Source organism: Lampetra planeri, chromosome 8 (genome assembly GCF_965212315.1).
Source record: "Lampetra planeri chromosome 8, kcLamPlan1.2.h2, whole genome shotgun sequence".
Lineage (NCBI taxonomy): Eukaryota > Metazoa > Chordata > Hyperoartia > Petromyzontiformes > Petromyzontidae > Lampetra > Lampetra planeri.
The window spans coordinates 5,431,773-5,553,668 of NC_136114.1; the positions used below are offsets into that span (position 1 = coordinate 5,431,773).

At 42.8% G+C, this 121,896-nt stretch overlaps 4 protein-coding genes and 4 non-coding genes across 24 annotated transcripts; 6 read left to right on the forward strand and 2 right to left on the reverse strand.

Annotated features, from left to right (window-relative positions):
• The first annotated feature begins 21,325 nt into the window (after nucleotides 1-21,325).
• On the forward strand, nucleotides 21,326-49,117 carry NFYA (nuclear transcription factor Y subunit alpha). Of its 14 annotated transcripts, none has more exons than XM_078596757.1 (12): nucleotides 21,326-21,432; nucleotides 23,567-23,641; nucleotides 24,640-24,711; nucleotides 26,780-26,911; nucleotides 27,300-27,431; nucleotides 27,595-27,700; nucleotides 30,517-30,665; nucleotides 31,939-32,121; nucleotides 32,981-33,082; nucleotides 35,830-35,853; nucleotides 43,564-43,617; nucleotides 45,693-49,117. In XM_078596757.1, the coding sequence occupies exons 2-11, from the start codon at nucleotides 23,573-23,575 to the stop codon at nucleotides 43,579-43,581; spliced, it is 987 nt and encodes a 328-aa protein (XP_078452883.1). In that variant the 5' UTR covers nucleotides 21,326-21,432; nucleotides 23,567-23,572; the 3' UTR covers nucleotides 43,582-43,617; nucleotides 45,693-49,117. The 14 variants fall into 14 exon arrangements, with proteins under 14 accessions (XP_078452883.1, XP_078452884.1, XP_078452885.1 ...); XM_078596758.1 differs by having other exon boundaries at nucleotides 47,038-49,117; XM_078596759.1 differs by having other exon boundaries at nucleotides 43,564-43,592; nucleotides 47,038-47,130.
• A 6,198-nt stretch (nucleotides 49,118-55,315) lies between these two features.
• On the reverse strand, nucleotides 55,316-81,466 carry LOC144720226 (TBC1 domain family member 15-like). The gene is made up of 17 exons (XM_078596764.1): nucleotides 81,393-81,466; nucleotides 75,068-75,208; nucleotides 73,520-73,594; nucleotides 70,101-70,272; nucleotides 67,630-67,849; nucleotides 67,114-67,225; nucleotides 65,093-65,290; nucleotides 64,161-64,289; nucleotides 62,924-63,027; nucleotides 61,694-61,788; nucleotides 60,361-60,477; nucleotides 59,948-60,048; nucleotides 59,631-59,730; nucleotides 58,882-58,979; nucleotides 57,927-58,043; nucleotides 57,413-57,499; nucleotides 55,316-56,409 (listed from the first exon to the last, which is right to left on the reverse strand). Exons 1-17 carry the CDS (start codon nucleotides 81,417-81,419, stop codon nucleotides 56,131-56,133), a joined length of 2,172 nt encoding a protein of 723 aa, XP_078452890.1. The 5' UTR covers nucleotides 81,420-81,466; the 3' UTR covers nucleotides 55,316-56,130.
• An 11,097-nt stretch (nucleotides 81,467-92,563) lies between these two features.
• Nucleotides 92,564-101,120, reverse strand: RIC3 (RIC3 acetylcholine receptor chaperone). 4 transcript variants are annotated; one of them, XM_078596766.1, is made up of 7 exons: nucleotides 100,969-101,120; nucleotides 99,947-100,069; nucleotides 96,690-96,901; nucleotides 95,150-95,216; nucleotides 94,461-94,557; nucleotides 93,777-93,898; nucleotides 92,564-93,166 (listed from the first exon to the last, which is right to left on the reverse strand). In XM_078596766.1, the coding sequence occupies exons 2-7, from the start codon at nucleotides 100,065-100,067 to the stop codon at nucleotides 92,751-92,753; spliced, it is 1,035 nt and encodes a 344-aa protein (XP_078452892.1). In that variant the 5' UTR covers nucleotides 100,068-100,069; nucleotides 100,969-101,120; the 3' UTR covers nucleotides 92,564-92,750. The 4 variants fall into 4 exon arrangements, with proteins under 4 accessions (XP_078452892.1, XP_078452891.1, XP_078452894.1 ...); XM_078596765.1 differs by having other exon boundaries at nucleotides 100,810-101,110; XM_078596768.1 differs by having other exon boundaries at nucleotides 93,777-93,895; nucleotides 100,969-101,067.
• Nucleotides 100,995-108,251, forward strand: RPS11 (ribosomal protein S11). The gene is made up of 6 exons (XM_078596769.1): nucleotides 100,995-101,141; nucleotides 101,330-101,393; nucleotides 103,364-103,495; nucleotides 104,195-104,270; nucleotides 105,782-105,911; nucleotides 108,040-108,251. The coding sequence occupies exons 2-6, from the start codon at nucleotides 101,379-101,381 to the stop codon at nucleotides 108,161-108,163; spliced, it is 477 nt and encodes a 158-aa protein (XP_078452895.1). The 5' UTR covers nucleotides 100,995-101,141; nucleotides 101,330-101,378; the 3' UTR covers nucleotides 108,164-108,251.
• LOC144720489 (small nucleolar RNA SNORD35) lies at nucleotides 102,731-102,825 on the forward strand. The gene has a single exon (XR_013585769.1). It is a non-coding gene; the product is annotated as a small nucleolar RNA SNORD35 (small nucleolar RNA).
• On the forward strand, nucleotides 103,808-103,903 carry LOC144720487 (small nucleolar RNA SNORD35). The gene has a single exon (XR_013585767.1). It is a non-coding gene; the product is annotated as a small nucleolar RNA SNORD35 (small nucleolar RNA).
• LOC144720491 (small nucleolar RNA SNORD35) lies at nucleotides 105,268-105,362 on the forward strand. Its single transcript, XR_013585770.1, has one exon. It is a non-coding gene; the product is annotated as a small nucleolar RNA SNORD35 (small nucleolar RNA).
• Nucleotides 106,910-107,004, forward strand: LOC144720488 (small nucleolar RNA SNORD35). Its single transcript, XR_013585768.1, has one exon. It is a non-coding gene; the product is annotated as a small nucleolar RNA SNORD35 (small nucleolar RNA).
• Nucleotides 108,252-121,896: the final 13,645 nt, after the last annotated feature.

The following is a 121,896-nucleotide window of genomic DNA, read 5'->3' on the forward strand; positions in this document are numbered from 1 at the left end:
AAATACAATGGCTCTCATATGCAAGGGAGTATCTCAATGTGGGTAAACCAAAGGTCAAATTGATACTTCCACGAATTCGTTATCACGTGTACGCAACATGTTTAGAATGCATCCAAGAGTACTTCTACCAAAGAGACGAAGCGACGAACTTAGTTCTTGTGCAGATTCTAGTTGTATCATCACGTCGCAGGATCGTTCGAGGTGGCAGTGGCTAAGGGAGGCCTTCATCCGCCAGTGGATTGACCATGGCTGATGATGATGATGATGATCGTGGTGGTTATAGATGCGTGCGATTATTGTCGATAACTAAATATAGTAAAGACAATCTCATCGACGTGGTGGCAGAAGCTGGTCTCGTAGTTAATATTCTTGTCGATAAAACTGTTAAACCATAATAAATTCAACCGATGCTCAGTGGCTGAATCACTTTCAGTTTCGACCTATAAAATGTAAATCAATAGCATAGCCCTTGCCAGCACTGTCTAACACTTGCAAACCAAAACATTTTCAATTAAATATGACGAAATGCCCAGACCACCCACCCCCAACACCCCACCACCATAAACATGAACATGACAAACAGGAATCATGACTCACAATGGCATACTCTTGTAAATAAGACAAGATAAAGGTGCAGCCCTGCAAATTCTTGCTCACGCCACTGCTGGCAGAAGAACCTGAACTCGAGGGGTGTAGAAAGCCCCTCACAAGCAGTGAGTTCTCAATCTCGGGTACGCAGACCCACGGGGGCTACATGGCAGTATCCCAGGGGGTACGTGCGGCGATTCATAAATGTGTGAAATGATATCATACGTGAGAGTCATTGGTTAATGATCACGTATGAATCTGCCCAATATAAAAAAAACTACGATAAAATTGAAATCCACATGGTAACTTAGAACAATATCAAATACCCTGAGAAACTCATTGATCGAAAACTGTGGTTTCCAAGAGTAACCAGCAAGCACAAACATATGACATTATGCATGCACAGCGTCCGTGGAAATTTTATTTTATTTGCTTGCAGTTAATAACTAGTTAGGATACCTCCCAAAATGGGAAATTGGTAAAAAATATATTGATGTTCATTATTCATACATTTATTTCTCAGAACCGTGTTGGGTCAGGCAAGGAGGTACTCGGTTGAAACTAAATTCAACAGGGGGTAGAGTAGCCAACCTAGTTGAGGACCACTGCTCTAGACAATACTTGGCCGATTCTCCCAGGCAGGCCAGATGCCCCAGAAGAGGCTAATCGACGAACTACAATTGAAACTTTCAGAGTGACGAAACATTATTACCATAGAGCCGCACGTGCTGCCGGGCTCAGTGGTGATATTACTCTGGTCAACACACTTTTTCTGGCATAAGGTATTCCAGCGGTTTTAAGGTAATTTTGGGGTGCTGATTCCAAATCTGGCATCAGGTTTTGTCTATCACATCAGGTTTTTGAGATATCAAATATTGCATTTTCAATAAAAACTTCAGAAGAAAAATATTAAATAAATGTGGATATCTACATAAAATTATATTATAAACACACTATCCTAAAAATACAGCACCATATTTTAACACTAAAGCAGTCACTGACTCGCAACAACTTTTAATCATAAGTGACAGAATTAATTTCGGGTAAAATCAATGAAAATGGGGTATGCCGATAGCATAAAATGAGATGTGATAGAGCAAATCTGAGATCAAATTTGGAATCAACACCCTGAAATTAGTCTAAAACAGCTGCAAAAGTCCAGGCCAGAAAAAAAAATTGTTGACCAGTGTTATTGCACTTAAGGATATCCAACTTTCAAAATATACAGCCCGATATTTGCGGCTTTCAAGGTGTCCTTGATTGGCATACATTCAACTCGACCACACGTGGTTAATAAATACAGTTTATTTATTCAGAGTTAATTGAAATGCAATCCGGATCGGTGGCACATTGGTTAGATTGCTTGGCTCACAATCGTAAAGATGCAAGTTCTCATCCTGCTTGGATGCTAAATCGAGTATTTGCTGTGTTGAAGGGCCCTTGCCCTGAACGTCGTCTATTATATGTTTTACTTTTAAGGCCACAACATCATTGACGAATCTGTTGAAATGTGTTATTTGGTGTTTGTGCACCGGTGCCAATGCAGCATCACCAAATAATTTGTTCAACTCTAACGTGGACATCCTACCACTGGTTTAGGGACACAGACGAGCACTCCCCACATGTATTCGAACAAAGAGCCACTTTCATTTGACAGCATACACATATGTGCACACTTAAATACTGTACACACAAACCTCAACATCTACATAATAACGTTGCTTTATGAGTGTTTGTACTTCTGCCGCTGTATAAAAAAAATACTCATTACTCACAGGGGACATGTTATACTGCTGCCCCATCTGCTGGTTTGAAGCAATAAGCCACGTCTTTAATTGACGCTTTTGTATCTTTGCATGATATTGTTCATTAAAGCTGTGATCTACACAAACATGCTTTTCATTTTAGCCTTTATATTTTTTTTATAAAGAGAATTCAGATATATCTGTAGGAGGAGCACAATTGGGAAAAATACCGAAATGTTTTTTTTATCTAGGGCAGTTATTGAAGGCAGATCGAGATCAACCAAATAAAAGAATGAAATGGATGAGAGCCGGTCGGACCGATTATAGAGAGCTGAACCTGATCATGAAGAGCAACGTACCAATCTGTCTGAAAAATAAAATGTTTAATCAATGTGTATTACCTGCTCAATCAATGTGTGTTACCTGCTATGACATATGGATCGGAAACACGGACACTGCCAGAAATGACGGAACAAAAGCTAAAACATGTGCAAATAAACGTGGAGAGATACACCCTTGGGATTACACTGAGGCAGAACGAGGAACACGTGGATTTGAGGACATACGCAAGTTAATGATTTTAATTGCTACAAAAAGTGAGTGGACTTGTTGTTTAGAAAGGATGATGGCTGGTGGGCAAGAATAACCACTGAGTGGCAGCCAAGAGAGTGAATACTCCTAAGCGGGTGTCCAATGTGGAGATGCAGGTTTGAGATCGGTGTGTGTTGCAGGGTGGATTGTTGTTGCATGGTGGGATCGTGAGAGGTGACGATGGCTTGAGGTAGGCCTTCACGCCGGCAGTGGATTGGTCATGGCTGATGATGCACAGTGGCAGAAAATGTAATGGAGCCGAAATAGGTGGTGAATCCAAAACATTTGTCGGATTTCCATAATTTTAATACATATTACGATTTATTCATAACCCATTAAAATCTGGTATAATTTTGGATGCCGCAGGCTCGTGTCAGAGTGTTGCACCAGCACTTCTGAAAACTTTGACGTTGTCACGAGGTTAAAAGCTCACACTGTCATGTTTCTCATGCATAGCAATTTTGATGAGCTCATTCCGGTTCACAATAATTACGTGAGAAGGTTACGTCAAGAACTTGGTAGTCACTTCATTCGGGCACCCTACGCTCGCAAGGGCAATCGAGTATTAATTGCCAATGCATATGAAGCGAAACACCTTGACCACTCTGACAGTGGGAAAAGACCAGCAGCGTCTCCGTCTGAGATAGTTTCTCAATGAAACGGTGTCTCTGTTTCGATTTAAAGCTTTCGTGACTGCAGGGATTCATCTTCTTGGTTCTTTCGGTAAAGTCACGTAGAAGGGAAGTAATAAAATAATAAAAATAAAACATAATAAAATAATTCTCTAGGCGCTCTTCTTCCCACCTCCCCCCCTCCAACCCAGCTTAAATATACGCTCCAAGCTTGGTGGTGTTTCATTCTTCACCTGAGGACGGCTGCTTGCGTTGTGGCCGAAACGTCGTGAGAATTATTTTATTATGTTTTATTTTTATTATTTTATTACTTCCCTTCTACGTGACTTTACCGAATAAACCAAGAAGGTGTCTCTGTTGTCCGTGTGAAATTTCTTGAGCTAGAGTTTTTACCCCAATGCCTGCCGGCGATGGGGTAATTGCATTAACGTTTAATTAAGAATCCACAAGAGGGCACTGTAATTCAGTACAGCGCTGGATATGTTTAGCGCGCCTGACCAAATCACACAGAATGCGCCCAAACCATCAGACCTCAGAAGCCAAGCCAGGCTTGAGTCTGGATCGTGCTCGGATGGATGGCCCAGCATGACACGTCGACAGGTGCAGTGGTCCTTGTGGGCAGTAGAGGGCAGTGCAGCGAAATCCATTGTTGACTTAAAGCTTTCGTGACTGCAGAAATTCATATTCTTTGGGTCTTTCGGTAAAGTCACGTAGATAGGTTGATGACGATCGCTTGTGTTGTGATCGAAGCGTTGTAGTTTTTTGTTACCTTTTGTTATTTTCTTTCAACCTATCTATGTGACTTTACCGAAAGACCCAAATAATATGAAATCCATTGTTGTTTTGTCCTCAGCCCCAGCTCCTCATCGGGGGTCAACAATCCAGTGGATATCTGAGCCATTTCCGAACCTGGATTATTAAAAAAAACAAAGAGGTGGACCGGAAGAAAGGGTGCTGACAACTTCAGCCCGCGGAGCAAAAAAGACAAAATGAATCCAATGCACATGACGACCACAATTGGAACTCACCCCCGACTTTCACCGACCCTCAATGGCCAGGGTGGTGAAACCCTCACTCTCTCCAAGGTGTGAGAGGACCCTTATCCAGCTGCGGGTTGACAAATGGACTGCTTCAGCATGAGAGCCCTGTGCAACCGTAATAGCATGCAAACTGCCGCATCAATTATCATGAGCTGATGAGGTAATTGCGAACATTCCATATTTCCATTGGAGAGATAAGTCATGCAACACCGCCATTAACTGCATATGAAATTGTACTGTTTGTATCAAAGAGCAGGGGTGGGGGCAAGTGATGAACTAAGTTGACCCCGGAATGGAGTTGGAACATGTGTAGTGAGTCTACCTGAGTCACAGGCGTTATTCTTTAGAGGCAACACATTTTTTATATCAACACGTAATACACAAAGGGGTAACTGCCCCTTTACCAGATACAGCCTAGGGTGGTGACTACCCAGCTAAGGGGCCGTCCATAAATGATGTCACGCGATTTTGGACGATTTTTGACCCCCCCCCCCCTCGTCACACGGCGTCACGAAAAGTCAGACCCTACCCCCCCCCCTCAAATATGACGTCACAAAGTTCTGCCCCCCCCCCCAAAATAAAACATGCTTCACATCGCTTTAAACTATTGTCATTGTAGTGCGTATTTAATGTGGCGCTGCACTCTGATGTTGTAGGAGAAAACATTTATCAAAAAGTCTATTTAATTAAGTAGAACGTGTTGTCTATATTTATTTAAAGTTGCACATTTTGATGTGACGTCACATTTATCCCCCCCCCCCTCGTCACAAGCGTCTGACCCCCCCCCCCCCCAGGTGCGTGACGTCATTTATGGACGGCCCCTAACTACACTATACGGAGAAGTTACAGCTACGAAGGGTCAGACCCTCACTTGTAGGACGTGGAGCTTCCAGCTTGTAGAACGAAGCGACCCCGTAACTCCCAGGGACCCACCTTATACACTCCCGGGTTGGGGCCGGCTCCGCCCAGGCCCCGCCCACCTTCTCGAGCGTTCCAGCTCCCTCTCGATCCCTCTCGAGAGCTTTCCCCGGACACGTGATCACCCTCTAGCCCCCCCCCCCCCCCCGACTTGGGGGCCTCTCTGTGGAAACTCCGGATCACGTGTCTACGGGGTCAACCAGAGTGCCATGGCCCGGGGCAACCCTGTCCCTGGGCTGACACTCTCCCCCTTGTGGGAGCCCGCACTACACGCCATGCGTGGTGCCATCGCTATCCCAGCGCCCACCAAGCCCCTCTAGGGCTGGTACGACACCCATCTATGGGGTGTACGCGATTACGGTGCATCGCACGCCGTGCTATCGTAAAGCCGGCATCACACAGCAACTCACCCGGTGCTGTCTGCCACGAAGGAACATTGCACGCCACGACCCTCCTCGGCCGGCACCACACAGTGACATCCCCGATGTCACTACACATGGAATATTCCAGTTGTGAGCCGCCATTTTGAGCAAAGTTTGATGGAGAAAATATCAATAACTGGCATTTTGAACACTTTCACGTTAACATTTCTCCTTTGAAGGCAGTTAGACGTTACCGGTTCTTTAATGGTCATTTAACAGCAGGAGACATGCATTGGCGGTTCGACACAAAAATAAAATGTGCCAGATGACGGGAATGGACCAGTCAACTCCATGCAAAACTGGCTGTCTGACAAGCGTATTGACCACGATACTAGCCATTTTGGCAATTGAATTGTAACTGGTGAATAAGCGCTATTCGAAATTAAACAAAGCACGCCTTTTTGAGCCACCGTGAATACATCTGTAGGAGTGATGTAAGGGTGTTGTCACTCATCGTTCAACAGCCTGTAGTTCCACTTACCGTCAATAGGGTGCAGAGGCGTTACCTCGCTAGGGCACATGCCATGGGTCAGAGAGGCCAACGGTGAATTCCAGTAAAACGGATCCTGGGAGACATTCCCCGGGCCCCCGGGTGGAGGGGAACTGGGGGAATGATGTCACCTGAGAGTGTTCCAGAAGGAAGGCGTGGCCAGGGCGGAGCCACCCACGAACCGGTATATACGCCAGAGCTCAGGGAGCTCTGGCTCAGTTATCTACACGCCGAAGACTGAAGACCGAGCTGGAGAATAGGACCCTGGACCCCAAGCTCTACAGCCCTTCTAAGGGCTGGAGCTCAGTGAGGCCAGTGGTCAGGACCCACGGACCAGGAGGTCAGGCTCAGTTAGCCTCCCCTAGGTCCCAGCCGGAGGACGATAGGGAACGGATTACCAGTGTAGGTTCCGTATAGTTCGGAGGCCATAGCTCCCTAGGAAGCGGGTGAAGGGACCGATTATACCCTTCATGCTAGGGACCCTGTAGTAAACGACAATAAACAACGTGTGCCTCATAAATAAGTTTATTCGTCAATCTTTACAACACTACACATCTGTGTTGCATATTAATTCGTGTGAGACCATAGATGATTCCAGCTGTGGCAACATTGTTTGTCAGGGCATATCAGTAAATGGAAGAAAAAAAACGCTAAATGTCACACAAAAGGAAACGACAATAAATGGGACATACTTTTAAATATTCCACCAGAGTGATCCATTCGTCGCCGCTTCCTGTAATTTGTATGAAGACAGCTGGCTGTAGCTACATGACGAGCAGAGCCTTTGGTGTTTGTTGCTGATAAACATGGCCATTTCCTAATAATCTTTGCAGGCACACCTGTTCTAACTTAAAATGTATTTTTTTAAGTAGAATTTTTTACCATTTGCCAGCGAGTATAGTACATAATTTTACCAAAAATGTTTTTGATTAATTTCGGGGGGGGAAAAAAGGCTCAGAAATGTAACTCATTCTTTAGGTCGTGATGGAGATCTTAATGCTTCTGCAAATGTATTTAGCTCACACAGGGCAACGTGCCTTGGAGTGCAGATTAACCTTGATTATCGTTAAGCTACAGCCAACCATCCCATGAATGTGACACATGAATGTGACACGTGCATTTTAGATGTTTATAATGTATTCTTCAACGAGAGCAGTTCGTGTGTAAGAATGAGATTCAATTTAGAGTCGCAGAACCATGAGGAAGAGTGCCGGTGTGAGTAAACCTCCATCAAACAGCAGATAGAAAATGGCTTACGATGATGTAAGTAAGTCTGAATACTCTTTGTTTTTTTCGGTAAAGTCACGTAGGTAAAAAATAAAATAAATGAAAACAACTAAATTAAAGCACGACGTTTCGGAGGCAACACAAGCTTCCGTCTTTAGGTGGAACCGTTACAGCCAAAGTCGCTGTAGTAACGGTTCCATCTGAAGACGGATAAACAAACTGTTGACTTTCTGCATAGTATTACTGCATTGCCGCTGGGTAGATGGTCTGATGGGTTGCGCTGATCCCCAACTGGGATTTGAACTTGCAATGTTTCAATTAAGGAGTTGTGTATTCTAACCGCAGATCTATGTCGCCAGAGGGTAAGCGACGACTATAACGAGATGGGGTTCCTCGATTAGTAATGCCAAGCTTGGAAATGTTGTTTTAGAAGCACAACAGGGGACTTGGTGATTAAATATCTGTTCTGACACAATCATTAATTACGTAATGTCGTTTTGAAAAGAAAAAATGCAATGGCACTATATCATTGTCTGTGTAACTTAAAGTTACAAAGACAATGATAAATATTGTTTGTTTATCAAGGAGAGCTACACTGACGTCCAAGACTTATATAATAGAGATTGCCATTTGGTTATATTAAAGGTGTCACGATAACCAGTGCCGGATATGTTATAAAGGGGCCCAAATTTTTTGTATAAAACCACAAATATTTTAAACAGTAATTTTTAAATTGTATTTTTTTAATTTGCTATACAGCCAGATAATATGACAAATCGCTCACCTTAAACACCCAGTCATTCATAAAAGTTGAAGGCAGTATAGTACTATAGTAATAGAGCAAGTGGAGAATCACTGAACCGGAATTGATAGCTTGAAAGTGCTGAGCCCGTAGCATATTCTACTTTTGCTACTTGGATAATCCGGCAGTGATGATAACTGAATTTCTGCAAGCAGCTCACAATACAAAGTAGCTCGTAATAACTTGATTAGAGTTGGGACAATTAGTCGATTGATTGCCCTCACCCAACAAATTGTCTCAACCCTAATCAAGTTATTCAAGTTGCGAATCAACTGCAGTACTTTTTTTGAGGTCCATTTTTCAGACTCCTTTAAAGATAGCGGGCCACCCGTCCAAGGTAGGAAACGCCCCGACAAGTCACGGTCAACGTGACGTGGCTGACATTGGCGATAATGTCACCAAGCCCTGCCCATCAGCTGCTGTCTCGAGCCACACCTGGAAACAAGAGGTGAGCCCGTTTTTTTTTTCAACTCCGTGGTATCCGATTAGTCGAGTAATCGAACCAATGATCTATGGAGTCATCACATACTTAAACAATCGGATATTCCAGCTGTAAAAATGTGATGTTCATGACAATGCGATGGGAAGTTAACATCACTAGAACAGTGATGTGCGGTGAGGTCAATGGTTGGGGAGGCACTGGCTAGTATCAGAGCCAGATGTACACACACATATGAACCCGATAGAGGCAGCTTAATTGCACTTTTCAATTGGCAGGTTGCACAATGACTATTGGTTAGGCGACCGTATGTTTCATATTTCATATCAGCATTCTTTACAACACACGCATACAGGCAAGTTACGTATTCGATTCACGTTTTATAGGCGAATGGAGTTCCACTATTCATACTCATTCAACACAAATGAATATATATTGCGTGGTCTTACCTTTACTTGTAAATGAAGTTCATTCGCCTATCCTTCTGGACAAATATATCAGTGACTTTGTTGTAGAAGTCCTCTTTATTCTCTTTTAGTTTTAAAAGCCTTTCCATCTCAATAGAGATGATTGCTAGGGATGAAAGTCGTCCTTGGTCAGTCCGATTCCGACCGTATGTTTTGAGTCGTTTCAAAGCAGAGAACCACGACCTTTCAACGGACGCTGTTGTAGCTGGTATAGTGAGCACCGCCAGCTGGAGTAACTTTGTCACATCGGGAACCGTGTGCATCAGATCATTCTGGACCAAAAAGCTGAGTAGCTGTCCGGGTGATTTCAATTCGTTCCTCACCATTTGTGACCTATACAATCCGATAAGGTCAGCCTTTAGTCTAAGTCAAAGTACCTTGCATATTTTGATAGGCTCTGCAGTTTGGTGTCATCGAAATGATGTGACATTTCATAAAATTTCGTGCAATCAACCAAACCAAGGAAAGTTAGCTCATCGAAATGATCAAACCTAGCTTTCATTTGAACACTGATATTGTCCAGAATGTTATAAAACATTATTTTCCTCTCATCTCTGATCGGCTGTTTACTTCGGGCATTGTCTGCCAGGCCAAGTGTGACGCATTTCTGCTCGAATCGATCATAGAAACTGTCCAACTCTTGTCTCTGGCGTTCCACAACTCCCATCGTGTCGCGGATTCGCGCACAGCAGAATCCAATGTCCATTACTTTATTCTGCAGAACACGAAAGAGTGCATCGGTTTCATTGAAAATGCTCTCATATGCCATTATGAAGAGGCATGTTGATGCTTTTGACAGCCAGAGATCATATCTAGCGGCCATCATCAGGGTGTCATTGTCCCAACCATCGGGATTTTAGCTCATAATCCGGAACACAGCACGCAGATCAGATTGGTACATGCTGATCGTCTGAACTAGTCTAGAATTTGAGCTCCATCTCATTGGCGCTGCTCTTGGTAAAAATCGTCCAGTAGGTGGGTGTGCTTGGTCGACTTATTGAAGCACGTCGCAAGTCCCTCAACTGTTTTCAAAACGTTTTACACTCAGGCATACATTTTGCTGAATGCGAGAGCACCAGGTTCAATTTGTGTCCATAACAATGGGTAAACGTGGCTTCAGGTACCTTTTCTCTAATCTTGGCCTGCACCCCATTAAGATCTGATGCCATCACAGAATTTCCGTCATAAATCTTAGCTACCAGCTTTTCAACGCAATTGTATTTCCCCAACACTCCCAAAACATAATCAGCAATAGCCGGTGCTTGTCTGTCATCACTGACATAATCAAATCCCAATAATGCCTCCCTCACCTCACAAATCACCTCACTTTTAGCCACATAACGCAACATCACAGAGACCTGGGCTTTGTTTGTAACATCCCTTGTCTCGTCTACATCGACTGCAACAGATGGGGCTGCATTAATCTCCTCTTTGATATAATTTCTAATTACATCACCGACTGCTTCGATGAAATCGTTCTGTATTCTGTTTGATAAGCCAGAAAACACAGTGGATGCCTCCAAATGTCTAGCTAACTTCTCATCTTTCTCAGCAAAAGCCGGTAATAGTTCCACATAGTTGCCACGATTAGAAGAGCTTGCACTCTCATCGTTACCACGAAATGCTAATTCCTGTTTGGCTAGGAAGCAGGTCACATTAATAAGGTCTTTTAAAACCTCACGGTTTCCCTTTACCTTAGCATTGTGGATGCTGATATTTAATCTCTGCTGTTCATTCAAAGCCAGATCTATCCTTGAAGCTCGCAAACATTTTTAAAGCAATTTGTCTTTGAATGTGAGTTGTCGATTTTTCATGTTAGTTGAGGCTCCTTGGTAGATTTTTCAAGTCACAAAATCCCGCGTTAGTCCAAACGTTTATTGCCCGCACTCCATCCAGTTTCTGAGGGGTTGCGCAATCAGAGGGGAGGCTGAGCGCGTCGCTGCCTCACCTCTCGTCTCTCCCTGTATTTGCAGCAACGCTCCACAAATTTGGCGATTTTGACTAGAAAAAATTATTGGAATCATATAAAAATGACACAGATCAGTGCAACAAAAATATCTTTATATTTATTTTATTATTTACTTTTTGTAACAGCTATTTTCATTGGAGTATGACGGATGAGGCTCTGCCTCCCCTGCCTCCCCTGACCGCACGTCCCTGCACTGGACTGATGATAATATTGAATGTTGCTGTGCAGCGCTGAATCGTCCAGAATGAATCGTTAAGAAAGATTTCCAGTATAATGCTTAATATTGAGACAATTAGCCAAGTCAATTTGGACTCACTGAGAGAGAAAAGGCAAAGGTTGAATGAATGAAATCCAAGTATTATACAGGCCCAGCTGCCCTAGGCTATAGTTGGCATCACTGTACGTATGAATTGCAGCTAGAGCTTAATGTAATCAATAAAGGAAGAAAATAGTTTTCACATAAATAACTCTTGAGAGCGCTCAGCCGATAACCGAATCCAGTCATATATTCCACCTGATCCACAGCTCTCTGTGGAAATAAATGTGTTCTATGAAATGCTGTTGCTTCAAGTTGCCTTGAGGCAACGGGAATGGCGAGTGGCCAGTGGGGCCCTGCCACTGAGCCAGCTTGTGCGGGTTCAGAGGTGCAGTGCCTGTGGCAGCCAAAAACATTCAGGAGAAAATAACCATATCCTTGGGTTTTTTCGGTAAAGTCACGTAGGTAAAAAATTAAAATAAAAAAAAGTAAAATAAAAATAAAATAAAAATCACGACGTTTCGGAGGCAACACAAGCTTCGTCTTGTGTTGCCTCCAAAACGTCATGATTTTTATTTTATTTAACTTTTATTAATTTAAAAAAATTAAAATTAATAAAAGTAAAATAAAAAGAAGATAAAACTCACGACGTTTCGGAGGCAACACAAGCTTCCGTCTTGTGTTGCCTCCGAAACGTCGTGATTTTTTATTTATTTTTATTTTACTTTTATTAATTTTAATTTTAACTTTTTTACCTACGTGACTTTACCGAAAAAACCCAAGAATATGAATCCTTGCAGTCACGAAAGCTTCAAATCTAGAAGAAAATAACCAGTGTGATATCTGCTCCAACGTAGATATGTACTAAAGCCCTGTTGGATCGTCATTTGAAAAAGAGAATTATCGTGCAAAAGGCCAAATTCTGTATCTGAAAATGAATACAATTATCAACTTTTGTCAATGCAAGGTATACACAGATGTATCATTCATTATTCACGAATTATAAGTACACATCGGTTTGAGCTAGGCCAATACAACGCAGCACACATATATATAGTAATAGGTTTTTTATTGCAAACATGATCCCTTGTATAAAGGTGTCAGTTTTGGTGCCAGATTAAAGGGTAAAACCCTATTACTATATCTTGCTACTGGCAAAGGAGGTCTCATAATGTAAACACACATATATACTTAGTGATATGAATATTCCATCGTTTGAGTTGAATCCCTTTACACCTCCACGTGTAACCTCAATGGCATTGGTGGCTCACATCGTTTCAACATTTAGGAGACTCCCAGGTATTCACCCAACATCTTGGGTGGTGATAGTTTTGAATTCTTCTCTTATGTACCTCTGAAGATATATATATTTTTTTAAACAAGTACTGTATGTCAGGATTATGTTGCCAACATTTAAGCCATGCAGTTCAGGCTTCTGTCTAGATATAATAAAAAATGATAGATATATTTATGGACACCCTGTATATTTAGGTTGTTGGCTGACGGGCACACGAAGTATTGTTGTTTGCTGCGTATGTTGAACTAATTCCTCAACGTACGTATCCAACCCTGCTCACCAGAGGTGCGGGGGAAGAACGACAAACTAAACACAAAAAAGCAGTTCTAAAGAAATTAGTTTTCATTCTAGTTTTAAAAGTGCATAGCTGCAGTGGGCTTCCTCATATCGGAAGAGCGTTCCAGACGGCCGCAAAAGCGCATCTGAAAGTGCGCGATGCAGTGCATAACCTTAATGCACATTAACTGATAAACATGTTCTCGCTGCATCTTTGGCAAGGCCCGACAGAACTTTAAAAGTTGACTGATCCAACAGACCAGCCAATCACAAGGGTTACAGAAGCTGCGGACTCTTGTTACTACACGCCGCAGTGAGACTTACTAAACAGGCAGGGCAAATTGGAAGTGGTTATGGTTTGGGCATTTCAAACGTTATGCAGTATGAATGAGCACACATGTGGCTACGGCGTAAGGACCTTGACTTCAGCAGAAATTGGATTGCTGAAAGTGGTGTTTACGGCCGTATTGAGGGATTAAAATTATGGCATTGCATAACTCTGAGCGTATGAGGTCTCTGTCAATTTTAGCAATGCCCACATTTGAGGTTAATTTGCTGTGCTGGCTTGTTAAAGTATTTTAAATTGGCTTCGTGATGCCATCTGTCATGAACTTAGCATCCGTGGCTTTCGGGAATGTATTGTGGAGATGGTGGCTGCACAAAAAAGCATTTTAATCCACTCTGGAGCAATTCTATTTCCTGTGCATGCAAAACTGCAGAATTTTAGGATTTGAGACGAAATTGTATTTTATCTTTGGATACTGTAGGGGAAAATTACGTAGCCCTGCTATTGCTAGTTGATACCACTGCGATTGGGAGCACCTCCACTGGAGGGAGCTCTTGAGAGCCCTTGTTGTGGTTACTTTGGCCTCCTCTTCCCACGCTGCCCAGAAGTCTTAAAAGAGTTGGGAGGACCCACATTTTGCCCCACCAGGCACAATCCGCCAATCAACTCACTGCAGTGAATCCAAATATGTATCCTGCTAGGTGGGGTGAGACAAGGCGGATCGAAGTACTGTAACTTAATCTTTGTTTTTTTCGGTAAAGTCACGTAGGTAAAAAAATTAAATCACGTGATGAATTAAATCACGTGATTTAATTTATTCTTATTTTAGCTTTTTTACCTACGTAACTTTACCGAAAAAAAACCAAAGAGTATGGACCCTTGCAATCACGAAAACTTCAAATCTAGAATTACTGTAACTTAACCACTGTTTCAATTGCTGCCACACCGGGAGACGAAATTCGCAACTTCTGGATTGCAACTGCAGTGTGCTAACCATGACAACCTCGGCAGCATCCCATTACACCTGAGTTATTAAATAAATAAAAAGTATTCTTAGGTTTTTTCGGTAAAGTCACGTAGGTAAATTAATAAAAGTAAAATAAATAAAACTCACGACGTTTCGGAGGCAACACAAGCTTCTGTCTTCAGGTGGAACCGTCACAGCATGATAGCTATGTGTTGCCTCCGAAACGTCGTGGTTTTTTATTTTATTTTTATTTTACTTTTATTAATTTTAATTTTTTACCTACGTGACTTTACCGAAAAAAACCTAAGAATATGAATCCTTGCAGTCGAGAAAGCTTCAAATCTAGAAATAAAAAGTGATATGTAGACGACTGGGCTTTTTTTTATCACGTCACCAATGTGCTGCACTGATGTAGTCAACATTTTTTTGAGACCTGACTTCCAGTAGGAGTCTCGAGTTTCTTTATATTTTATTCTCAGCATTATTCTGTCTCTTGTTGTTATTATTGAGTTTTTATGCACATTGTAAAATACATTCAAACAAGATCACCAAATTTCCTTGTAAAAGCACCATACAGAGAGTGAAATCTGCGATACAAGACACGGTTACATGAACTTTAACAAAGTATTCCATTAGAATAAAAACCACTACACAATCTGAATGCGAGTTCTATTTTTAAGACCGTATCTTTTTGTACTAGTTATATAATGGAATAAGTGCACTGACGTTAAGTGTTGCTATACAGGTACCATACTAAAACATATATAAATATAACACAGTGTGCACTTTCACCAATATCCCATTCTCAAAGCACTTCTAGTACTTCTTAAATATATGTTCTACATAATAAATGGTGAATCAGAAAGCCTGCATGTGTTTTAACTTGCGTCCCAAAAGAAATTTCTTCCTTAATTGATCAGGCAGAAGGCCAAGGTCCGTTTTCGCTTCATAGGTCTCTGCTTGCCCACAGCATCCCATGTTGCCTTTAGTACCCAAGTGGGCAAAAGAAAAGAAAAACCAGGCTTGCTCTTGTTTAATATAATGGTATACATCTTGGAGATATTTTTTTGTATACACTCACGTAGTCCGGATAATTGTTTTGATGAGATTCCGAGTAAAGCCAATGAAAGTCCACGAGCCCGTGGAATTGATCAGAAGTATGCAGTCAATCTGATATCAATAGACAAACACACTACGCACTGACCAGTGTGGTGAAGTATGATGTACAAGACCCCCTCTCATAACCGACATCATGTGAGGAGACCTGAATGCATGCATTGGTGGATAGCGCATGGCTGGAATTCGTTAATTTATATAATCGTTTAATAATTAAAACAAACTCAACACATTCGTCAAAAACACTGCCTTAAAAATAAACTACAGTGTAATAGTCGATGTTTTGGGCAATTACCCTTTTTTATATCGCACGCAAAAATAAATTAACTCAAAAGGCTGTACTTTTGGTTGAGTACGAAATCAGATTTATCTCAGTTTTGCAGCAAATATTGAATTGGTTTCTGCGAATTGGCACAACCGAGGGTTAGTCCTGACTTGACCCAATCATCGTTCAGTCACGTCCTGTTTTGCTGGCTGGATCCTTTTTTTAGAATCTGATGAAAACGTATAAAAACATATGTGCAGGAGTAATTATTCAAAAAGCAAATGTATTCATTTCAATGCTTCAGTGTTTTTTCAATAGAATCGATCAAGGCTGCGGGACTTAAAATTAAGTTTCTAAATTGATGATTATTAATAATGCTTCAATGGATCGCCTGCAGGAGCATAATATTTGCATCATGAAATTAATAATTTACTGTTTTATTTCATTAAACTGTGGTGCAGATCTTGGATGATTCCATTTTAACTATATCTAGACAGCAACAGAGATGTGTGAAACGATAAAGCCACTGAGCTGTGATGTGGGCTTGGGACTCCGGGTTCCTCCGACATAGAAATTATTATTGCTCAACGTCCCAATGCAGGACCCTCCTGAAATCCAATCTTGAGACTGAGTATGGCTTTCCTAGGTAAATTAATGGAGTTTTAGTACTTAATGACAATAAAAAATAAACTCACGCCAATTAACTACATTACTACAGTCTAACTATGATAACATTGTCTGTGCCCTGTGGCATCACGGCATTGTACTGTGTAATGTGACATCACAGTTTGTGCAGTAACGTCACAGCTCTCTCTCTTCACTGTGACATTACAACATTGATTGTGTACTGCGATCAGGGCCGAATAAACGTAGGGCCTTTAGGTGCTGCAGCTCCCCCCCCAAAAGAATAATCACAGCACGCTCTGTGCGATGTGCCCTCACATCTTGTGCTGTATACCTTTTACAATGGTCGAAACACAAAACTTGTTCACGATCATAAATTCTTCAGATAGCATCATCATGTCTATTACAACGAGTTAAGTGCTGAACTTGTTCCTTATAACGTGTATTGTGTTTTACAATTCATACATACAATTTGAAAAAAAATATTACTTAAATAAGCAAGATTAAACAATCGGCTGTTTGGCTTTAATTGGGCATTAGTGGTGGTAGGGAAGGAATTCAACATATAGCGATGGGCCCCCAAAACTATAACAGCCTCAAGCTCCCTTCAAACTTCATCTGGTCCTGCATTCACTACCCTCCCATCTCCATATCACTTCACACAACACCGTGCACCCCTAGCCCCCCACCCTTGCTCACCTTGTGCATTATGAATCCTAAACACAGCACTACAAAAATCGTTCTCTGCCACGTTAAGCCAGAATAAGCCTCAAGAGCGGTTCTTGTGCCACAACGGGATGGATGCAAACCACGAAGCTTAAACCAGATACTTTTCATGATAAATCATGGCTTATCTTGCTTTCCATTGTTTTTGTTCATATATATGAACATAATAAATAAATATGACGCTGTGGTCAGAGTCAAATCCCCATTAGGACCGATTCAGTTTCCCATCACTTTGGAGTAATACAATCTACAGTATAACCATATTATTTGTTTACCCAGAAAAGTCCCACTGAGTTGCAATACTTTTTTTCAGCATAGTCATGTATTGGCATGTTTGGCCATTTCCAATGGCAGAGCCAGGATTTTCAGGTAGGGGGGGCAACCCCTCCAGCAATGAAACATGATAGGATTCCAAGAACACAGGATGAGATGTTACTATCCTTTGTGCAAGCACTTCCAAGAGTTCATGAGCAGTGAGCCATAAATAAGTAAATAAGGACTTGTCCCTTGCTTTTTATTCGACGCGTGTATGGCGATGGCGCAAATATCGATCAATAATCCGATCGAAATTAGGGATCTCGATCTGATCATTGGGGGGGCACGTGACCCCCCCCCCCCCCCCTGGCTCCGCCAGTGGCCATTTAATTTAATGAGTGTTTGCCTCGTGTAAGGAAACCAGCGAACCTAAACAAAAACGTACTGGGCATGGTAGGGACAATTCTTAAAACTACAGTATACACTTTCCAGAATACCATGCTATTCAGCACATTGCTCTACTGCCATCTCCTGGCCACTTAGCCGCACTTGGTAGGGAATTTACCGATCTGTGGTTGTTCAACTCTCTTTCGTGACTGGTTGCCACCATAGAATTGTTGCTTTTCCACCACTAGCTTTGAACTACCAGTATAGATGAGTGCAGCCCCAAATTGTTTGCAAAAGGAGACAATTTACTGACAAAGTAGATCATACGTTTCTCGTTATGTTTTTTAAATCATTAAGATGGCTATACTTGAGTCGACTGAAGATAATTGTCAAAACATCAATACTAAACATGCCATGTTCAACACAAGACATTGCACACTTAATAACAATACAATACAGTACAGCAGTGCAGTTCCAATTAAATAAACGTGCAAGCAAGTGATGCCAATAGAATTACAAACTACACAACATATTCGCACCTTTCAGGCATTCAAGATCTCCACTCACAGCACTCAGGCAAATAATGCCACGCACAAATCAAAGCCATGGCATTCCCACAAGATAAATATGCAGTGGGAAAGATGTAATTCACTCAGACTCAACGGGAGCCACATGCCCAAGCCACAAGTGCCTGTTTTGCATGGGAGACGCGTGGCACGGCAATGACCACCTCCTGCACCGCCTGGGCACATCGTGATTCACGGTCGTCGTTACGCGGCGAGTTTGTCGGCCGGCTACGTTGATGCAATGCATGATTTTCTGCATCCGAGGTCCTCCTGGGATGCCAGAGCTGTAACTCGTGGCGCGGTGCTGCGAAGGAGAATGTTTTATTTTGCGTCATCACCATATGGCAAGTCATGCTTTCTCTGCACGACAATCTCAGGAATCAAGATTGTTTATGCTGCGGCTGTATTGGGCCTGACCCTTCTTAAACGCCACTATGTAGAGGTGGGCTGACATTGAAAATTGGAGGTCAGTTTGACCGTGGGTCAAATCAAGTGACACAGTCTCCTTTCTTCGACATGAGGCAATATAAACAACATTAAAGTGCTTTCCATAGCAAAGGAGGTACTTCAACAGCCAGAACAAGATATGTGGAAGATGGAAACAAATTATTATCTAAACGCACAAAGGATTCTTCAACAACAAAATTGTAATGGCAGCACACTTTGCATGTTAAAATTGCACCACCATTCTTAAGGCTATATCTCCACACATACTTTTTATGGCCACTGGTTTAAAATGCTGGTCAATACAAATGTAAGCAGTGGACAAGTATGACTATACTGTAATGAAAACTGTCAATAAGGTTGAAACTTGTTTACAGTGGTCTGGTCTTTCTACTGCCCAAATTTTAAATACCACAGACGTATATGTTAATTAGCTGGTGGCCATCACAAGGCTGGGTACAATGTTCTTAAGGGGAGTGATGTCATCTTGACCTGCAAGACATGCTGGTACTCGTGTTATGCATTGCTATTAAATCTATAATTTTGTGTATATTACCAAGTATGAGCCGGTGTTCATTCCCATTGGAGGTCCTGCTGTAAAAAAAAAAATCTACATTCCTATGACAAGTGCCAATCTTTCTATATCAACGCCACACATTATTATGTTATCAACCACGGGGGCAAACGAAGGCAATATATAATCCGCAACCAGGATTAACACTTTCATAAAAATGCGAGCTGAATAGATATAGTTAAATAGCTGCAGTCATGTTTACCGTTTGAAATGGTTAATACACTGTAGTGTGCTTCTCTAACAAATGTGTCTTTGGGAAAATGTATCAACAGAAAAAACAGATGATTTCATACATTTTGTAATAAAAACCAGTAACATCGTCATACCAGAAGCGACCCAGGACAACTCACATTTTTGGTACCAAGTTGAAAGTTTAACAGCTGCCAGATCATTTGAATAGGTCCTGTACCATTAATCAAAGCGTGCCCTCTGCTATGAAGACCGTGGGGGCCCAGTGGAAGTGACATTTACAAACGAATCACCATGTACCGATGTCACAAAAACGACTAACCCATTTTAATTGACATAAATTTAACATAAAATCACTATTGTGCAAATATTTAACAATTGAATTACTGGTTAAGATGCAGTTACTGATTGCAGTGTCAGGGAATGAACATTAGTGTTGATTACAAACTTGAAATTGGGTGTTCTCTAATCCACTCGTTCTCTCATTGGATTCTTTACACACTTTCCCCATGTCCATGATTTATGAAAACAAGCATTCGAGTACAAGAGTTTGGGTTGGACACAATCAGAATCTTTATTTATTCTTAAGGAATCCTATGCGCTATGAAGCTAGTTTCACAGGTGTCAAGTAGAGTTACAGCATTCATGCGTGTGCGTGATTTTTATTCCTTGTTTTGTTTTCAGTTGTCAGCGTCCAAAAAGAAGTTAAAATGGAAATAAAACACCGTCAACACATTCGTCAATAACACTGTGGCCTTAAAATGAAAAATGCAAATAACCGACGTTTCGGGCATTGGCCCTTCTAAATATACTTTAACGGTAAAATATTAGCATGAGACACGTCGTTGATCGATAACAATAATTACATTTAAAATTAAAAAAAAAAAAATTCACTTTTCTTTTTATTATTTTTCTATCTACGTGACTTTACCGAAAGAACCAAAGAATATGAATTCCTGCAGTCACGAAAGCTTTAAGTCAAAATTGAAGTAAAAATGTAACTACAATTAGGTCGCGCTTTTCATCAATGATCTCAAAGCGCTGTCCAGGACACAGCAGCAGTTGACACTCAGCATAAAATAACATTGTACATATTATTGTAGATAGGTTCAATGGTTTTAAATGGGCGTAGCCCAAATGTCAGCAGCCAATGATAATGTAATAAATACATTTGAAATAAATATTAACATCAAGGCAAATAAGTGAGTATTAATTACAAATTGGGTCACGTGTTCTTTGTTAGGACACTTGTGGGTTATAAACGGCGGTACGTAATACGTCATAGGTTTGGTGCCGTTCAATGTAAACCAATCGCGTACGTCATGACCAAACGTGATGACGTCATCACGTTTGCAACATCTTATCCATCGTCCACACCCCCCTCTCTGACGTCACGACGCCTCGCACGACGTCACCTCGCACGAACGGAACATCTCGGACCTACGCCACTACGTATGGCGGGGGGCCGGGGTGGCGAAACGCGCACACGACGAAATGACGTCACTGCACATATGTATACACACAACGCACGCGCGTACGAAACATCCACCACCGCGCGGTGACGTCACGCACCAAGTTTCCTCGGAAGTCCGCGCGACGCAATCGCGCACCGGCGCGCGGTGACGTCGCGAGTGCGCGGTGACGTCACGCATCAAGTTTTCTCGCGTGCGCGGTGAAGTCGCGCGCGCGGTGACGTCACATACCAAGTTTTCTCGCGTGCGCGGCGACGTCGTGAGTGCGCGGTGACGTCACGCCGAGTGCGCGGTGACGTCACGGCTCGCGCCAGCCAACGCCGCTCGGTCGCCATTTTGTCCGCGATCCGATTCGCCGCCTCGCCGCGCCGCCCCGGACCAATCAGCGCGGCACCGACCGGCGTAAGTCCCCCTCGGCCGCGACTCGTCCATCACGCGAACCATGACCTACGGGAACTTTGCTTCGCCCGACTCTTTCGAGTTCGTGCTCGCGGAAACTTCAAATATCGCCCAGATATTTGTGCCTTTCACCCCCCCCCCCCCATCATTGCAAATGGCGACGGCCTCTTGTCTTGTTGGCTCGTTCCACGGTGGTCGTCGCTTTCTTTTAAATTCGCTTGTATCGTTGCCTCGAGGCGATAATTGATCGTAGTTTTTGCTCAGTGGCGTGCGGGGAGTTTGTACAATTTCTTATCGCTGCGATACACATCCATGTGTTGCTCCGTGGTTTTTGTTGTTTGCTATTTGTAGCGTGTGAGTGTAGCGCTTTCGATTGGGTTTGCGCCGTCACGTGGTGTCGGCCTGGGCCAATAGGAGCGCGCGGCTTGCCTGGCCCCTCCCCCCACATGCTGTTTGGGCCCTCTGTGAAATGTGGGCACACGGCTCAATTGTTTACAATGGGAATGGGCAATGTTGAGTCTTTTTTTTAAGTGATCCGGGGGGTAATACAGCCCTTGCATACATACAAGGCAAGAGTAATACATACCTGTCAATCCATACGGTTTATCCGTATTCTTGTCCAAGGATATTTAGTTTCCAGGTCCATACGGCGTACAGCCGTTTCAATACGGGGAAAAAAACCTGTCTTTGTATTTTTCCCTTGTGATGGGACTTTGTAGGATGAACGTTGAGATGTATAAGGGCACGTGGTGACCAATAAGGTCTGAATTGGTTTGTAATAAGTTAGGCACTGAAAAAATGGGTTGACGGGTATGGTAATAAGATGTACGTTTTTCTGAAAAGCCACAGTACAAATGAGCCCATTGAAATAAAAGTTGCATTTGTATTTTCATTAAATGTCATTTCAGGGATATACAGTATCAGGTGATTAATACATCTAAAAAAGTCACATTAACCATGTTTTTTGCCACTGCTGGATGAAGGCCTCCATTCAACACGGTCCAATTGCTTGGATTACAATATACGTGCAGTATATAGTACTGTTGATGGTTTACTTTCCGTGGCGGTCGTTCCCAGATAGGTTGCTTCCTTTGGTTATCATGCAGCAATCGACGTTTCTAGCGGTGTGTCCTGCTGAAGTTCGCTTATGTTTATTGTTAGTTTGGTTTTTGTATCAGAAATAATGATTTAATCCCGAAAAATATTCTATGTTTCATTGTAAATCCCAGCATCTTTGATTATTATGCTATGCTTGCATATTTTCCAATGTCCATGTTTTGAAGCCATGTCACTGATTATACATCTACCGTATAAGTGCATACTTCGGAAGCCACTGCAGCTATGCACTTTTAATTCTAGATTGAAATCTCATTTCTTTAGAACAACCTTTTGTGTTTAGTTGTCCTTACACACCTCCAATAAGCACGGTTGGCTACGTACTGTGCGTCGGAAGTTCAACGTACACATACGTTCATATGCTGTTTTTCATTTAGTTTGGTTTAAAAAAATAACTTACATTTACTTTAAACCTTTGAAAGAAATCCATTCTGTTTTGCAGACATTTTTGCCGATACTTTATCCGTAAAACAACTATGCAGTCTTTGTTCAATTATTCTATAATTTTATTGTCTATCATGAATGTCCGCAAATCTGAGAATCCATACTATCTCCATGTTTATACGGAGATTTATGGAATCTTTTGGGGGAAATATCTTCTGTATTCTAATTGGCTCTCAATTTAGTATAAATATCATTCTTAAGAAAGTCCTGAAATCATTCGATAACAGCATGCTGCTGTTTGATATGTAGTGCAGAGAGAAATACTCGAATGTACTACGGTAACGATTGAACTATATACCGAACTGACTGAGCTTTGGCGATAGTTTTTTGTATTGCACAGTTCAGATGACTTATCAGTGACATTAGTTTTAAGTAAACAGCATCACTGCCTTCAAAACATGGGTATTTTAATGATTTAACCATTTCAACTATGGGTACAAACATAAATGGCACAATGTATGGTGTTTGTCAGTACTGCACACCAGGTCCAGCAAGCCATTTATAAAACGGTTCGTAGCCAACATTTGGTCGTGATTTGTATTTCTTGTTTTCCCTTGTATCGTTTCTGTGTAAGAAGTAAACCATGGAGCAATTCCAAGCCAATGGTCAGGCGGGAGAGCAAATGATCGTTCAAAGCCAATTACAGCAACAGGTACTGTCCCACACCACACCACGTTTTCTCACAATGCGCTTTTTTATTCAAGCTTATTGGGTTTCGTTATACTTTGACGCAATATATAATGCATACAGGTGTTTTTACAATTATTATTTGTGAGCACAACCTTGGTCAACAAAGTGTAATTATTTGCAAACAACTCCCAATGCACCATTTGCTTACGTATACATTCTTAAAACAGTTGTAATCTATTGCACCAGATAATTTACATTGTGGTACTAATCACGGTGAAAATGTATTCAAGTGGGTGTTTCAATGAGTAAAGAGGCTTAATACATCTGTAACCCTTGTCAGTGCGATTTGTGCAAAAATACCATCATGAATGTGGCATTACCCTGGCAATTTGTAAAACGACAAACTTACTTGATCTGAGGCCTTATTATCAACACTGTTACCTATGCGCCCATCAAGGTCCATGCATGCATTGTCTTGGCGCTGCGCACCTATTATCTGCACCCTTCATTGGATAAGAGGAAATAACCTGGAAGTGTTCATCCTGTTATCCATATTTTCTCCACACTTTTCAGCGTGGATAAAGTGTATAAGATGTGTGAATTAACATGAATAGGATCTGCCAAATAGCATCCCCCATGTTAGTTCATACGAGTTTGCTGTATCTTTTTTCCAGATTTTTGCAGATGTAATAAAAGATGGTGCTGCATTTGCACAAATGCACAATAAAAAACCAGAGCTGGTTATCATTATAGTTTACAGAATAATTATTAGCTCCTCTTTACTAATTCAAACATTTTTGCATATTAAAAAAAACTGCTTTGTAGTTTTGTTGCAGCACTTATACTCTATGAACATATTAAACAAGGACTGGTAAGCCAATTTAATTGTTAGCATGAGGACATATAATTTATCCACAAGGTTGTGGTGTGTTATTGTGCTCTGTGCTAGTTGTACATGGGTTGTGACCAGCGAGACATGCTGTATGTATGACACCGCCCTCCTCCCTGACCGCCACACAGGCCACCAATGTAGCCACAGTGCAGATTCAGTCGCCGACGGGCAGTGGGCCGGCACAAGTGCATTCCGTGCAGGTGGGCTGGGCATCCCATTGTGTATCTGCTCCTCGTGTGTGGTGACCACAAATCCTCTCACTGGTGGAAATGGATCATTACCTGTTGCCTACACGTATTAACAAAGCGACTCATGGAACAAAGTTAAAATACGTAGCTGTCAAAGAAAGTACAGCCACTTTTTTTTGTATAAATGACAACCATGTGATTGGTACACATATCAGGCTGCAGATTTTGAAAGTCCTCGAGTTTAGAGTTGAGGGTATGGATATTTTCTCAACCGATGGCTTTTTTGACAAATTTAAAATGTGATCGGCATGAAGTTTATGTGGAATGGAAATTGTCTTTGGTTCATCTGCAGAACTCATCATTGAATATATTGTAGATTGTCTGCGGAAATTTTTTTTTTTATCAATCTGGTGTATTATTGCATTTCTTCATGTCCATGATTGGAAGCAAAAAGTTGCGCACATGATTTCAAGCAGTCATTGTTGCTCAAATCAATTCCTAGTTTTGATATGAAGCAAACAGATAACATAGAGGCCCACTAGTATTCAATAAAATGTGATTTCTTTTATCATAAATATGTTTGACGTATATTTGTAACTGATCTGAAACAGTTTACTGTTTTGAGCATGTTTTGGCTCCATTTGCATTCACGTTATTTTGGACATGCATTGTAAAATGGGAAATGCTATATATTAATATAATGTATTTATACAATCGTTAAGTTTCCCTCGTACAAATGAGCAGATGTATCTACTTGTATTTTAATAAGCGAATATTTTATAAAACGTTTATAGATAAAATATGCTATTTCAAGACAGTAAGTTTATATTTCGGTATCGAAACTTGTTCAAATTAACTTTAACCAGTATGCTTACACAACTATAATGCCTTTAATGTGCCCAGCTCAAAGCTGAACAACATTTTGACTAAACCATTCTCTTTTATGCTTTTCAAGTTCAACATTTCATTGTGTAGAAATACCGTACGAATATATATTTAGGGTTTCCACGAACTAGTGTTATGTAATGAGCATCAATTAAAGACTGACCAGCAAGTATGTTAAATGTTTTGTTTTTAAACATTAGTAGTTTAATATATTAACTTGATTTAATTTTCTTGCTCTGACTATGCAACATTGTTTATTAAGTCAATGTGTTCTTCTCTGTAATATAAATTATGCAACACAATACATTTTAGATGAGACCATCTCAAGATGTAGCACGCTGATGTACGTGCTACTTTTTAGAAACCATTTTTCAAGGGTAGCAATACATTAGCAAATGTAAAAAAAATTTACTTTTACACAATAACACATACATACTAGTGAAAATATGTTTGGTGTGGGGGATACAAATTTTATGAATATAACATTTGAAAGCTGAAAAAGGGTTAGCAAATTTAAAGCCAACATGACATGAGAGACCAAACCCTGGAAACTCCTAAATATATATAAATACAACTGTGTTGCTGTACCTTTTGTTCCGCTTGGATAGCAAGAACAGTGCTTGTATTTGGTATTGATTGTGCAAAGCATTCTGAATTTTGGGGTTCTGCGAGATTAACTATGACTAACAATTGATTTTCCTATGAAAAATAAACGTACTTTATTGTAATCACATTTTCATAGATGTTTCCCCCCCCCACCCTGTTTTTGTTACTCATACTTTACCTCAGATTTGAGAGAAAAAATCCCCACAAACCAGATGCTGTAGTGATGTTGCTTTTTGTTTATTTGATGCATGTCAAGGATTTGTGTTGGTGTTATTAATTGCCATGAATGGCTTTGTAGCAAGAGACGAAACAAGTATTTGGCCATCTTTGTGTGTATTAATATATTTACATAATATTTTGGGTGTGTTATATTACTTATGTAATAACATCTCCAGGTTCAAATTAAAATATGATCATTCCGTACTTGAATCTTTGATTGTTATACTTTATTATCTTAATTTTTGTAAGCCTTTCATTTAAGCTGATGAGTGACAGTGGAGCTAACACTGACTGGATAAAGACTTCAGTGTGGATGTCACCGTTTATTGTAGACCAAGTGAACTTATTAATGTGATACTTTGTGTGTCAGCCTTTAATGGTGCAGGTGAGCGGAGGGCAACTCATCACATCCACGGGGCAACCGATCATGGTGCAGGCCATGGCTGGACAAGGCCAAACCATTATGCAGTTGCCTATGTCTGGAGGTCAAGGAATCCAGCAGGTATCTACACTAGCTTCTGCACGCACACCAAAATTCTTATTGATGGAACCATAACCCACAGTGTATCATCACTCGTATGGCTGTGGGGCAGTGCTCATCTACATTGGCAGCCTTGAGCTAGTGGTGGAAATTACACAGACTCACAGTCGGAGTGAGTCTTACCCATAGGGCAACCACTATTGACTTCCACAGAGTAGTACTCATCATCCCTTTAAGTGTCATGATGAATTAAAGCCCAACTGAGATTTTGACTGTTAACTTTATTTTTGTGAATTGCTTTCTATGCTACATAGCCACTTAATTAATGTTGGTGCATGTGGCTGCTTTCGGATGCATTGTGTGTGTGCGCGTGCCTTCATCAAGTGTGAATGCCTTCACTGCCTCTCAGATTCAGCTGCTGCAACCGGGGCAGATACAGATCCACGGAGGGCAAACCCTGCAGGTACAGGGGCAGCAAGGGCAACATCAGCCAATCATCATCCAGCAGCCCCAGACTGCTGTCACTGCTGGCCAGACACAGGTAGGAATACACCGGTGCTGAATTACAACTACTTGCTTATGTCCCTGATAATTGATGGTGCTACTTCAAATTTTTATAATGGAGATAACAGTGAAAAGTATTATTCTATGCAAATTGTGCATTAAACGGAGAATCAATGCATTCTTTTCCTGACTGGTAAAAGGGACAGCAGACCGTGACAGTGCAAGGCCAGCAAGTGGCACAAACAGCGGAGGGGCAGACCATTGTCTACCAACCCGTTAATGCTGACGGCACCATTCTGCAGCAAGGTACTTGTACACTATTAGCTATCTCATTTTGAGGCTTGTTCTCTTCACGCATAGATACCTGGGCTATAGGTGGTTCAGTTAGCTTTTATGTGCTTTTCTGTGCATATATTCATTGGTAAGATGAATGCAATTCTTTCCTCAAAATTGTTCTGGAAGATTTTGTTGCGTTTGAATTATGAAGCAGCTTTTTTCAGAATCTCGTATATCCTGTTAACCTACCATGAAAAAATACCTAAGATTTCTCATATGCATTAAATATAATATACATGGTGTTTCAAAAAGATGGACCCGATTTCAAAGCAGTATATTTCACGATGGCAACATGTTACAATTACACAAAAAGTTACAAAGGGTTTAATGAGTTATCAAGTTTTACTAACCATTTTAAGAATGCTCTATGTGCCTTTCACCTGCTGTAGGACAACATCGAGACGATAGTTGAATTCGTCCCAAACGCTTCTCAAAGTGTCTTCCACTGAAGTCACCGCTGCCCTGATTCTGTTTTGAGGTCATCCAGATTAGTCGCTAATGGTGGCACAAAAACACGGTCTTTTGTGCCACCATGCTCTTTGACATTGGCGGATCAATGCGAAAACGCCGTTGAAACGCACGCTGCACCGCAATTACGGATTCAGTCTTGCTCAACTGCAGAACGCAAAACGCCCCTTGTGTGTTGCGGGGTCACCGTCTTGCGAATGACTGAGGCTAGGGGCTGTTTGTGCTCTGGGAGAGGCATCTCGCGGTAATCATTTGAAACTCTATGCCCCGCCCTCTCTATGCCCCGCCCTCTCTATGCCCCACCCTCTCTATGCCCCACCCTCCTCTATGCCCAGCCCTCTCTCTATGCCGCACCCTCTCTATGCCCCGCCCTCTCTATGCCCCGCCCTCTCTATGCCCCACCCTCCTCTCTATGCCCAGCCCTCTCTCTATGCCGCACCCTCTCTATGCCCCGCCCTCTCTATACCCCGCCCTCTCTATGCCCCACCCTCCTCTCTATGCCCCACCCTCCTCTCTATGCCCCACCCTCCTCTATGCCCTGCCCTCTCTCTATGCCGCACCCTCTCTATGCCCCGCCCTCTCTATGCCCCGCCCTCTCTATGCCCCGCCCTTTCAAGTGGTAAAGAGTTTCATTCATGGGTGGTTTGTGGTTGCAGAGATATAGCGATTTCAAATCGGGTCCATTTTTTTTAGACACCCTGTATTTTTACCGTAATAAGTGTCTCCTCACTTAACCCTTTCCCGTTCCGAGCCTCCTGCAAATTGCAAGGTGGGTCCCATTCACCGCTTAATTTTGGAAAGTGCGAGCGGTTCACGTTTATTTTATTTAGAGAGGCATAGCACCATTGTTTTGAAAGACATTGTATTCACTACAGAACTGTAGCAACACGACCGCACTCTATGATATCTGCCACCAAATTGTGCCACACATCCTCCCGCATGCCCTTGTGGGAGCTTTTGTACCGATAAAGTTAATTTATTTAATTGTACATCATCGGAACGGAATCCAAAGAAAAACTAATGACATACACGTTCATCAATGCACGTACATCATCCGAATTGGAAAAGGTTAAAATTAACAATTAACCAGTGTTCATCTCCATGACCCTATATCATTGATGGAATTGCTCATTTCTGTGCGTTGCTCTTCCATAAAAATAATTATGGAGCACATTTTCATTTTACACTGCAGTGAACCACTAATAAGTTACTTGTAAGTACAATAACACCACTTTATATGTTTTGTAATGTTAGCAGGTGTCAACAGGGAATGTCATGTTATCCTGTCAATACAAATCCAAACACCACCTTGCTAAAAGTATCGTTTTGTGCGATATTGTTAGTCACTTTATGAACATGCTACTATATTAATTCAATTTAAATATGAACTTTTCTCCTGTATAATTTTAATAAGGACAATGCACCATTGATAAATAATTAAATCTCTTTTCAGTATTAATGTTTTCATAGTTCTATCTCCAGTCTGCCACGTCATGATAAGGAATTGCGTAATTTTAATTAGTTTATCAAAGTAATTTGCTTACAATATTAAAGTACTCCCCATTTATTTTGTAAAACATGCGATATAAGAAGTTATAAATTAAAGTCAGGGCCTTGGCAGATGGTGTTAAAAGTTGTTTTTTTGTGAGTGAATACCTTCAGGAGAACTTGCTGTAATTACATGCTCATCACACATCGTCAGTAATTCAACATAATTTATAGCCAGTGACGGTACTATTCGATGTAATTTGAGTAAAACATTTGAGGAGCAGATAGTCTTCATTTGTAATGAAAACCCCTTGCATAACCACTCCAGTAAATGTTTTATTAAATTTCTTCACTTTTTGAGAAAGGGTACCACTCACAAAAAAATGGCAATGGGGAAATGGCAGAACAAAATACTTATTGGCATAAATATATGAATAACTGAAGTAGCTTATGCTAATGCTGATTAAAAACAGCTCATTTGATTTTCAGTCAGATTCACCACAGTTTGAATATGTCCTAATATAAATTTTCTGCATCTGGTTTATTATTGTGGCTGTTCTTAACCTTTGCATTTAAAAATGTTATTTCACTTGATGGAAGTACTTTTTTAGAAAATCTTATACAGCTCTGGCCATACGTATAAATGTTCTAATCTTTGTCCTTGTTTGTCCCCTGACCTGTTTTATGTGCTTGACTGTCTCTTGTAATTATTCCCATTTACATCTGTTTCTTTGCACCTTCATCGGGTTAATCGTTGCCTGGGGCTTTTTTTGTTTTATTTTGGATTGTTACACTTTGTGGTGTCGCTAAAGTGGCAGTACCCGTTACAGGTGTGATCACCATCCCGGCGTCCAGCCTGGCCGGTGCCCAGATCATGCAGGCGGGGGGCAGCCCAGTGTCCACGAGCACCAACAATCAGGCCATCACCGTCACCTTGCCCGTGTCTGGAAACGTCGTCAACGCTGGAGGCATGGTCATGGTGCGGTTACACGGCACGCAATGCATGGGCACACAGCAACAGCCATGGCAACAGCACTGAGCATGTTGTTTACCCAAGCATGGTGGGGCGCATGCTTGTAATTCAGCACATACGAAGGTAGTGTTGGGGGATTGCGCTAATTTTATGTTGTGTGTGACGCCCATCCTCTTGCCACTAAACGTGAAGTGGGTAGACCACAGTTGATCGGAAGATCGCGTGTCGTGGCCTAAATTGTAGGTAATCACACCTCTTACAAAATGTCTGCTCAGCATAGAAGAGTAGACCAAACACTTTGCAGAGGGGATTTCAAGAGCTGCAAGTGGAAGCCATTCTGCCAGCAGTGGCATCAGCAAAACATTTCTTAGCTGCACTTGTAACTTTTACCCATCTTGCATGGCTATGAGGTGGGCAGTAGATGACACCATAACAAGTAATTTAAATTGACCTTTGCATTAAGATTTTCGTAGTGTTATCTCGTTTTGCATAGGCTGCTTCTGCTTTCAATCATTTATGTCAACACACAAAAACACTCAATAACGAATTAAGCAAACATAAAACTACCTGCTGAAATACTGGTTTTGAGAGTTTTTTCAAAGAATGAAAAAGCTTTAGTTCTCCCTGCCAGGCATGGTGGTTGCTAATCGGCAGAAACATTTTCACAGAGCTGACTATTCATTTGTCTTTTTCTTCCATCAATTTCGTCATGGAATTTACGTGAAAAGAAACTCATGGCTTTTACTGTTTAACTCTATAAACCAGGTCTCATTTTCAAAATAGATAATGAATCTCAAGGACAAAATGAATAATAGATGGGCAGAGTCATAATGCTTTTGTCCAACCAGGACTGTTGCTGTTTGTGTGTAGTCATGTATCTTAATTTGTATGTATTTTCATGTGTGCATGTGTTTGTTCGCTTGTATGCCTGCAAGTGTTGAATGTGTTTCCGAGCTTTCTTGTGTGTGCATGTGCATCGGTTTTCTGGTGTATAGTCATCCTTGCATATTTGTGTGTGTGTGTGTATCTGGTTAGGGAGTGATAGTGTAGCGGTTAGCGCGCTGCGCTACCATGCCGGCCTTCATAGGTGCCCGAAAACAGCACTTGCCCCAACAGTCTGTTAAGCCTATGTGGGGGATCTTTGTATGTGATTGCATAACGAAACTAATTGTAAGTCAGCCTTGGTAGAAGATAAAAGTCAGTCTTGGTAAAAGTGTATCACCTTGTCCAACTCCTCTTCTGATGTGTAAATGCCTGGGCTCATGTGTGCGTGTCTCAGCAAGTGGTACCGGGAGCAACGGGACAGGTGCCACAGGTCGCCCACCGTATCCCCCTCCCGAGCGCTGAGCTGCTGGAGGAGGAGCCTCTCTACGTTAACGCGAAGCAGTACCACCGCATCTTGAAGCGCAGGCAGGCACGCGCCAAGCTCGAGGCAGAGGGCAGAATTCCCAAGGAGCGCAAGGTGGGCAGTCCATGTTTTGCTTTAACTGTTTTTATCCTAATTATATTATATTAGTCTAGATAGAGCCAAGACAAACATTGTCTAGGTAGGATGTGCAACAATGACCTCCCACTAAAATGGTACTGATTTTATTAACCCTGGAGGGATGATGAAAAAAGTCAACCACAGAACCTGATTTGAACTTGCAACTTTCCGCTTGTAGGTTGTGCACTGCACTACCCAGGAATAAAATATAGCATTAAATTGTCAGGACATCCTACTGTTGTATGTATGTTGAACTTCTTTTGCACCATATGTAGCCAACCGTATTAATCGGAGGTGCGGGGGAAGGACATCAAACTAAATACAACAAGCACTTCCCAAGAAATTAGTTTATGTATGCATGTTGAACTTGTGTCAGGTCATCCCATATTAAATCAATCAATAATATATTTGACCAAACCCAATTTCAATAACATTTGGTAAACAACTCAATATTTGAAAAAGATGACTACCACCCATTTTAGGTAATTATAATTTGCCGTATAGGCTACTGAAGTTTGACCCAACAAGACAAGTTTGTGACCTGCCAGGTTTTTTAAAAAGGTGAGTGGTGTCAATTTAAAGATCTTTAAGAGATACATTTTTATTCAGCTATGAAAAAAATGATAAAAGTAAAAATACCAATTAATGTAAAAAAAATCTTGCACATTTTTTCCAATAAAACAAGTGCTGCTTTATGTGAAGTCAATGTTGTTGTCATGTGAGTGTGAAAATTATACCACTTGCTCAGGGCAGTCATTGGAGATGATCACATCTCCATCGTGTGAGCAGAGAGACACACACATATACTCATGTATAACACTTTCATTTTGCACAGAAATACCTGCACGAGTCTCGTCATCGGCACGCCATGCAGAGGCAACGTGGGGAAGGAGGGCGCTTCCACACGTTAGGCGACAAGGAGAATGAAAACGAAAATGTAAGTCCTGGTTATTAGCACCTCTCCTTTTCAACTGTTTTACACTACATCATGCTCTGCTGTCCTGCAAACATTCTTCTAGCTTGAATTGTAATTTTTTTTATCGTAATGAAGATGATACAATATAAATTAAGCTTCAATGTCAAGTTGTATTACTGTTAAGGACTTACCCTATTGAAACTGGCCAACTTGATTAGAGGGATTCCCAAAGCTCGGTGAGAAATAATGTTTTGTCTTAAATAGAAAGCATTTGTGGCCAAAGCGATGATTCCACGTGGCATCCACGCATGTTGTGATGATGTCGCACATAGTGACGTCATCGGGAAGCACGTACACTGTAAGATCATCACGTTGTCATGGTTCCACGGTCATGGAAATTCCTGGAAAATAAATCTTATGAAAAGTAATGGAAAATGGCCACATTTTTAAAAGTCAAGGAAATTCAACCAGGCAGCTATTACAAATTGAGGGGTTTTTAAGTCTCAGTCTGCTTATTTCTATAAATATGGATTTAAGTACACATTTTCAGACATTGTATTCTCATGATTCTCATTTATGCCTTGACTACCATGTGGCAGTCAGTCTACTAACTATTTTTAATTTGACCAGGTAAGGCCCACTGACCACTATAGCTCTTTTCCAGAAGCAAGCTGGCCACAAATAAAAATTTGAATATTCATTTATACTAAAGGAATCCGATGAGCTATAAAGCAAAATACTCTTAAACACATGTTTCTAAATGTGGAGGGAAAAACCGAAGGATCCGGATAAAAATCCACACGACCACAGGGAGAACATGCAAGCCCCCAATATAAAGGCTTTAGGGTCGGGATCGAACCCACGACCTCCTGTATACCAGGCAAGGTAGTTAACTCTAGATTTGAAGCTTTCGTGACTGCAAGGATTCATACTCTTAGTTCTTTCGGTAAAGTCACGTAGGTAAAAAAAAACTGAAATTAAAATTAATAAAAATAAAACAATAAAAAAAATCACGACGTTTCGGAGGCAACACAAGTCTCCGTCATCAGGTGGTACCATCACAGCCAGATTTGCAGCATTTTTTACCTACGTGACTTTACCGAAAGAACTAAGAGTAAGGTAGTTAACATTTCGCCATTTTGGTACATCAGTCATTGTCTACTTACCAGACTAAAAAAGCTGTTGTTTAAAACTGGAAGACTTAAAGGGCGTGGCGCTATAATACGATCAAAGCTGATGTTAAATAAAAGCGTACACTTGGAAGTAGGCGTGTCTTTGCCCATATATGGTTTTGTTGCGTCAAAGCTGACGTATTTTAGGTGTTTTGGATCGCAAATTGCAATCCATAACATCGATTCTGCGCCCAAAAATTGACGGACATTGTTAAACACTGTACTTACTGCATAAACTTTAATATAAAAATGGACACCGTTTAAGATTACATCGGACATTGTTAAATATCTGTTTAAGAGCAGGGCGCATATTTCAAATTCCGCGGAAAAATCATTTGAGCAGAAAAGATTAAATAAATTAAATCACGACATATCGGACGCAACACAAGCGTTCGTCATCAGGTGGGACAACCACAGCAAGAAACAATTGCTGAAGTAGGCAAAAGAGCTGGCTTGTAACAAGAGGTTATATAGTTGAGAGAGTTGGGGGGAGCCCTGCAGGCTCGACGAGGTCAAGGCACGGCAAATTTACTAGCAATGGGAATGAGCGGGGCTGGGCGTAAGAGGCTAAAGAAACTGGAGATGCGGATATGAAGGCAAACTATAAAGCAACTAAGGTTTTACCTGGTAAAAGGTAACCTTAGCTACCAGGTAAAACCTTAGCTGCTTTAAAGTTTGCCTTCACTATGGAGAGTGAACGATTCATTAGTGGATCGATATGGTAACATCAGGCGAGCTCCGCTAGGGATCCGCCATGTGGTCGGTTGGCGAAGAGAGAATACAACGAGCAGCGGCGTAGTTCAGACCCAAGGCCTCCCACACCGACCACGAGTCCTCTTCCGCCCCTGCTTATATTTCCCCGGGCGCGGCTAGGCTCCGCCTCTGGCCACGCCCTCTCATGGAATCTTCTCATTGGTTCCCGAAGCATCTCTCCCGACTCCGCCCATCACCTTTGGCCCAGATACTGTTCCCTCTTAGGATCGGATGGTGTTACATAATTGTGCCTACCGAGTTACCCTTTAGCAACCAATAGATGGCGCTCTCTCATTACACATGTTTAAGTCAATTATAGGTGAAATGTGATCTGGTTTGGATAAAATATTGGGAGAGAAAAAAAATGACTTTAGGGTGTTTTTAATAGATTGTTCTCCATGAGGCCAATTAAAAAATAAAACATTTCTTTACATTTATGTCCGCTCTAACTATTAGTATCTGGTGCCTTGTTTCATTAAATATTTCATCACTTGCTTGTGAGTCTTGAGTGTTGAAGTGGGTCGATTGGACGACTAAGGGAAAGAGGCCATCTTGACAAAAAAGATGATTGTTGATCAATATTATCATAATTTCCTGTGTACAGCTCCATACAAGGAAAATGTAGAAATGTTTGTTCAGGGAAGACATCACACAAACTCTTCCTTGAAAAATGTGTGCTCCTTATGAATACATTTGTATTGCATTTTCCACTATAGGGCTCACAGCGAAGTATCAAGTAAATCATAAATGGGCAAAAAAATAACAACTCACCTTAAAAATGTTTTATCTCCCCTTTGAAGTGGTAACTTATATATTCCAAATTTCTTTTGTGCATTGCTACAGGATGATACATTTCCCCCTATAAACGTATGTATGTTCAACTTTTTTCACACCGTACATTTGCAATCATGTTCGTCGGAGGTCAAAACATTGTTTTCATCATTACTTTACAAGTGTGGGATTCCACAAGGGAATTGCGATTTTGGCTATGTGACTTTGGCAAATGTGTGGTAAGGTATGCAAGAGTCGGGCCAGTACCAAACCACTGTTTTAGGATGTCAGAATCTATTGTATATGTAGGGACATCAGGGATGTCACTGTATGGTGCCGGCCCGAGAGGGCCGTGGCGTGCGATGTTCCTACATCGGGGACAGCACCGGGTGGGCTACTATGTGATGTCGGCTTTAGCATAGCATGGAGTGCGATGCACCGTCATCGCGTACACCCCGTAGGTGGGTGTAGTACCAGCCCTAGCGGGGCTTGGTGAGCGCTGGAATAGCATGGGCACCACGCATAGCGTGTAGTGCAGGCTCCCACAAGGGGGAGCGGGAGAGTATCAGCCCAGGGGCAGGGTTGCCCCGGGCCATGGCACTCTAGTTGACCCCGTAGGCACGTGATCTGGAGTGTCCACAGAGTAGGCCCCAGGTGGGGGGCTAGGGGGTGATCACGTGTCCAGGGAGAGCTCTCGAGGGGGATCGAGAGGGAGCTAGAACACTCGAGAAGGCGGGCGGGGCCGAGGGCGGAGCGGCCCTGACCCGGGAGGATATAAGGTGGGTCCCTGAGAGGGACCGGGGTCGCTGAATTCGACAAGCTGGAACCTCTACGTCTACAAGCTGGAAGCTCTACGTCCTACGAAGCATCAATACGTCGTAGGGGACCCGAGTGACGGTCCGACCCTTTGTAGCTGTAACTCCTACCTATAGTGTAGTTAGCTGGGTGGTCACCACCCTAGGCTGTATCTGGGAAAGGGGCAGTTACCCCTTTGTGTTAACGTGTTGATGTTAAATAAATGTGTTGCCTCTAAAGAAAAACGTTTGCGACTCAGTTGGACTCACTCCAACTGGTGTCGGAAGTGGCCAACACGCTAGTCTATACAGCTAGCAGTAGACTATGTCTACACGTCGCAGACCATGTACCAGGACGTCGGACAGCGAGGACGAGGACCTCGCGCCGCCTACAGCTCCAGAGGATGCGGAAAAGACGCTGCCAGCGGAGCAGGGCACCATCTGGACGCTCGACGCTTCGCCGTCGGCAAAGGCGACCCTCCGGGAGGCGCACGGTCGCCTCGCGGAGCTCCTCCACGCTGCGGCTTCGCTTCTCGCGGAGATCATTCCCATGGTCTCGCTGGTGAAGGAGGGAGCGGCGATGCTGCTCGCGAACGACGACTCCGCTGCCATTTCGCAGCAGGCGGGAAACTCGGCCGCGCATTCAGCCGCCATTTTGTCGCCGGCGCAGAGCGCGCAGCCCGCCAAAATTGAAGATGCGCCATCGGCGCCGAGGGACATCCCAGCTCTCCGTCGTCGTCTTCCCTTTATTAAAGAGTTCGCGACTACCAGTGGCGACCAGAGGGCAGCTATCTATGAGCCTCCGGCAGACACGCGCCACAGGTTCGCCACGCGGCGGAAAGGGGGAACCGAGTCTGCCCTCGCCTTCCGTAGCGCGCTTTTGGCGCTTGCGAAAGCCGCCTTCCCGAAAATGGACCACGATGGGTTCGACGCGTTTGTCTTAGAGATACTGCTGGCCTTGGCGAAAACCTTCCACACCATTCTTTCAGCCGAAGATGATGACATCTCGTCTCTCAAGGTCACTAAGTGCATCCAAGCCCAGCAACTTCTACAACGGGACAGGGCGCAAGTGACGTGTGCCGTATCCCGCACGGAGCCGGGACCACCTGATGGAGCAGAGAGCCCCTTTCGGCATGCGCGTCGACTCGGGGTGGAGGCGACCGGCGTGACGATGGCGCGCGGTGGACGGACGAGCAGCCACGGCCAAGGTCATCGTCTCGTTCCGGAGGCGGCCATGTTACTTGCTACAATTGCGGCCTGCGTCATCGGGCTGCCGCGTACCACGACAGTGCCTCCCAGCATCACCGCCATCCTACGCTTTCCTCCACCCGAAGGCGAGTCGCCACGCACTCCACACTCGACCCCTGGCCTCACCTCACCCATCTAGACGTTTCGGTTCGCGTCATCAGTATGGGGGGGTCCTATGCGTAATCGGGGAGTTCGTCAGCTCCGACCGGATCAGTGGTCAGAGCTGGCCCATCGAGTGGTGGCTGCGGCCGCGGGTTCATCTGCCGTGCTCGGGTTCATTGAGGGCGTGGGAATAAGGATGCTAGTCGGCACGGGTGCGTCGGCAACTATCTCAGATATTTTGCCTCCTAAGTGTCGGGTTCTAGACCCTGTTGATGCATCGTGTTTCACCGCTAACGGCAGCTCATTGGGTATCATCGGTCGGATAACGGCCGAGGTGCGCGTCGCTGACGTTAAATTGCCGGGACACATTCTTATCGCCACGTCCCTGGCTGTTCCATGTTTACTTGGAACTGATTTCCTTGGTAGAATGCCTTTGGAAATCCGCATTGACCGGGGCCGTTTGGAATTGCCATTCGGCTGTCGTTTGACATTTTGGCCTTCCCTCACCCGCTTGTGTGCGGCTAACGCTACAATGCAGGCGCTCGCGTGCCGAACGGTGAGAATCCCTCCCGGCCCGCATATGTTGGTTCCCCTCTGCCTAAGGAAGCCGCTCGATTTGGGGGCTACAGAGGGTCGGTGGAGTTGGTTCGTGCATCCCTATCGCCTGAAACCGCTTATCGCACCACGCGAATTCGTTTCATCTCCACATCGCAGGGGCCGTGTGTCGAGTGTGTCTGCCAAGCCGGGGTGTGTGCCCGCTGAGTTTGGTCCTCAGCGGGGCGATTCTATTCCGCCCCCAGGTGCTGCGCGACTGACATCTCCCGAGCGGCCGCGCATGCCGTGTCCGCAGGCTTCGAGCGCAGAGGATCCGTCGACCCGGCCTACTACTCTCCGTGAGGAGTCGGGTTCGGCAGAACATTTGCACATTCTCCCCGGGACCTCCAGGGTGAGGGAGCCCACCTCCCCTGGGGGCCCGTCCTCACGGACTGTTGTTTGTCGCGCTCGTTGAGTTGTGGCGGTTATTGGCTGATCCTAGCCGCCATTGAGCTCACGAGCGTTGTTACACGGAGAAGGTGGGAGGTGTGGTGGTAGAGGGGGATCCCGAGGTTTCACACATTTATTTTGCTTGTTGATGTGTTATTGTTATGGGTTCGTTGGTTTACACCCTTCTCCCTGGTTGGTTTGTACATTTGTGGATAGTGTAATTTTTATTGAGGTGGTTTTGGGTATTTATTTCTGTTCCTGTTATTGTTGAGGCACACGTTTTTTTCTTGCATTTCACTTACCTGTTCGCTTGGAGGGGGAGTTGACAGCCGGGATGGCTGAATGCTAGCAAGGGGGGGTGATGTAGTGACATCGGGGATGTCACTGTATGGTGCCGGCCCGGGAGGGCCGTGGCGTGCGATGTCCCTACATCGCGGACAGCACCGGGTGGGTTGCTGTGTGATGCCGGCTTTAGCACAGCACGGCGTGTGATGCACCGTCATCGCGTACACCCCGTAGGCGGGTGTAGTACCAGCCCTAACGGGGCTTGGGGAGCGCTGGGATAGCGAGGGCACCACGCATAGCGTGTAGTGTGGGCTCCCACAAGGGGGAGCGGGAGAGTGTCAGTCCAGGGGCAGGGTTGCCCCGGGCCATGGCACTCTGGTTGACCCCGTAGGCACGTGATCCGGAGTATCCACAGAGAAGGCCCCAGGTGGGGGGCTAGGGGGTGATCACGTGTCCAGGAAGAGCTCTCGAGAGGGAGCTAGAACACTCGAGAAGGCGGGCGGGGCCGAGGGCGGAGCGGCCCCAACCTGGGAGGATATAAGGTGGGTCCCTGAGAGGAACCGGGGTGGCTGCATTTGACAAGCTGGAAGCTCTACTACGTCTACAAGCTGGAAGCTCCACGTCTACAAGCTGGAAGCTCCACGTCTACAAGCTGGAAGCTCTACGTCTACAAGCTGGAAGCTCCACGTCTACAAGCTGGAAGCTCCACGTCTACAAGCTGGAAGCTCCACGTCTACAAGCTGGAAGCTCCACGTCTACAAGCTGGAAGCTCTACGTCTACAAGCTGGAAGCTCCACGTCTACAAGCTGGAAGCTCCACGTCTACAAGCTGGAAGCTCCACATCTACAAGCTGGAAGCTCCACGTCTACAAGCTGGAAGCTCCACGTCTACAAGCTGGAAGCTCCACGTCTACAAGCTGGAAGCTCCACGTCTACAAGCTGGAAGCTCCACGTCTACAAGCTGGAAGCTCCACGTCTACAAGCTGGAAGCTCCACGTCTACAAGCTGGAAGCTCCACGTCTACAAGCTGGAAGCTCCACGTCTACAAGCTGGAAGCTCCACGTCTACAAGCTGGAAGCTCCACGTCTACAAGCTGGAAGCTCCACGTCTACAAGCTGGAAGCTCCACGTCTACAAGCTGGAAGCTCCACGTCTACAAGCTGGAAGCTCTACGTCTTACGAGGCATCAACACGTGGTCGGGGACCCGAGTAAGGGTCTGACCCTTCGTAGCTGTAACTCCTACATATAGTGTAGTTAGCTGGGTGGTCACCACCCTAGGCTGTATCTGGTAAAGGGGCAGTTACCCCTTTGTGTTAACGTCTTGATGTTAAATAAATGTGTTGCCTCTAAAGAATATTGTCTGCGACTCAGTTGGACTCACTAAATATACAAAAAACATCGATGTATCTTTTTTTATTTGCTAAATCCCTTCTAGGCATGGCACAAAGTGCCATTGCATGACTAAATTTGCTTGACGCCTGAAATTATGGTTAGTTTTGTTAAAATGAAATTCAAACCATGCAGATCCATATTAATACTAAGATAAAAAAAAATTCAATTCCTTAATGCGTATCACACAGTGCACATGTTATCTGCCTTCAGCCCTAAACCTACATCTTGCAATGCGTAATTTGCAGTTCATTCAAGTTTTGTTCAAAAAGATTGCGGTTTGCTTCACAAATATTAACCCACTATTATAGCTTGCAGATCAATATCAATGCTATAGTGTAGATTTATGGAATTTCAAAGAACCGTTTTATCTCGGCATTTAATTCTTGCCCTATAGTTTTCAAATGTTGACGTCTGTGTCTATAAAAGTTGTAATATCGTTGGTAACATCCTGCATAATTCCATGCTTGTGTGACATTTAATCACAATCAAATTAACAGGGTCCAATTTACATATATTTTACGTACAAATTGTGTTGCATATTTCACGTTGGAAAATTGATATGGTGTGAAATTCTTGCCCACATTTAAATCTGTAGCTTCAGTTTTAGCCAAGGAAATACATTTGAAGGAAAAGAAAATGCAGTTCAGTATTTTCACAGCCTATTTTAATTTACAGGTCTGATGGAATAATTAAAATTATTGGAGTAAAAAAACCTGCTCTCTCGGTCTCGTGATCAAATCTCCATATTACATACTAAAGGATTATTTTCAATTGACCATTTTAAATTGTATTAAAGTTGGAAGTTAAATTGTATGAGTGATTCGCAATTGCTACTGTTAATGAGCTATATATACAGGTGGGTCTGTATATATTCCAGCCTTCCCAAACTTATTCAAATTATCGTACAGAGCTTTACACCGTTTTAATTGCCTGCTCAGACTCTCAAAAGGCAGATTTAATATCGGGTACATTTTCCAGATGGGTCTATTTTCCCAAACAACGGTGTAGACCTGGTCTGGGTACATTGGAAGTGTGACTGAAACGGATTTTCAGCTTTACTGAAATAGATTCACCTTGTCTGATGGAGCACTGCCAAATCCCCGTAGATCTCTAGGGGTGACTTTGTCACTGAAGAAGGTTGTAATCAGGGAGGATCAATTTGTCGTCTGTGCGGTGGCAGACATTTCTATCCTGTGTAACTGTTGATTAAAACCTGACTGCGCAGTTCTTTGCATGGTTTCAGATGCAACTCAATGGCAGTTAAGGGATCACGTTCAAAGTGACTTTCCTCCAAAACAAATGAGGCAGTCCTCGTATATGTTGGCAGCTATGATCCAACTGTAAATTCCACATTCCTATGGTATAGACCAGGGGTCTGCAACCTTTAAGACATAAAGAGCCACTTGGACCCGTTTCCGAAGGAAAAAATAAACTGGGAGCCGCAAAACCATTGCAACATTTAAAACAAATATAACACTGCATATATTGTTTCTTACCTTATTGCTATATACAGGATCGTGCAGTCAGCCGTCAATCTGAATAAAAAAAGGACTTTTTCACTTAACAATGTAAAATATATTTTTGCAAATTAATAGCTAAATTACCTGGTTAATGGGATTTTTGCTCCTGAACCTCAGTGCACAGTGTCTGCACATCAGGGCTGTAAGACGTCACCTTCATTTTCACACAGGCTTGCAAGCTGTCATCTGTGAGGCGTGATCGATGTTTGTTTTTAATATAGTTCATGTTGGAGAAGACCTGCTCACATACATTTGTGGAGCCGAAGATCGACAGGACTCCAAATGCATACTTTTTCATGTTTATATAAGTGTTGGGGATGGCATTCCATGTTTCGAATACAAGTTTGTCCTGTTTGGGAAGGTTTTCAATATCACTCCATTTATGATTCTGAGCCAGAATGGCCTTCTGACGGGCAACATCCTCAAGAGTAGCGGTCAAGCATTTGAACTTGGACACCCATATATCTTTGTCGGCTATATCGGCCAGTTCCATCTCAAGATCAGGTTGACTTACACCTGCAAATGCAGTCATATTCAATAGGGATGGATCGATCGCCAGGGGAGTGACAGGGAAGGATAATGTCGTTTTTTCCTCTCTGAACTCACAGAATCGTTTCCCAAACGAACTTTGCATTGTGGTGATTGCAGACTTGAAATATTCCAAATTTATCGTATCATGACTTTGTTTGAACTCTCTCAAAGAGGGAAAGTGAGACAGTGTACCTCTCTGTAAATCTTTGACAAACACTGTCAACTTGCGCTCGAATGCCAAAACCTCCTCCAGCATGTGCAGGGCTGTGCCTCCTTTCCCCTGAAGGGTTGTATTTAGCGTGTTTAGATGTGCTGTCATGTCTACCATAAAATGTAATTTTTCCAGCCACTCTGGCTGTTCCAGCTCAGCAAAGGTGAGCTCTTTGCTGCCCAGGAAGGTTTTTACTTCTTCCAAACATGTGACAAAGCAACGGCAACGTTATTGCCTGTCACCGGGCGGGCAGTGTGGAGCGGAGCGGCGACCTGTCAGCAGCGGCAACGCCAGAGCAGGTGTCACAGTGCGCCTCCTCCCCTCGCTAGCATCCGCCCCGGAGCCGCGGTCAAGGTTCAAAAGAGCCGCATGCGGCTCCGGAGCCGCAGGTTGCCGACCCCTGGTATAGACCATTCTCTCCGTAGCACAACCACAGTTGACTTATAATGAAGTTGTATTCGTTTTCTCAATTCTGCAGAGATGGGTTAACTCCCAGCCTTCTGATTTGGAATTGAATGCATTAACCACATCATCATCTGGCTGTATTGAGAAATCAGTCAAATTGCATGGTTAAACAAAGTAATATATTCATCTATGGGCTTACATTTGCTTTGCTACTTTCCTAAACCTTACAAAGCGCAACTTCCACAATGCTTGACTCATACGCTTTGCATTCTTTTTGTCACCATTTGAGCTGCTTTCCCGTGTGTAATGCATCTTCTGCTTTATTTGTCCAACAGAATGGCTATGAGTGCTAGCAGTGCTAAAGGTAGGCTAGAAACATGCTTTAAAAGGTACAGTATCTCCTTCCTTTCGCTTTAGATTAGATGCACTAGGCTATGCGCTTGCAATCTCTGCCCATTGTCCACATTCATCACTCCATCAACATCAATTAGGGCTCTATGCTCCTTTAAGAAGCAAATTGAATACCAATGCAAAGTGGTTGTTGAATCAATTGTTTATATCTATGTATTGTTATGACACTTGAACTGAATAATTTAAGATTGCAGCATTACTTAAGTGGTCAGTTGCTTCAGGGGTGAGAGCAGTGAGCTGGTACTACTGAGAAGATCCTGGGGTTTGAATCCAAGCATGTGCTTAAATTAGATTATCTAGTGGTAGTGGGTTGATGGCCTCAGCCTGGTCACCAACGACTGCACAAAAAAAACATTACATTTTGATTCGCACTTAAATTGGATAAATAACATTGCTGAGAATTTAAAGTATTGGTTTGAGACTCATGAAACAGACTTTGCGCTCCGTGATAGAGCTGAATTCCCTTCGTGTGGAACAAGTCAATGAAATGGATCTCAGAGGTAGATCTGTGATGTCTACTTCCATGCGCCGTTCTCGAGCACTAAATTTGGCATTGCTTGGGAACGCATTCCAAGAGGATGAGCACCAAGGAGAGATGGAGCAATGAAATTACAGGTGTTTGCACACTGCCCTACACACCCAGCAACCTGAGTTCCATACCCCGGACAGGGCAAACATCATTGGTGATTATATGAATGGGTCCTCGGCCTCCCCTAAGTCAGCTCGGTCATAAATGAATAGCTGGTGTGATTCCAGTACAAACATGAGACCACTTCAAGATGGTGTGTTCCAGAACCGCCAATTAGTAACACAGTTCTGATTTGGGTTAGTCATCTTGAGATCTCATCATTACTGTTCTCAGCCCAGCTCCTGCAACAAGTTCAGATTAGAATTATGCAAATAACTGTAGGACTTACTATTAATTGAATTATACCACTCACACTGGTTAGATCCATTCAAGGTATGTTGCATTGACACTACACTGTATATAAGGGCTAAATAATGTGTAATACAAATAAAAATGTCATGAGATCTGCACGACTTCTATTGATCAGGGTGGTGGTAATGCATATAAACAATGAGTTTTTACAATGCAAGTGCTATAGAATATGCGACTTCAGCAGTGAGTCTCAGTGCAGATTTGTGAACTCAAATCAACGAGTATTGAATTTGTAGATGGGGGGTCAGCAGTGCTCCCGCAGCATTTGTGATTTTTTTAGTTTGGGACTTGACACCAAAATAGCAATTATAAAATGTAATCTGTCATCATTGAGGATGTTATTCACACTTCCTTATCGATATGTATGAAGGACATCTGCTTGAGGCCCAATCAGACATACTGTACATTAAATTTCTGGATGTTCATGTACTCGATCCAGCATCCATGCAGGAATTATCAAGTTAGTACTACTTTGTGGACAATCGACGAAATTACAATGCATGGATAGGCTAACCCCCTCAGAATAAGAATATGGGATTTCAAACACTGGGTCAGGGCCAGTGGTGGAAATTGGACTGGCCATGAGGTCACTTGAACAGAGAGCCACTTGGATTTCTATTTTACTCCAATTATGATCGGCTATTGGTGTCTCAATTGTGTCTGTTTTGAAAGCCAAAGAGTTTGGCTAGCTGTGGCTATTGTGGTTGGAAGATGCTTCGTTGTGACCAAATATCAGACATGCTCATCCCTCTCCTCGTTTACAAGACACTTGCCCTTGTGACGGTCATGGCTTCGGGCAATCGGGGAATCGATAGTGTCACACAAAAATTACATTGTTTAGAGGTTGACTATGACTGATTATAGTCACTATAGCTGACATGACCCTAACAATGACTTATCTATTTTTAGACTAATCCTTAAACCTGGCCGGTTGTTTATAGTCAACTAAAATGAAGTGTAATTTATCTTGGCGTGGTGGTGGTGCACATCAGTAATCCAGTGTTGAGGGTTGGTGGATGGCACAGATATGTGCATATTGGTACAGCAATAAGGCTGATGAAATTGGTATGTAATGTTCAACTGTACTTCCTAATGCGTGTGGTTTTTGTCCAGATTGTCGTATCTTCACTTGTAAAATTCTCATCATGGAATTAGCGAAACATCCCAATACGGGAGGCTCCTGAAATGTTACAATAAATTAAAATAATCACACAGGTATCCCTCGATTTAAGGATGTTCGGCTTATGAAATTTCGCATTCACACAATTGACAAATTATGAACACTTTTCAATTAACAAATCGAATTTCCACGGGATAAAAATCTCACACGGCACCCGCCATGAGATCAAACAAGAGCCACCTCGGGAGCAGGCTGCATCATCCATCCACGGCAGCATCACGGTACCCCCGCAGTGCAACAGTAATTGCCTCCACGTCGCCTTTCCACTCATTCCACCATGCGGTTATTTTGGCGAGTTGCCTAAAAAAGGAAAATTTTTGTTTTTAATTATTCACTCGGCTTAATATGTTTATTATTTTTTTGTATTAGAAAAAGTGATATTAAGTGTATATTTTTTATGTTAGGAGGTAAACTGTCCAAAACACATGTGTAATTTTTGTTAGTTTTAAATTAATGGGGAAAGCCATTCCGATCTACGAAATTTCATTTTGCGCGTGTTTTTTTTTAAGATCGCATCCCGTTTGCAAATCGAGGGACACCTGTATTGTATAAGAAAATGGTATTTCAACAATTGATTAATATTTTCTTTGCAGTGCATTTAATTCCCTTGAGAACTACATGATGTGATATGGGTGTGCTATATATACATATTCTCACTTTTGATCTGTGATCATGGATCTTATGATATCCTCCAATGGCTCTGGGTAATGTAGAATGCATCTCTGCAAGTTTTTCTGCATTCATCGATAAAAACAAGACATTCGTATGCTCAAGATAACATTTATAAATCCTCAAATTGAGTTGAAGGATCAACTGTTAATTATATCGATTAATACCAATACATAAGGTCTTTTAATAAGTAAATCATGTTGATCTACCTTTTCACTATATCGAAGTTGTATTATTGTATACAGATCCCTTGTATTTGTGCACAGGCGCCACCAAATTTAATCATGTGCACATTAATACCATGGTCATGCTCCATTGCACTACAATTTTTTTACTGAAATCATGAGTTATTAAAAGTCTCGTCACTTACTGAAACACCCCAATATATTAGACTTGAAGTACAATGCAAAACAACTTTAAATTGAAACTCGAATTGTAATGGTGTTAAATAAAGGAGGGGTGGAATGTCTACTTTCCTGGATAGATGATTGATTATATTTTTCACAGCATGTTATGTATTGCCGCATCACAGGATGCGGTGATTTTGCTCCTGCAATCGCTCACCTGTGGTGCTGCCGTTCAAGCGCACCCTGCGTTTTGTCACCGCAGGGCACCGTCAAGGAGGACCACATGGAGAGCTCAGCACCTCTGCTCTCCAGTGACATTCTCACCGCTGTCACGAACGCCGATGTCATAGTCACGCAGGTGCAGTGAGGGCAGCGCCTGCATAAGGCGCAGCGCCACTGTCCTGCATCACTGGCGAAACCAGCCACATCGTACACCTGTGAAACAGACTGACCGTGTGGTTGTCATGCAATGAAGGGCTGGAGCTCGGCTGTGTTGGGGATGAGCATCGGCGCACAGGGGTACACATGCACATTGAGATGCGTACGCTCGCGCTGCTGTAGGAATGTGCATACTGGCACAATCGGGTATCTGTGCCAATGCTCGGGCCAATAGAAATCTGTGGAAGCACTCAATTAGTTGCATACTTTGTTTATTCAAGTACTTTTGTTTATTCCATAAGTAGTTGAGGAATTGGCCAAACATTCCAAGCTAGACCCTCCTGCTGCTCTTGAGGCTCGGCAGCTTGGTGAGGCTTTCCGGGGTAATTAAAGGACTTATTATTTAATAAACTACAGTAGTTGGGATCGTCACCCAAAGACATGCTCAACCACTGTCCTCTTTGTCGAGGTAGGCCTACTGTGGTTTGATCGAAACTTTAATGATATGCTTCTGTAGATCTCTATTGGTCTTGGCAAATGAATCGTGTGCTAATGTTATGGGAACGTTTTAAGACCTCAAATCGCTCCTAAAATCGTCTTTTAATTAGTGAAAATATTTTTTTTTATGAAAACAAATAATTGACGTATGCTCAACTTTGTATGTTTTTTTATTTGTTACTTGCTATTCACGATGTTTGAACATTTTTATATGAACGTTTTCTTTAGTAAACAATGAGCAAGCAATGACATTGCTTTTGAATATCTTGCTGCAACGTGTTTGAAATATTACGTCTCGTAATTCAGGTCTGTAGGAACCGCTTGATGTATGTGGAAGTGAAAAGGTTGGACAATGTTATTGTGGTGTTGTAGGCATTAAACCATAATCATTGGTGACACGTGACTGAAACGAAAGAGTAAATTAAATGTAACATTTAAATGAGTACTCAATAATGTGTAATGACGATGAATAAATCTTCTTTCGTAAAGAGTATTGGATCATTGTGCTCCTGCTACGAGGAATTAATTTTCACCACTTAGAGCCACCAATGTTGAGGAGCACCATCCATTACTCATTTTAAAGAGGACACGTTTTAGCTTTTGATAGGACAATTTGGTAATGAATTCCATTGCATTTTCTATAATTTTATATACCTCAGTTTACATCGCACGCAGTGTTGTAAATATTGTACGGAACCATTTTTTATAAAGTTGTATTTTGTGCCTCAAAAGTCAAGCTAACAGTTGTGTAAAAAAAAATCCTTAGTTGATGGATAATTCCAGCACTTCCACATATATCAGAAACCTTAATGTTCAACATAGTCATGAAACAATTTCACCTTGTTATTACATTTAGTTTTCCATGCAGTTCTGTGAATACTAACATGTTGACATGATTTATATTCGACGTAGAATATTGAAAATAATGCCGTTCCCTTAGTTTTCCCATTCGTGATACATTTTTACATTGGTATAAATGTGTTCTAATGCTCAACACTGCGTCACCCATTTCACTTGGTTGGCAGGTTTGTCAAACCTGCAACTGTTGTTAAAAATAGGTGAAATTGTCCACAGCGAAGTGCTTTTGTGACATGATTTTACTTGGGTGAAGGCTTTGAAATGGTGTTTAATTCATTTAAATCAAACACATGTTCAACACTTATTGGACATGAGATAGAAACAGGTTTGTGATACAATAATTAATATTAAATGTAGCCTAATTGGTTTTCATATGGATATTCCATTTGTCATTTTTACTTTTACGAATTCAGCACAATACTTTGTAACCTAGACAGTTTTATAAAGCAGTATTTTTTTACAAATCATTTGCAATATTTGGTTTTACAACTATGGCACATTCTCTTTTGTAACGTGTCACATCCATATCTACATTGTGCTTGTTGATATTGCACTCACATTAGGTAATCTGATCATCATGTGGCTGTAAATAAATTGTCCATTTGATACATGTGCTTGGTGTGTCATGTTTCTCACAGGTTAAAATTAGGTTTTAAAATAGGTGTGATTAAATACCAAAATGTTGTTTACAGCATCCCAGATCTAATATTCTACGTATTTATTTTAAGTTAAATTTTCTGTTTTTATTGTAAGTTGAATTGTCTGTTTTTATTGTATTGGTACAAGTAAAGTGTTCATTCTTCAGTATTCTGCCATCTCCAGTAACACTAAAATAACCTTGCCACATTTCAGGATGGTATTTTTCAAGTGCCTTGCTTAAATAAGTCACTGACAGGGGAAAGGTGCGCGCTTGTGTCGAGGTGAGATTTCCACGACAAATATTGAATTTCCCACTTCTGCCTCCTGTCACTTTGGTTATGCAGCAGTTGCAACACTTGAGTGCACACAAGCAAGTTCATGATCCGTTATCGATTCACTTTTTTTTGCACAACTTGGACTTTGAATCCATGGGTGACACCTTTCACCGAACTCTGCAGCTAACCTTTAACACATTCCTGCGGAGGGAGCTGGTAGGAACGTTGGGTTGCTCGGTCAATGGCCAGGGTCAATGGCGGCGTGGTGTATTCCGCAAATATGGCCGACTGAGGGCGGGCACAAGCCGGCGTGAGTAGGTTAAGCGTTGAGTTTTATAAGGGCACCACGGGGTGACCAGCCCCTCCCCACCCAGCCCCACCCAACCCCCCACCCTGCACGACGGAAGGGCACAATCATCCCCTGTGGGCTGGTGTAACCAGGAGGTTCCTACCAGTAAATGTTAGCTTGACAGCAGAAACAGGGATTGCTGTTCCCCAGCACGACACTCTGGAATCTTGGAAATACCCGGCCACCGTGGCAAGATGTTAACTCCCTCGCCAGGTATGCAGGCGATTTTTCTTCGGGTCCTCCGGTTTTCCCTCCACATTTAGAATAAACATGCGTTGAGAGTATTTGGCTGCTATAAATTTCCACATAAGCCACTTCGTTGAGCTATCATTTGTGGCGAGGTCGCTTCTGAAAAAAGTTATATCGCTCCGTGGGCCTTACCTGGTAAAATAAAGCGTTTTCATTTTAAATAGTTTAACATCACAAAATTGTTGCCACTACTACTCAACACACTTTACATAATCTGCCTTGTACGATGAGAACAAACATAGCGATGTCCATGACAAAACATACATCTTCCGTAATCAAGCGAGAAACATTTTGTGGAGTTAAATCCCACACGCAATAGTTGTAAATGCTTAGGTGCCAATAGGATGTGTCACATTAAATAACTGAGCCCATGTATTATTCAGTCGTGTTATTAATGTTAGCGCAGTGGTAACACTTGCTGTGTGCCTCGGCGACAAATTCCTGGTTTAGAATCCCGACTCGGGTTATTTTTTTTGTTGAGTTCGATTGTTCTCACCTCGTGCATGGGTTTCATCTGGGTTTTCAGATTTTATTTTTTTCGCATTGCTTTCACAGCATGCAATGCACCTAGTAATGCCCTGCAGATAGTGGTTCTTTAAAACAGGACCTTAACGGTGGAGAAATAAAATAAAGTCAATCGTCAATTCTAAAAACAATGGCAAGTCTACAGTGAACACGTGTACCCTGTTATAATTAACAAAACATACGGTGTAGACACAACTGTAAAGCATGGCATGCCACATGCATGTCTTCGTCATTGAGGCTACTTCTGAGCTGCTGTTAAAGTTTCAAAACGGTAAACGATTCTTCTCGACATGGGACCTTTTTTGCCAGTATCAAAGTATGAAAATATAAGAATCGGTTTTACCCGTTCTGGCAATAGCACAGGTGTTAAGATGTTCAAGCACAATGCTGTATAAACCTTTTGCAAGGAATCATGTCTGTATCCACCACACTTGTGGTGAACATGCACACAACAAACATGCTCTGATAATGATTCCTTGCAAAAGGTTTCTGTTTGGTGTTTGAACATCTTAACACCTGTTTTATTGCCACAAAGGGTAAAACCTATTATTTTTTCAATTGTTCTCGAGTCTGCAAAAACATGCACCCCCACCTAGTGGATAATTTCGGGATTCCACAGGGCTTATAAAAAAAAACGAATTGATGTATAGTAATCTTGATTTGAAGCTTTCGTGACTGCAGGAATCCATAGCCTGATGTAACCAGATTGTTTCTGTCAATGGTAACAGTAGTTTTTTTATCCTGTTCACAGCTCTAAGGCATCATAATAATAGGGTTTTTCCCCTTTTTTCTGGCAACAAAACTGAAACCTTTTTACAAGGATTCATGTCTGCATTAACCACAATACTTGCAGTCAAAATCCAAACAAAAATACCCAGCCCCTCCCCACCCTCCCCTCTCCACCCAGCCCCACCCCTCCCACCCCCACCCTCCCCTCCCCATATGCACGACAGACAAATAATCCCTGGTGGGCAGTGTGGCACCTGTTGTTCCTACCTGTATCAACCCTTATCTCCCATCTCCCTGGCAACACCTCCGACAACCGTGCAGTTTGTCCGTGCAAAGGTCCTCACGTTTGCACGCGTGCCCCCGTTTGCCCTGAGTTGCCCTGTGCGCACACCGCATATTTCACTCCTCTCCACTTGGATGGGAGACTGCCTTGAAATACGAGGTGTAGACTCGGGCTACCTGATGGCATTACACCAATATATTGACAACCCTCTGTGACCTCAAACCACGTGTCTTATCCAGGCCCAGTTAATCCACTTTCCTCCCACCTGTCGCTCATTACTGGAATTGGCTAAGCACCCCAATGCAGGACTTATGTAAAACATTAAGTCTCGGCGAGGACTTTATGAGTATGTTGCTGTATGTTTTTTTCAGTGATCAAGAAATGCAGATTCAGAATATTCCAGCTTAAGATTTTGCCTATAATTACAGAGAAAGCTCATCATGGGAATATGTTAATGATCAAAGGCAGCTTATGCAAACGGAATCGGTCATGCCCACTGTGGAGCAGCCCTCATTAACATGCGGTTTTAAATAAAGAACCCGTTAAGATTATAATGAAGCGGTAGGGCATTAGTTAATGCACTGTTTATGAACCCAGCGACCCGAGTTTAATACCTGGCCATGGCAAACATCAGTGGCGAGTCATATCTGATCCCGTTTTGGCACCCCCATTCAACTCTCATTGACGACGCTGGTGAAGAATATTCAAAAACTAATCTTTTGCCCGTCCAAGGACGGGTGTATTTGCAGTAAATCTGAAAGTTGCAAGCGAAAAGCAGAACGCCACGTGATATTCATTGCATCAATTCGTGTGCGATTTGGTGAGGGCGCGGTGACAAAGACCTATTTAATTTACAGGTTATAATCCCTTGTTCATCACGACGTCCTTTTTACTTCTACGTCTCATTATTTGGGTCTTTCGGTGAAGTCACGTGGATAGGTTCAAAGACAATCACAAAAATCTACGACGTTTCGATCGCAACACAAGCGGTAGTGATGACGGCCGCTTGTGTTGCGATCGAAACGTGACTTTACCGAAAGACCCAAAGAATATGAATTCCTGCAGTCATGAAAGCTTGAAGTCAACATTCTGTCTCAACAACAGCGTTACGGAGATCGCGTGACGTGAGGGTTCTGCCTTTGTAGTGAGGGTTGTAAGTTGACGCTGAGGGGGGAGGAGGCGCCTCGCCCCCCCCCCCCCCATGTGGAGTGACGTCACCTGCTAATTAATATTAATGGAGGGGGTGTGTCCATTTGGACACGTCACCTGTTCATGATTATTAATGAGGGGGGCTGGCCGAGGGAGTGACGTCACGCGCAGGACACACAGACATTCTTGGCTCATTATTGTCGTAAATCCCCGGTGATCGATACGGTGTGGTCAGGCCTCCATCCAGCAGTGGATCGACATAGGGATGTAATATATTTATATATTCTACTAAGTTTGTGTGTTTTGACAGCTGAGTTCACCTGTAGTTTTAAAAGATAAGTATATTTTTGACATTTCACAAAACTGCATTACCAACGTCTTCCCATTGAACTATTTTGGCCATATTTTTGTTTGTTAGTGAACATGGTTTGCAATGTTATGAGGGTAACGCAAAAGGAAGTGCATGTCAGAATGTACACACCAAGCATATCAAGCGCACTCACTTGGACAAATTTTAATTAAGTTATAGAATAACTGCCCAATGCCTAATATACATAATTAGTGCATTGTAAGGTTTTTTAGGTTTTAGTCAAAAATAAATGGTTGACCGTACTGACATCACCTATGCAATATGCAGACACCACATAAAACACCAGGCCTCCGTTCTGTGCCACCTTAAGTTTTATTTAAATCACCCCATTCATATACAAACGCTATTCTGTTGGATGTCATTATCCAGCGTAACGCGTTGCATGCAGCTAGCTTTAACCTGCAATGCCGTTTAAGAAATTCAATCACAACGCCTTTAATTGAATGCGTCAACATAAAGCTACATTATTGCAATTACATGTTTTTATTTCGATTACTGTATGACTTTCTAAAAATTTCTTATTAGGCATAAAAAAAATCTTACAAGGTACATTATATGTTCACCTGAAAAGTCCTAAACATGTATCAACTGCACAACTGCCCACATGAATCCAAAATTAATGTTTTACCATTCCATGAAATGACAATTGTACTTTGAAAATTCTTAATATAGAAGCAATGCAGCTTTCTTACTTCACTATTTTTTTGAGTATTTCCTTCAAATAATTCGCTGTTGCATTCTCAGCCTTTAAGTAATTTGCACAGCTCGCTTTCAAAAATTAAAAAGTGCAACAGAAACGACTACGTACATTTCAGTTTAATGCAGCCCGACTGTGTATAATGCATATTTACAGAGAAAGATAACAACACCGTCACCTGGACCCGGCGCACCAATGTTTAAACAAGGACCGAGGACAAAGTAAGGCTTACCAGCTTCAAAACAACAAAAATTATCCAAAATGGCAACGAATTTTACATGTTAAAAAAAAAAGGTTGATCTTGTGCAGAATTCACTATACATGTATTCAACTTTGCTTAAACAATCACAGCAGTAGCTGGGATATACAAGCAATCGTGCCATTTCAAAGGTCCACTCTATTACACACAGTACAGTGGATTATACGATTAGGGTACGCGCGGGATAACTTGTTATTTTTGTTACATCTATTCGGTAAATTTTAAGACACCGAAATTAAATAATGCACGAACATTCCCAAATACGAAACTGCAGGTCGACCCTACCGTGGCATTTTTGTGATACTAAATTTCTAACTTGAATGGCATCATATCAATACAGTATATTGCATGTCGTATTTTTTCCAATGATACATTCTTCGGAAGATTAGAAACATTCTAAAACTTCTAATGTACAGCCAGTTATCTATCCACTCTCTCATTTCGCGTTTAACTATACGGATGTGCAAGATTACTTGGTTCCAATAGGTGGGTCGTGGGCATTCGGTGCCTGTTGTGATGAGCAGATATTTGTTCCTTTATAGTAGACCCTTAACGGGCTTCCCCGTGGGGTCAGAGGGCTTCGCTGCTAATACACAAAAGGATAGTCAATTTTGCCTCAACATATAAAAGCATAAAATCCGTACACCACCATGCCATTACCATAGACTATTCTAACGCCTACCTATTCTCTACTTGTGACAGACGATTTAACACTGCTGTGTGTGAACTACTCAGTGGGAAGGAGACCATGCTGGCGGGAAGCACATGAACACATTCAACAATGTAACCTTTAAAAAAAAGGACAATGTAACCTTTAAAAAAAGGTCAATGTACTTTTTTGAAAATGTTAAACTTACAAATAAATTAAAACAAATTTAAGCATAGTTTCAAAAACATAACAAATTAATGAGGGGTCATCACCCTTGCTATAGATGCGGTGCCGTTCCTCATCTGGTTTTGAGTGTCGATACGCTCGCGACGTTGGAAACCTGTCGGAGGAAGGTTGTGGCCAAACACGATGGAACACAGAACCACTTCATGGCTTGAAACTTTGTTTCAGGAAGTTGGGACCAGGTCCCAGACTGTGGCATAGGCACACAAGGGTAGACATGTGCGGCCATCCCAGCCAATTACAAATAAGGCATTTTGTGTTGTAATGTTCAGTGATTGCAGGGTAAATAGTTTGCGACATTTGAAGCGACCCGACTCAATCAGTTTATCATTTGACAATTTGGTTTGAAGACAAAAACAAAAAACAATGGCCACCTGCCAATTTAATCTATTGTAATCTATCGCCATTACTAAATATAGGGATATCACATTGTCTCCCTTCGTTTTTCCAGCAGGCTGATTGGTTTAGACACTTAAATATAAACTCAATAACTATTAAAAAAACAAACGCGTTGTAGCCCAGTGTCCTGCAACCGAGTTTCAAGTCAAAGTGGTCTCGTATCGCCATGGCCTAACGAAAGGTGTCCATACTCAATTGGCATGCGCTGCTGCAATGCAATAAATGTGCTGTTAAAAATAAACAAGCCTTGATTCCTCGTTCTCCCTTTGAGAATAGGTGCCATATTCCTGATTTACAATTACAAATGTAAAAATGCGTTTCTCATCTCTGACATTGTAAGTAGATTTAAGCGGTCCTCAGTAAAAAAAAAAGTGGTTAACGCCTACCCTATAATAGTGTTAGTGTTGGACAGAGTTAATGTTAGAACTCGGGCTCAGTTCATGGCTAGGGTAAGAGCTAAGAATGTGGCCTTAGAGCTTAGGGTTAGACCAATGTGATTTGGCAAAAGTTGGGATTAAAGCTAAGGGTTTGGAATTAGGATAATGGTCTGGGATTTGGGCTAGGACAACAGCTAATGTTTTGTGTATCAGCTGGAATAACAAAATCGAGGGTATTCATTTAGGACTAGGGTTAGAGCTACGGTTTGGATTTAGTGCTAGGATTATAGCTAAGGTTCGATTTAGGTCTCAGTTTAAGTTTACAGACAAGGTCGGTGACCGTGTGTGTGGTGCCGAGTAGAGGGGGTTGCCTTCGCCGAGTCAGCGCCGCCAAGAGCCCCACGCTACCTCCCGCCCGCCTGCGGTGGCTCAATTCCCACCCTCGTCGTCCTGCACGATCTCTATGCTGCTGTCGGCCATGCTGGCCACGGAGGAGCTCTCGGCACGCGAGCCTCGAGCAGGGCTGTGGCTCTCTCCCACCCCCGACGGGCTGCTGCCGCCGCCGCTGCTGTGGCTGCTGCTGCTGCCACCGCCGCCACCACCGCTGCTGGTGCTGCTGCTGCTACTGTTGCTGTCCGACTCGGGCGTGCCGGCACCCACAGTCTCCTCGCCCATGCCCAGAATCTCCAGGATGGAGCGCGGAAGCTCCTGTGCACCGTGTGACAGGGGGGGGCAGTGGGGTGAAGTTGAGGCCTGGTTTAAGTTTCCAGTTTGGTTTGGTTAACGAGGTGAAAAAACTCAAGGTGGCAGGAAGCGTCTCGTTTATCGAGCATGACCTCGGTCAACAAAATTGCAAAGCAAAACTAATTAATAAAGTTCAGCAATGAAGCAAATAGAAATCAGAGCAAAAACAAATGTGTCACATGAGAAGTCGAAAATATTGTACCAACGTATTCAAAGTTAAATTATAACATTCCTTGCAGTGTATATTGGCTTGGGCAGATACTTTTCAGACTGATCATAGTATTATTACAGATTAAGGTCCGTAAACATTCAAGAGATATAGTGACGAATGTACTCGTATGTAAACAGACAAGGATATTTGTAAAATGCAACTGCAAGTGAAGTTATCGCAGAGAATCAACATTTTGGTTATTCTGGACAATGCCAAATAAGCAAATGTGTGCACAAGGTGTTTAATGCCACATGATAGGGCCCTTTGTGATATAGCTTGCTTAGACAGCGTGTGTGCATGTGGTATCACCTGCTGTGGCAGTTTGTTATGTTATTACAGTGTGACAAGTTATGTATCGTGACATTTTATCGCTATCAGCTGCATTATCCGGTTTTAGTGGCAAAACCAGGCTCATAGGGACATTAGGTAGTTTTAGCAAGGTCAGTGGGTCTATATTTAGGTGTACAAGCAGGTTACCAAGTCAGACAATATATAATGCACAAGAAGGCAATCACCTAAATTCCATAGCAGTGGCTGTGACAACTCCACCATTGATCACACCGACTTTTAAAACACCTCATCTACCATAAGTATACAATTAGGATTTACATGGCATCTACATGCAACCTTATGTCTAGATCCTGTTCAGAACAGTGGTATACAAGCATGACTGGGAAAAAATAGTTGTATGGATTCTTGTTTTTTTTGGTAAGGGGTGGGGGAAGAGGGATGGTCATAGGCAGTGATGCCACTCACTTTGCACTGGCTCAGCTGCAGGTATATTGCCTGCCCCCTCTTTAGAATCTCCTCCACGTCCAGCTTCATAGACAGCTCGTTCACATGCTGCAACACGGCAAGACATCCACATTGAGCAGCATTCACCACCACCACCTCTGCACGGTTTCGGAAACATAATCACCGGTGCCCATATCAAATGGTGCAATATTAACCGCAAAGTAAATATGGAGCCCGACATTATTATGCTGAGCTGTGTAGAGTAACATTACTCATGTGCGCTGTGGTATATGCCCGAGTAGAGAAGGATATGCGTGTTAAACAGTATGACTAGAGCACTTAACTCACAATGGGGCAGTTAAAAAAATAAAGGAAACTTACAGCCAAAATGTAATAATCATCCTAATAATACACATGGCATATCATTTTGATAATATCTACAGTTGAAGAAAGTATGTCTGAGCTATGGAAAGAGAAAGCCATACTGCCCTTAGATCAAAGTGCAGTGAGAGGTCAAGCACAGACGGGCCTCTACCTTGAGGATCTCGTTGAAGCCGCACTTGGCATCCATCATGTGCTGCCTCTCAATGTCGAGAATTGCACAGCAGAGCAGCAGGTGGAAGTTTTGGCACGGCAGGCCGGTCCACATCACCTGCAACACGCACGCACACAGAGGATACACGGGGACATGAGTATCATCTCAACAACACGGCCCCGAAGCCAAACTACAAAAGCGAGCGCTTGTCTTACAAATCTAATGCCCCCGTGTCTATACGACTGTGAACAGATTTGAGATCTGCATGTCAAAGTCAAGTACAATTTTCTCCCAGAACAAACAATAAATGTTGGAGTTTTTTTCTTTTATGGATGCTTAGGGAACGAGATGCGTTGTGATGACGTGTAAAACAAACGGCACAATTTTAGTTGCAATTGATTGTCCACATTCTCATGGCAAGGATAATTTTCTCTCCAGGAAAATCGCCGTTTGATTTCCTACAAAACGGTACCAAATTGTATCAACCCCAATGTCATGATAAACAGTCCAAACCCTGACAGGAATCTGAACCTTCACACTTGCAATTGTGCAAGCAAGCTGTCACAAATCACAACTCATCAGAAATCTGCGTACAAACAGTCACGCTCTTCACTGGCTTCCTATTGGTATAAATGAAAAAAACTACAAAACTAAATTATTATTTTATTTTACCAGTTCTTTTTCAGAAGTGACCTGGCAAAAAAAAATAGCTCAATTTTGTGGCATTTCATGTGGAAATTGATAGCAGCCAAATACTCTCAACGTATGTTTCTAAATGTAGAGGGGAAAAACCAGAGGAGCCGAATAAAAACCCGCATGGTCACAGGGAGAATATGCAAACTCCAAATATGCAAGCGTCAGGGTCGGGACGGAACCCACAACCTCCTGTATTGCAGAAGAGGTAGTTGACATCTTGCCACCGCGTCACCGCTATGAATGTGTGTGGCTGTCTTACCTCCCAGAGGCGCAGGATATCTTGGAAGGAGAACTCTCGCTTGAAGCGAATGAGCAACCAACGGAAGCAAAAGTACAGGTTTCCAGAGTCGTGCGTTTCTGCGATAAAAAAAAACCAAAGTTCTATCGATGTAAAAACACCTGGAACATGAAATGTTTATCTTTAAAAAATGAATTTACAAAATTAAGATAAACATGGGTCGAGTTTTCTACTTCAGAGCAAAATCTAGTTAGTTAGTAGATATATGGTATTTTGTAAAAGATCCCCCTTTGCAGTCACGAAAGCTTCAAATCTAGAATTAATACCCTCTTACGGGGAGGAATTTCACCTATCTGTTAGAATTTTTAACAGACAACGAGACAAGAAGTCACAGCTTCTCGAGACACTGGCCTTCCTCAAGAGATGCCGCGATAACAAGGTAATACCCATCGCTTTACCACATTCTGATAAGCTCCTCCCCCCTCTCCTCCCCCCTTAACTGGTATTTAAGAGCTTGCATCTTGAATCCCTCCCTCACTTGATGCAGCAAATCTGGCTGTGACGGTCCCACCTGATGACGGAGACTTGTGTTGCCTCCGAAACGTCGTGATTTTATTGTTTTATATTTATTAATTTTTATTTCATTTTTTACCTACGTGACTTTACCGAAAGAACTAAGAGTATACTCCCCTTCCATCGGAGTCGTCTCTTATCTAGTTAATTTTGTATGCAGGATTAGTGCAATGCAAGTGAGATCATTGGTCTCTTACCGAGGTAATCACAGAAGCTTGGGTCAAGCAAATGCAGGAGCTGACAGAGCTGCACGAGTTGAGTTTTCATTCCCTGCTGGCTCTCCTCGAAGTTGTGGTGCTGTGCCACGACAAATCACGCATCAACAATCAAGGGGGTCGGCATTCTGTCGGCTTCATTGGAGGAGCTCTCAATTACGACCGGCAAGCACTACTCACATATTTAATCAAGGTTGATGTCATACTTTGGTTTAATCACACTAGGCCTTGCCCCCAAGGGATAAGCTGGTGCATTGGAATGCGTATGTTGTTACCTTGGGCCTGAATGCATTACTCACCACTTGATCCATGTAACCTACAAAGCACCAAAAGGCATCTACTTCATTTTCCTGCACGTACAGGATGGGGGAGAGCAGATCACTCATGCCCTGAACGTATCCTGCAGTCACACACATGGGGTAATGACAAAGATTTCCATTAAAACTTATAGATTGAAGCACCAAAGAACTGTCATCAAGAACTGTCACCTAAAGCCAAGACAGCACGAGAAGGAGTAGGATGGACAGCACCACATTCAGCCACCTTTGAATTGACACGGGGAGAAAAAGACAGATTCAGATACCATTTACCACATATGCACATTGAAAGAGCGGTTGCTGTTATCTTAGCACAGTGCGCTAAACACGAGGCCAAAACTCCCAAAACACAAGGCAAAGATTCCCCATGCAGCCGACAGAGACTTTATGCTTACCCAGATCAAAGTCGTACATGCAGTAAGTCATCAGGATGTCATTGAGCAGGGTGAGCCCTGGGTTGTTCGAGCCCTCATAGAACTTGTTGGTGCGGTCTGTCCTGTTAACGTCCTTCTCTGTAAACGACGAACAAAAAAATATAACGGGGGCAGAGGTGAGACACCACCCCGTCACATCATCAGCAAACACATGCAGTGAAGCGTCAAACACCGAACCACAGGCGGTACACCTGTGCTAATATCGATGCACAAAGTGCAATTCATACCCCAATGCATACAACGTAACAAGCATTGTATTAAAGCCAGAGGTGCCTCCACAGATGTCACTTGCACTGCCAAGGACCATCAAAGCTTCCCTTTCACCGTTAACTCTGTTTATGCATTGCTGCAAAACTGTAGACTTGTATTGCACTGTGAGCAAACATGCACTCGTTTGCTATTACAGATGGGCCACCTTGTTTTGCAAAGCCAGCAACAAAACACCAAAGCGTATTGTTTTTTTAATTATGTACCTTTTACCAACAGCAACTTTGAGTTAAGAATTTAGCAGTACATTTAGTATAAATACAATCTTGAACACACTAATTCATGCTGGTTATGATCACAGCAAAAAAAAAATAAGCAAGCAATGTCCCTTGAAAGACACTTGCAGCAGCCTTGGCACTGTAAGAGGAGCACTCTTAACCTGCAGCTTTTTATAATTAAAGCTCCGTATCTTAAATGCGCCAGGCATATTGGAGCACACCTGTAATCCAATGCATTGGAGGCATTTGTTTGTGGACCGTGTGGATTTGTGAACCTCCCAAACCCACTGGGCTGCAAGTTGAGATCTGGAGACCTGTCACGCGGGTGTGAGGTTCTACATAAATCATAAATGATGGATGGTGACAATGATGTGGCAGTACAGCAAGTAGGTGTATCATGACATGGTTTATCTCAATGTACTCCAGTTTCCTTCCATAGGCGAAAGTGGTCTTAAAAATGGCAAAAGTGTTCTAACAAAAAATGGTCAAACATCCAAATACAGGACCCGCCTGAAAACTAATTTTGAAACTCAAGTGAGGCCAAGGCGTTAGAATGCATACACAATGATGGTCAATCTATCAAATGGGTGTTTTTCTGAAAACATGGCAATACTTCGAGAAACACACAAAGGTATGAAAAATGCAGATAGGTTCTGCTTTCTACAAGCTAGCACAACACCATATAGGTGAGTATATCACATACGGGATAAACGCTGTGTAATCTACTAACCCCACATATGAAGTCAGATTTATGAAGTGGGTCACTATGCACTCTACACCAAAACTACACAAAGCATAAAAGTTGGTACCGATTAAGTTCTTGTAATCGCGCAGGTTCGAATTCCTCTTTTCTTGTTCTTCGCTCACAGATTTCCACTGAAGCTTCATGCGGAAATACTCATCCCTATGCACAGTGAAACAAATACTCTTAAAAACAATTCAGCGAAATTATCTACATCAAAACATTGATTGTCCCCTCCTAACAGCTAAGAGAATGCATACGGTCTCTAATCTGTTGTGGTCAGCATATAACTGGGTAAACAGTAATCAAGTTATTGCAGCTCACAGTACAGCTTACCACTATCAGTAACGAGCTGCATTACTTAAACAAATCAGGGTATCAACCAAATAATGTCCAAGGCTACCAAAGGTCATAAAAAAAAACAATGTTGTGCTCTAACATCTACCTTGAGTGTCCTCCTTGCCTAGATTAGGCCTACATTTCTTTTGCTATTTAAATGCATTTAGTTTTAACTTTCACTCTTTTTCCAAGGTGTTATTGGATATCAGAACTGACTGTAAATGTATAACTGAGCCACTTCTGATATCTTTTTTTTTAAAAGGACATTGCACTGGCTACCACTATACAGCAACAACATTTCACCTCATCACAGGAGGATGTGTTTTGCACTTGCATCTGTCGATTAGGTTTTAAGCAATGGGCTCCTGTAACATGTAGCTTTCTATGCATCAGAACCATGTTTAATGAACTCAAAGAAGAGGTTTTTGATAATGCCAATTCCAGTGGTGTCAACAGTCAGTAGACCATTAATGCACTAAAATTATTGGCAGTTCTTATCTTTATAGAACCCACTTAAATTGATTAATTCCACTATCTACCAAATGTTCTCAAGATTTTCTGTTGACCAACCAGCTGGGAGGTGCAGTGGTCATACTACGTGACTTGCTATCGGCAGGTTTCACATTCAGATCCTGGTTAGGGGGGGTCTAAGCCCCACATCAATCTGGCGTCAGGAAAATAAACATCAGCATTGTGGGGCAGTTACTCGCTGGTATCCTGTGGAAAACCACCAGAGGAGAATGGAGTTTTCACCAATGGCTCAGAGCCATGAGTGCACAGCCTCAGTACTTTAATGGTTTTGTCTGCTATCAATCACACGAGAGGGCATAATACTGTGACGCTGGATCATTTATGTAACCGATGCAGAGCTCTTATTTTTCTCCAGCGCTGCCTCTGCTGCCCCCGATCACACAGTTTGTGGTCGTGTGTTGCGAGTGCCGAATTGGCTAGCACGCACGCTTTCTTCTTCACGACGGCTTTTCTCTCCTCTGTCGTGCTTGTCCAAGGGTAGTATCCGAGCACGAATTTCCAAACCTCCTTCCGCAGCGAGTGCGCCAGACCCTACAAATAACACCAGCAACAGGCCGTTCAATTAATTACATGAAGACGCATCCAAAATACAACATTTATATTATTTTGTATCAAGTGAGCTTGAAGCTTTGTTTTATGGAGAAAAACGTTTTTTTTCTCGCATGACAAGGCAACTTTCAAGTAATGCCCCCTCTAGTGATATTACTGGTGTATGACTGGCCGAAGTGTATTAACATTGCTTTAGTGTGACAACTGCCAAACATAGATTTAATCTTATAGGTGCTTTACAAGGGTTATAAGTGGTACGATGGTGGTATGGTATGGTGAGAATAGAGATCGGTATGGGGAGGGAGGTTAGTGGGTACGGTAATTACTGGGGTACCTAGGGATGGAGGGGAGGATGGGCCATGGAGAAGAGGTGGGGGTCTTGAGGGAGGAGCAGAAACGAGACAGAGAGGGGTGTGGCTTGCGAGATAATACTTCAGCCACAATATTAACCCACAACTAGGCGATAATCAAATTTTGACTTAAAACTTTCGTGATTGCAGGAATTAATATTCTTGGTTCTTTTGGTAAAGTCACGTACATTTTTATTATTTTCAATAAAAATAATAAAATAAAATAAAAAAATTTGATTATTCTTTTTCCATTTACGTGACTTTACCGAAAGAACCAAGAATATAGGCTATAATAATTTCACCCGCTAGCCAAGAATGCCATGGTGTATAGCGGGAGACACACATTTGTGACGTTTTTCTCAGGGCACTCTGGTTTATTCCAACATGAAAATTCAAAAAAGGTAAAAAGGCAAAAAGGAGCAGCCATGAATTTGCTTGCAGATGCCACTCTTGGCAGAGGGGCCTCCAGTGGAGGAAACTCGCGAGAGTCCTCGGCTAAAATGTGGATAATGCCGTTTCTTTAAAGACACCTGGCCAATGTGGAAGAACAGGCAGAAAAAAAGTAACCGTCCTAAAATCCCAATCCCTAAAAAACTAAAAAAAGACTCCAAACAGCCACTTATTTACCATGGAAAGATGCAAAAAAACACTGAAGAAGGTCCATTGCGCAACATGTTACTTACGATATATTATATTTCTGTTACGAGTCAGCGTCTGTAGCCGAGGAGGTAAGAGTATTTTGGTCAAACAAAATATTATCGTTACCCCTTGGCAGATGGCAGCCTTCAGTTTGTCCACGTCACGCACTCTCCCTTCAGGGTCCATGTAGCGCTCCCACTCCTCCGTGCTCACCGGCTCCCGTCGCTGCACATTTGGCCTGGGGCCCAGTTCGGTCTGAATGCGCAACCGTGCAGCAAGTCAGATTAATAAAGGTTCCGGAAAAGGAAGACTGCATCAACAACGCCGGCATCTGAGGTGGCTGGATGGAGTCCAGAAGCTCGTAATGGCCATGGCACGCTCAGGCAATATCACTGGGACAATGAATTCATGATTACATTGGGTTGATTGATGAAATGATGGCTGCAGCAAGGAAATTAGATTTTTTTACATACATTTGGCCAATGCGAGTTCTAAACAGTATTTTATCTTAGGTTGAATGGCCTTGCAACACTCTTTAAAGGGTACATATCCTCCAGGGGCGATTCTTTGAATTCATGGGACATTTCACTGCTCGTGGTGAGAATTTAGCATAAGTGCCCTGGGGCCTTGGGGATGTGTCACTATTCAGACATTTTCTAACATAATTCTATTTCTATCATCAATTATTGAATGGCGTTCTTTTGCCTCATGCCATGACACCAACAGCAACGTTGGAATACATGGAAAGACTGGGCCCTATTCAAGGAATGAGGAATTTCAGCACTGGTTTAGGACCATCAGCAAAGATGAGTACTGCCTAATGCTCCATTAAGCAAGGCAATACATTAACTTCAGCTTCGCAGATGACGCACACAATGCAGCATGAAATTACATGAACATGTCTTTGGCCTAGTCAGACTTAGGTACGCATTTGTGTAATAGCATTGGTGCTAAAAGTCAGACCTTAAGACCACACGTGCTGATGTCAAGACATTTGCTCATGTTTCTTTACACCGTGCCGCCCCGCTTACGTTTGTGTGCGCGCGAGTTGCACTCACACAGGTGATGAGCTCGAATCCTGGCTCCTCCTGCTGGTTGATGTTGAGGCCAGGGATGGACTCGTTGAGGAGGTCCGCGATCTCGTTGGGGGGGCGGTGGCGCGGCGCTTCGTGCGGCTGCGCCAGTGATTCCCGCAGGAAGTTGGTCACCTTGGAGAAGCTGCCCAGCGTCGTTGTGTACGGGTCCTTGATGAACTTCTGCAAGGGCGGCGATGAACAAAAGCACCGGCATTTTATCAGCTTACAGCTCTGAAAAGTCAGATTTGTGACGTCGCTATAGCCAACTGTGTGGTGATGTGGTCTGAGCCAGTGAGTTCACAATGAAATGTTGTGAGTTCATATCTTGGTCATGGATGAACTCAGCTAAAAATATTATGTGGTTGACCACTTAATGCAAATCTAACAAAAATGTACACCATTGGATTGCAGTCGTAAACGGAGAGAGTTACTGCCCCATGCTCATTAGAGGAGGGAAACACTGCCTTGGCTTTTTTTGCATTGTACTTTATCCAAAATAAAATCCCCAAATAAATCAGTACTCGATGCAAGATTGAGTAAAAAAAATAATGTATGGCTTGAGGCATTTTCAATGATCAAAGCTTCACTGTACAGCACCATTTATTGCTGTCAAATATGACATTGCAGCTTTGGAGAGAGTGCCAACTTGGCATCCAAGAAAAGCTAACTATGGCTCAACAAAATAGTCTACTGGAGACAACTAAACTATCACCAGATGATTTTGAGGACTGCAGTTCAGCAGATAATGCTGGTGTTCGCATGCTTTTGAGCGAACGTTATCATTTTTGGAGGAACGAAATTTAGATTATGATGTTCATTGAGACATTCCGTCCTGCAAGAATTCCAACTCATTTGGCTGTCAACTTATTGGACGGTCACATGGCCAAAAGGCAGTACTGCAACTACCAAAGCAAAGTAATTTTCTTATAAATGTTATCTCTTCCTAAGCATAGGTTTTGTCTCTGTACTCTAGGTTTCCTCCAACATGAAATACACCACTTAAAAATGAAATCACCATTCATGCCAAAGCAGTGGAGGACCCTCCTGAATAAAATCACTGAGACTCAGTTTGATTTTTCCGTATTGAATAAAACAAGTGTTATTTTATCTGACTGGGTGAGGCTGCAGCTGGAGTGCACTTGGGTAGGTCATGAATAGTGCTGTAGAAGGTCAAAATGGTTATTCTTTGATAAAAATGGCCTCCCCTGCAGAAACGTGAAATATCTACAATTAAATTTCGACTTAAAGCTTTCGTGACTGCAGGGATTCATCTTCTTGGTTCTTTCGGTAAAGTCACGTAAAAGGGAAATAATAAAAATAAAACATAATAAAATACAATTCTCACGACGTTTCGGCCACAACGCAAGCAGCCGTCCTCAGGTGAAGAACAGGTCTGTCAGAAAGACATTCAGACGCTGTTCTATTTTTTTTATTTTATTATTTCCCTTTTACGTGACTTTACGGTAAGAACCAAGAAGATATCTACAATTAGCTAAGGGCCAGAGATAACTATCACCCCACTGAATTTTAGAGTATGAAGACAATTTCACTTTCAAGTTTCTTCTCTTTTTTAGTGCTGCCTAACGGCGTGTGCGACTTCACGATGATATTGGTCCCGGTCTAGCACAGCGTGTAGAGTTTGTGCTGTTGTTAATTGTAGCCATGTTTTGATGTTACTGAGCCATGTCGTTTTTGGCCGTCCTGGTCGTTTTTTCCCTTCGATTTTTCCTTCAAGAATTTGCTTTAATAGCTGGTATTTGTGGTCGTTTCGGGCAATGTGGCCTAGGTAGTAACACTTCCTGCTAATGATGGTCTTCAGCAGTTGCATTATAAATTTGGTGCACTGGCACGTTGAAGACTAAGTCAAGCTGTCTGCAGATGTCAAATGCTGTGCCCGTGTCATACTCGTAACACTATAGATAAACTTTAAGCAGTCGCCCCACGCCCCACGTACTGTGCAGTGGCGTTCGTTAAAGGCGCCTGGCAGTCGGCGTGGTACGTACCGACACAAAGTGCGGCGCTCCGTCGTCAAAGAGTTGCAGCTCGTCCATCGACTGGGAGAGCGCGCGCGTGTCGTGGCAGTGCACCAGCGTGAGCCTCGAGTCGAGCGGGGACCTGCACAACAACCAGACAACTTCAGTGTCTTGTGGGTGCACGTGCGTGCGTGCGTGCTGTGGGGAGCGGTAGTGCAGCGGTTAGCGTGCTGCGCTATGAGCCCGCTAAGAAGCCGGCCACCTGAGTTCGATTCTCGCTCACGGCCAACACCAGTGACAATAATTTTAATCGGTCCTGGGCCGCCCATAGGTTGACTCAGCCTTAAAAGAATACCTGGTGCGGTGTGAAAACATCGCCACTGTGGAGACCAAGGCGGCCAGGCGTGGTGCTGGCCACCCTTGTGTGCCGTGTAGGCCTTAATTGGTGCTCCAATCAGCCCTTGCCCCAACAGTCTGTTACAGGCTATACTGGGGATCTTTGTTTTTGTGCGCACATGTCAACGTTCCTCTTCCATCTTAACTGACCGGGTGAGCGAGACGTAGCGACTCAGTGCAGTGAGGAGTGCTTTGCTGCCCCCCTGGTGGAAGTGCAGGGCCGGGAAGGAGGTGCCGTCGCGGATGATAAAGATGAGGTAGGACCAGCCGAGGCCCGGCTTGTTCTTCCTGATTGACTTGAGATCAGACAGGCTGAAGGCAAATGCCCACTTGCTCTTGCGCGCATTGGACTGGAAGGACACCCCCGTTTCTACAAACCAAAACAGAATAAGGAAATGAAAGACCAGCAAAATGTGTGCCACCGAGTCAGCTTGACCGACGTGGTACCTTAAGTCCCTGCAAATGCTTCGCGAACGTGGTGTGTTATCACAGCCCGCTGTCCTGCTACACTGTTAAATATTTGACTGAAAACAGAATTCTTTAGAACTGCTTTTTGTGTTCATAATTTGTTGTCCGTCCCCCGCATCTCTGATTACCATGGTAAGAGGTTCAATATACATACAATACATACACTGTATACAATTAGAATTTAACTTGCAGAAACTGTTTTACTTAATTTTCGACACTCAAGACCTGACACACAGGGGGATGTAAGACTGCATAAATATTTTGGAAATTTGATTTTGCAACATAAGCTAATGATGGCAAGTATCTAATTCCTCCAAATACAATTCCTGTAACGGGAATGAATAGCAGTTTGTGTCTCCGCTAAAACGTTTAAACAATAATACGTGTCATTATCTATGCCACGAGTACATCTATGCCCACATATTTGGTATCATGCAAATTAATATGCCGATAAATACTGGCTTTGTCCGTTAAATTAGCGAGCTCGAATATTTATTGCGCTCTCCTCTTAGGTAAACGTTGATGGCCAGTGCAAATACAAACAAGGTCAGCGTGCATCAACGCTTACCACAGCACCACCAAATGAGTTTGCCGTTCTCAAATGCAGCGTTAGCCAGTGGAAAATTCTGACACATTTCTATAATATGATACTGGCTGATAGCAATAGCAATTTCCCCCCAATAAAAAATTTAAAAAAGCATTAACAATTGTGAGAACCTGAAACCAGGCTATGGTGACACAGAATGTTTATTACATAGACACAAACATTCAATGTTTGCTGTTCATTACCACCAACATTGTGTCCCAAATGTGCAACTAAAATTTCAAGCACAATGTGAATAAATATCCATTATATCTAAAAAAGAACACATGTTAACTAGTTATGTCGTCTCTCCAATATGGCATTCACCAAAACCGATACAACTTGCGTCTTTAGCTGTTTTAGAGTATAGATCACAGGGTGTCTTGAGTGACACATGGACATTTAGCACAAAAAGAGGTGAAGGCCAAATTATGTGATACATGTATGCAGTGGACTATACTAGCCATTGGAACCCACACTAAAAGCATCAACTCAATACTCTTGAAAACGTCGTCTCATCCCAAACAGAAGGAGGGAATTTGAGTACAGGGCAATAGAAGTGCTGGCACCTTGCTGATGTTACACGATTTTTTTTTAAATACTTATTCATAATTATACAGCAATCATTCCACCAATGATACATCCACAGTACTTTAGTAAGCCTCCCCTTAAACCAACAATTATATTATTATACTTTTTTTTCAGGAGGTTCCTGCAGAAGTTTTTGCAGTAGTGGGCGATGATTACTCTGCATAATCCGAATTTAATGTGGATTTCTTTTTTAACTTATCACGTTTGGACCATGGTGCTGGTACAATTGACCTACTGTTGTAAATTACAACACAGGATCTTTAAATTCCACTCTGAAGTAGACGACGTATATATACAGCGAATACACCCAAAACAATAACCAGGGCGGTTGCTGGATACGAACCATAAACTTTAGCGAGCAAGGGGTGAGTATGCGTCTGTTGGGCCATGTCACCATCCAACAAAAGGCACACCATTTCTTAGAGCTGGAATATTTTAAATGAAACTACATCTATTTGTGTGTGATCAAGTGTCCAAGCACATACCAAACTTTAATCACTTGAGAATCAGATTCATAAATAAACAAAAAGTTGTTTTCCCCACTCGGTTGAGCATGGGGCGTCGCTAAACCCCGTATCTATATCGGTGTTGTTCACTCATTTTTAGAGGGGGGCCCACTTTTACCCATAAGACATCAGTGTGAGGGCCGCCATATCGCCTGCAAGGAGTGCTTTCACATTTGTGTATTGTTGGGGGCCGCACATCAGCCAGCGCCCGCGGGCCTTGCAGTGAAGAACACTGCCATATATGGTCCCGAGTCTGGGGAAAAACATCCTTCTTCTTAGGTCAGGAACGAAACGTAGATTAGAAGTCAGGCTCTGAGCCCATCAGAAGATGGCCTAATTTAAGATGAGAGATGAGGAAATCAACCTCGGTTCTAGATAATGCTGGCTCAGTGCTCTAACAAAGGAACATTTGTAACACAGAGAAATCCAGCCACCCCCAATAAGTTACATTTGGAGTTGTGCGATGTCGTTACCCTCTCTCTCAGAGCCGACTCTCTTCTTGTAGCCCACGGTGTGCACCACGGCCCAGTCTGGCTCGTATCCTGGATCCACGTCGTCTGCTCGGACAGGGCGCCCCGACACCGAAGCTCCCGCTGCTGCTGCCCCCGTGGGCTGCTGCTTCCAGTCCACAACCGCATTTGAGTCCTGGCAAAATCAAGTGCAGGCAAAAACGGGAGGGGGGGTCACACATCTCCCCCGCGGGCCCGCACATGGTGTGCACGGGTGAAGCCTTGGAATGTGGCTACTTGGTTACTGGGTGACTTTCCAGCGTTGGCTAGTGCCACTCAATCATTGTAACTTCAATAATGTTAAACTGTTTAGGTGTGAGAGAGCATTCTACATGTATTTGGTGAATTCTCTGTGCTGCCATGTTTTTTTGTTTTACCTCAGCCCACATTGGAGAAACATGAGATAAAAAACAGGCCAATCTTGTAATAAAATCAGTTATGCGTAACATTATTTGGGTTTAAAATTATCCATACAGGAGGCAAAGTGCTGAAAGCATAGAATAAACAATTAGGTTGCGAGTTTAAATCGGAGTCAGTGGTGGCGATTCATGAATTTAGGATCAATAAAATTAGTATAAAATTAGTACCACGTTTGGGGAAATCAACAACAGTTGTCCTATGAACTGGCTCCTACCACTGGTTTAAGGCTGTCAACTGGAGAAAAGGATCACCTCATATCTATTTTGGCAGAACACCACTTTGGTGTTTCATTTTTGGTGATTGACTTCTGTTTGTTTTCTTTCCCATATCGCACAAACTTAGCTTCGGTTTGCTCTTTCAACTATGAAGGTAACACGACACGTGCTTTGTTTTCCGAGGCAAACATCAGCACAGTTCTTTCCTTTCAACGTTGGCAGCTCTACAGCCCGGACATTTTTTTTTACCAAACTTTAGACAAATGCAACACCATGACACATGCCATTGCAAGTGACTAAATGGTTCACTAAAGAGTGAGTTTCACTTGATAAAATGTGCATGGTTATTCAAAGTGAAAGTGTCTTCCTGCTCATATTGAGTGGGAGGGGGAGCAACGCTTATCTCGTTTGGCACCTTTGAGCCAATTGTTGAAATTATGCATTCCGATGACAAGTGCCAGGATCTCCATGGTAATTATCTATTTTAAGCACTCTACATGCAATACAGCACATCACACTTAGAAAACAAGAGAGTTGTAGTAATAGCTTGGGACGTTTATCCTGATTATTTTTTTTCAAGAACCCAGAATGTGGACATCGCAGAGGAAGATACAAATTCAGAAAATGTGTCAAACCCAGAACAATACACCCTCGAATGGGGGCTCGCTGCCCTGCTAGAGTAGGGGGGCAATGATTAGGAGCAGCAGATTAACGAGGAAGCAGAAGAGGGAAGAGCGAGAGGAAGGTGAATAATGTAACTAAATAAAACAGGAAATAAAGTAACATGAGCGCGATGTCCAGGTTTATCAGCCCTAGGAGCAACGGTCGTCAGGAGCTTACTACAAAGTTTCAGTGTCACGAGCCCAGGTCTTCTGCTAATCTTAAGTTATTTAATATGTTGCTGCATTCGTATTGTTGTTGGAGCGTTTGGCATTTACACTCAATCTTCACATTCCAAAACATGGTTTGAGTGTGCCTGAAGACAAGCTGGAGTGACGCGCAGCTCTTAAATACACTCGTTGTAGAGGTATTTTTCTCCATTTTGTAAAACGTATCATTATTAATAGTAGCCACGTGTGACTTGTCTTTGCCCATGCAGGCATTGCCATTTTGTTCAGTGTGTCTTGTACCAATTATATAAGGGGAACACTGTCATTATTTGCCAACCTGAAAAAATGCTTTTAGAAACAAGATCCCAAAAGTGTTTTCAAGATAGAACTTTAGCTATAAAAGATCAAAATGTGAATAAAAGTACTAATGTGGGGGCAGAACAAGTACTGTTTCAATGCACATTTGAGTAATTTGAAAGTAGTGCCACCTACGGTATAACAAAGACTGTTTTTACACGCTTTTATTTAACTCACTCCATCTGTTGTAGCCTCAAAACAAATCTTGTAACTACATTTTTACACACTTCTCAATGTGCTATCGACTGCAAACTTGAAATACCTGTCATACTGATGACAAGACTATATTCTATCATAAAAAAATCCTAAATATATATTTTTAAACATTTTACACGCTTTTATTTAACTTACTCTGTGTGTTGTCCTATCCTAAAATCTTGTAACTCAATTTCAACCGTATTCCCAATGTCGTATCGACTGCAAACTTGGTATAGGTGTGTCATACTGATGACAAGACTATATTCTATCATTAAAAATTAAAAATATATAATTTTAAGTAATCTCTTTTACGGCTCTAATTGTACACGTTTACGGCTCTAATTATCCACGCTCAACTGACGTTGGCTGTAAATCACCACGGGGTCCCTTACGTCACGGCAAGCCTCGGGGAGCCACGCCCAGGGGCAGGAGATGTGGAAGGAGGGGAGGGGCGATGGGGGAAGGGGGCAGGGGGAGGGGAAACTCGGACAGTACATTTCATTAAAGCGTGTTTAAAAAAAAAGTATTTTTTATTATTTTATTCCTGCTGTGTTTGCTAATTTTGAGATGTGGCTAGCCACAGGCGATTTAATTATTTATTAATGATTTGCCAGCGCTGTTAACGTCAACCGATTTCCACATCTGACATACAACCTAAATTAAGCCGGCAACTGGGATGTCAATTAAAGTGAGGCTTAATTAAATTAATGTTGTGCAGAAAATGCAAGAGGTTGCACAGCTTTCATTACAATTGGCAGCGCAACCAAAACAAATATGCAAAAAAATGTGTGTTATCTTAAACTGCTCAGTTTACATTTGGATTATATTTTGCATAGTTCTTCTGTTAACTGACCTTTTATGTCCGCACTGCAGAAACAAATTTTTTTTTACCACCTTAAGAGTCACTGGCAGCCCTTGGCAAAGGCATAACATGCAGGACAGAAATTGCTGGGAGTCATGCCAAATATTACAAGCACAAACACGAGCTGAACACAGATGGGTAGAAGAGTAAGGCCAATGACAATCTCACCGATTGCACAACATTAAAATTATAGCATCACGTCTGCTACAAAGAAATCCTAAATGGAGCCCTCACAAATCATAACCATAGTGCCGGTGTAATTTCATATTGTTGTTTATTAGCTGTTCACTCCAACTGCAGGAGGATGTATAAAGCACAATGATCTCCCTGTGTAAAACATTTTAAAAAGGCAAGGCAACATAAAATAGAATTGTAACACATAGCTTCCCTAAAGCAACTCTTTATTTCGGAGACAAATTTTGAGTGTGTGTGTGAGGTACAATACGTGACCTATTCAGCCGTTAGCAGGGCTATATGGGTTAATGGAAGAAAGACGCATACCTTCTTCGGGCAGAGCAAATGCAATTGGTCTCCGTTTTCATCCACAGGCACCCAGTCTATGAAGGCATCGGTGCCCTGGGCAAATAAGATCAAAACGCGCTTCCAATAAACATATTCCCCAACACCAGCAAAACATTTCAACACAACGAATGACACTGAAGAAGCTTTAGGCAACAAAGTGGAAGCATTTTCTGCAGCAGGAGAGTAGTGGGTAATCACGACGTCGGAGTGGCAAGTAGTGAATTACGTTGAAGAAAACTAAATACTATTCCCTTCGACTGATGACCCACAGCCATTGGTATGAAATGTAGAATCAAAATTATCAGAAACAACAAAATAAATAAAACTATAATACAATTTTATTATACATGCAATCTACATGCAACAACATATCAATATGCTTTACAACAGTAGGGACACACAATGGAAAATACTGACTAAAACGATGGGTAGGAAGGTCTGCAAGAAACGTTTTTTAAGAATATTAACGACTAACACAGAAAATTAGTTATTCACAGTATGAGCAATTACATAAGACAACAACTAAAATGCAGATAATATACATGCGTGCACGCCGGCTTGTCTGTAACACGGCAACATACAGAAAAATGCAGTCTCGCTATAACCAGAATCTCCATTGGAAAGTCCACAGCCCGATTATATTCACTGGTTTGTCCTAACACCTCATGTGTCTCTATGAGAATCTTCTTCTGTAGGGCATGTGAAACGCAACGGACACGTTGACTACCACGTGTTGAGTTTTCAAAGCCTCTCGATGGCGTCTGGGGTTTGCCAGATGGATTCAATTTGTTCTCCCTGCAAAAGTTTGCGTTGGTGAGCATTGCCCAAGTGGCTTGCACTTCACCGCAGTCAGGGATACCTGCATTGTCCACTTATGAAGATTACCACACCATGAAAAGGTGAGACGTTTTAACCATGTAAAATAAAACTAGTTTTAATACTATAGAAGTGCTTTAGATTCACTAGGCTCAGACATAGCAACTTATATGTTGCGATGTTATTCACTGCAGAGTGATGAAGACAATTTGAATACATCGTAGGTGGTATCTATGCAGTATATTTGCAATTCATTTTCATTTCTTTTTATTATCTGGTTGCCATTATACAATACATGAGGAACACGCATTGGGCAGGGGAAGTGATTGTATGAGATGGAAATGGCTGAGAGAGTGGAATGATTGAAATATGCAATCAGTCACAGGCTGAAGAAAAGAGGAAGATTTGATCAGTCACAGGTGGAAGAAAAGGAGAAGAATTGGAGCTGTGACTTAAACAAGGAAAATTGCCAACAGTGAGTGTGGATGAGCAGGGGGAGAGAATACCAGATAGAGAGGTCAGCATCGGAAAAGAACACCCTTTCATTCACCACAGGTTGACCGAGGGATTCAACAAGCAGGTTTTTGGTCTGCTTAACTAAGGGAGGTATGAGTAAGAAAGTGCAGCGAGATAAGAGGGGTAAAACAGGTGGCAGCAAGTAGATGTACGATCACGAAAACCATCCCTTGACGGCCCTCGGGTCAATAGTACCTGGAAACCAGGCGCACCGGGACGCCCCTGGCTGTTGCTGGGCTTCTCAATGAGCCGAAGGATGCCAGGGATGAGCGAATCCTGGTCATTGTTCTTTTTGGTGCAGGTGTGGACGAACACACCGTCCTTCTCATACACCACCTGTCAACATGCCAGAACACTCCGATTAGCACGTGTGGCTACGTACGGTGCAAATAAGTCAACATACATACATACACAGGGTGAGGGAGTATTATATTGGCAATTGATATCTAAACCTGTCCTCGGCAAACCCCTTTTCCACTATTTTCACTTGGCCTAATGTGCTGTGCCAGCCTTGGTCACTGTTTCTCTGTTCACAGAAATGTGGAGTGAACACTTGGCATCAAGTGATACGCATTTTATAAACCCCCGAGAGATAATGGGATGAAGTGAGCTCCAATAGGGATTTAAATTCAAAACCTTCCAACTGTAAGGTGGGTATCCAGTGGCAGCCAGGATAATCAAATGGTATTCTTAAATTAAAATACATTGCCACAACAATCTACGCAATAACAGTTTGTCCTAAATTGGCAGTGTTCTCCACTCAATCAGAAGACAATGAAAAATGAGTCATTCCATTCCAGACTTGTACACCCACGTAATCTAGATTTATTTTTGCAGAGATACAATAATTATATTAGTGTGTTTTATATATAAAATTGTAAAACATACAGCTTGCATTATTCGCACTTAAGACCTAACACAACTCAATTAATTAATAATAATCATTAAGTTATGTATTGACATTTTACCAAGCTTAAATACGTAGGTTTTCTCGTTCTAAATACTGAATTGTGATGAAATTATCTATCAATTCTGCTCATGGCAATAGTGGCAATGTCTCCCTGCACATGTGACATTAAGATAGCACTTGTCTCTATAGGCAAACCTCAGGTGAGTCTTGAGTGGTAATTGCACATTTTCATGGTAGAGGCACGTCTCATATATTATTAATTTATTGTTTGCACAGATCTATTGTGCCACAAACAAGTTAACAAATCAATGGCATACACCAGCTGAGACAATTTGAAACGGAGCAATAGTCTAATTAATCATGAACAGTGACCAATATTACACGTTTAATTTTGTATGTTTTCCAAAATACACCATATGCATGGGAATTTTTTGAAAGAAGGCCAATTCATTACAACAGCGTGAACCTCAAGCATATTGCCACTTATTAAACCACTCCAATGACCCACCAAGAGTGGAAGTCATGGCATATACATTCATAAAGCCTCTACACAGATACATCAACTTGTACAAGTGATGATAAAAATTCCTGGGTGTCCTCGTACTCACACAATAGTCAGTGTGTACATTGATATTCTTGGTTCTTTCGGTAAAGTCACGTAGAAGGGAAATAATAAAATAATATTAATATAAAACAATAAAAATTCTCACGACGTTTCGACTGCAACACAAGCAATCATCATCAGGTGTGAAATCCAATCCAATTTTTATTGTTTTATATTTATATTATTTTATTATTTCCCATCTACGTAACTTTACCGAAAGAACCAAAAATATGAATCCCTGCAGTCACGAAAGCTTTAAATCAAAATGTACATTGATGTTTATAAATCAGCAAGTACTGTGACAATTACCTTATAGTGCCAGGAAAACATTATAAAGCCGCTAAAGGCCCTGTGGCAAGAAGCCGGGTGTGACTGCTTCACCTAACCCATAAATGAAATGACAAAAAAGTCAACACATTCATCAATAACACTTACTGCCTTAAAAGAAAAAAGTAAAGAATGCATAGCAGTGCTGCCAGAGGTCCACTTGAAAAACATGGAAAATGTCAACAATTCAAGGAATGCTTCAAAATATGTAATGAACAGGTAACTATGGCAAGTTTTTTTCATTGTTTTATGCATTTGGAATGGCACAGGCAGCAATAACATTCACGCATAATATCAGGCAAACTACTTATACGATACCCTCCCCCAATCTGACAGATTATTTCCAGTGTTTGTGGAGGACTCTTGCTTAAAATCCTAGGCAGCCCACAAGTAATAGTTTAATGGGCCACATGAGCTCATGAGACTCAAGAGAAGCTTTGCTAAAATGTTGCTGGAAAACGCTTATCTAGAAAGCTCAGTGGTTAATCTACTAAAATTTCCTATAGCTTTTGTTGAGAAATGTCCACAGCTTCCAACAGCTTCGAAATTAGCTCCCAGTGTCAAACCACTTTCCTGCTTTTCCCCACTTACTAAGACCATACGAGAAAGCGGTTTCAAAATCAGTTCATGTCACTGTTTACAAAGCCAAAACATTACCTCAGAAAAGACTGTTTCAGCAACAGCACAGCAAAGAGAAGCAAAGCATATGTTATTGCACTCATGGTCACGAATAACACGTAGCTTATTTTAAGGGTACTAAAATAATCCAATATTTAATCAGTAACGCCTCACTGAGTCTCAAGACCTTTTCATGAGTGTCATGAATTGATAAGCTTAGCTAAATTCTTGGTAAGTTGGAATTTGGAAAGCAACTGGAGTTGTGAAAACAAAACTAGGTCAAAGGAGAGAATGCACAAAATATCCATCGTAAGAATCCTACTTGCTGTATTGCAATTATTGGAATAGAATCTGTTCAGTCCACCACCATCTGCACCTCCAAAGTGCCGACCTCCAGGTATGTGCATGAATAATTCAGGAATGTCATCAAAAGAAACAGGTATGTACCTAGCTATCTAAATCAGCTCAAAACTTCCATAAATCACGTGATTTATTTAGGTATGGCCAACCCCACTCTGCATCCCTCCATTCTCCCTACCCCCTTTGAAAACACACACGCCATGCAGCTCACTCGTGATTGCTCCTTCATTCTCTCTCACTCTCTTCCCTCACCTGCTATCACCCTCTCATCCACAACTTCTTGGCCCAGTCATTCCTTCTCCCCCCCCCCATCTTCCCTTCCCTGCCTGGCACTCATTTGTTCCTGCTACTCAGCCGTGCCCCTTTCCCGTTCCTTTTTCTTTTCCCATAAATTACATCATTGAAGCCACTTCCTGTGGTATGACACGGGTTAAATATTTATCATGTAAATTATACAACTTAATATTTTACTGTATACAAAAAGGGAGATTAACAATAAACCATATCAGACTGTGATATTCAAATCGTGGACATTGTTGAGTAACTCTTTAAAATGAATATTACTTACTAGCATTATTAGTTAGTACATTGGGACTGGCGATTCTTAGATAGCCGTTTTGATCTCCCAGTGTGACATGTGTAATAATAGAGAAGTTTCTCAAATCCCCCCGGGCGTCTGTCCAACCAACAGCATATAAATAGGGATACCACAGTTAATCGATCGACAGGTCGCGTCTGGTGGGTACTCCCATCTCTTTCAAGACGCCTTGACAATGTAAGAGAGCATGCCAAATAACACTCTCGAGATACCCTTTCGACTTCCCTCTACTGGAGGCAGCTCTGCTAGCAGTGGCACGAGCCTTTGCTTTCTTCAGTTGAGAAAATGGTGTTTAAAAGGTGTGAAACCTACAATCCAACAAAGTCCAATCCAAAAGTGGCATGTGGAAAGGTTAGACTCATCACTTTGTGATGTAAACACGCCAAGCTAGCTAAGCCATAAACTATTACTATTAGTGCACGTGGCAGACATTGGGTAACATCTTTGGAATTTGCCAAATCAACACAAGATGGGCTCAACGTTTTGACTGTTTACAAATGTGCAACTTAATGCACGCACATTGGATTCAATCTGTGGTGTAAATGTCTACAGAATTATGAATGAAACCCTGCACAAGTCAAAGTGTCCCTCTGCTCTAAAGAGCAATGAGGCAACACTCATCTCCAATGGTGCATAAAGTCCAGTGGTGGAAATTCTGCATTTCCATGCCAAAGCCTGTGCTCACCATAAGTCTGCTGTTGACTTTCCACAAAACGGTACTTAATTGTAACGGCCCCAACGAGATGATAGGCCAAGTGGACTGAGAATGGATCTCGCGACGGTCCAACTATCAAGTGTTCGAACAGCGATTTCAAAATAAACTTACCATTAGACGAAATTAAACTATAACGTATATGTACAGTGCATCTAAACTGTGTACTATACAACAGATTTGCAAAAAAAAATCAGCCGCAGGCTTTGATTCCCAAGTCGGGCCAGTTGAGCTATCATCTTGCCAAGTGGGTGATGAGGTGATCGATTGATCTAAAATGCTTTAAATGGAATCGATAATGCATTGCATCAGCTATAATTACGAATAATCGGCCAAGCCGTATTAACTGACGCAAGCAGCTTGCATAATCGATCAATTATAGGACCTGATGAATTGACCGAGCCAGAGTTAAATCGATAATGGACTGATCATTTGAGCCAGATTAACATACAGTACCATAATAAAACAAACAATCAATAAACGTATTAATTAATCGAGTGATATCGATCAATCGTGAATGGAGCCAACCCGATTGACGTCGATGTATGTTGCCACGAAAATGAATATTGTCACGTAAAATGCAATACCACCGGACCGTACTACCAGGAAACCGATCAATCGACGCGATTTCATCCATCGGTACCCCAGAGGCCCCGTTACGTCCACACAATTGGCGCAGTCGACGTTTCTCATCTCTTTAACGTTATACTCTTAGGTTTTTTTCGGTAAAGTCACGTAGGTAAAAAAATAAAATTAATAAAATAATAGAAATAAAATAATAAATCACGACGTTTCGGAGGCAACACAAGTCTCCGTCATCAGGTGGGACCGTCACAGCCAGATTTACTGTCTCAAGATTTACTGTCTCAAGGTAAATTTAGCTGTGACGGTCCCACCTGATGACGGAGACTTGTTGCCTCCGAAACGTCGTGATTTATTATTTTATTTTTATTATTACTTTTATTAATTTTAATTTTATTTTTTTACCTACGTGACTTTACCGAAAAAACCTAAGAGTATGAATCCTTGCCGTCACGAAAGCTTCAAATCATTAACGTTAGCCAATGTGCTGCGATCCAATAGCCTAATCGGTTAGGTCTGTGGTCGTGTTAAAGCAGTATCGATCTCACCTGATGACGGTTGGTTGTGTTGCGATCGAAACGTCGTGATCTATTAATATTCTACCTTAATAGGAAACATATATAATAACAGGCGCTTAAATGTTTTTGATATGACAGTTGTGCAGCAATAACATTTAATGAAGTATCTCTCTCAGCAGGTTGGTTGTATCCTGATATGAAATAACGCCAATTTAATAGCAAATGAGATCCATTTAAAATAAAATACATGAATTTTTAATTCAATACATTTGTTTGATTTAATATTTAGAAATATTGATCAACTGCAACCGTGCTTTACAGTGCGATATAGATGATTAAAACTTATAATTTTCTTAAATTATAGAAGATAGGGATATTAAAATTGAATAATTATTAATACTTTAATATTAAAGGCTGTGGAGTCTACACTGTGGGCAGCAGAGGGAAGTATACCATACATATTGCTGTACTTTATCTCTATGTACTCTTTGATTCTTTCGGTAAAGTCACCGATAAAGTCACCTACGTGACCTATGTGACTTTACCGAAAGAACCAAAGAGAGAATGGATTCCTGCAGTCACTAAAGCCTCAAAGTCAAGATTACCATCGTTATGTTTAACATGAATAGCAGCGAGCCGAGCAAGGCCCGCGTACTCATCGATACGGATGTAAACATGGGCAGTGACAACTCTCCTCTTACACAAAGATCAGCCCCCCCCCCAATCCCAGTGTCGCCTCTAACAGACTGTTTGGGGGGGCAGGTGCTGTTCGCGAGCACCTACGAGGGGGTGGGGGGGGGCAACAACCACGCCCGGCCACCTTTGTCTCCCCAAGTGGCGGCGTTTAGCTACACACCGCACCAGGTAATCATCATTTGAGTCTAAGACACACAACAACAACAGCAGCCATTCGCCACTAAGTGGCGGTGACGTCACAATGGCGTCTGTGCCAGGCTAGGTGCACTTTGAGGTCACAGAGGCGTGGGTCTCCCCTATTGACAGACTGGTGGGGGCCAGTGCTACGAAGACCGGCACGGTACACGAGGGTCGTGCGTGGCCAGCAATCACGCACGACCGCCTTTGTCTCCCCAAGTGGCGATGTTTGTCACCCACACACTCGATCACATTCCAACACACAAGCAAGCAAGCCAGCGCGGGCCGTCAACACTCGACATACACATCACCACAGACGTGTTCATTAACAAAGACACCGAGGAATAACAACAACAATGACGACGACAACAACAACAGCAGCAGCAGTCGTAGCTGGTACACGAGGCGCGGCTCCCACCTTGTCCACCCTGCTCGCGGAGGCCATGACAGTCGAGTGAGTGACGCCGCGTTTGAATTCCCCATCGCGGACAAGCAACGGGAGGGGGCGGTGCCCGAGGTAGCCCCGCCCACCGTTTGAATTCCCTAGCCAGTATAGGTAACGCAACCCCCCACCACCCCCCCCAGAACTATTGGATTACGTACAGCGGATAGGTCGGGCGGTTGGGATATCGTAGTCTGTATAAGCAAAACACCGATGTTGCTGCGTGCTTATTCGCGTGGCGGCGTTGCCATTGGTGGGTGCGAGGTCACGTGGAGGGCGCGTGGGGAGAGGGGGGGGTAGTCACGCGCGGGTCGGAGGGTGGCCCCCGGGGCGTGACGTCATTCACCCCGCCCCCCTACCCCCAGGCGGGTCGTGACGTCGCTCCCAGCTGCGGCTGTTGGTCACGGGGCGTGACGTAATTGTTCTACCTCCCACCCCCTCTGTGACGTCACTGCCAGCTGCCGCCGTTCGTCACCGGGCGCACGGGGTCGGGCACCCCGCGTGGGGGAGGGGGGACCCATTGCGCAACGCAAATACAACGTTGATGTGTCATCAGCAGCCTTGATCTATCCACTGCTCGATGGAGGCCTCACAAATCCGATGCAGCAATCAAGCTGCCAACTTTCTCCATCTCATCCAGCGGTGGAAGTCCTCAGACACGTTCCTTCTCTTTATTGGCTGAACCTCCGTTTCATATTCTTAGGTTTTTTCGGTAAAGTCACGTAGGTAAAACATTAAAATTAATAAAGTAAAATAAAATAAAAAAACATATTTTATTCATTTTAATGTTTTACCTACGTGACTTTACCGAAAAAACCTAAGAATATGAATCCTTGCAGTCACGAAAGCTTCAAATCTAGAATGAACCTCCGTTTGTTCACTACTCTACTGGATATCTATTAAAATAGCTGTATAGCTCATCGGATTCTTCCAGTATAAATACATATTCTGATTCTTAATATTAACCATGGGCCGGTATCTCTTCCCGCGACGTGTCGTACCCAAACCCACTTCTTCCTGTGTACGTTCTCTAAATCCAGCCTACCTCTTACTGTCTCAATGTAATTCCAAGCATCGGTCTCCATTAACTAATGTGCTGTACAGAAACAGTGGTTTATTTAATAATTTGCAGAGAGAAAGGCAGTCATAGGCGGAGGAAAGACAAGAAAGGTCTTGAGACGACTTCGAACGGGGCATGGCGTCGATATCACATGGCTGGGAAGAGTTCCAGACATTCAGGGTAGTAGATGATAAGTTAATTATACCACTGAACGAACATTGACTGAGGGCTTCGATACCAAGCCTTGATAGCAGGAGCAGGGAATGCGTGTAGGGAAGTAGAGTAAGAGAGGTAGGAGGTTTACTGGTAGGAACCACCTGGTTCCACCAGCCCACAGGGATTTTTGTGTCCGTCCGTCCGTCGTGCATCCAAAAATGGGAGGGGTGGGGCTGGGTGGAGAGAGGAGGGTGGGGAGGGGCTGGGTGGGGAGGGTGGGGAGAGGCTAGGTGGGGAGGGGAGGGGCTGGGTGGGGAGGGTGGAGGTGGGGGGTGGGAGGGGTGGGGCTGGGTGAGGAGGGGCTGGTCACCCCGTGGTGCCCTTATAAAACTCAACGTTTAACCTACTCACGCCGGCTTGTGCCCGCCCTCACAGTCGGGCATATTCGCGGAATACACCACGCCGCCGTTGACCCTGGCCATTGATCGAGCAACCCAACGTTCCTACCAGCTCCCTCCGCAGGAATGTGTTTTTTGTAGCTGAGTATAGTGAGATGAGACGAGTGACGTAGACCAGAACCAGTATATGGATCGTATTGAAAAGAGGGTTTCAGCAGCAGCATGAGTGACTACATTTCAGATGTGGGAGATGCTGCACAGGTGGAGATAGAAGGTCCTGCAGATGTGCGATGTGGGAAGAGATTGAAAGCTCTGGATCAAATCACCTCCGCGATTTTGTACACCGTTTGCCAGTGCAATGTCAGAGTTTAGTAGGTACTCAAACTGGAGTTCTTACAGGGTGTGGGACGTTTTGCTGATGAGCGATGCTTCCTATGATCACTGTTACATTGCTTTTATGGCTTTATTTTGGTGATTTCAAAAAGTTTTTTTGGTTTGGCCATGTTTTGTTTGTTGTAGTACGGAGTTGGACTGATGGCTTTAATCTAAGTTGTCTTGTGGTTGTTGTTGTTGTTGTTTGATTTGCATCCCACTGGAATTTTTGCACACAGCGATGGTGTACGGTGCTTTTTTCTGGAAGATTTTTCTGTTTTTTCCTGGATTTTTCTGTTTTCGCATAGTCACTTTAAGATGTTTTCTTGTTCATGTTTTTGTTTTTTGTTTGTTGCGGTTGTACCCGATTCAATAACCGAATGGCTCAGAGGGCTATACCAAATAAATGCAACTGAAACTTCTGTTTTAGTTGTCAGTGGAAGGATGCGAGAGTGAACAGGGCGGTTGGGTACGTGGAATAAATGGAAAAGTAGAGTTGGGTGTCGTCGGCATAGGAATGATACATGGCAATAAAAATGGAAATGTTGTTACCAGGAAGGATTATATATATATTGTGCAGAGAAGATCAGGGGGTTGAGGATGGAGCCTTGTGGAACACAATCGTGAAGGGATTTTTGAGAAGTCAGGTGGTGGGGAGATAGGAAATAGGAGCAGGCAAAGTTGTCATTCATGATTTTCTCATCCTTTTCAGAGCAATGGGTGGCAAATTGTTCACACTCGATCATTTACAGTCACGGGGGAAGCGAGGTTCTGGGAATGCAAGAGGGAGTTTACACAACACTGGTAAAATCATTTTGAGATATAATTCCGCATGTGAAAGGTAAATATAGGATAAATACAAATGTACCGTATTTATATCTCAAATGAGCAGAGGCAGTGCTCATCTCCTACTTGCAGCTCTGAGGCAGTAGTGGAAATTCCAAATTACTATGATGGGGGTGAGTATATACACACAGTATATGTGTGTATGTAGGAAAATCAACAACAAATCGCTGTTGATTTTCCCACAAAGTGGTATTAATATTATCGACCAAAACGGGCTGATGGGTGGAGACATCCCCCACTCAACCAGGGATTTAACTCATGCCCTTCCCACTGGGAGCGGCTCGCTCCACCAGGCTGAGCCACATGGCCGGTTGAGAAATACGGTACATAGGCTACAGATATTATTTAATTGCAAAGAAAGAGATGAATAACATCGTGCTGTTTACGATTTGTCTCATTTTAAGCTGTGTAAGTAACACAGCAGAGCAAGTTTCAAAATGTGGCGGCATTCTTTAAAAGTGAGACGTTAGTATTGGGAAATAAGACACGTGACAATATGTTTCAAAGTGCATATTTTCAAGCAATTCTATTTAAGTGATGCTGCGTTGGCAGTGGGGGCCCATGCACAACACGCAAAAATACTCAACACGTTGCCTAAAAATGAAGTACAATAGGCGACGTTTCAGACAACGGACCTTCTACTTTACCCCTTAACGTTGCCTTTGCTTATTTCAAGGCAGTCCCAGTAAATACAAAAAGCTGGACCAACGTTGCATGTTTACTGGGGTGTTATTGTCGAACGTGCCTTCTTTGTTGTTGTAATTTTTAAAACATACTTTAAATAGCCACGGACTTTCTATGGGGAGCGACGGGACCACACGCCTAAGCAGTTTATGAATTGTAACCCTTGTAAACAGTGGTTGACGTTAGGGTCACGCGCACCTCGGATGAGGCACATGTCAGCAGCACGTGTCAGTGACGTCACGCGCCATGTCGTCAGATGTCACCCACTGCCCCACTGACTCCGCTGAGTATTATTGACCCGTGACTCATGTCTGAATATCCTTGTCTTGCGTTTAGGGTTACTTACACGTGAACTATATTTGTAACCAGGGTGAGAGCCCATTGATTTGCGAGATGGGTCGTGGAAGTGAAGCGACATGAATGAGAATAACAGAAAGGCATCCCAGTAAACATGCCAACTTTGGCGCAACATTGGCACCGAATCACGGGAAGCAAAGTGCATGTAGGTGTCCAGCTCTTTTGTCGATCCACTGCTGGATGGGTCGTACAAAACACGTCAGTGCAGAAAAGCTAAACATTATCAGAATAATATTGTCATTGACACTGCCGAGTGTGCGTTCAGCGTTTGTTTTTGTGTTTAGTTTTTCTATCCTTCCCCCGCACCTCCGATTAACACGGTTGGCTACGCACAGTGCGAATTAAGTTCAACATACATCATAATCAGATCAGGAATAAACTACGTTTCTCGGGATAATAAATGCCAATAGTACGAGAGTTGAGATCAAATATTTCAGCTGTACTTTTGATAAAATTGCAAAGGATTCAGGTGTCTGGCAACCCAGCAGCATTTAGAGTTCACTGCCAATGAAGCCCTGTGGACAAATACAAACCAGTTTGCTGATTAAGCACAGCCTCGCACGTTCTCCGAGAAAACATTGGTCACACAGCCCCTTTGGCTAATGGAGGAAAATGTTGTTTTGCTTTTATTAGTGGTGAAATAGACTATTGTCCGTTTATTTATTTATTATTCATGGCTTGAGTGTTTTCTTCTCAGTAATGGGCCATAAATACTGGTGTATGCCCCACACTTCATCACGGGTCACGGTTATGAATTTCGTGGCCAGACGCAGTGGCGGCTGGTGTCACAAACTTCCGGTGGGGCGGTGGTGTTGTAGGGGCCACTCTGAGATGAACAATGAATTCATTCAAACGAGTTGACGTTTAATTGACTAATGTAATCGCATGAGATTGTCATCTCTCCTGGCTAATGTGAGGCCACTCTTTAGTGACGTGAGCGAGTGTTTCTAATCGGTGTGTAGCACCTGCTATGCTATTAAGCTTGGAAACATATGGGGGGGGGGAGACCTTCAAGTGTGCAAAGAAGCGTGCTCTGTGACAAAAACAACGCATGCATTCGAGAACATTCCGGTTAATTACATCTACAAAATATAATTCAGCTCAAGCCCACTCGTAAGTTATCTGACTTTTGTGTGTCCATCCCCACTACAAAATCCTTCCCCTATTCCCACCCCATGTGAGAAAATTCTGCTCCGAGCAGTGGCGAGTTCCTTATGTAGCCTCTTCTTCCCGACTCGCATCTTTCCTAACCTTTTGATCCACATTTCCAACCCCCTATTCATTAGTTTCCTCTTATATCCCATTCTTTATGCACTCTCTTCCCTTCCCGTTCCTTTTTTTTGCCATAAATCAGATCATTGACTCTACTTCCCTCCCGTGGTGTGCTGCTTAAAAAAAGATGCGAGTTGGTAGCAATAGAGTGGCAGCCAAGAAATTGAACACATTCAAGAGCATGCCCACTGAGTAGATGAAGCAATGGAAATAATTTAATATGCAAGTGCCAGGTGGTCTATTGCGAATATTTAAAGTGGTCCTGTGCCTCTCTTAGCTTGACTTAACCTTCAGAACAGCACTTGCCCAAACAGTCCTGTTAAAGGCGAGAACAAATTTCTGCGTGTGCCCCTACACCACCTGGAAGCCCTGTGAGTCTGTGTGATCGTGTGTTGAACCGTAAGGAAGATCGTCAACCCCAGAGTCCGAGAGGCGACAGGTTCGAATCCTGGGAACGGCAAGTTAAATAAATAAGACACGTATTGTATGGTTCTTAGAAAATATTTGAGACACCGATTTTACCGCCAAACTAGCAGAGGGTGCTCATTTATAAAAAAAAAACATTTATTATTTTTTGTTTACCCAGGAAAGCCCTGACTAAGTTTCAATGCTCTTGAGACTCAGCGCTGGGCACTGGTCAAAGGTCAGACTTTGTGGCACCAGAACAAACATCTTTAAACATATGGTCGTACGTGCATTACCGGTTGGCTTTATAATCAATCGTATACACTAATGCGGTTGAATGGTAATGAATGATTTTGAAGCATTATGACATACATTTTTTATAAAATTAAGAACCACTCTTGAATAATTGATCACGTATGTGTATATGTGAATGTATCCTGTAATTGGAATGAGGCTTCCACTTGCTGGCTCAGGGTCAACATCGGAGAGGATAACGACTCTGAGTGGCATACATTTTGGAGAATTTAGCTTTGGTTACCATTCATTTTAAATTATTGTACCTTCATATCATGTGTTAGGTTGTACCATTGTCAATTTCTTTTCATGCATACTTCAGTTTTTTATTTATCTGATATTCCATACAACTCAATTTCATTTCACATTGTATTTTTTGGGTAGATTTCAGCTTATGCTGTGCTGTGGTCAGTAAAATCCACACTTGGTATGCTTATTTTCCTAACAAATTAATCAATGCTGAAACGTGTAGCATTATATCAATCTTTACACGTTATTTCATCTTTTATCTTGTTTGTGCCCACTCGTATCTCCTCGAGGATTGCTCAATAATTGAATTTCATTATAAGTTAGCCAATGTTATGCAAGGCACTCCAACATAACATAAATCAGAGGGAGGCATCAAAGAACGACGTGCTTTATTTGCTGCCCTGCATCACATGACATCAGGAAAAAAAACCCACAATATTTAAGCATGCGATGTATTCAACAGTATTCATGGCTTTTGAGACGATTTCCACAATTGACATCAACACATTGAACAAAAAACAGGAGAATATTGCAGCAGTCAGCACCCACAAGTGTAATTACTGCCATTATTTTCAGGGCAAATGTGAAGTGAGTAGTGAAAAGGGTAGCAGGAGATGGTAATGCGCTCTTATGAGGACAGATGCTTCCCATGCCCTTATAATTCTGCGACTGATAAAGACGTTGTGACATTACATCGTTATTTCATGTCCGAGTGACAGGTGAGAGCCCATCGAATGTCATTAGCAATGAAACCCGGGTGACCAGAGTTTTTTAAGGACCGTTATTAATTTTCAATTTAGTTGTCGATACGTATTACATGTGCGAGTTATGATACAGGTTCCTAAATATCAATTTTTATAACAGCGTGATCTGGAAATTTCTTGGATATGTTCCTGGTTACGGCTGTGGAAATCAAAACATTGAACGAGCCACCACAGGGACAAGAGGTCACTAGAAGCACTCGGGCCTCGCTCTGGTTCGGCAAGGGACAGCATGGGGTCCGTGAGTGCCAGTCGAATGGGACTCGAGTACAGGAACGGTGAGAGACAACTTCCAACGTGTGGCACTCCGGGTGACGGAAACCAGCTCTGCCACGAATTTGCGATGCCGCTTCCATGCAAATCCACCCACCCCAACACCAAGCCGAACCATTTTCACTCTCACACATCACCCCTCATGCATTGCGTGCAACACTGAATCTTGTAACACTGATCTAGAAGGACACAACGTCTGCGTCACTGTTGCACACAATCCACGGGGCCACCTCAACCTCCGAGTAGCCGTATGCCAGGTCGAAGACGGAGAAGAGCCATACCCTGGTGAGATTATTGAACATCTCGTCGACGCGAGAGGAAATTTGTCACTGATGGACAGAATTCCATCCTTCTTGGTTTCCAGGACAACTGATGCTGACCGGGAGCTGGAGGAGGGATCAATGATGCTATCCGTCAGCATCTCCCACACAGCTTCATCAACTTCACCGCGCTCCAGTTTGCCCATGTGTTCGCGTGCTATCTTCGTCGATGCTGCTACTAATTCAGTTGTGTGGCAGCTGAAATGTAGCTAGCAGGGCCTGCAGGTCAGACACCCTGGCGCTGGGCAACTGGTCCCAATTCACATGGACCAAATGGCGAAGCGCAGCGTCACCCCCGCCAGCACCCAGCCACACTGGCCGGCAAGGTCAACATCCCACTGCTTGGAGCTTGCTCGTAGAGTGGAAGTAGTAGACCTCCGCCACCAGTGTGCAGCACTGCACCGTCACAAGCACTGGATGGGGGTTGCAGACAGAACACTCAATACACAATAGACCCAGCCACAGCACCTCTCCTGCTTCTAGAACGTCAACCATCGGCCTGTGAGCGCTGCACTGTGCAGAACCTCCACCTCTCCCCCCAGCCTTTCTTGGCTATGTGCCTCCCTGAGTAACTCGACGCCCACATACCTTCCTCTCATGAGGTAGTTGTCTGTGCCCTACATTCTAATATCCAATCCCCCACCCATGCCCGAAAGAAAAAAACATCGCAATAGCCATCCGAGGTAATTTCAGATTGAATGCTTAGCAGGAGGGTCAGGGCACAGTGCTGACCAATGTTATAGGACTCGTGAGAGCTGGGTAATTGCATTTTTGAATTGGTTACAGATTATCAGTTCCGATCATTCGACCGTTTGGAGAATGTGAAAATAGTTGGCAAAAATGCCTTCCCTACTTGTGCCACTGGACGAGAGGTGATGGGCGGGGCTTGGTTACATCAACACCATGAGGCGCGTCACGCTGGGCGTGGTTTCCCGCATTTGGTAGACTGGATGTGTGGTTGTCACCCGAGTAATCGACAATAGTAGGCGATTTCAAAGTTTTGGTGATTAATCTTCACGGTGGTGCCAGTTTCTCTCGTCGAGCTCGCTCCAGATCCAGCTCTGTCATCCTGGGCTTTTGGCATGAGAATGGTCCCTGGTCATCCAGCCATTGTTCCACTGACACCACTGGCCCAGAGGGTGGAAGACTTCAGACCCTGACACCACAACCCAACTATGAAAGTTATTCAAGGTTAACCTGTGGATTCTAGATTTGAAGTTTTTAAGTAACCTGTGGATGTAAACTTTTTTAATCGAGACAACTGTTAAAAGCATCCCAGATTACTTAAAATGTGTGAAATGGCCACATCTGGCAACTCTTGTGAGAAGTGACATCAAAACTGCACAGAACACCGGGTATTCCCAAGATGGCTGTAAATAGTGCAACATGTTTTTGTGGGACAGTGTTGAGTAATGGAGTTCCTGGCGAAGGAATATCTCAACACAGCTGAAATTTACAGGAAATTAGCTGTAGACTTTGCTAATGAGCTGTGCTAAAGTTATACAAATGCATGAGCCGTTATTGGACGGTGAACAAGCTTGTGTGAAACCCAAGTTAAACAATTATTCTAAAATATCCATCTGCATCAATGTGGAAACCATTCAGACTTGATAAGGTGATGAGATCATTCTGAAGACAAGTAGATATCCTGAAATGGATGTGCAAATATCGTGATCTATTCGATGCTTCTGACATGATGGCATTACACGCTGATGGTACACTTGTGTACGCATAGCATTGGAATTACTTGGAAAATAGAACGAGTTCCATTCACTCCACTTTATTTTTCATAGAAGTGTAGATTGACCTTGAACAACTTGCATCCAGATCCTTAAATATTTTCAAGTGCTCAATTGGATTGCTTGGCATAAATGTGTTGTTTAATGCAATTGTAGTTGGATTGCTGATGTATCCAGTGGTTTTGACTTGCGCTGTCATATATGAGCGCATTATGGCGATGTATTGTAGGCGCCCTCTGCATTCTCCGTTGTGTGAGCGACTGTTCTGCATTAAGTTCTATTTGTGCTGTAAAGACTGTAAACCAACGCTTTTTGTTACTGGAAGTAGGTGTTCGTGTTTTATTCTGCATAAATAATTTGTATTTACGATATAGTTTTACAAATCTCTACAAACTACGGAACAACCACGTTCAAAAGAAACCAAACAATTTATAGCATGCATGTTTTACCATTATTGGCTTATGTGTTACAAACATATAAATAGCAATAAACAGATGAAAATACAAATACGCATGAATACAAAACATAAATAAAACCAATTTGTACAATTATTTTTTACATACACCAACATTTGAAACCATTGGCGAATATAACAAACGGTTCTCGTTTGATGCAGGATAGAACACTTTGAAAACTGAACCCTCGCTTTCATAGTAACCAATACAGGTAGGAACAACAGGTTCCACACTGCCCACCATGTATTATTTGTTTGTCTGTCGTGCATATGGGGAGGGGAGGGTGGGGGGTGGGAGGGAGGGGTGGGGCTGGGTGGAGAGAGGGGCTGGGTGGGGAGGGGCTGGGGCTTGTCACCACGTGGTGCCCTTATAAAAAAACTCAACGTTTAACCTACACACTACACTTATACAGGTAGGAACAGGTTCCACACTGCCCACCGGGGATTATTTGTCTGTCGTGCACGAATGCGCTGTCCAACCAAGTTCCTACCTGCCCACTCCGAAGGAACGTGTTGAAGGAGAATCAGTTGTGTTGGTGGATTAGGGGGGTAATGTGTATTCAGCCAGCACCATCAACGTCCTGGGTCCACGGCGTAGCTGGATAACCAAGGCAATATCGGTATAGAGTTTGATGGTCTCACCCCATCACCAATAAGCGCACAATAAAGCCTTCATCAAATTAATTAGATGTTGCACTTGATATGGCTTATCCCTGCTCTTCGGGATGTGAACGTTAGACAGGACACAAAAAAAACCAATCACATAAACTTTGTGGTTATGTTAAGCGGCCTACTGAAGGGAGACTGCAAGTATTCTAGATTTGAAACGTTTGTGACTGCAAGGATTCATATTCTTAGGTTTTTTTCGGTAAATTCACGTAGGTAAAACATTAAAATTAATAAAAGTAAAATAAAATAAAAATCACGTTTCAGACGCAACACAAGCTTCCATATTAATAAAAAGTGTGCCGTACTTGGCCCTTCCCCTCTCCAACCATTATATATACGGAGTGCTAGCTCTTGTAATCTCTCATTTACTTGATACAGCTGTCGTGGCTGTGACGGTTCCACCTGAAGACGGAAGCTTGTGTTGCCTCCGAAACGTCGTGATTTTTATTTTATTTTACTTTTATTAATTTTAATGTTTTACCTACCTGGTGACTTTACCGAAAAAAACCTAAGAATAAGACTGCAAGTAGTTTTATGCCATCCGGGTTCTCCCCCAACAAAATAGGATACGACAATTTCTAAATGGTTACATGATATACCACAACTTCTCTTCGTACCTTGACAACAAGAAGACAATCGGGCCAAATGGAAGAACAATATAAAGTGAAACCTCAACTATTCCCACTAATTGAGGGGTCCACATTTGCCAAGAGTGGTGAGAGTAATTTAATTTGGAAGTATTGCTTATACGGGTAAGATGTTACCTCAGTAACTGCACCGAGTATTTTATAGACCATATTTATATTTTTACAAAAACATGAGGAAATTAAATAGAACGGGTGTTTTGCAGGTTTTTATTATGTTGGTTTTAAATACAAAAATAACATGCTGTGCTATACAACTATTAACTGCAGTTAGATGTATGAATAGTTGTGTGAATAAATGAGGTTTCACCATACATAATTATTAACACTGAAACGTATTGCCAGAAATATATTTGAGGCCCACCACGACAACACCGTCCGTTACATTTTCTCCATGCTCGCCGCGATCCTTTTCCTGACTCCGCTCGTTTGCTCGTCTGCGTGCTGTTTGAACTCTTCCCCACTGCCATCACGGCCCTCATCAGTCTCGCTGGGTCCTCCGACATCGGGTGACAGATTTTCCACTTCCATCTCAGACGGGCCTCGAACGCCAGTGCAGTGCGCTGTCACGTGACTCTGCTCATAGCCTGCATCGTGATCTTTCGCATCCACATCGTTGCTCTCATCACATCGATCCGATTTGCTGGTGGGGCCCATGGTTTCTCCAAGCTGTGTGTGACCGGTCGGTGTTTCTGTGCTGCCTTCGGCACAGACCGCAGTACCAGCTTCTTCCACCGATGGGGAGTGTTCACCTTCTGCGGCAGCTTGGTGTCCTGGACATTCACCCCCTGCCGAGTCTGCAAGTTTGTAATAAATACAACTCACGTTATTATATATTCAGTAAGGGATAGAACAGGCCAGCGAGTCACATGTTAGCACTTCACTAACTTTAATGAGTGCTATAAACACTCAATAATCAAAGAGTGCAAATGGAAATGTAGAGGGTTAGATCCCCTAAATAAATAAATGTGTCGTTAAACCCGCCACCACCCGACACAGCCAATAAGTAAGGGTTGTCACGTAAACAGAACGTGCCAATTCGTCACTAGTACAGCACACCGGTGTGTTGGAGAGCCAAGCCACAACATTTACAATTTGAGTACGACGTTTCACCAGTAATTATAACTAGCTTCATTAGGCGACAGACAGATTTGTGGAGAAGTCCACCTGTTTAATTCCTTATATAGAGGCGTAGATGTGGTGACCACACTTCTGCGCTCTTGCGCACTATGCGAGCCCTTTTGGTGGTATCAAAGACGTTGGCCGTGATAACCCCTTGACCTTGAACTCCCCTCATTACAGACTGTGGTGTCTACCACTCCATACAGGTTTGTTAACATCACGACCTTTTGTGAATTTCAGCCATGTGCATAGCGTCAGCGTGGCAGTAACGTGACGGTCACTGACCGTGTTGGGGGTGTGTGCCGCCCCCGGGTGAATCCACACCGGCGAAGTCGGTGCTTTCTCTAAGTGTGCGCGCGATCTCCTGCAACTGAGACAGCAGCCTCTCTTCTTGCTCACCGCCACTTCTGCCACGCACACACACACACGATCGGGCAGTTAAGCCTTACAGCTCCTCCTTTATTGTCCATTGCCATGATCTCATATGTTCTTATTACGAGTAACACAACAACTAAGGGATCGCTCAAATTGATCAACATGCATCACGAGTGTACACAGTGTGCTGGAGGGCAGGGAGTGAAGCATAATAGAGTCAACTCTCCATTATCTGGGGTAATGGGAGGGAGGGATGGCCCGCGTAAAACTAAATTTTTGTATCAATTAGGCTATACATCTACATTTGCTTACTAGAATGGGGGTGAATATGTAGAATGTGTCATTGGTTTTTATTGCTTCTTAAAGTGATCGGTTAACTTGCTGAAGTGGTTGCAGACAAATGAGCATAAAATTGCTGACCCTATAAGAGTGGGGAGCAGTTACTAATTAAGCCAGCATGAAGTATGGTCAATTAATTCCCACGACTCACCCACCATGAGGCGAACCTCATTCAGCAGTGGATTAACAATGTACACGTGTACATACAAATACACAAAACACTGCACTCAGGTGTAGGATTGCTGATGCAAGCACCTGCCATCGGAGAAAGGCCCCACTTTAGAGGCGAGTTTCTCCAGCGCTCTCTCCGTGTCCTCCAAACGCTGCTTCAGCTGGATGAGCTGGTGTTCACCTTGAGTGGGGTACAAAGCAATGACAACTGTCAACCACCTCATCATCATCACCATGATGTGAAGTTGCTGTAATATGCTATGTTTAAGTAGTACGCATTGGCATGTATGCAGTATGCTACGGTAATCCCACGCAGAAATTAGCTGGAAGCAGCGGGTATCAATCCATTGACCCTGTGAAAACTGCCCACTAAGCTACCCAATGATAATTACCCTTAATTCCAGTCACAATTAGTGTGTGTCCAACAGCACTGGGGCCATCCAGACGTCATTATAAATGGTTTAAATTGAAAGACGCAGCATTATGCTCGGACAAAGAGAAAAATAAAGAAAAGCAAACGCAGAATGAAATGCTGGTGGCTTCATTCAGTCCAAAATTCCATCGAGAATTGAGGATTATATTTCAGAATACCCTAGTTTATTGCAGGTTCAAAGAAAATGCAGGAATTTAATCAGTGTGCAGTGAAATGAACACATCTCACACACAATCACACCAATCCCTGCTCAGCGACATCCAATAAACTGGCTAGGCATGTACTACTATATGAGAATGCACAAGAGCATGAATAGATGTTTGGACTGAGATTAACTTACTCAGACCACTGCCGCTCAAACACTTAACCGGCTTCTTCGGTTGTGAACCATCTTTTCTCGTGGTAATCTTCAACAAAAAGCACACATTCACGTTATATACCGCTAAAATAAACTTACATCATAAACTTATATTTAACACATCCTCAAATACAGGTTGTTATCATAATTTGTTGTCCGTGCTGTAAAACTGATCTCAGGGGGTTTATTACTTCCGAGATGAGCATTCAAAGCCAGCCTATACATCAGTTTAATGTCCTTTATTTAATCAGGATATAGCACAATTACTTATTTCGTTTAACAGGAAGATATTGGCATCATGGAACCTCCTTTGTCAGTACCAAAATATGAGAATAGGGTTTCCCCTTTTTTCTGGCAACAAAACAGGTGTTAAGATGTTAAAACACCTAACTGAAACCTTTTACAATACTTGTGGTCAGAATGCAAACAAAAACACTGATAATATATGCATTGTCTTTGAAACTGATTGGTCCACACCAGAGACAACTTTCTTTCAAGCCTTGTCTCAAAACGGTGTTAGACCAAAGGACGCCAAAAGGCGTACAGCACAAAGACAACGCACTATCAGAGTAATGAGCTCGGGGTGAGCAGCTACATCATGGAACCTCCTTTGCCAGTACCAAAATATGAGAATAGAAAGTGATGCAACAGTCTGTATCACTCCACAAATGAATATATGGTTTGGAAACTCCTCACGGAAATTACTGTGCAACTGGAGTCAACCTCGTCCTTCAACCCATCACACCTAATACAATTAGTGTAAGTTGGTCGAAAGTCAACAGCGATTTTCTTGTGGGTAGAATGTATCTTCACCGCAGCAATGTCGAATCTATTCTACTGTCTCTGGGCCACCAATCGACATGGGCAATGAGCAATGAACAGGAAAACATGTATTGATGATCGTAACAATTTCCTTGAGTCTTTTTGTTTGGACATTAAAATACTAGAGGCTGATTGTCAGAAAACTGTCCCAACATACCCATGGGCATATTACTACTCAACAACTTGGGCATATAGCAAAGGAAAGTGATGGAGTGGTGAGGTGGTATCAACAGCATTGCCCATGATAACCTCATGACATAGTTTTATATCGATTATGGGTACTGAACCACTAAGTGCAGCCTGACTCAAGTCTCCTACCAATTTCCACTGGCACACCCGATCCATGCCAGTGCGGGGCCCTCACGGTAAGGGTGGTTTTCCACTTGCTATTCTCCATGCCGAGCCAGAACCAACCCGTCTGGTAGCTGGCTTCACAAGACATCTGAATCTGGTTCGGGGCCAAGCGGGGCAAGAGTCGGGCATAATGACATATTCACTGCATCATATCCATGCATATTGACTTTCCTTTGCGTGCGATTTTGGCGGCACAGCTCAGCATCTGTAGTGGAAAAAACCTGGCACCTCCTGAGCCATGCCGGACTAGCCCGAGCTAACTTTGGGTTTTACAATGGAAAACAGGTATACGTTAAATGGCCAGCAGCTGCCTAACGACAGACACACAACGGTCCCCAGCGAGCACCTTGAAGAGGATGTACACGACGTAGATGAAGATGCCCAGGCAGTAGACGGGCAGGACTTGCCCCATGATGCTGCGGTTGCTGGTGGCGGGCTGGGAGTTTGCATGGTGACGAGCGCGTGCCTCGGGGATATGAGACCCTCCCATCCGGGGCCGCTCGGGCTGAGGGCCGAGCGGGCGCTGTGGCGTCTGCTTGGGAAATTGACGCGCAGCTCCTAAAGTTGTCGAAAGGGAAGAAAAAAATCACCCTCGGTAGCTGTATTTTGCCTCAATTCCAGAATCAGCCAAGTGTTAAGGAACTGGGTTAGACTGAAACTAAGTCTTATTCTTAGGTTTTTTCGGTAAAGTCACGTAGGTAAAAAATTAAATAGGCTAGCTTTAAATAAAATCTGTTTCGAGTTCGGTGACGACACAGCAGCAGATGTGAGTGTGAAAAAACCTAAGAATATGAATCCTTGCAGTCACGAAAGCTTCAAATCTAGAATGAAACTAAGTCTGTCTCCAGGGCCACCGGCTTTGGTGTAATCAAACCCATCCATTACGATGTCTCTATATCATGTGTATATTCTCTGAATAATGTTTCTATTTCTGCCTCACAGTGTAATTCTAAGAATAGACCGCTCCATGCTTATTTGAGCACTTTCAGCTTTTGCTCCAATGTATTTGTCAATGCCCACGTTTCTCATCTATATGTGATCAAAGCCAATCTGCACTAATTAACAACTTTTCTGTTGGAACATTAGTATGTTGCTTTTCATGCAAGTTTCATCGTGTTGATCCTGACCCAACCTCAAGTGTGGGAAAAAATGAAAATTATTGGTCTACAGTGTAGACTCTACACGGTATAAATGTAAACATCATCAAATAAGTGGGACTAGTTTTTGGAACATTATCAAATCTATTTACTAAACGTTTACACAGAAATTACATTCCTCAACTGTTAGCAGGGTTGAGTTGTTTCTCTGCCAATGACTAGGTACTGTACATACTAACAATGAATCTTTAAATTACTATAACGATTGTCAAATACCATGAAATACCTTTTTTATTTTATGGCGACTCAGTGAAAATTGATCAACTGATCATAGCTCTCACAAAGGCTTATATAAACATACTTCGAGTAAAACCAATGTTTCCAAAAATGGAACAGCTAAACTTAGATTACTTCCAGAAAGAATCAAAATACATCTTACAAGTGGAGTCAGACCGGGACATGTGATTTTGCCCAAGTTATTGACATCGACAGAGATGTTTTCCGAAAATTGGAATGGAGAAATTAAGCCATAAACATGAATGTAGAAAATATTAACCATCTTAGATTTTCTGATGACATCGTCACATTATAACAATAAATTGAAATAAACTACAGAATATGATTAATAAAGAAGGCTGCAAAATACATTCATGCCTTAACAAGATTATAAATGATTCTGCGGCCTTGTTTGTTTAATATGATAATTCTATTAATAAGAGCTAAATAAATGGCTGCTACTGCTGTTACAAATCTGGTAGTTCTTTTTCAGGTATTAACAAAAATGTTAACCATTCCCCCTGTTTAATCTGGTACATTTTATGAACAAATGTGCAATTATAGATGGCACAAAAACCACTACGTTTAATATTTAAATATGTATTTATAATGGTGCTTCAGCCCGGTATTAGACAACCGGATCGTTGTCACGGTCTGATTGTTTCTTAAACCACAGAAGATTATATTAACGATGGTTCTTATATTCTTGGTTCTTTCGTTAAAGTCACGTAGAAGGTAAATAATAAAATATTTTTAATATAAAACAATAAAAATTCTCACGACGTTTCACTTTTTTCAAATTTTCTTGCTGTGGATTTCACACCTGATGATGATTGCTTGTGGTGCAGTCGAAACGTGATAATTTTTATTTTGTTGGGTGGTGGCGGGTTTAACGACACATTTATATATTTAGGCGATCGAACCCAAAAAACCCTGTATTATGAACAATGGTTACATTATAAACGAAATCACTACCACTGCGTTTCATATCCCAGTGCAGATTAACAACGATACTATTGGAAATGCACAATGCAGTGGTCACCAAATCTTTATAATTGAGCACCATTGTCATCGCTAGCACGGCTGAACATGCTAGCTCGGATGAACCACGGTGCTCTGCTGCAATTGGAGATGGTGGTGATGGTGGTACTGATGCTACTATTAGAGATGATGGTGGTGATGGTGGTACTGCTGCTATATTGGAGATGATGAGGGTGATGGTGGTACTACTGCTATTGGTGATGATGGCGGTGATGGTGGTACTGCTGCTATATTGGAGGTGGTGGTGATGATGGTGGTACTGCTGCTATTGGGGATGGTGGTGGTGATGATGGTGGTACTGCTGCTGTTGGAGATGGTGGTGGTGATGGTGGTACTGCTGCTATTGGAGATGGAGGTGATGGTGGTACTGCTGCTATTGGAGATGATGATGGTGGTGATGATGGTGGTACTGCTGCTGTATTGGTGGTGATGGTGGTGATGATGGTGATGGTGGTACTGCTGTATTGGTGGTGGTGATGATGGTGATGATGGTGGTACTGCTGCTATTGGAGATGGTGATGGTGGTGATGGTGGTACTGCTGTTGTATTGGTGATGGTGGTGATGGTGGTACTGCTGCTGTATTGGTGGTGGTGGTGATGATGGTCGTACTGCTGCTGTATTGGTGGTGATGGTACTGCTGTATTGGTGATGGTACTGCTGTATTGGTGGTGATGATGATGGTGGTACTGCTGTTGTATTGGTGGTGATGGTGGTACTGCTGTATTGGTGATGGTGGTACTGCTGTATTGGTGATGGTGGTACTGCTGTTATTGGAGATGGTGGTGGTGATGGTACTGCTGCTGTATTGGTGGTGGTGATACTGCTGCTGTATTGGTGGTAATGGTGGTGGTGGTACTGCTGCTGTATTGGTGATGGTGGTACTGCTGTATTGGTGGTGGTACTGCTGCTGTATTGGTGGTGGTGATGGTGGTGGTGATGGTGGTACTGCTGTATTGGTGGTGGTGATACTGCTGCTGTATTGGTGGTAATGGTGGTGGTGGTACTGCTGCTGTATTGGTGATGGTGGTACTGCTGTATTGGTGGTGGTACTGCTGCTGTATTGGTGGTGGTGATGGTGGTGGTGATGGTGGTACTGCTGTATTGGTGGTGATGGTGGTGATGATGGTGATGGTGGTACTGCTGTATTGGTGGTGATGGTGATGGTGGTACTGCTGTTGCAGTCGTCACCCTGGCCGGAGTGAGGAGTCTCTCGCGTCGCCATGGGCACGAACACCTTCACTGCGAGCAGCGAGAAGCAGGCGGCCACGCAGCACAGCACGGCCACGCGCCGGAACCCCGACTCGGCCATCGCTTCCGTGCAAAACAACAACAAGTCAACAACAATCAATCAATAACAACAAACACCGCTAAGGGGTCCCGCACTGAGCACTCAAATCACATACAGGGCCCACAGCTGTACGAAGATTACGTCACGTCCGTTCCTTGCAAAATAATTTAACATATAATTTAAATATGCACATACTGTGTGATTACAACGTAAATATTCGTGGTAGACAACTATTATGAGGGGGTGAATTAATGTTCGGGTATGTGGTAGATTGGAGTGGTCGCATTATTTGTAGACATTGCGAGAGGCGTTTACAACTGAATGCGGCGTGCAACTCCACGTGGTTCATGGCCATCAGCACACCAGCCGCAATGCTGCTGAGGCTAAGCAGGCTAAGGCTGGATAAGCACGAAGATTGTCGTGTGTGGAAGGACCATTGCTTGTCGTGTGTGGAAGGACCATTGATTGCATAGCTGTCAACCCGTGCGATTCAGCCCCTATTCTTGCACAGGGAAATTGAGTGTTCAGGTCAATACGGCGTGCAGACGTTTCAATGTGTTTCTCCCTTGTGATGGGACTTTGTAGGATGAACTTTGAGATGTATAAGGGGCACGGGGTGATTAATTAAGTATTAAATGGTCCGTATTAAGGTAGGCACTGATAAGGGTTTGTGACCGAAACGTCAACTGTTATTCCGCTCCCCCGCCCGCCCGCCCCGGGTTATTCACGAATGTTGAGTTTGTTGTGTTTATGCACCACTGACTTGGAAGGGTTGTTTTTGTTTAAAGTTGCTGAGCAAGCGCGGCCAGCGACAAACAGCACCGAGACATGAAGGCCTTCCTGAATGGAGCAAGCCTGCGACTGATTAGGGAGGGGGAAGACGTAATCTTATCACGTCCGAGAGTACGGAGCGACTAAATACATCATTAAGTCGCCCCGTGTGTGCAGGAAGCTGCACTGGAGCAGGCTCGAGGCGGAGGGGTCTTCGTGGGGAGAGACAAAGGCGGAGGCGGAGACGTCCATCCAGCAGTAGATAACATTGCGGGCGAGCTCGGTGCCGATGACGTAATTTCCGGCGTCCGTTTCCCTCCCGGAGTACGTCCTATATCTTTTACGATATATATTTAAAAAATATATATAATATAACGTATAGCAATCGCAATATAGACGTAATACGCTGCACAATGTTATATATTTTTAAAAAGTTTAACAATTAAAAAAAGAAATCATGAATATTAATTGTCCGTGACGTATTTTCCGACTTCCGGCCCCTGCGCGCGCAGTTCGGGAGACCCCGCCCGCCCCCGCTCTCTTTCCGCTCTGCGCGGCGCCATGGCGGACATACAGGTGGGGTGTTCGTCGCTCGCTTCGTCCTCTTTTCACTTAAACCACCAGCGCCTCGACGCTTAAATCACAACGAACATTAAGCGCTTAACGCAGCTACGTTTGTGTGTCTCTCTCGGTAGCGGTTAAAGCCGCGAGAGCTTAAGAGTCCCGAGAGGAGTTGACGCTTTTGGGGCCTAAGGCTGCCGTAGGAGCACGCCGCTGTAGGCCTCGACAAAGTTGCGGCTTAAACATTTAATATGTCGGGAGAAATGTGCAATAATAAGTCGACGGGGTAACTGTGTGAGGAAGGAAGTTGTGGTTAAACACCTATGTGGTTAAAGGTTGTGCGTAATGTTTCGGGTGTAGGCTGTGTAAAGAGTTGTACGCTTGCACGTGTTGTATAATGAAGCCATTGGTGGGGCTTTGATGTTGGTTTGCGGTGGTCATACCTCTGCTTTAATAATTATCTGTATGAAGCCGATGTTTTATCTCAAGGCAGTGATGTACATGGATGTACGTTGAACTATTGCGTCTAGTGCTTTACTTCTGCACCCTGAGCCTTCGTTAAAATAGTCTACATTAACGCAGCACTTCAAGCCAATGTACTGTACTTTAATGTTCTGCATGAAGTCTTAGTGCATTGTAAGTTAAGAATGGACAACAAGATAATTATTTCATAAATGCAAGTGAACGATGGACACTAGTTATTACATTCGGCGAGGGAAGCGTTCAAAGTGGATTGATCACGACTCATGGTGACTATCATGCCAGTGCTTCAATTTGCATTGGCCTCAAGTTTTGTTTAGTTTTCTATTTCATTTGCCACGTAGGCCACTACCATTCGCGTTTAATTCGGTTTCGACTAATTAATATCTTGAAATGTGTTGGTACCCCTGGCATTGTTGCACGACGTTGAAGAACGTCGGCTTTGGATTGCGCACGTGGTTGATATGTAATGGACCTAAAGTGAGTCGTTGGCAGTAAGCAATGTACTTTCTGCATTCACTAAGGCTTCATCAATTGCAGTAGTGTTACGTATTATTAATATCGGAATGGGAATGCCACCACCCCCTCGTTTTTACAATAAGTGATAGCTTTTGGGCCAAAGGCAATTGCGATTCTCAATCCCACAAACAAAAAAATAAGTTCAGTAAATCATAAGTATTTTGCAGGAACTGATAATTTCGTAAAATCGGGTGGTGTACAGTAATGTAGATCTATTCAAGAGATGAAGGCATAACGAAGTGGAAGTCGCAGCAAATGCCACATCTTGACGTTGTAGTCTTGTACACGTGTTTAACTCAGATTTACAAATAGACACATTTTGGTTACTCGTCCATTGTGGATCTCGACGTGGCTTGATGTGATGATTTTCTTCTCACGATGGTCTTCTGAGCACCTTTGGTGAGGGAGCTATGCTGAGATGCCTTTTGGCTTTTTCTGATCAAGTCCACGTCCCATGTCTCACTGCCGCTACTTGTAAATACCTTGGCCAGTTGCCACATTTGAAATGGTTGAGTACATTATATTAATTATCTAAATTATTTCTGGTTACCACCCAATAATGAGCAAATAGGCACATAACGGGATTTTTTATAGTCGTATTTTTTGTCTCGCAGAACGCTACATTAAAGCTTTTATTTTAGAAGACTATATGCTGCTATGTACTTGAGGTGAATTGCATCCATAATTATTTGAATATGAAAATGTATTTGACCACCCTAATGCTCATTACGGCGAACTCGATATACGTTTCACATGTATAATATAAAATCAAGTGTAAAGTTTAAACTAAATCTACATACAAAAGATGTAGTTTCTGTATTGGAATAGATACAGTGCCATGCTTTCTCAAGGCAAAATTGCTTTAGGACAGTTTGCCATCAAGGGATCCTATGTCCCTTGATTGTAAATTAAGGTCAATTATTGAATAGGCATGTGCCAGAATCTGTTTTATTTTAACTGACCAATTGCCTGCTCTATAATTTCAGACTGAGAGGGCCTTCCAGAAGCAGCCCACTGTCTTCCAAAACAGGAAGGTACTTGTGTCGGGCTCTGCAAAGCAGAAGAAAGTCCAGAGGTACTACAAAAGTGTGGGCCTGGGCTTCAAGACCCCCCGTGAGGTAAGATTTGCTTAAACCTGTGAATGTCCATACAGGGGAAAAAATACTACACCTCTGCTTAGCAGATCTGTCATCTCAGAAAATGTTTAATCATAAATAGGGGTCGGCAACCTGCAGCTCCAGATACGGCTCTTAGTACTGCTTCATGACGTTATTTATGAAGGACCATCTCGTATTCACATGTAGCTCTTGAAATTTTGAGGATTTTACAGAATTAAAAAAATGGTTCCTCTTGTTGTGGTTGCCGATATCTGACAACTACCCCGGGTTTTATCTCTGATAAAGCTGGAAGTACTGTGCTGTGGGCATGGCTTGATATGATGATTTTCTTCTCACGATGGTCTTCATAGCACCCTTGGTGAGGGAGCAATGCTGAGACTGCCTATTGGCATTAACTGATCAAGCCACTGCTGTTCCACATGACGTGTGATGCTGTTCTAAACATGTTACCCAGCCATTTAATGAAATAATTTGATTTTCGTTTTTACAATTGTACAAAGTATGATGTAAAAAAACTATCCGAGTATTTCTTCAAAATGCAAATATAAATCATATACTTAGCTGCAGGTATAATTAAACCATTAGTTGACATCAATGTAATTCCAAGCAAAATACAGCTATTGTTACTTGCTGGGTTGTGGTTAAATTAAGTATTCATGTGACGTGATTATATAACCTATGTTTTTGTATTTGTAACAGGCCATTGAGGGCACTTACATTGACAAAAAATGCCCCTTCACTGGCAACGTGTCCATCCGTGGCCGTATTCTTACAGGTGAGTCCTTAACTCTTTTTTCACATTTACAAATTGATGCTGTGTGTTAATAAAAAGTGTTCCTGCACAAATTCCACATTAATGTGTAAAGCAGTCCAGTTTTCTATGAAGTTGTTGACTTCCCCAAAGTGGTAGTCATGTTCTCTATCCCAGGGTAAGCCATTGACAATTGGCAATTTTCCGATAATCAGAAGTGTCTGGTTCCCAAAACAATCTGCTTGGGGTTATCTCCATTTTGACCCTGAGCTGATCATTGTAATGGTCCATTACTACTTCAGGGTCTAGTCTCAGCATGCATGAGGTGACTTCTACTGTTGCAGATTTTATTGGCATTTTTAAACAGGTGTCGCAGCGTGCATCCATAAGTGAATTTGTTTGATTATAACTTTTTACCCAGGAAGCATCAACGAATATTAAGACTTTCAGAGGGGTCCTGCATTTGAATGTATGGCTAGTTGCTTTTTAAACCTGTTTTTTGCATGTTGGGGGAGAGTCAAATACTTGGGATGAAACATACGCAAACCAGGGGTTAATACTCTGAGGTCCACTCAGATGGGTTAACGAACCTACCCTCTGATACCACTATCTTCTGGCCACCCTGGGGGTTTCACGTGATCCCAACAACCTTGTGTCTCTAAAGCTGGTCTTATGTATCAAATCTTGACACCTTGGGAAAGTGACGGCAGCAAAAATGTTTGTCCCATACGATGATAATTTATCAGGAATTGACCAAGCAACCTAATACTGGGCCCTGCAGGAAAAGTGTGCATTAAACAAAATCTCTGCTAGTGCTATAAAAAGGCTGCCATATTCTGGAGCGTTTTTTAACTTGTAAATGTTTTTGTTTTATAGCATTCATACTCTTGTTACATGCTTGGGATTCGCACCAATAAAATAATCGCATGGCTTCATTTTATCAGTGCATGATACTTGTTGAGGTATTCAAAAATTTTAGTCCCAAGTATTTTTGTTACAATAAACTCGGCTCTGATGTGGCTTGGCATGATGAGTAATTCTCACGATGGTCTTCATAGCACCTTTGGTGAGGGAGCATTGATGAGACTGCCTATTGGCATTTCCTGATCAGGTCACTTCAGATTGATATTCTAATCATTGTACTCTAACTTGTGAAAGGTAACACTAGGCGGCAACCCAGTTCTATGAGTGGGAGGGACGTTTAATGTTAAGACTTGTCCATTGCAGCAAGAAGGCCATGGGTTATATTCCCACCTTGAGTGCCTTTCTGTGTGGAGTTCTCTCCCTGAGCTGTATGGGTTTTTTTCTGGATTATCTGGTTTTCTGCATAAACTAAAAAACATACCATCTAACTGGTATTGGCCAAACATCTTATTGCAACAAAAAATACCAACAAATGATGCAGTTAGGTTTACACACAATAACTGTGCCCTCTGCGGAAAAAAACGTTGCAGGCATGAAACCTGATAGTAATGAAATAACTGTAAAGCACTAAGCCTGCCTGGCACGTTTTAACTTTTGTGTGCCTCCCCCAGGCGTCGTCACCAAGATGAAGATGCAGCGCACGATTGTGATCCGTCGTGACTACCTTCATTACATTCGCAAGTACAACCGTTTTGAGAAGCGGCACAAGAACATGTCCGTCCACCTCTCGCCAGCGTTCAGGTGAGTCCTGGCATAACCACTGGCAGCAGTGTAAAACACGCAAAGGACATTGATGACAACGTCTGGGAGCAAGGGCGTGACAGTTACAGCCCAAGTGCTGTGGCCTGCATATTTGTGTGGTGTGATACCAAGTGAGAATTAAAGAGGCATCTTTAACTTGAGTTTGAGTTCATACAGAGGTTGCTAGGAATTTCAAGCCAGGGTAGTGTAAGCAACTTGGAGATTTGGAATAAAACGTCGGGAAACCATTTTAAGTCGCATCAGGAATACGATATTTGGAATCCTGAAGTCACGTGTAGGATGGACGAGAAGGGTAGGTTATAAAAATTGGAATTAAAGACATCGATGGGAAGACCTGAAGCCAGATATTTGTACGTTAAAACCTGATGGGACACAGACCTTGGAAGGCTTTCATTTTTCAATAGTTACGGAATACATTTTCACACACTTAATTTGTCTTACAAAATCATGCTTTTTTAGTTTGCTTTTAAACTACAATCCGTCTTGATGGTGTTGGATTTAGAGTTAAAATCTTGGTCTCGGATTGCATGCCATTTTGTGAGTAGTCGTAGTTTACATATGGAAGGACTGAACCTGCCATCAGAACGTGTGATCTCTATATCATGGCAGTCAAAAAATGAGGATCGTGCCAATGCTGACCAGGTACAAATGTAGTTGGTAATTTTGACATTGCAACCAAACACTGTAGAAAGATTTTGTCCTAGTCTTCCATCAACATTTTCATTGTTATAAATAAATACATTATATTTGCTCGTGCTTAAAAGCTGGTAGGATTCAGAGTAATTTCCAAACAACATACATAGTGGGGGTACATTTTCCTTCTATATAATTTTCCACTCTTGTTAAGTTTTTGAAATTGTGTCCAAGGATGTATGGATATTGTGTAAAACTTTTGTATGTTACTTTGTTACTTCTAGAGGTGTTATTTATTTTAGTCCCGAGTCTTTGTTCAAATTCAACATCAGTGCTGATGTGGCTTGATATGATGAGTAATTCTCACGATGGTCTTCATAGCACCTTTGGTGAGGGAGCTTTGATGAGACTGCCAATTGGCTTTTTCTGATCAGGCCACTTCAGATTGATATTGTGATTATATTTACTCGCTTGTTAAAGACAAGACCCCCCCCCCCTCCAAGCCAGTCCTATATAATTGTGTTAATGCAATAGAAGTACTGGGTGGAACGTAGAGCTTATTCTAGTGTGTGAACACTAATACAGCACTGATATAATCAGGTTCTGAAGTATGAGTACTTAAAGTCAGTTACCATTTACTGTTGAAATTGCAACGTGTTTTTAATTGTATTTCTTTCGTAAATATTTTTAAGGTATAATTGTAGGGGTTTTTTTTATGCAGGGTGTTTCATAAAGATGGACCCAATTTCAGAGATGTAGCGATTTCAAATCGGGTCCATTTTGTGAAACACCCTGTATTATGTTCAAAGCTGAGTTTGTATTTATAGTGGACAAACTAAATAATTGCACTTTATAACTGCTTCGACGATACTATCAAGATAATAATAAACATTGTGCATATTAAAAGCCATAATTCCTATCGTAAATCAATACAATTTTTAAATGTCTGATTATTTTTTGGAAGCAACACCCATTTTCTATACAAATTGAAAACAAAACGAATGGTGGCGGCCACTTCATAGCTGCTCAACGACAGAGGTCATCATTGTGTGCCACAGAAGTTGTGTATGCATGACCACAATTTGTATTTGTAAACCATCTGAATACAACTTTACAAAAAAACTTCAGTGATTTTAAGGAGGGTTGTGATCATGAAAAGCTATTTTTCTGAGTGATTGAAATGGAGGTGGAGAGGGTAAAGAAAAGGTAGGAAAATCAGACTGCAGTACAATGTGTGCCTAATGGCACTGGAATAAGGTTGGGGCATAAGTTACTTGTTCTCCATGACTCTTGATTCCATCTTTAACAGCACTTCACATACACCCCACCCAGTAGAGTGGTTCACGAGCCAAGACATTTTCTGATCACAAACCACAGCCTCCGTCTGAGTGAAGACACGGGGCAATAATGTGCGTGCGTCCAAAGTGTTTAATTCACTCCCTGTGCATTTCTTCGTCCCCATCTTCCTCCGTAGGGATGTGCAAGTGGGCGACATCGTGACGGTGGGGGAGTGTCGGCCGCTCAGCAAGACCGTGCGTTTCAACGTACTCAAGGTCACCAAGGCTGCCAGCAACAAGAAGCAGTTCCAGAAGTTCTAAAGTAAACATGTTTACCACCATTGTGCTCGATGGCATGTAGCCTAGATGGCATGCGTGTGGAGCTATCAATAAATACCCAGACCAACAACGGTGCAGTGTGAGTCCTCTTTGTTGCTGCTCGAGTGCACGGTGCGTGCGATGAATGGTGCTGTCGGGTTTTCATGTTGGCGTTGCGCTGTGTTTGCTGCCTTTTAATATTTTAAGTCCGACAGGTGCTCTGTAAATTGAAATTGACTTTCAAATTACGATGCACAGATTGCGTGAATGGCAATTCGTGGGCATTGTGGTTGGTTAATGGGGGTTTTTATAAGCTGTTGATTGTGTTTGCGTGACAGACCATCAGGAATTGTGTGCTTTGGAAGTTAATTTAGCCATGAGCGCTTCCATGAAACTGCAAAAAAGATTACATTGTAAATCGTTGGTAAATAATTTAAAACCTCCCCGATCAAGTCTGGAGATTCTCAAGCAGTTTTTACTTGGGAGATTTTTTCCTGGGAAGGAAATGGAATCCCATGGGGTTACAGTGCCATGCAGATCAAATGGCAACCTGTGCTTTACTGCCTACTAAAAGATCAGCGTCTTATTCTTGACACGATTCCATAAGTCTCAATTGAGTTACGGTTAACTATTTTTCGACAATTCGTCATGAACTACTGATTCAAAATTTTCAATCGATATTTGAACCTTGGCGCCAAATGCTCAAATCGTTTCGTGTGAACGTTCCAACTGCACGGCAAGTTCTATTGTGATTGGTCGGCGATGGCCATTGGGCACCGGCATGCATAGTTGCACTGCGTATATATTTGAACAAATTTCGATTTAAAGCTTTCGTGACTGCAGGGATTCATCTTGGTTCTTTTGGTAAAGTCACGTAGAAGGAAAATAATAAAATAAAACAAAATTATTAACATTCCTTCCCTTTATTAATTCTAACCTTCCTCCCTTTGATACTGCTAGTCCTGCATAATGCATGGGCATAATGTCTTTAAACCCCTTGCCAAACCTGCGCAATTCACAAGTAGTACTAATCGCATATCTGCATTTCCCATATATATGCTAAATTTCTCTTGATATGCAAATTATTTTGTCAAGGCGCTCTTCCCCCCTCCATCCCAGCTTAAATAGTCGCTCCAAGCCTGGGGCGTGCCATTCAGACTGTCTCCTCGACAGACCTGTTCTCTATTTGAACAAAGTTGTATTTTGATAGATGCCGGTCGTCAGCCATGATCGCTGCCGGATAAATGCCTCAATCTCTGCTCCAGTCTCAATCACCTTGGACCTGCACACAATCTGATGTAATCATTGCATCGCCACGATCGACGACTTGGATGCAGTCCCTCACTTGGTTTCCACTCGTTATTCTTGAGCGTAGGCCGGTGTTCACTCATTTTCAGTGGGTGCCACTTTCGCTGATAAGGCATCGGTGTGAGGGCCCGCCACATTTCAAACCATTGGGTTTGACAGCATGATGGGGTGTTTTCACATTTGGGTATTGTTGGGGGCCGTGAGCCTTACACTTCCATCGGCCATCCCTTTCTGCTGTGTCCTGCCCAAGCTTGATTACTTTGCTAAACAATGGCGTCTTTAACTTGCGTATGTTATTTGATCCATGTGTTCCTCGCTCTGTCTCGGTGTTATTTGAAACATGCCTCTGCACACCCAGTTTTGAATTTGAACATTTTCCTGAATCTAATCCATATACAGTATTATGGGGCCCAAACGCGTTTATTTTTCTTAATGTCATTGGTGTGTTGACTTACACCGAAAAGTTTTGTCTTCAAAAAGTATCCCCCTCGTCTGCCTCTGGTCATTTTGATTCTGGTCTTCATTAATACAATAGCTGCTGTTTTTGCCGGTTGTCTCCACGACAGATATCTGCAATTGTTTAGTGAATTTGACCTTCGCTTGCTTATCCCGATACCAAATTAGCCGGTCTCTACGATTAGGCTTTTCTACACGTGTGGCATACCGATAGTCTTTCATCGTTTTCGCGTGCGATTATGAATCCGGAAAAAAAAACGAAAATTAACCCTCATTAAGCATGCGCCACGATAGCCGGCTCATAATGAGAAGGTAAATGTAATGAATGTGATGTAGCGCCAAGCTGGAAAAGCAGATGTTGAACGCATTGCATTAATTAGCGAGAACGCCGCTACAGTCGCTGAAGCTGCAGTGGTTCGCACAACGATGATGCGCCTGCCGGAGGTCTTTCCGCCCATCCATTCGCGCAAATGTGCGGCATTCAAATGTAAATTTCGTAATTTTGCATGCACGATTCTCATTGTTGCCTTTAAATACGTGGACGTCAAAGTGAGCTTGGAAGTTTTGAGAATGCTTCGTATGTAGACGAAGAATTCCTTCCACTGTGGAACAATTCCCCTATAAATGGGCTTGCATCGGAGAGCCGACAGGTTGTGGACAATGCAATATTTGACTACTGCGATAGTGCACAGTGGTATTATTGCATTTTTAAATATTTTGTCCTGGATCGTAGTATTGGAATTTAGGTGCAAATGAGTCCTGTACATATATTTTCACTGGATACGCTGAGAACCACGTTGCACAATTTCATCATCCTACTACCTCGCACCAAACCACGAATGGTCTCTGCAGCTGTGTAGGCGTGCGAGTCATCGGTTTGCTTGACAATCAAACTGATGTCCTGAGCTTGTGCCACGTATAAACCCTGGCTCGCATAAACGAGAACCTAATTTAATCTCAATACCTACAACATTCGGTGTCGATGCCCCGAAGCAAAGAAATGTTGAGCCTCCAATGCCACCAAACCACCTTCTTGAGTTACACCTACAAAGGAACTTTGGCGATTGCACGAGGCACCCCCCCCCCCAGGCTGTTGTATTTAGGTTCTCCAGTGAAAAAAAATCCATTGCCAGGGAATGTTTGCTTCATTGATGGAATTGAGAAGGGATCATTCGCACCTCCGATTAGCACAACTGGCTACGTACGGTGCGAAAGAAGTTCAACATCGACTGGTGACTGAATTTTCAGCCTATACTGTGCGTGTGTAGTGTCATGGTTTTCAACCCGTGGGGGGGAGGGGGGGCGTGAAATCTTTTCAGGGGGTGGGTGGGGGGCGCGTGCTTTGGCATGCGTGGATAGCGTGCAGGAGGACGTTTAAATGTGCACCGGGGAGCGTCGGCCTCGTGTTGCGGTGATGCAAAAAAAAAACGCACGAATGCGATTAAATAAATTTTGTGCACCCCATTGATTAGATGTGTGGGACGTGTGGTCTCAATTGTGGCCTTCGGAGGTTTAGAGTTGGGGGGGGGGGGATAAGGACCAGCGGTCTTGGTTGTGGGAGGGCACCATCCCACAAAGGTTGAGAATCTCTGGGTATTGTACATTTTATATTGATGTATTTGTTTAACTATCCGTTATTGTTAGAAACCACGATAAAAGCTTTACGTTTTTTTATTCTTAGGTTTTTTGGTAAAGTCACGTAGGTAAAAAATTTTAATTAATAAAAGTAAAATAAAAATCACGACGTTTCGGAGGCAACACAAGCTTCCGTCTTCAGGTGGAACCGTCACAGCACGATTGCTGTATCAAGTGAGAGAAATTCCAAGAAAACCGTCCTTGTATATATACTGGTTGAGGGTGGGAGGAGCCAAGGCAGGCCCCTGGATCGGAGTTTTGTTTTATTGAGGTTGGTGCGGCTTAAGCCGCTGCTAAGAATGAGCCTTTGTTGTGTAGACTGGGTGAACTGGGAGGTTCCAATAGTTATTAAGGTGCGGCTGCTGTAAATGGGAATGAGCCTTTGTTATGTAGATGAAACAGCCCTTTACTACGTTGCTGGGATTAATTCTAGAATTGCCAAATATGTGTGGTAAAACTTAAAGCAGGAACCAGTGTGTGAAAAAAGAAGAAACTGTACGGTAACTGAAGAATAGTGCCTGTCAAAAAAGATGGTCCAAATACGTGTAGTTAAATCTTTTTTGCATGGTTAATAACATGTTAATAACATCTTTCCAATGATTACTCAGTTTGTACCCGTACCTTTACGTTTTTGTAAACACATTTGGATGAAGGCTGCCCTACTCCGTGATCATCACGGGGGTCTGGGGTGAGACTACTTCGTAATGGTCAATGTGTGAAGGTGAGAGGTTGGGGGCTGGTTCAGATATCACTGGCCAATGATAGCCATCGCCAAGATTTGAACTGAGGGCATTGGGCTTGTTGGCGCTGCACCTCCGATTAGCACGATTGACTACGTACGGTGAGAAAGACGTTCAACGTACACTGCGCCATTGCCCCCTATAATGGTAGTGTTTTTGGGTTGTCCCATGTGTTGTTTGGAATGAGGCCTGGCATTTTGCCCCACATGCTGGAAGCTTCTTCATGAAGGGTTCAGGAATTAATCGGCGCTCGAAGTAGGACCCAGCACGTGGAGGATCTCGCTGCATTCAGTTCCTGAAGAAGCTCCCAAGTACGGTTGGGCGAAACGTCGCGGACATCACGCCGAACAAACGCGCGGTACAACCCGCAAACACGTCGGAGGTTTGAAACGGCACTTCGGCGAAAGCCCACGCAGCGATCACGCATCGTAAACCCGAGCACGCTTCAATGTTTCATTGACTGCTGTGGCATTAGTGTTTAGCACTCTTTAGATTTCGACAAAAAAAAAGAGTCGAAACTACCTAGTTTTAAAACATATGGCCAGAGGATATTTTTCACCTCGTACAACAAAACAGAAATCAAAAAGCCAGTGTGGCGGACCCAACACTTTTTTTTAATGCTGTACCAAAAAAAAATGTTTCCGTGGTGAATCAATTTCAGTAATTGTGACATTTTAAAGCAAATGCCTGTTCAAAGTCCAGCCTTTTTAATGTTTTAGCTTTCATGTGCCCACTGTGCTCAGATGCGGGCAATCCCATTAAGTTGACTTAATTGTTTTAATTTCCTCTGATTATATTCACAGATTTCCATTTGGTATGCAAAGTGAGCGCATGAAAGTGTATTATGACATAAAAAGGTTTGAATTTTGAACAAGCAATTACTTTTAAATGTCACACTTGCTGAAATTGATACAACTGTGTTGAGGGAGAGGGGGGGGATAGGATCTAAATTAGATATTTAAATGGTGCATTGTTCTAAACTTTCTCATATTGTATACGTAGAGTGGATGTGTTAATCAAGAAGAACATGGACATAATTTTGGTTTTAATTAAACTATGACAATCCATACAGAACTTGTTTAATTAGCTTGCATTATCCAACACGCATCAACATTGTTAATATCCCTTAAACTTTTAATAGATACTTGTAATATGTGTGTGCGGTAAGTTCTTGTGAAATAAAGGGGGTCGTTGGGAGGAGGGTGGGTAATAACCGAGTGAGGTGGGAGAGGGCATTGCGTGCGCGTGGTACACATTGCCCAGAATCCCTCCTCGCATCCACCGTTGTCACCCATCAGCTTTGACGACAACGGCAACCATCCCCCCCTCAATCACCCCCCCCCCTGGGTCTCTCAAACATAAACTCTGCGCGCACGCGAACGCAACAGAGGCAACGAACGCGTGCAGATTCTACCGATCTGCACTCGAGATATGCATGCGCAACAAAGGTTAACGCAAACCACGCATAGGCACACAACTACTGCACAGACGATCATACACGCGCACACGCGCGCACGCATAAATATTTTTCTAATTGTTACCGTAGTTGCATTACATTATGCTCAAGCCGATGTGTCATTATTGCAACTGGCTCTATGCGCCTGCATTTACACGTGCCCATAATAATACTACGTATGCTTTAGCCTGGCTTTGTGAATCTGTGGGATTAAAACTAAACCCTAATAATTCTAGAGGAGTCATTTGCTGATTTTATAACTTATTAATTTTTTTCCGAAGTAGTGTTATTTAAGTAAAACGACCTTGGTACCCTGATACAGTTCATAATTATACTGTGTAGACTGTTTGGAAACATTAATTGCATGCCCCTGCTTTGCTAATATACGTGTTTTATATGAAGGCTCGTATTGAATGTTCAAGCTCAGCCATTTTTACAAAAGATGTCGTACTCATGATCCGTCCTGCATTATACAGTATAGCTGGCACAAGACCCTGTATTCCCACTGGCATCAATCTCCTTTCACATGTAAATTGGGATACGGCCACATGATAATCGCTCTGTTCATTTCTGAGCTAAAGTGGCGTGCATTCTGGAGTGAAATGTACAGCTGTGTAACTAAACCTTCCCTTTCCTCGATCAAGGGATGCCAACGAGCAACCTCTTGTCTTTTAGATTCAAATAAACCTCCAGAAATGCGAATGATCAGCTGCTCATTCATACACACGTGGTCTGCGAGACTGAGCGACACAGACTTGGGTTGAAGAGCCCGTTAAGCTCCTCCAGTAAGGCAAATTCGCCTCTGTTCTTTACGAAAATTATCACGGTTGACTCCAGACTAAACAAAATAAGTTCAACATACACGCATACAAAACATCGCAAAGTCAGGTGTGTTTACACATCTAGGTGACAAGATGCACCCAAGTATGATTTAGAGCACATTTAACGTCAGCGAAGTGGTCATGGAGCCTCCCCCTTCCTTCCCCAAGCCGCAACTGATCATGGTGGTGAAGTTTGGTGAAGCTAGATCGAACAGCGGATCTCGTGTGCAAATGAACACGTTCACCACGACGTCTCAAGTGGGGTGGTTAAGAACTGTGGTGGTTGGGCACGTGTTCGAGTGTATGTATGTTGGACTTCTTTCGCACCGTACATAACAAACAAAAGGTGTCAAAAAATGTGTCAGTTTTGTTGCCAGATAGAAGGGTAAAAAAACAATTATCATTTTTTTACTGGCAAATGAGGTTCCAATGGTGTAAATGCTTTACCCCGAGCTCTCATACTCTGATGGTGCATTGTCTTTGAGTTGTGCGCCTTTTGGCGTCATTTGGTCCAACCCATGTGAGACTAGGCTCTAAGGAAAGCTGTCTCGGGTGTGGACCAATCAACTTCAAGGACAGTGCATATATTATCAGAGTTATGTTTTTGTTTGCATTATGGCTGCAGGTATTGCGGTCTATGCAAACATGACTCCTTGTAAAAAAAAGTGTCAGTTTTGTTGCCAGATAGAAGGGTAAAAAAACAATTATCATATTTTTTACTGGCAAATGAGGTTCCAATGGCGTACATAACCAACCGTGCTAATCGTAGGTGCGGGGCGGGCGGGTGGGACAACAAACTAAAGACAACAATGGGCGAGTGCATGTAAGCAAGGACCCACGAGGGTCAGCACGGCGTACGAGGGGGGTGGGGGTGGCCAGCACCACGGACATCCGCACATCGTTTCCCCCAGTGGCGATGCTTTATACACACACGGCACCAGGTACTTCTTCATTTGAGGCCGAGCCGACCTGGCCGAGCCCCTTTACGAGACAAAAAGGGAAAAGGCGGAAGGGCTTCGACTCGAGTGAGCTCTCGAGAGCCCCCGGGAGAGGGATATTTAGCCGACGACTCTCACTTAGAGAGGCAGGTAACGTCACACGTGGGCACTGCTACGTGTTACGCTACCTGGGAATCAATCAACTGCGGTTTACCCATTTACACCGCTGGGTGGACAGAAGCCGGTGGAATTCAGGAACTTGCCCTTTGTTTGAAACTGGCACTCGGGGAGATCAAATTTAAAAGTGGCGACCTCTGGCTTGGAAATCATCCATCGTGCTCACCATCAACACCACGGCAGCCATTCCCATTGGGGGGAGCATTGTAACTGTGGCTTCATCATCATCAAGGGCACATGTGTCACTGTGGCTTCATCATAAAGGGCACAGGTGTAACTGCAGCTTCATCATGAAGGACACAGGTGTAACTGTGGCTTCATCATCATCAAGGGCACATGTGTCACTGTGGCTTCATCATCAAGGGCACAGGTGTAACTGCAGCTTCATCATGAAGGGCACAGGTGTAACTGTGGCTTCATCATCAAGGGCACAGGTGGAGCTGTGGCTTCATCATCAAGGGCACAGGTGTAACTGCGGCTTCATCATCAAGGGCACAGGTGTAACTGTGGCTTCATCATCAAGGGCACAGGTGTAACTGTGGCTTCATCATCAAGGGCACAGGTGTAACTGTGGCTTCATCATCATCAAGGGCACATGTGTCACTGTGGCTTCATCATGAAGGGCACAGGTGTAACTGCAGCTTCATCATGAAGGGCACAGGTGTAACTGTGGCTTCATCATCAAGGGCACAGGTGGAGCTGTGGCTTCATCATCAAGGGCACAGGTGTAACTGTGGCTTCATCATCAAGGGCACAGGTGTAACTTTGGCTTCATCATCAAGGGCACAGGTGTAACTGTGGCTTCATCATCAAGGGCACAGGTGTAACTGTGGCTTCATCATCAAGGGCACAGGTGTAACTGACTTCATCATCAAGGGCACAGGTGTAACTGTGGCTGCATCATCAAGAGCACAGGTGTCACTGTGGCTTCATCATCAAGGGCACAGGTGTAACTGCGGCTTCATCATCAAGGGCACAGGTGTAACTGTGGCTTCATCATCAAGGGCACAGGTGTAACTGGCTTCATCATCAAGGGCACAGGTGTAACTGTGGCTTCATCATGAAGGGCACAGGTGTAACTGTGGCTTCATCATCAAGGGCACAGGTGTCACTGGCTTCATCATCAAGGGCACAGGTGTAACTGTGGCTGCATCATGAAGGGCACAGGTGTAACTGTGGCTGCATCATCAAGGGCACAGGTGTAACTGTGGCTTCATCATGAAGGGCACAGGTGTAACTGTGGCTTCATCATCAAGGGCACAGGTGTAATTGGCTTCATCATCAAGGGCACAGGTGTAACTGTGGTTTCATCATGAAGGGCACAGGTGTAACTGTGGCTTCATCATCAAGGGCACAGGTGTCACTGGCTTCATCATCAAGGGCACAGGTGTAACTGTGGCTGCATCATGAAGGGCACAGGTGTAGCTGTGGCTTCATCATCAAGGGCACAGGTGACGCGGTGTGTGCAGTAGAGGGTGCCACAGCTCTAGGCAAAACTGCCTTGTTACAGGTCACGGTGCAGCGGCGAAGCAATCAAGGAGTCGTTTCCCTGTACGGTCATGGATAAGTGTGGAGTACATACATGGGATTATTGCAAAGGAGTCTGCAGAGCCATAGAGATGAATTCAATTTGTTTTGTATATGAAAGATAAACGAGGGTGTGTGTACACTTTGCAGCGTGATCAGTCACACGATAGCTTGGGAACAGATGCTGTGGGGACAGGTCAGATTTGCTTTACAAATTGGATACTATACACATCAAGACTTCCACAGATGTGAGAGCACAAATGGACATTATTACAAAGCCTACCATGCTCACATTATACATGTCGGTGATTAACATTGTCTCAGATGGTATTTTGTAATTAATTTACTATGAAATTGAAAATCATACATATACATGCAGTGATGAATATGCATGTATGTGTGCATGGTGATTGCCTGTGTTAGTTTTTAATTGAAAATTTCGTACAACATCTGTGATTAGCTGCTCTGAATCGTTTAAGCCATTTTGAATCTCAAATCTGTTAAGCCAAAGGAAAATGAAACACGCCTGAAATGGCTACACCAGCTGTAGAGATGGAGCAATAAAATCAGCTCACGTGTGTGGGCACTAGATGGATCATTACATTGTGAGCTTGTGAGAGACGGTGGTGGTATGGGGAGGCCTTTGTCCAGCAGTTGATCACAGCTGCTGATGATGAACATGCCAACTATACCTGTATATGCTATGCAGAAGGGCCTTTGCCTAAAACGTCGTATATTACTGTATTTTCCTTTAAAGGCAGTGTTATTGGCACATTTATTGAGTGTTTTTGTATACTGGTTTAGACATTAGTAGTAATATTCAGTGGGATATAGCCGTGCTGTTCTAATGCCACAATACTTGATCCTGGTCTAGCCATAAGCAGTGTATGGGCTCGAACGTGGTAAAAAAAACGAAATAACCATGGATGGTGATGTTCGATTCATATTCATACTTTCACATGGGCTGGTCGAGCAGAAGGGCTGCCATTCATGTGAACATGAGTTCAAACTCCATCCAGGGTCAATGTAGTATCATTATCAGGTTCATCTCAGTCCCATCATGTTCAGCATCAGCTTTATCATCAGTATAATTTATCATCAGCAGCAGCACTGATCATTCATAATAATTGATCATCATTATTTATCTATTAAATTATCAATCATCAATTATTATCATCATCATTGCCCCTCCAAGATTGGTAATAATGTAGAATTTAATCACAGGCTAAGGATCAGCGCTGCCCGAGGATCACTCATGCAGATGAGCGACACACAACACTTATTTCATAATTGGGACAATGCAACTTTTTGACATGGCATGCAGTTAAATAAAGCATGGGTCGTTTAGACAACTCTTTCGAGGTGACCCCACGTGGCTTTGATGATGTGGTGGGCACCCACACTTTGCCCCACCACAGCTGATCCGCCAGTCAACCCGGTGCAGCGTAATCATCCCACTGTGCCGCTGACAGGGGTAATGATGGATGCAGAGACCAGCCAAAGGGTTACCGGAGATGTCAAGAATATCATGCAAAAATGGCCTTTAAAAAAAATTGCCACATTTCACTCGGAGCATATTTTAATATTACTAGAGCAAAAAAAAAATCAACATTTTGGACAATACCCTTAAAATAACATCCCAGTGAGTCATGGCACATTACAAAGGAATTCATAATGGCCTGTATAAATTTTAAACATATCTAATATAGATCTATAATGAATTATTGTACACGGGCTGATACAAGAATTTCAAATTTCTATAGGATTCTATAGGGCATTAAAATACAGTAATATGATATTTTAATTTCTCTTTGTAATAATGCGTTTTCATGAGGGCTGCGCTGCGCACATACGTGTGTGTGCATGCGTGTTAAAATGTGATATTTGATGTCATAATGTAAATAGTACTGTTTGGCTGTAGATTTACTCCCTATTTGACACCATATCACAGGATGACCTATGCCTCCGTGTATTTATGTGCACGTGTTTAAAACATTTTTGCCAGGAAACACCGCTGAGATGTAACATCTCATTTATAGTGCCATTACGCGCCGTTTCAGATAGGATGGACAGTACATATTCAAGATGCGGAGCATAAAAATGACACAGTAAATAACAGATGTTAGGGGAAATGACATTGCAAAAGCAGGACATTTCAGGTCATTACTACAATATTGTTGCATGCAGGGAATGAGTGTTTTGTTTATATATACACCAGAGGTGGGACAAAGTCATTGTTATGCAAGTCCAAGTCGAGTCGCAAGTCATCAAATTCATGACTCGAGTCTGACTCGAGTCCAAGTCACATGACTCGAGTCCACACCTCTGATATACACTACTGTAGGTTGTGTGTGTGTGTATATCCGGTTATGTCTGTACTTTATGTACAAAAAACTCGCAAGACTGTGTGGGTTACAAGTGATTTTGGACCTAGTAACTTAGAAAAGGGCTGATTAATATCAATGAGCGGTAACTTTTTGTCACTGCACTGCCCTACCTGTGAAGGTTTCATGGCTTGGTTGGGAAGTTGGAACTTGTGCTCTGGGATGTGTCGTTGTCGGCCTCGTGGGCTAATTTCTTCGTTGTGATAACTTTATTGTTTGTGCCGTTTGGTTTTGGTGGCATTTCTTAATGAGTTTATTGTGTTTGTTTCTGCGGCAGGGTGTGCATTTGGTTGGCAGTGGCTGTACGTGGGAATTGGTCATCAAAAACAGGGTGCTTCAAAAAAATGTGAACACTTCGGAGAATTTGCAACAAGACCACGAGGAATGTGCCTCCTCCGGGCTCTGGAGACCACCTGGAGAAGATTCCAGGCACGCGTTGACGATGATGGCAAAGAAGTGGAGACTCGTTGACTTTTTAAAGCTCTTAAAATACATTTGTTAAAAATGTTACAGTGTATTATTTTCCGTTCTTTTTCCATTAAAAACTATAGTCCCAGTGTTATCATTTTTTAAAACACTCTATATATGATTAATGTACAGCGCTATGGGATGCTATTAGCATGAATGACACAATATAAAATTAAAGTATTATTAGTAATCTTGATTTGAAGCTTTCGTGACTGCAGCAATCCATACTCTTTGGTTCTTTCTGTAAAGTCACGTAGGTAGAAATAAAATAAAATAAAACAAAATGGTTTTATTTTATTTCTACCTACGTGACTTTACCGAAAGAACTAAAAAATGTTTTTCTTTTATTTAATTCCTACCTACGTGACTTTACCGAAAGAACAAAAACATGTTTTTCTTTTATTTAATTTCTACCTACGTGACTTTACCGAAAGAACCAAAGAGCATAATTATTATTATCTGGACATGGGCAGGGCACGTTGCTACAATAGACCATGGCCCGTGCCCCCCCCCTCCCCACTGGCTCCACCAATGGGTGTCCCCTAACCAACTGCTCATTTGAGAAGGGAGACGCTGACATTTTCACGCCTATTATCTGTGTGCACGCCTATTATCTGTGTGCGTGTGTGCAAGTGAAACCCGGGGTTAGTGGTGCAGTGCCTGGTGTGCCGTCCAATGGACCTCGTGACAAGAGTTTGATTGCCAGCCACGGCTAACACGAATGGCGAGTGTGATCTGAATCAGTGCTACGCCAACCCGCACTGACCAGCGTGGTGCAGTATGGTCAAACAACCCCGTGACTGATATCGGCTTGGGGAGACCTTCATCCACCAGTGGATTGACCAAGGGCTACCCATGTATCATAACTAACGGCAGTGTATAAAGTTGTGTTTTGTATTTTTCGATTTAAAGCTTTCATGACTGCAGGGATTCATCTTCTTGGTTCTTTCGGTAAAGTCACGTAGAATGGAAATAATAAAATAATAAAAAGAAAACATAATAAAATAAAGAATTTATTTATATAAAAATAAAACATAATAAAATAAAGAATTTATTTTATTATGTTTTATTTTTATTACTTTATTATTTCCATTCTACGTGACTTTACCGAAAGAACCTAGAAGATTGTGTGTTGTACTCAGTGTAGTCTTGCCCTGGTATGTGCCGTCTCGAAAGTCGGAACTTGTCAGGCTGTTTTTAAAGTACATTTGGAAGCAGTACTGCAAGTAGGTTGCTGCACTTTCTGTTAAACGGGTGTGTAGTGTGTAGTACATCCTTCCGATGGATTTTCATTGTGAACTCGTCTCCTCCTGCATGCGCAAACAATTTAAAAAGACAACTTGATCAAACACACAAAACCTAGTATTTTGTTATAATTATTACAACCAAAATGTATATTTATCAACGTCTTCAATGCAGTCACCCCATATCAAATAATAGTATATGATGTTATTTAACACTATGTAACACGATTTTTGTCCCTGGTTAGTAAGTGTTATTTTTTAATTGCTTATGCCTAAAAAGTATATAAAATGGCTTTTATTCCCCACAAACTTTGGTTTTGTGACCAGGACTTTATGAACGAAATACACAAATGCACACCACGTTTTCTCATTGAAAATAGGTACATTTCAAAATATCAATGTCCTGATCACAAAAGCAAAGTTTGTGGAGAATAATAGCCATTTTCTGTACTTTTGAGGCAAAATCAATTAGGAAATAACACTTACTACCCAGGAACAAAATAAATGTTGTTACACAGTGTAATCATTACCTAAGGGTCAGGCTTAAAAAAACCCATTATAAGTTCGGTGACTCTTTTTTTA

What these genes read in the sequence shown, in the direction of transcription:
- NFYA (XM_078596748.1), top strand. Translation starts at nt 23,573, where the DNA reads ATGGAGCAATTCCAAGCCAATGGTCAGGCGGGAGAGCAAATGATCGTT. An exon ending in CGGCACCATTCTGCAGCAAG is followed by an intron (nt 27,701 to 30,516) that starts GTACTTGTACAC and finishes TACCCGTTACAG; the next exon opens with GTGTGATCACCATCCCGGCG. An exon ending in AGGAGAATGAAAACGAAAAT is followed by an intron (nt 33,083 to 35,829) that starts GTAAGTCCTGGT and finishes GCATTGCTACAG; the next exon opens with GATGATACATTTCCCCCTAT.
- LOC144720226 (XM_078596764.1), bottom strand. Translation starts at nt 81,419, where the DNA reads ATGGCCTCCGCGAGCAGGGTGGACAAG. An exon ending in ATTTGCTCTGCCCGAAGAAG is followed by an intron (nt 70,273 to 73,519) that starts GTATGCGTCTTT and finishes TGATTTTGCCAG; the next exon opens with GACTCAAATGCGGTTGTGGA. An exon ending in ATATCCTGCGCCTCTGGGAG is followed by an intron (nt 58,044 to 58,881) that starts GTAAGACAGCCA and finishes TGCGTGTTGCAG; the next exon opens with GTGATGTGGACCGGCCTGCC.
- RIC3 (XM_078596766.1), bottom strand. Translation starts at nt 100,067, where the DNA reads ATGGCCGAGTCGGGGTTCCGGCGCGTGGCCGTGCTGTGCTGCGTGGCC. An exon ending in TCGTGTACATCCTCTTCAAG is followed by an intron (nt 95,217 to 96,689) that starts GTGCTCGCTGGG and finishes TTTTTGTTGAAG; the next exon opens with ATTACCACGAGAAAAGATGG. An exon ending in CGGCACACACCCCCAACACG is followed by an intron (nt 93,167 to 93,776) that starts GTCAGTGACCGT and finishes ACAAACTTGCAG; the next exon opens with ACTCGGCAGGGGGTGAATGT.
- RPS11 (XM_078596769.1), top strand. An exon ending in GCTTCAAGACCCCCCGTGAG is followed by an intron (nt 103,496 to 104,194) that starts GTAAGATTTGCT and finishes TATTTGTAACAG; the next exon opens with GCCATTGAGGGCACTTACAT. An exon ending in CCGTGGCCGTATTCTTACAG is followed by an intron (nt 104,271 to 105,781) that starts GTGAGTCCTTAA and finishes TGCCTCCCCCAG; the next exon opens with GCGTCGTCACCAAGATGAAG.